At 39.6% G+C, this 144,179-nt stretch overlaps 6 protein-coding genes across 22 annotated transcripts; 3 read left to right on the forward strand and 3 right to left on the reverse strand.

The window, feature by feature from the left end:
• Window positions 1–2,880: 2,880 nt before the first annotated feature.
• LOC310717922 (phosphoserine aminotransferase-like) lies at window positions 2,881–16,703 on the forward strand. Of its 2 annotated transcripts, XR_014531008.1 has the most exons (10): window positions 2,909–3,076; window positions 10,186–10,246; window positions 10,328–10,397; window positions 11,252–11,457; window positions 12,616–12,788; window positions 13,854–14,023; window positions 14,186–14,314; window positions 14,746–14,883; window positions 14,968–15,449; window positions 15,591–16,703. XR_014531008.1 is itself a non-coding variant. In XM_083526325.1 (9 exons), exons 1-9 carry the CDS (start codon window positions 2,906–2,908, stop codon window positions 15,086–15,088), a joined length of 1,239 nt encoding a protein of 412 aa, XP_083382451.1. In that variant the 5' UTR covers window positions 2,881–2,905; the 3' UTR covers window positions 15,089–15,104. The 2 variants fall into 2 exon arrangements, 1 of the variants encoding a protein (XP_083382451.1); XM_083526325.1 differs by lacking the exon at window positions 15,591–16,703 and having other exon boundaries at window positions 2,881–3,076; window positions 14,968–15,104.
• A 2,197-nt stretch (window positions 16,704–18,900) lies between these two features.
• Window positions 18,901–30,258, forward strand: selenom (selenoprotein M). The gene is made up of 5 exons (XM_083526326.1): window positions 18,901–19,202; window positions 21,020–21,055; window positions 21,247–21,281; window positions 27,624–27,702; window positions 29,811–30,258. The coding sequence occupies exons 1-5, from the start codon at window positions 19,095–19,097 to the stop codon at window positions 30,033–30,035; spliced, it is 483 nt and encodes a 160-aa protein (XP_083382452.1). The 5' UTR covers window positions 18,901–19,094; the 3' UTR covers window positions 30,036–30,258.
• Window positions 30,259–31,255: 997 nt separating this feature from the next.
• smtnb (smoothelin b) lies at window positions 31,256–86,318 on the reverse strand. Of its 13 annotated transcripts, none has more exons than XM_083526318.1 (21): window positions 85,849–86,028; window positions 75,345–75,502; window positions 74,787–74,865; window positions 72,642–72,720; window positions 72,486–72,562; window positions 60,289–60,373; window positions 56,240–56,604; window positions 53,531–53,579; window positions 52,303–52,848; window positions 47,583–47,656; window positions 39,480–39,668; window positions 39,276–39,351; window positions 39,148–39,180; window positions 37,093–37,266; window positions 36,707–36,769; window positions 36,552–36,621; window positions 36,298–36,468; window positions 35,936–36,056; window positions 35,529–35,680; window positions 34,099–34,267; window positions 31,256–31,394 (listed from the first exon to the last, which is right to left on the reverse strand). In XM_083526318.1, the coding sequence occupies exons 1-20, from the start codon at window positions 85,897–85,899 to the stop codon at window positions 34,120–34,122; spliced, it is 2,760 nt and encodes a 919-aa protein (XP_083382444.1). In that variant the 5' UTR covers window positions 85,900–86,028; the 3' UTR covers window positions 31,256–31,394; window positions 34,099–34,119. The 13 variants fall into 13 exon arrangements, with proteins under 13 accessions (XP_083382444.1, XP_083382443.1, XP_083382437.1 ...); XM_083526317.1 differs by lacking the exon at window positions 31,256–31,394 and adding an exon at window positions 31,655–32,040; XM_083526319.1 differs by lacking the exon at window positions 31,256–31,394 and adding an exon at window positions 31,901–32,040 and having other exon boundaries at window positions 35,936–36,053.
• A 2,203-nt stretch (window positions 86,319–88,521) lies between these two features.
• On the reverse strand, window positions 88,522–94,083 carry ccno (cyclin O). The gene is made up of 3 exons (XM_083527499.1): window positions 93,620–94,083; window positions 92,180–92,365; window positions 88,522–90,871 (listed from the first exon to the last, which is right to left on the reverse strand). The coding sequence occupies exons 1-3, from the start codon at window positions 93,827–93,829 to the stop codon at window positions 90,320–90,322; spliced, it is 948 nt and encodes a 315-aa protein (XP_083383625.1). The 5' UTR covers window positions 93,830–94,083; the 3' UTR covers window positions 88,522–90,319.
• Window positions 94,084–95,553: 1,470 nt separating this feature from the next.
• Window positions 95,554–99,697, reverse strand: isca1 (iron-sulfur cluster assembly 1). The gene is made up of 4 exons (XM_083526468.1): window positions 99,541–99,697; window positions 97,623–97,676; window positions 97,025–97,130; window positions 95,554–96,483 (listed from the first exon to the last, which is right to left on the reverse strand). The coding sequence occupies exons 1-4, from the start codon at window positions 99,619–99,621 to the stop codon at window positions 96,335–96,337; spliced, it is 390 nt and encodes a 129-aa protein (XP_083382594.1). The 5' UTR covers window positions 99,622–99,697; the 3' UTR covers window positions 95,554–96,334.
• A 13,001-nt stretch (window positions 99,698–112,698) lies between these two features.
• On the forward strand, window positions 112,699–136,402 carry inpp5jb (inositol polyphosphate-5-phosphatase Jb). 4 transcript variants are annotated; one of them, XR_014531071.1, is made up of 14 exons: window positions 112,699–113,394; window positions 121,243–121,724; window positions 123,616–123,723; window positions 123,938–124,046; window positions 127,388–127,504; window positions 127,668–127,843; window positions 128,057–128,168; window positions 129,386–129,495; window positions 130,539–130,737; window positions 130,829–130,966; window positions 131,341–131,424; window positions 131,505–131,609; window positions 133,813–134,964; window positions 135,018–136,402. XR_014531071.1 is itself a non-coding variant. In XM_083526883.1 (13 exons), exons 2-13 carry the CDS (start codon window positions 121,249–121,251, stop codon window positions 134,083–134,085), a joined length of 2,007 nt encoding a protein of 668 aa, XP_083383009.1. In that variant the 5' UTR covers window positions 112,699–113,394; window positions 121,243–121,248; the 3' UTR covers window positions 134,086–136,402. The 4 variants fall into 4 exon arrangements, 2 of the variants coding, with proteins under 2 accessions (XP_083383009.1, XP_083383008.1); XR_014531072.1 differs by lacking the exon at window positions 112,699–113,394 and adding an exon at window positions 116,886–117,063; XM_083526883.1 differs by having other exon boundaries at window positions 133,813–136,402.
• Window positions 136,403–144,179: the final 7,777 nt, after the last annotated feature.

Raw genomic sequence — 144,179 nt, forward strand, 5'->3', positions numbered from 1 at the left:
ACAGGTACATCATATCATAAACAACAACAAAACGTTGTATGTCATTATAAATGCTTGTCTGATTCATTACTATTACCTTCTACCTGATCCTCTACTTCTGGTGAGTTCTTTTTCATTTGGTGTTTATTTGCTACTAGAGCTTTCCACAGGAACAGCCTATTGATCCATGCGAGTCGCCCACATGAGGGTTACCTTTTGCGTCTGGTTCGTCTACTCCGTGGTCCATACCTGCACATCATGATAGTATAATAAGTAACACTTAAATCTCTTTCTAGTTACGGTTTCCTGCGAGTGATGAAGTTTCATCTGTAAATGTGCAAGTCAGCGAGTTGCCCACGGAAATATAACACTGTTAATATTGTTGTTGTATTACATGGCAAGGGGTGGAGGCAGGTGGTCTTCCGAGCTGAAACGGATGGAATAGAAAGGGAAAATATTAACAAATTTACAGAATTTTGAAAAGGATTCTAACAATGGGTTTAAAGGGGGTTACAGTATGCTGGCGTTTCTCACCAAACATTGGTACATTAGATTATCAAGACAATGTTACACAAAGATAACCAGAGTAAATGCAAAATGGCTTTTTGTTTTTGGGGCAACAACTGCAATTAATCTTTTGTGATGAATGGTAATAAATCTTTCACGTGGCCGTGGAGGGATTTTGAAGCATCAGGTCATGAACTGAGGGCTGCAAATTTGCAAACTCCATGGTTCCATCAATTCTGGGTTATCTTTGGGTCGTTTTCATGTGAAATATGTGGGAGAAATGTTACTTTTTGTTAATGGACAGAAGAGGATATCCAGGTCCTACATCTAAAACTAGTCTTTCCTTCACTACGGTCTGGACATTTACAGTAATTACTAATGGCTTGTCAGGGGAAATAATAAAAAAGAAAACTGCTTAACACATTATTAATGATGTGTTCACAGTGAACCTTCCACAGTACAGTTACATATACAGAGACTTCACAAGATTAATGTTAATGAGCCATGTTGCACAAGTTGCATGAGTGCGTGTGGTATGGGGAAGCTTACACATCTGGAACGGCACCATCAATGCTGAAAGGTATATCCAAGTTCTAAAACAACATCTGCTCCCATCCAGACGTCGTCTCTTTCAGGGAAGACCTTGTATTTTCCAACATGACAATGCCAGAACACCTACTGCATCAATTACAACATCATGGCTGCGTAGAAGAAGGATCCGGGTACTGAAATGGCCGGCATGCAGTCCAGATCTTTCACCCATAGAAAACATTTGCCGCATCATAAAGAGGAAGATGCGACAAAGAAGACCGGAGACAGTTGAGCAACTAGAAGCCTTTATTAGACAAGAATGGGACAACATATATATGTGTATATACATATATATATTTATTAGTAGATGTTCTATACTTTTATTATTTAGAAACTGACACAATTTGTGACCAATATTTGATATGTAGATCGATTTCTCTCAGCACTACAGCTGCTACGTGAATATGACGCATCACAGCATTAGGTGAGTCACATAGAATACAGATTAACATGGCAGAGGTAGAGCTGTGCCTTCCTGATAGTTCCATGTAGTGTGTGTCGGCAAAAATCTCGACCTTTGGATCAGTGCAATTTATATATATTTTCGCAGTAAATCAATTAATTATAAGCAAATTATACACGTTTGCTGCATCTCATTGTGATACTTAATGGTAGTTTCTTTGAAAAGCATTATTCTTGCCTGACACCCAGTACATACACTGTCTAAGAGTTAATAGCAGGTGCACATGGAAAGAAAGGATTTGACATATTCTGTTATTTTTTTAGGAAAGCCATGATACATACCTGGACCACCCCCCCCCCCCCCCTTCCATTCTCTTAGAATTATTGGTGAAAGCACAACTGAATTGAATTGGTCTCTGATCTTTTAGATGTTATTCATTAATCAGGTCATGTCTAAGGAGAGATTTAATATTTACTGCTCGTTATAGCAGCAGTACTTCACATGGATTAACTCAGTGACTTCAGACTGAGTGGCTCGAGGATTCAAATTTCTTGTGACCACCTGATCTAGAGTCTCTGGATTTCGACTTCATGTTGTAACACTTTCTGGTGTCTTGACCTGATAAATGATTTTTGATTCATTATGATTTACTCAAATTATTATTCATATTACGCTTTCTCGTAGTCGCCTATTTATTTTTCAGAAAAATAAAATGAGTTTTGACCTTTTTCATAACTGCTGGCTGGAGATCAGCTTTTGGGCAAATCAAAAAGCACCTTATTGGTGCTGAGAGTTGATCACCCCGCAGATTTGTGGTCTTCTGCTCGACCACTCACTGTTTGAGGATGATCACAAGTTCTCAACAAGATCCAGGGAGTTTCCTGGCAAATTTCAGTGCACCATTCGAATTCTGTAGGTTGTAGCTCATTGGTTGAGGCATTGGACTCTAGATCAGAAGGTCTCAAGTTCAAATCCAAGCACCAGCAAACTGGGCCCTTGAGCAGGGCCCTTAACTGCTCGGTTGTTAGTTGCTTAGCCAAAATGTTGTCAATGTACATTTCTCAATTTATTCTCACTGAGACATGGTGCACTGTGATGCTAAAAATATTCACAGATCATCTTCTTGGGAGAAGATGCTCCTGAAGAACGTTTATGTATGAAATAAAATGTAGGTCACCATCCCAATACTTTCTGCATCGACTCCAAAATGATCCACGTGTTTGAGAAAAACCCCAGTCCAGATGGTGTTTGTTCATCTGGCACATTTTCACGCGAGACTAACCCTCGAAGGGATCACGTTTTAGTGGCGTGAAAAGACAAGCCAATCAGGTTCCTAGATCAGACCAGGCGTCCAATCAAAAGTTAAAGAATAGGCTGCGGCTTTCCAGTGACCAATTAGAAAACAGGGAAAAATGACTGCTCAGGATGTTATCAAGCATTTGCACAGCCGAAAGCAGGAGAAGTGAGGGAGACCGAGCATCGCGGGAACATCTCATCTCAGATCTTCAGGTTCTTCCACACCTTCAGAAATACTGCATAATGGAAACGAAGAAGGTTTTTAACTTCGGGTCAGGACCTGCGAAGCTTCCACAACCTGTAAGTGTTTTTTATTTTTTTATTTTTTTTTATTTCCAGTTGCTGTTTATTTTTCTGATCATCAGCTCTTCCTAAGTTCTCCTTGTCTGAGCTGATTGCTGAATCTGCAACTTTCTCAAGGGGGTTTAGAAACGAAAGAAACGTTTGGTGCGTGTCGGATTGTTTGTAAGTGAAATCTGAAGCACAGCATGCAGATGGAAATCAACAGGAGCCTGCATGAGAAAAATCAACACTTCAGTGATGCATGCTGAGATTGCATCATCCACATGGGGTTTTCTTTTCTTGTATTGATACACACACAAATCATGTTTATCCCCTTTGTGGATCAGGAGGTGTTCAGATCTGCAGCAGTGATCTGGTTTGTGAACAAATTTATATTCATTCTTTTCAACACTGCATCAGAAGACAGAATCAGCCAATCTCTTGATGCGTGTTGTCACTTTGGCATGGTGTTGGTGCTCCATCTGACCTGGAGGCTGTTTGACAGGTGTAGGGGGTCCACCCAGAACAGCCACATGATTTCCGGCACTGTAGCTGCTAGACCCGGGTGTGAGGAAACTTTGATAGGTTTAGATGCTCCACCTGATCTGTGGCACTTCAGCAGGTGTTGGTGCTCCACCCAGGTACGGTTAAACCCCCAGGTTTGCTCCACCTGAAATGGCGGCACTTTAACAGGTGTGGTTGCTCCACCCGGGGAACAGTAAGTGTAGGTGCTCCACCTTCTCATCAACTATGGTGGAGATTAAAGGAGTTAATAAAAGTAGCTTTTTTGCATTTATTTATCTGCACACGCTCTGTTTTGAACTTGTTTTGTTTGGCGCTTGGTGGTATCTACTTGGCACCAACATACGGGTGAAGAAACAACAACCGTGGAAAAAATTTTCGTGTTTTTTTTTTTTTTTTTTTGTTAAAAAAAGAAGGTTTTGGGGGCATAATAATTTGAATGAATTTTAATTAGTGTTTGACTCATTAACATGATTAGCCAGGATTAAATTCATTATTTTCCTTAAAATTCTACAAACAATACCCAATAATGACAACGTAAAAGAAGTGTGTGTAAAATCTTTGCCTTTTTTTTTTTTTTTTTTTTTCCAAAAATAAAAATTAATAATAATAATAATAAAAAAAATACAAGCTTGGCTATTGTTGGGCTATTGTTTCTCCCATTCCCTTTTTTGCAGAACCTCCCAAGCTCCATCAGATTAAATGCGCTCTATCTGAGCCACTCAAAGACATTCCCAGAGTCGTCCCGTAGCCACTCCTTTGTTAAGTTGGCTGTGTGCTTAGGGTTGTTGTCCTGTTGGAAGATGAATTGTCACCCCAGTCTGAGGTCCAGGGTGCTCTGGAGCAGGTTTTCATCAAGAATGTCTCTGTAAATTGCTGCATTCATCTTTCTCTCAATCTTGAGTAGTCTCCCAGTTCCTGCCTCTGAAAAACATCCCCACAGCATGATGCTGCCACCACCATTCTTCACTGTAGGGATAGTATTGGCCAGGTGATGAGCAGTGCCTGGTTTCTGCCAGACATGAGGCTTGGCATTTAGGCCAAAGAGTACAACCATTTGTTTTTCATGGTCTGGGAGTCCTTTAGGTGCCTTTTGGCAAACTGCAGGTGGGCTGTCATGTGCCTTTTACTAAGGAGTGGCTTTCATTCTGGCCACTCTACCATCAGGTCTGATTAGTGGAGTGCTGCAGAGATGGTTGCTCTTTTGGAAGGTTCTTCTCTCTCCACAGAAAAATGCTGGAGCTCTTTTAGAGTGACCATCAGGTTCTTGGTCACCTCCCTGACTAAGCCCCTTCTCCCCCGATCGCTCAGTTTAGCAGGCCCGCTCTAGGAAGAGTCCAAAAATAAAATTGTCTCGTATTCCATACTCACCACATAATCACCACCTGGATTAAAGTAAGTAAATAAAAGCCTTCCATTAGATAATAACTGATGTTTCAGTTGCTGTTTTAGCTTTTCATGTCTTAAACTGTCATGTCTGAAGAGTCCTGTGGTCCTGGAAAAGTTCCTACATCAGGCAAAGAAAACAACCAAGGAGACCAATTGGGTTAAGGCCTTTCCAGGGCATTATTAAAACTGAAAGGATAGTTGTGAAGTATAAAGTTTGACCTCTGTGTCAATGAAAAAAGGTCATGTGATCTGACAAGTCCAGATTTACTCTGTTCCAGAGTGATGGGCAAATCAGTGTGGAAGAAAAGAGGTGGAACAAGTGATGCGCCCATAATACCTAGTGCTCACCTTAAAAGATGGTTAAGGCAGTGTTATGATCTGAGGTTGCTTCAGATCCAAGATAACAATGCCAGAAATCATTAGGCTCCAATTGTGAAGAAGTGATTCAGCATGAGATGACAGTTTCACACATTGAGTGACTCTGTGACTACAACCTTAAATAAACTTTCTAACTTTGGAACATTAAGGCAAAACATAATTCTCTGCATCTTAGTTTTCTTTGTTTCACTGTTCCAACCTTGATTACACATGGAATGTGTTTACCTCCACAACCATGTACTTAGGAAAAAAAAAGTGAAACATCGTGTTGGAACACGTGTTAAAACCGTATAGTACATTTTCTATCATTTGTATTCATGGTACAATTCGCTTAGTGACAACTAACAGCTAATTCAGGTTATTTAAAGATTTGGCAACAGAAACATCTGAAACCTTTAAAAGACGTTTTATATCCAGCATTTATTTACTCTGATCACACTATATTAAATTCTGTTGCCGTTTATTAAAAATCTTTAAAAGATACAGGTAAGTAGATGGTCTCATGACCGTGTATGCCTATGAAGCAACAACTTTACCAGATTAGCGCTTTCAGACTAGTTATATTTATACAATTACCCCCTGGCACATCATTTCACTTCTCTGTGTGAGCTTACAGTAAATCTCTACACACAAGTCAAACAGCATAATTACACCTGTTTATATGTAGGCATGGTACTGTATTAGCCATATGACCTTGCTAGTACATGCTAGTGATTTCATATGGCTATATTTTCATATGGCTATGAAAACTAGAACATTTTTTTCTCTATTTTCTCTAAAGTAGAGAAAATAAGTGTTGTTGTGTTAGGTATACTAACTGACATTGTATCAATTGCATTAATGATGCATGGGCATTCTGTCTGGTCTGTAACTACCGAGAGCCATCACAATGAATCCTGTGTAAAATGTTAGATCCCTTGTGCACATTTTTCATGCTTCCTACACATTCACTTGCTGCCTAATATATTCAACCCTTTGGCAGGTTTGCTATTCAATTAGACAAACTATATAACTCATGTCACCTGTCAGTGGTTGTAGTGTTATGGCTGATCAGTGTGTAGTCTTGGTCGTCTTAAACCAACCAGAGCATCGAGCTAGAAAGTGTTTTGTCTTTTGTTTTTTTGTGGGGGTGTGTATTTTAAAGTTTCAACTCCCACAATGTGAATGTTTAACAATACAGTAGGATAATTTTACTTTTTGCTGGAAAATGTATCCTGCCAATTAAAAAGCCTACAGCTATGCTAAAAACAGCAACTGCTTATTTCTAATTCTGTCAGAAATGTTTATTTTGAAATAGATCGCTAAATACCCTGTTCTTAGCCGGAGAGATCTGAAAAAAATTGAATTCGTTCAATTCATGTGCCGGACCTTTAGACACTTAAAACTCATCAGATCAGAGCAGTAAAATGATTGGATAGTTCATTAATGTTCTTACAAACAATTAGATTTAACATGATTTGGAACAAGTAAGATATGAGAGTGGAAAGAAGAAGAACTCTGTTCTCAGTGATTAATAGAATGAAACTCTATGCCCATAAACCTTTAGAAATCCTTTACATGTTGCTACTTCGTTCTCACTCAACCCCACATAAACTTCAACTAGGTGATACATTTGCTTCCTCAGCAGCTTTTGTTTATAACACACTCCGCTCATTTGTAATAGTCCTGCCTGTCAATCTGGACTTCACTCTGTGGCACTTTGTGCTTCTGGCTGTTCTGCAATCGTTTATTATTTTAGTGTGCTTCTGTGAATTAATGGCCTTTTCCAAGACTTCTTTCACAGCTAAAGATGAATTAACATTTAAATAGAATTTGACAACAAAAACCTACATTTGTCTTGGACACAATTCCCCTCGAACAGGTTGTTTCTTAAATGTCTTTATTACTGATGAATGATTAAATATATTATGTGATGATTACAATTTGGTCCAGTAATTTCATTCAGCTTAACATTCAAACCTCTCCATAAGACACCTCATGTATTTGTTGTAGTCACAGTGCTCATGTGTGTCCCAACTTCCACCACTAACATGACTGATTTGACTAATCAGTGTTTACCTTCAGTCAGGTACTGATAATACAAGTCACGAATACAGTGTGTATATAAGAACCTTGAGGGCTGATATCAGAGGTGCCTTGGCGAGGTTTATAGAAGCGTTCCTGTTTTATTATCAAATCCCGTCATTCTGGAAAATGCAAAAGATTTCACACATTACACTTTTAACGTACATTGAATGTAGGTAGATGTAGATTTTTTTTTAAACCTCCACCACTAGGTGGAACTACTTTTTTTTTTTCGAATTGAACTGGTTTTTCTTCAACTTTCTGCTTTCCTTTCGAACAACGGAACAAACTAGTTCTACAGAACAAACTAGGAAAAAGTTTTATGGACAAATGAGTCCAACTGTGACATATTTTGTCTCTAAGAAATGAACTTATTTAATATGGAGAACATGAGAGAAGAAGTTAGCAGACTGCCTCACCCCCCACACTTAAATATGGAGGTTGACTCTTAATGGTTTGGGGTTGTACTGGAGCAGGGATGGTTGAAGACTTATTCCATGTGAAAGGAATCCTGAACCAACATGGCTCCCATTCCATACTTCAACACCGTACGTCCAAATTGTTATTTAAAGAGCAAACCGTGGTCTGGAGTGATCTATCCTAGAATGGCCTGCCCAGTCACCGCACCTAAATCCTGTTGAACTGCTCTGGGATGAACTGGATCACAAGGTCAGAAAGAAATCTCCAACTAGTGAAGAACGGCTTTGGCGAGTTTGGCGAGAGGCATCGCAAAGCATTTCAGCAGAATTCTGTGGAGAATTTAACTGTCAGTTTTATAACATTAGTAACTAAAAGGATTAGACTTGGTGGGGGAGGTTTATTTCTAAGGTCCTTGAACATCACAATATGTATTTGAGTGCGATCATTTGCATTGAGCTGTAGTGAAAATGTGTAGTACAGTCATCCCTTGATTCGTTGCGGTTGGAATCTCGCGGTCCCACTTTCGGATTTTCAATTTGCCACATAACTATTTTGTTTCGCGATTATTTCGTTGGTCCAGATTTCATCATAAGAAATGAGTAGCGTTAAAAGACGTCAAAAACGGGTGGAATTAAAGACATACGTCACCAGATTTAGCCGATGGAAATAAAGAATGCGGTGATGTGTATCTGTACGTTTTTTATAGGACACTTCAACCAATAAACAAGCAGAGAAACTATGCATAGCCAACACTACAGTATGGTACTGCACTACAGTGCTCACTATAAACATGATATTTCAGCAAATTTACACAAAATTCATCTCGCTATATTTTCACAACTGTTTTCTGTGTGTTTAAAAAGTGTGGGATGATGATGATTTATGGCTTAAACAATAAAAAACCCCCACATAACTACCGATATAAACGTCAGACGACTATCTTGGTATGTTTGACAGAAAATTGTGTAAAAAAAATAAAAATTAAAGTTATGAATCCAGACCCTGATTTAAGGTTAAAACAGACCTTTCTCAGAGTGTAGATCACATTCATTTCAGGCCATTCATTTATGATTCATTTGGATTTGCTCACCAGTGCCATCCGTCCATGGTGTAAAAACATTGTTGCCCTTCTATTCTATTTTATAGAAAGTTTGTATTCGTGTTTAAGGCAAATCATTGAACTTAGTGACTGAACCATTTGAATGTTGAATTCGCATGTAAGTGCAATATGAACGGAAATTCAATTATTTCGTTTTAAAATTGAAAAGCAAGAACTAATTTAAAAGAATGACTCGTGAGATTCCACCTGAGGGACTTTGTTTTAATACTAAATCGTTTGTGAACTCAAAGAGGCTGGAGATGGTTGTAAAGTGCCTCGTTATTATTCCTCTCTTTGGTGCTTCTTTGCCAAATCTGGGCCTCTTTCAGTCTGCTTTCAGTCCCTTTGGTTTCAGGTCCTTCTTTATAAAACATCAAAATAGACCTCGCAGAAACAATACGTATGGATATTCAGGTTTTTTTTATTGAAAACCTTTTGGAAATTCTAAGAATCAAATGTTTAACGATAGGTTTTGTTAAATGGGAAATAAAAAGGATAGAATATGATTTCAGTGAAATAAAATGCAATCAAATTTACAGTAATAGCATATGGAGTGTATACTGTGTACAGCATTTCGATTCGGAGACAAAAACTGTGACTTGAGTTTTACGAACTCCAGGTGAACTCCAGAATAAACTGCAGGTGAAAATGAAGGTTGTATCTCATGTAGGTGTAACGTGTACCTGAAAATCCTACTTGAATAAAAGTATAGATACCATGCTGCAAAACCCACTTCATTACAAGTTAAATGTCTCCAATTCCAGTATGACTTGAGGAAAAATCTTCGAGTATCTGATTTAAACAGTATTCGAGTTTTCGACTTGTGTTGAACGCAGGCACAAATTTGCACTCGTCCTCAACACCGAGGCACAAATTAGTGAATAAACATTGATTTGTGAGGTTTTATTTCCTCAGATACAAATCAGATTTACACATGAACACTGCAAAATGTCGGTTTAAAAAAAAAAAAAAGGGTCTTTTAAGGAACAAATAAAATGTTAAGTACACAATTAGTATTCAATGGACAAATCAAATGAATTTTTTATGATTGTCCATTAAAATATAGTTGAGTAAAACGTGTATCTATTAAATCATTCATTTTAACTTAAAAAACAACAACTAGAAAGCAGCCAAAAAATGTCAAGTACCGTAAGGAAGTACATTAACTCGAATATGTTACACCACTGCATAACAGCGCTTCCTTTAAGAACTAAATGGACTCGTTTAATAAAGAATGACTTTGGCTTTTTTTCAGGTTTTGATCCAAGCCCAGAGAGAACTGCTGGATTACGACGGTATCGGGATTAGTGTCCTGGGTATGTAGTGCTGTTTGTGTAGCATGAAATTGCTTGATTTCTGTGTGTATGTGCTGACATTTATATCCCTGTTCTGCCTAGAAATGAGCCACAGGACGTCTGACTTTTCCAAGATAATCAACTCGGCTGAAACTCTACTTCGTGAAATTCTGTGAGTCATTAAACCATGCGAAGGGTCTTTTTACATGTGAAATGTACCAGATCTGCAGTAAATCTCCATGTTGTACTACAGCCCCAGTGCAGAGGGTGTTCTGTGCCTGCCGGTAGTGTCTCGTTTCTATAGTAACTCATAATCCAAAGTATTTTACAAAGAAAAGTCGATATCAGTGACATAATGAAACTTTTCATAAGGATACACTTGTTTTAAGTGGGGGGTCTCATGCTAGTTTATACAATTTTAATAAATACACTGTTGAAGTGTTGGATTCTCATGATAAATATGGCCAAAGTAAAAAAAAAAAAAAAAAAAAAAAAAAGGACAATACTACTACTACTACAATACTACTAAAAAAAAAAAAAAGGTCGTCAAGATTAACATGAGACTAGGAGAAACTGTGAGTTATGTCCCCTTTTGGATTTATGGAAGGAGACCACAGTGTTAGCTTTTAGTAACAGTTGGTAGATTTTCATGTGATTTTTCAGGACTTTTGCTGCTGTTGTTTTTTTTTTTTTTTTTGTAATATGTACATTAAAGAGCGAGAAATACGAAAGGCTAATGAAGGGCCAACTTTCATAGTTATTGTAATTGTAAAATAAATGGGTGACTTGGACATCAGTTGTAGCTATAATGTAATGTTTATAGGAAAATATGTGAACTTGTGGAGTGAAACTTTGATTTCTGATTCATCTTCATGCATCCTGGCTGATGATCTCTTGTCTATAAACAATGCCTTTGTGTCATTATCTTTCATTTCTTTCTCATTATTAAGAACAGACGTGTGTGACATTTTTTTACATTACGTTTTTCACAGTAAATATCGGTCTTCTTTCCTACACTGCATGCAGGAATGTACCTGAAAACTACAAGATTTTGTTTCTACAAGGCGGAGGCACAGGCCAGTTCAGTGCTGTTCCTCTGAATCTAATCGATCTGAAGGAGGGCAGATGCGCTGATTATATTGTAACTGGAACCTGGTCTGCAAAGGCAGCGAAAGAGGCCGAGAAGTACGGCAAGGTGAACGTGGTCAATCCCAAAGCGGACCGATACACTGGTGAGCTGTTGAGAAAGCAGAGCATGGCTATGTGCAGGGTTACTTTACATCAGCAACACCGACTCAATGACAAACAGGTCATTCATAAGAGGACGACTGATGATCTGCAGCCATAGCAACTAGTTTCTACCTGATTAATCATTTGATTATAAATATATTAATATATTAAGTGTCAGGCAGTCGTTCATGCGATGGGATCCGAATTTATGATCCTACTAAACAGCTACTTTTAATTAGAGTACAATATTCAGCAATCAAATATTTATTTATCAATCATCGGACACCTATTTAAAAGCTGACAGACTGCAAGTTTCTTACCTTTACCACCTTCTTCAATATGGAGGAATTTTCTGTTTTGATCTTAAGAAGTCTGGGTGAAATACTGAGTAGGCACCAATCAGAGGCCGCATTTTTATAATCTCATCATGTAGAACTTCTTACAAAGTATTTTATAGTGTTTCAAAACTACAAAAAATCCAAGTCTTTTTATACAAAATATGAAGCCGTTTTCATCAACCCCATCAAATACAAATGACAAAATACTATTTAATATTTGAAGTACATGTACAGTATCATATATACTGCCCATCCCTGGCTTATGTATCTTTTGTCCACTGATGAATTGTATAATTACAGTGTAAATTTCTAAGTTCCAAGGTGAAAGCCACTGCTGTTCAAAAGAACACAAAGGCTCATCTCAAATTTGCCAAAATTAACAAATATTTTGTGTACTGATGAAACAGAAGTTAAACTTTTTGAAAGGTGTGCATTTCATAAAAAGCAGCAGTCAAACCTGGTGGTGGTGGTAGTGTGATGGTCTGGGGCTGCCATAACTGATAAAACCATGAATTCAGAAAATCCTGAAGGAGAATGTCTGGCCATCAGTTCATAACCATTCAGGTTTTGCAGCAGGAAATGAGGCTGCTAAGGGTGGCACAACCAGTTATTAGGTTTAGGGGCAATTTCTTTTTTACATAGGGTCAGGCCAGATTGGACAGCTGTTTTCCCTTAATAAACCCAATCCTTATTTAAAAACTGCATTCTGTATTTACTCTGGCTTTCTTTGTGTAATATTGACTGTAAATATACAGTATATGGGGGATAAGATTACGCAGTTTTCCATCACCTGTAAATGAATCATGTTTCTCCTCATGTTAGGAATCCCGGACAGCAGCAGTTGGTCACTGAACCCTTCGGCATCTTACGTCTACTACTGCTGCAACGAAACAGTCCATGGCATTGAGTTTAACTTCATCCCTGACACCAAGGATGTGATTCTTGTCAGTGATATGTCCTCAAATATCCTATCACGACCAGTTGATGTATCAAAGGTGGGAAATTGTTTTTTCAGTTTAATTCAGTTTTATAGCTTTTGTATCAATGGTCATTGTCCCAAAAGAGCTTCACAGAAAGAAATGATGAGATGGTGTGAAGAAAAACCTCGAGAGGAACCAGAGCACATTATCATCTGAGTGACAATGAATGTCATTATAGTTCCAACATTGTTGAGGTTATGATCTGTTCACTGATGGACGCTTGAGTGCAAACCTGTGTATGAGAACTGTAGCTGTAAGCTATTGTAGGCCCTTGTCTTCATTTGGACCAAATTCATTTTTAATGGTTGTTTCTCCACAGTAATCTCGTAAATGTTTAGGGATTTTTATTTTAAATCCCTAAACTCAGCATCAAAAATTCGTGTAGCATCATATTTCTTATTTTAGCAATATTTCTCTCTTATCAGAATTTAGCACTAAACCTTTTGATCTTTTATCTTAAATAAGGGTCGGGTCTGTAACAGAAAATAGCGTGGGCCAGAGTATTATTGTGTATAATACTAGTTTAGTTTATTATTTTGTTCTACATTGTACTCTCGCGTGTAACAACAAACAGCACGTGGCATCAGGATTCGCCTCTAGAGGCCGCTCTCGTAATGAAAGTGGACCGAAAGCAGGAACAACTATCTGTATAGATTTTTGTAGATAACCGATAGTTCCAGCAATCAACTATTGATGCCTCGACCTCTGTTAATAACTAAGGGAAATCTAAGTTATTATAAAACGCAAATTTGATATTACAACATATATTTAAAATAATTTTTTACAATTATTTCTCTGGTATTGTTCAGAGGGCCGTTACAAATGTCAGGGCCGGACGTATGCCAAAGTTTGGGGACCCTGCTTTTGCAAAAGGGAGTTCACTATAATAATCATCCACTCTCTAATGTCCTTTAGATATTCCTAAACTCTGAAACACAACTGCGTATCATCAGAGTAACCATGTCTTACAAATGATTTTATCTTCTGTTCTATTTAAGTGTGTTGCTCTTTTAGTGGCAATTCTATTTAGTTTTTTCTTTTTTATTGGCTTATGTTGGTATTTCTTCTCCTTGTTTTAAGTTCGGGCTCATATTTGCGGGAGCACAAAAGAATGTCGGCTGTGCAGGAGTCACTATTGTGATCGTACGGGAGGATCTGCTGGGTAAAGCTTTGAAGGAATGTCCTACTGTGTTCGATTACAAAGTGCAAGCTGAAAATAATTCCCTCCACAACACCCCACCTTGCTACAGGTAACACTTGAGCTTTTTTCTTTTTTGTTTTGCTCTCATTAATGTTGCATCATACAGACTCACGAACAGGATTAGACTAAAAAATGTGGTTGTGGGCATCATTGTATGTATTTGTTTAAAACAAATAATTTATTTATTTATTTGCTTGTTTGCTTTTTCTAGCATCTACATTCTGAAACTGGTTCTGGAGTGGATCAAGAATAACGGTGGCGCAGACGTCATGGAGAAACTGAGCAAGCAGAAATCCTCTCTGATATACGACATCATCAGCAGCTCCAACGGATTTTACTCGTTAGTAAAAAAAATAAATAATTTAAGTTCATTTAAAAACTCTACATTTTTTTCCATTAATTTATGTTTTGTTCAGCGACAGGAAAATGACAGAATTAGAAATTTAGAAACTGCATCAGTGAAATGGTGAAAAACTTTTTGAATCTGGGAAAAAGAAAATCACATAAAAAAATTTTTAAAGTATTAATAATAATAAAAAAAAAAAATTACAAATGAATTAAAATTATAATAATAATCATACTATTACTAAGAATTCTATAAATACATTTTTTATTTATAATAAAAAATATTTGCATGTGGTAGTAATAAATATAACTGTAAAATTTAATTAATTTAAGGTTTTGTTTTTTTTACCAAAGGAATTTACCAAATGGCTCACTGACTGGTGACAATTATCAAATGTGCTGTATTTTTTATTAAATTCTTTCAAGATGCCCCATCGATGTCACGTATCGGAGTCGCATGAACATTCCATTCCGCATCGGAAACATAGATGGAGATCAAGATCTGGAAAAACTGTTTCTGGAAGGTGCTTCCAAACTCAGAATGATTCAATTAAAAGGACACAGGTATCTGACATCAGGCACAAATATAACATGCACTACGAGTCCCTGGTCTCTGGTGCGACTTTAATTGTTTTTGTATTTTGACAGGTCTGTTGGTGGAATACGAGCTTCTCTGTACAACGCAGTGACTGTGGAAGAGACTCAAGTGCTCGCTGCCTATATGAAGGAGTTTGCAAAGAAGCATCAGCCCAATAACTTGCAGCATTAAACTGTAGGTCATGTTACTCAGTAGCCTTCATTTCTTTTTTCTTTTCTTTTTTTTGTAACATCACAACAGTGTCTTGTTAGAGGGGCATTTGTGCAGCTGGGGAAAAGTAGTTTTCTAATTGAATTCTTATAGAAGTAAGTTTTCTAATATACTGCAGTTATTATAGGAGTCACTTTCTAACATAATTGTAGGTTATTTTCTAATCATTATAGAATTTTTTTTTTTCTTTTTCGATTTAATTATTATAGAAATTGACACTACATTATTTTCTTGAATTAATACTTGGATAGAAAGCTTTTTTTTTATTATTTTTATTGTAGCTTAAATTGTAGCTTCATATATGAACCTGTGGCCTTTTCTAGTAAAAAAAAAAAAAAAAAAAAAGAACTAGGACCTTTACACAGTACAATTTCGATGGATAAAAACAACAGCCGATCACGAGGCCTTTGTGAACTGTTTATTCGCTCGAATTATTGTTACATCATTATTAGTGTCGAATGAGAGAGAGATCATGCTGAAAGTTGAAAAATGCAACACGTGCTCCGTGATACACACCGGAAACATTCACACGCGTGTGAGAGATTTCCTCAAAAAAACAACGATCGCCAGAAAACTACATTATAATGCATGTCCTCTTAGGACTTCCGTACATATAAATAGTTCTAACGCTTTTAATCCGAGAAAACGTTCTCATGACTTTTGAAGGCTGAACTCGAACAGCTTTCCTTCTGAATGTAAGTACTGACACTGGAGATTCCTTACTGGAGAATTGAGGTCACTATGAAGGAGGACGGAGCGAATTCAGAGTGAAATGACTAAGAAGCGATTATTTATTGTCCAGGGTTGAAAAGGAAAGCGACGGAAAAACAATATAGATGAGGCCTTGCAGCAGTTCAGTATTTATGAACCAATAAATGAATGAAGCTTGTATGTGAGGTGGGAGTAAAGAGATTCATTCATGTTGTTTTCATGCTTTTAATTGAGTGTGTGAATGCTTTTCTTGCAAACAAGTGGGTGTTTTTTTTTTCTTCCCCCCTTATGTTTCTGGCCTCTAATTCATAGATATGATCATTTCCATTATGAATTTTTATAATATTAAATCAGGTTATAGAGATTCAGAGAACGCATTAAGGTTTATCTCTATGATGCGAAATTCACGTTACTTACAGCAAAAATTTAACCAAAGACATTAAAGAGCTTTGGCAGGTGCCACGTGACTGAAGAACTAAATGACTCGACCCTGGAGATCCAGTTGACGGATAATTTGATCGTCAGTTTTTCCTCATTTGCAGTATAATTTTTTTTCCCTCAACTGAGCTATAGATTATTGATCAACTCGAACGAAATGGCTTGGATTTTTTCATCACTACAGGCTTGACTCTCTCACGTCTTAAGTTTCTGAAGGTCCTCTGAACTAATTAGTAATGCAGCTATATGATGAGGGTAATTCTTACTAATCCTGAGTAATACATGAAATCCACATCTGTCAGTGTACAAACTCACACTGCTGTAACATGTGCATATAATAATATACACACAGTTTATTAATCCAATGTTGGAACAGTCTACAGAGTTGCATTCCTTCATTAAAATCTAATAAAATCATTCCAGCATCCTTTTGCAATTTCTTCATTTTCTTTGTGCACTGATGGGAATCGGCTGTATTAAGACTTGTGAAAGGGACTTTGACGTCTCCATCCAAAATGCACATTTTCCACACCGCTGAAGATGAGTGGTCAATCACTGCATTCTGTGGGCGCTTCGGGAGTAACTATTACAGAACGTGTTTATGCTCCTCTGTTGTTAGGGGGAGGGATGGCCCCTATTCAAATTCTCGTTTGTTGTCTCTAAACATTGCCCTATTAATCTCATTCTCATCTCATTCTAAAATTAAATTTGGCCATATTAAGTTTCTCTGAGGGTTTAGTGGTTTAAGTTTACAGACCACACCTCGTTTCAGGGCATAAAGTATGACCGATCTCGCAATCTCACCTATTTTATGATTGGAAATTATGCTCTAGTGCTGTAAATGCAGTTAATGACAATCATGCAGATGGCTCGCTCATTTACTAACCCCATAAACACAAAGTACATGTCACCACAGGTCTTATTGAGAAACAATGAAGGTGTAACGGAAAGGTTATTGTTGAAAAGATTGTTTTGGCGAGAGCACAGGTGTGTAGTGTAGTGGAAGTTGATTTATCTAGAGCTTCAAACAAACCTGGCAAACCGCACTTGTTCACGTGGATCATTTCCACATGTCTCAGTTGACACATGCCAGGAACTTATTTGGAAGGACTTGGGGTTTATGTTACGTGGAATTCTGAGGGAATTAGATTGAGTACCTACCTCAGGTCCTACAGTTTTCTGTGGAGGGAATCACACCTGTGTTTGAGTCACTGCTGTGCCCAATCTCACCTGTGCATATTCCAATCTTTCTGGTTAAAAAAAATAGTCCATAGTACTCTGACTTAGACTGAAGAAGCTAACCAAGCTTTTGATGCACTTAAAGCTGTCTTACAGACTGCCCCGACTTTGGGCATATCAGACCCAACCAGACCTTTTACTCAAACCTTTTAAAGGGTTTGTGTCATCCGTGCTGCTACAAGAACATAATAGAAAACAGAGACCTGTTGCCTATTTTTTAGACAAAATAGATCCAGTAGCAGCAGGCTTATTTCACTTCAATTCATTTTTATTTGTATTGGGCTTTTAAAAATGAACATTGTCTCAAAGCAGCTTTACACAGATAATGTGGTGATAAAGTCTCTATTTCTGCTCTTAAGACAGTAGAGTTAAGTGTAGACGGTAGGAGGTCTGTTACAGCCCTTTAAATATGTATTTTCTCACCTGTTCTCATCCACTGCTATTCTGTTCCTCTGCACCAGGGGGGAGTGTTTGGTGTTTGGAGCACTTTTATCATTTACCTTAAATACAGTGAGTAGGAGTAGTAGTTCTTACAGTATAAGTCAAGTCAAGTCAAGTCAAGTTTATTTGTATAGCGCTTTTCACAACAGACATTGTCTCAAAGCAGCTTTACAGAAAACAACAGTGAAGGTGAATGGTGTGCGTTTGTCCCTGATGAGCAGCCGTGGCGACAGTGGCAAGGAAAAACTCCCTTAGATGATATGAGGAAGAAACCTTGAGAGGAACCAGACTCAAAGGGGAACCCATCCTCATATGGGTGACATCAAAAGTTTGGTCATAAATCTTTCAACAAAGATAACACTCCATACAGTCTCTGCTTTTGCCCAGGGATGTAAAACACACAACATAAACCTACAGTGAATTGTGTTTACGTTCTTGTAAAACACTTGCAACAATGTCTTGGGAATTACTTGATGGGTAAAGTCAGGTGTGTTCAGTGAGGTGGAAACATGAACTCAGTGTAGATGCAGTGCTGCAGCCTTCCGTGACGTCATTTTAACAGCAAAAGTTAATGCTGTTAATGGTCAGGACTGTGGGACCAACACAATAATAGGCAGGTGGCCATAAAGTTATGCCTGTTTAGTGTATAATACTAATATAATAATAATTAAAACCAATTTTAATTGTATGGCACTTCTAACAATGGACAGTGTCACAAAGCAGTTTGGAAAAAAAAAATCACAATTAAATCTATAAAAATAAATATCACATTCATTCACAACCCTGGTCTGTGTGGATTAAAAAAATCTTGCAGTGAGTCATTTGAGAGAGAGTCGACTCTTAATGATCGGCTAAAAAGAGTCGAATCGCCGCCTGCCGCAGAAAAAGAAGTTATGCGCATGCGTAGAAATAGCTACTAGGATTTCGGCTCTGAAATGACGCTCGTCTGGTTCCTCCTCCCCCCAGAGGAGCTCTGAGAGCCGCAGGATCTACTGAGTGCGCTAGTAGGGGAGGGTGGGGGAACGCTTTACGTGGCAATGAGTCCGGACGTGACATCTTCATCTGAGGAATTCAAGTCTTCTTCCTTAGTTTATTAAGGTCTATCAGGGACGGTTCCCGGCTCTGGGTCTCCGGTGCCATGGCGAACATGTGGCCACTTTTATGGGCTGCGTTTCTTCCATCCATCATCTTGTCTTATGAAGTGGACTGGAAAAAGCTGAATGGACTCGCCAGGGCAAAAGTGGAGGTAAAGAAATCTATCTTTAATCCTAAAACAATCTTTTAACTATCTAATCATTTACCCCGCACCATCCATCATCATTACTGCTCTTTATTCTGATGATAAGGAGGATAAATAGTGTTGAGGGAAGAGAAATGTTTCCATCCTCGATATTTTTTAATTCATTCCCCCCTAAAATCTATATTTTTCACTTAAAAACACGTATATATTACTGATCTCTAAACAAATCCTAAATCCACATCAATTCCATTCAGGCTGAAATCAATTACAATCAGGTGCGTTCATTTAACTGGAAACAACAGAAGGTGAGTTGCCAGATATTGAATATTGCCTCCAGTTCACAGGGATAAAATCTTGTTACAATCTTAACCCCTTGAACAAGATCTTAAGTGAGTATTATTGAGTTTATATGTTTATGTGCCTTGATGACTGGAATTAAATGACTTCAATACAAATCTTAAAAAGAAATGAGGCTTGTACTTCGAACATTTACATCCCATTGGTGATACTGAGCTCATTTCAACTGATCTTTATATCAGAAAACCAACACCCTGCTTTCACTTCCCCCTATTTATAAAAGCTAAAATAGGGAAGTGGTCAGGGGGTTGGACTTCTGATCAGAAGGTCATGAGTTTAAATCCCAGCACAACTAAGCTGCCCTTAAACAAGGCTTTTAACTATCAGCTGCTCAGCTGTATTCAAAATCACTGATACAATTATATGTGTATAAAAGGAAATCTGCCAAATGCCATACGTGTAAATAAATAATGGCGACTTGGATCTTCTACTTTGTTGGTGGAAGGTTTAAGTCTAAAATCTCCACAAGGTTAAAGTATTATTGTACACTTAATGCTCTTAACCACACCTTTACAGAGCATCTCTGGAAATGATTTAATGGTTAATTGGATCCCTGGCTACAAATAATTTGAGAACCTGAGCTACCATTCATTCATTCATCATCTTAAACCATGTGGAAACCAAGTCCACTCTCAGTATAATCACCCCAAACCGATGAAATCGAGCAGATCTGGCAACATCAGTTTTGAAACATGAAACCACTATTTTTGAAAGGTGAAACAGTAGTTTAACGTCATTTGAATCGCCTGCAGGAACTGTTTTTGCATGTGACCTGCTTTAGTCTGAAAACGTCTTTGTGTACGTCGGATTATTAGTGTGACGCCTAACAAAGATGTTTATCTGATACTGTACAGTTTCCTGCTGCACCCTGGTCTAATATTATGCCATTATTACACGAATTTGGGAGTGTAAACACTGATCATGTCCATCCATCCATCCACCATTGTAATCCACTCATACATTCGTGATTATATCCATTCAACAATCCATCCATCATTTTATCCATCCTTCCTTCATTATATCTACTCACCCATTTATTTTTATATGCACCCATCCATCCCCCATCCACTCATCCATCTGTCTATCCTTTCATCATATTAATTTATCAATCATTATATCCATCCATCCATTCATCTATCCATCATTGTCCTTTCCTTTTGTAAATCTATTTTTATTATCTATCCATCCATCTTAATTTGATCCATCATATCTATGAGCATGTGAAACTCCCCTCAGACAGTAACTTCCTCTCAGGATTGAGCTTAGAACTCTAGAGCTTTGAGGTGGACCACTGTGGTGTCCTGATTATGTTCTCATCAGTAATTTAGTTTTTATTGCACAATTGATCAGTATATTATATCCATCCTTAAGACAGAAAGAGTTTTGGTCCAACGTTTTGAACAGTTTCTTTATAGTTAACTCGTAAATTAAACGTCTACTTATTCTACATTGTCTCTTCTTCTCAGAGCTGCGGAGGATGACAGCTGAACAGACTGAGGGAGGTGAGTCTCACTATCTTCACATCACTGCACTCTAATGAAGATGGGTCTTTTTGGAGGTGTACAAATGCTGAGCTGTTGCTTTACGGTTTATAAATGTCAGAGCAGCGTGCGATTCAGATATTTTTGTATTCCATTAAAAAAAGATCATATTAGTTCTGTGTGTTTATTTTTTTTTCCTCGTTTGTTTACAGGTCAAGGCTTTCGTGACCCAGGACATCCCTCTCTTGTATCCTTTATTTGATCATTTTAAAATGACAATTAATCGATTCTAATCCATTCCAATTCACTCTAATCGTGATTATTTTCAGAATTATGTTGGACTGTGCGAATCGTCTATACGCACATTGAGAGTCTCTCATGCAGAAATGTTGTTTATTATTTGCAGTAGTTGACAGGTGATCTCAGGAACACTGAGCTTCAGGCCTGGACAGAACACCAGACCATCACAGGGCACATTCACACATTCCTTCACATTAAGGGGCCATTTAGAGTCGACATTCTGATGCAGGCGTGTATTTGGAGGTGGGAGGAAACCAAGGAACCCAGTGGAAACTCGCACAGGCTTAAGAGCATGCATCAAAACTTCATTCTGAGCTCATAATTAAAGAAGAAAGCAACAATTCTGCACATTGTGCCACTACTGTCATTATTATGATTGGTACTAGTAGTGATTGTAGTTTGGGTAGATTTTTCTGGTATCAGTATTTTACTCCACTATTTATTTTTTTTACTTTTACTCATTACATTTTTACACAAATATCTGTACTTTTTACTTCTTACATTTTCAAAACCGGCTCGTTACTTTAGTTTTAATCCACTGATTTGGTGAAATATTTTTTTTATTTTCACTGCGCGCCGATTTCAGCCGAACAACCGATTTCCTGTTACTGCACGTCTTTTTCAATCCGCCGGTGTATAAAGTCCTGACCCTCACTCACCACAGATGTAGACTAGTTTATGGAGCTAAGAATCAGCAGGCAAAAGCAGTAAGAAGTCTGGGGTTAATGTGGATGAGACAGAGCGAGTCAGTGATGAGAACATGACTGAGAACAGACACATTCCTGATCATCATCATCTTTTCTCTGCTTGTGTTCTATATGTGGATCTTCAGCCTGGACACATTCATTAACAACATTTTTAATTAGTTTTGTATTAATATATATATATATTTGGCTGTCAAAATTAAAATGATTGTAAACAGCACTAAATTTTTATAGAAAATGTAAATACATAAATAAACAATAAAAAAGAGGCGAAATTAAAACCTTCGGCAAAAAATACGTTTATCCACGACGTCCTTTCTTAGATCTAAAATAAATAAATAAACTCCAAATAAAAATATTTTTAATCAGTAAACTTTTGTTTTATTTCTGCGCCAAGTCTCAAATCAAACACCAATTCCGCCATGTTTTACACAATCAACCCTCTGGGTGGCGTTTTGTGGGTTTTTCCCTCATAATGGCGGCACAAACTTAAATGACTGTCTTTATTGATCGTACAGATAAAAACAATACATCATTCAAATCTGTAAAATGTCTATAATTTTCTATATATAAGCTTTCTGACGACTTGAAGAGGTGCATTTTCTCCGGTATCACCTCATTAACTGTCCGTGTGGAAGCATAGCAAAGGCTCTTAATGATGTCCACACGTCTCTGCACTGATATAGCCTTTATATTTAATCACTGTACATATGCTTACATATATATCACATGCTGTAAATATGATACATGTTTAACACCTCCAAGCTGCCAGTTTTGGGCACCTGAGCAAGCACTTAACTCACTACTGCTCATTTAGTAAATGAGATCATTAAGAGTCGCTCGGGATAAACACTTCCAACAGGAAGTGGCTATATCTCGCTATCTTTGTCTCTTTATTTAATCTATCTAATTGTCTCTGTCTCTTTTAGTAAATGTCTCTGTCTCACTGTATATGTTTCTCTCTTGCTGTCTCTCTATTTTTTTCTCACTCTTTCTAAAGCTGTGTCTGTCTCTCTTTGTCTTTGTCTCTGTCTTTCCTGCTTATTTACATGTCTAACAAAGTTTTAAGTTTTGAAAGTAATGCCATTAGTGATCTATGATGAAAGAATTCCCTGGTTCGATTCCTACCTCTAGTTTCATATTGAACATTCTAAGAAGTTTTTAAAAACAGAACAATGAAAGGTCATTAAATTTGGTTGCTGGTAAATCATGGTATATCAGTGGTGCAGGTGTTGGAGATGTGGTTCTTGTACCTGAGTCACTTCTCATAGACTTCGAGTAACTGAGAGAATGTACAGGAAGGAGAAGTTTTGACCCTCTACCATCATGATCTAAGAGAAAACAGTGGTCGCTTAACTATAGAAAAACCAAAAGTCCAATAAGCAAAGCCTTGTTTGTCACCCCTCTGGTAGTGTAGTGGTTAGTAAAGTCACCTCTGCTACCCACTCACCCGGTTCAATTCCTACCCCTTAGCTATCCTTTAAATTGTTTAAAAAGTTTTATAAAATTACCAAAAAAGGTCCTAAAAATCAGGTTCTTCCAGGAGATCTTGTGGCTCAATTGGAAGAGCTTTGCCTAGGGGTTGAGAGGTTGCCGGTTCAAACCCCGACCAGGGCTCAAAGTTAAAAGTGAGGAAGGTGTCAGAAATGGCTGCATGGAATGTCAGATGTGGATAGTTGTGGAGCGCGTATCCTGAACCAGGGGGGCAATATTCAGGCGTCTGCCCCCCTGGCGTCTGAGAAGCTGAAAACAGGGGTTTATGCAGCAAAAACATCCAAAAAAAAAAAGTATCTATCTAGGCTCCAGGCAAAACAATCACCCTCACTTTTTTTTCTGAGGCTGTAACCCAGCAGGTCTTTACAGCCTTTGTTCACAGTCACCCACTCCATTGCTCACCACACACTAATTTCCACACAACTTACCCAGTGTGGGGACAAGCCAGATTTGAACCAGCAACCTCTGAGCTCAGAGGCAAGGCTTTTACCACAAAGCCATCAAGTCCCACAACTCACCTTTTTTTGGAGGGTTTATCCTTCGTTTCATGCTTCAAAGCAAGAAATTCAGACCAGAAAGAAACACAGAAAGCAGGATTCAAACCCTGAACACCACCAACAGCAAAATACCAGTCTTAACCCACTGAACCATCAGGAAGGACAGACAAGTGTTAAAGCAGGTCTATTTTTTCTTTTAAACCATCAACAAAAGAATTTAACGCTAAAGAAAGATTTAGAAAGCGAATACAGATGTAAGTAGCACAAGTTGAACCCACATTGTAAATAGCAGGAAAATAGCAGGATTTGAACCAAGATCCCCACCGCCAGCGAGACACCAACGTTAACCCATTGAACCATTGGTAAGGACAGGCTAGGAAGCTTATTTAGAGCAGGTCTATCTTTCTTTTCAACCCATTAAAAACAAAAATATATCGCTAAAGAAAAATGTAGGAAGTGAATCCTGATCGTGACTGGCAGGCAGAAAGCAGGATTCGAACCCTGAACCCCACCAAAAGCACGACACCTGATTTAACCCACTGAACCATCAGAGAAGACAGGCCAGGAAGGTTGTTTAGAGCAGGTCTATCTACCTTTAAACCATCAACACAAGAATATAAAGCTAAAGAAAGATTTACGAAGCAGGAACATAACCGACATCGCAACTAGCAGGATTCAAACCCTGATCCTTACCATCAGCGAGGCACCAGCCTTAATCCGATGAACCATGGTGGAGATCAGACTGGGATACATGTTTAGATGAGGCACAAGCCTTAAACCACTGAGCGACCGCTGCTGAAAAGCATGTGTACTTTTTGGAGGGTTCATACTTTGTTTCATGTCAGCGCAGTAAGAAAGAAGGCATGTAGGACTGGCTTTGAAACCTTATCACCAGCGTGGACTATATTAAGGACCATGTTCAGGTACAAGCCTTAACCCACTGAGCTACTACAGAAGTGCTTTTTTTTTGTGGAGTTATCTTTCATTAAAGACCAGGAAATTAATCCAACACAGAATTGAAATGTTTTCATTCCAGAAGGTCCAGAAGTTTTATTTACCAACACAGCAACCACCAGCTCGACCAGGAATCAAACTCTCAAACTCATCCTCGTGGGGACCCTGACATTAACCCACTAGGCTATCACATCCATCCATCCATCTATCTATCTAGCTATCTATCAATCATGATGTGAGGTCCAGTTAACAGCTAAAACAGGTAGAAGTAATAACTGTTTTTTACTTAAGTACATGTCAGAGCCAAAACTTCTTTACTTTCACTTAAGTAAAGTTTCTTTTCGGCTTCTCCCGTTAGGGGTCGCCACAGCGGATCCTCCGCACGTTTGATTTGGCACATGTTTTACACTGGATGCCCTTCCTAACGCAACCCTCCCCAATTTATCCGGGCTTGGGACCGGCACTAAGAGTGGCTGGGGATGGTTCCCTGACCGGGAATCGAACCCGGGTCACAGCGGTGGGAGCGCTGCATCTTAACCACTAGACCACCAGGGGACCACTTAAGTAAAAAAGTTTAATCAGTACTTAAACTTTTACCCGAGTATTTTAAAACATGAGTATCTGTACTTCTACTTGAGTAAAGGATGTGTGTACTTTTGCCACCTCTGCCATGTAGTAAAGAGTGTATTGATTTAAAGTAACAATTCTGTGAAGAATCAAATGTACACACAAATAAGCTAATAGGCTAATGATGCTAAAAAGTAATGGAGGACCAAACATCCGACTCCTAAATAAGTATCCATAATAGTTTCCCACTCTAATATCATGTCGGAGCAGCTTTTGCTTTGAATACGGCGAGCTTTCACTGTATCGGAAAAAAATGTCACACTTATTTCTCACTTGTATTAACGGTGGAAGAGTAAAGTCTCTCTTTCCAGACTGCTTGTTAAAATCTTCTCCAACACAGTAATAGATTCTCGATGGGGTTAAGGTCTGGTGGCCAATCCATGTGTGAAGATGAACCTCCCTGAACCGCTATTTCACAATTTGAACTTAATGAATTTTGCCATAAAAGACAAAACAAATGTAATTGATAGAAAAATCTGATTATTCTGTATATTTTCATAGTCGGCTGTCCTCATTCTTTGGACATATAAAGTTGAACCTGACCAACTGAAGCATCCCCAGATCATAACACTGCCCCCACAGGCTTGTATAGTGGGCATTATTATGGGCATGATGGATGAATCATTTCAGCTGCCTCTTTTTTTTTTTTTTTTTTTTTTTTTTCCCTGATGTGCCCATCACTCTGACCACATGACCTGTTTAAATGGCTCCGAAGTCCAAAATGTATGTTCTTTAGCAAACTGAAGTCGTTTTCCTGTGTGGTTTGCTCAAGGCTACACAGCTGTTTAGCCCCACCCCTGCGTTCTCTGTACTCTGTGCATGTGGAACTGCTCTTACTTTCACTATTAAACATTAGCCAAGGTTTACATTATTTCAGATCACAATCATTCAGGGCTTCCTTGAAGATGATGGATCTCCACTATTTTTTATTCGACGTACAAACGTGCTTTGAGTCTCTAGCAATGAATACATCTACACACTAGATTACAACTTAAGAGAAACCAGCCTACAACTCTTTTGTTGTTGTTTTTATTTTAAACAAAGCAAACTTGGTTTAAGTGTTTCGGGAAGAGCAAAGAAGGAAATCTTCAACCAGCACTTGAAGATAGTCAGGGACTCTGCTGTTCAGACATCTAGGGGAAGTTCATTCCACCACCTTAGTGCCAGAACAGAGAAGGTGGTACCAGTGAAGCAGTGCTGGAGGATCTCAGACAGTATGGTGCAGTGTGAGGTGTGATGAGGTCTCTGAGGTAGGATGGGGCTGGTCCATTTTTGGCCTTGTAGGCAAGCATCAGTTTTGAATCTGATACGTGCAGATTCCATGTCCTTAAGATAGACCTTCTGACATGGTTGTTCAAGAAATGAGTAACTTACTGCATAACTTAATGCAGGTAAAACTCCAGCTTCAAGGTTTGTGGTGAAACCAGTTAAAATACAAGCTCCAGAATAGTCACATCTGTGATCTGAGCGTACACTCACTTGCCCTCAGCGCTGTAGCTACTGTCAGTGTTTCCCTGTTTAAACAATCCCAGCTGCTTCTCCGTTTTCTCTCTTACATGTTTTTTTGTATTTTTTAATTAAGGACAGAAGTGACTTCGCCTGACAGCTGATTGTATGTTTATAGAATATCATTTGTAGTAAGAGACACAGTGTCTATAGTGGATGCGGATGATTAAGATTTTTTTATTACTTGTCAATGCTTTTGTTTTATGAACAGTTATTGATTATAGATCCGTCTATGATCGATGGTCAATTGCTCGACATTGCAAAAGAGAAAAAAAGTCTCATTGTCCTTTAGGTCTTTACTGGTTTTTTGCATCCACTTTCTTACACTAAATTATAAAAAAACAATTTATTATAAAAATGGAATTCGACTCGAGTCTGCTGAAAAAATCCACACGTGTTTGTAGATGTCTAAAGCCACAACTTTTGCACTTTTCCTCCAAAAATTCATTTCCTGCCTGCATTGTTCTGAGTGTGTGTGTGTGGTCCTTGATTTAGAATTTTTCTCAGCCATAACTTGGTGATGAAGCACCTCCCTGGTGCAGACCCCGAGCTCGTCCTCCTGAACCACTACTACGAGGAGTTGGATGTGAGTACAAAAGTCATACCACAATCTGTCTGAAATGCTGATTAAATATTTAACAACAACTGAGAAAAAAACAGTATCAGCTGATTGACAGCGACTTGTACAGGTGCTGCTGCACATCATTTAAGGCAACAGTAGATCTTTTAATCCTCAGTAGAATCTGGGAGAGGGATTTTCTTTAATGTTGGATGGAGTCTGCAGTGTGGGTGCTTCTGTTAAATAGGTCCAATGGGCAAAAATGGGATGATGACTGAGTCAGAAAACTGCATTATTAGTTTGAATTCCACTTTAATTGTAGGACTACACATTGTCACAAAGCAGTTTGACTTCTAACGCATGGTCCTTTAACAATCAGCTCTTTTGTAGTGCAAGATAAAAGACCAGACGTTCTTTTCCTGTTTTGTCTCCAGGAAGACGCAGCTCTACCTCTGCCATGTTAATCTGTATTCTATGTGACACTTAGGACACGCCTCGGCCTCCGTAGCGCTGTGATGCTTCATATTCGCAGATGTTCACAGGTTCTTCTCACTGTTTCTTCTTGCCATTGTTGCCACTGGCTCCGTCATTAGGGATCGACTTATAGGCACTAACATGTAAATTCATCTTTTAGAACCTATTTGTTGCTGTACAGCTGCTTTGGGACAGTGTGCATTGTTAAAAGTGCTCTACAAATAAAACTAAATTGATTCAATGTTAAACATCCATCACCAAGTCCTGATTTTATTTATTCAGTTATTTACAAATAATACACTTTGGACAATTTATATAATTAAAATGCCGTGTGTGTGAGAGAGAATGTGTTCACAACTGAATGAAATGCGTGGTGTAAGCGGTGGTGAGTAATGAGTTAGTGGGGTATATGGTTAGGGTTCAGGTTCATGTAAGGATTTTGTTAGAAATCCAGTCCTGAATAAAAAGCAGTAGGATGAGCCACGTTCCACAAACCCCGAGAGTTTCTTCAGAGTGTTTAGTGTTCTGTTCTGTTTGTGTCCCTCTGGAACTTTTTTTTTGCACTTGCAAAGTAAAAAGCTGGTATTTATTCTAACCAATAACCGAGTTGTCGGTTCAGACCTCTGCAGCTGCCAGTCGTCAGGTTTATTGGCCTTTTTCAACTGTTGTGAAAATCACAAGATCTGTTGCTTCCCAGGCAGATTGATTTCCAAATGAACATAACTGTGGATCAGTAATTAAGCCCTCTTTAACACACATCGTATGAGAGGGAAGGAAAGATGATGAGGTGATAAACCTTTGAATGTATACACTTTTTCTTCACCACAGCTTCTTATTGGCGCCACCTGCCGGACAAAACCGCTGAGCCTACACAATTTTCCACATGCAGCAAAAATTCTTAGTTCTTTCCCAGTGACGCTACACTGTGTGGAAATTTCTGCCAAAGCACTTCAGACATTTTACCTCATTATCTTTTATTTTATTTATTAATTTTTAATATACGTGACTGCTGCTGCTTCAGATTGAACCCCTACTGCATGATTGACTGAAGTAACAGAAACAATCGGGTTTAAAGGATTTTAGGGAATCAGTATGTGAGCAGTTTAACATCTGAACCCATTAAAACAAAGCTGGAGTTGTAAATCTGATCGCCAGATCTTAGAGGTGTAATGATGCAGTGTGACCTGATTCACCTCCATGCAATAAAAGAAAGCAGTTGCACTCTGAACAGCAGACGTCCAAACCATTAAAGCCGAACTTTGGAGCCCCTTTTGTTTGTTTATTCAGAAAACACTTTGGTGGAAATGTTTCTATTGGTTTCTTTTTTTAAGAGATGGTGAACCTGCAGGGCAGTTTTGTGTACACCACCACATCTTTGCTTATAGGCGTTTTTTTATTTATTTTAATTTATTGTATTTTGAATAGTTTTTCAATTAATGTTTTTTTTTTTTTGGAACAAAACTGGACTGGAGTGACTGTTTCCATCATTACCACATCCCCATTTTAAGAAGATTCGTTCTACAGGATTCTTTACTATTTTGTAGCTCGTATTCCTTTATTCTGAGCTCAGAAGGTTCCAGTAATTGAAGGAAACTTGCAAGTGGTTGTAGTTTTTATTTATTCTGACTTGACTTTGTGTTTGTTTTGTTTTTCCTTCTCAGCGCATCCCGCTGTCACACATGACCCGTGCTGAAATTAACACACTCCTGGAGGAGTTGGGCTTCTATAAGAAAGCACAAGCTGAAGATGAAGTGCCGGACGAGTTTCGCTTCTCTCCAGCTAAAGACAGTCCATTCAAAGAGCATCACACTCGAAAACCACCTGCACACACCGAGCTCCCAGAAGAGCCCCAGCCTGAGAAAGTGTCTCCACATCAAGACTTATAGTATGTGTTTGATCAGTAACTACACACACACACTGCAGTACTGCTAGTAATGAGCTGTTACGGAGTCCAGTTTGTGCCCCAATGAGAACTGAATGATGCCCCAAACTGTAAAATCATCTGATTGGTTTTGGGCTGATGATCTACGTTCTTACTGGTGTAAACTGGTCTCCATAGAGCGCAGTGTAACGATACCACCAAGATAAAGAAATGATTTTAACTGGCAATTTGTATGGGTATTTCTTTTTTTCAATAAGCAAACAAGTGGTTTGTTGAAAGGTTTTAATATTATACTTCATATTAATGTGCAGCGTACAGAAATGCCGAATGAACAGCGTAACTAGTGTGCAAGTATGTAAAACAAGAATCTATAGCGATCTATAAATGATTGGATTCATTTCTACACCTACAGAATGATTTAGTTTGATTTATAGTATGGATTATAAACTAGTTTAGAACGTCAGCTGCTGTCAGTAATAACACTGCGTCTAGTTACAAAAACATGGTGCTGGTTATGGGATCGCTGATAAAACCTGGGAAAGAAACATGGGGGTCACGATCATCATCATCATCATCATCATCATGGTGATGTTTAAACAAAATTCACCCAAAATTACTGTCACTTTGTTCAGCACGATGTTTTAATCAGGAAAATGACTGCAAAACAAAAGACTGGCTGAAACCGACAAAATGTTACAGCGTTTTCTTCTGTCTATGTTTGAATGTTGTTGTTTGTTTTTTTAACACTAGTTAATGAGCTTATTGGCACATAAAATTCATTCTCAGCTACATGAAAAACAAATACAGCATTAAACTCCGCCCCGTAAAATCCGTGCAATTCTGTTCAATTAAATTATTTGCAGATTTGTAGCTTATAGTTACAAACTCACTCAAATATATATATATATTTAAAAAAAAAAAAAGTTTGCGTTTTCCTATTAAGCATCAATCAGGTTCGCAAACAAAAAGAAAAAAATGCTGGACCCAGGATTCGCATGGCTGAACCTTTTCCCCGTTTATAACCAGGAGAAAATTCGTGTGACTGAGGAGCCATGTGTCATTTTTGCGAATGATCTCGTTCAGAGCCTAGTGTAGGAGTCAAGGCAATAAAATAAAAATGAATATAAAGTAAAGCATAAATTACAGGAGCACACTGCTGGGGTGGGGTGGGGTGGGATCCCCATGCTCAAACAGTTCCTCTCCTACTATGGAGTGGAAGCCAGACCTCAGATCAATCAACATATTTGTGGAGAGTCTGCTTCGAATCAGCTGGAGAAAAACAGAACTGAGGACACGGTGAATTTCAGGTCATCTGTAGGAGCACTGGTCTAGTGGTGTTACTGTAACAGCACGAGGAGACCCACTGAAATAAACAAAACGTAAGAAATCATATCCTGACTCACAGCAGACTTCAGTCGATTGCGTCCTGGGATCGAACAAAAAAAAAAATTCAAGTAAACAAATAGTGAAGCATGCGGATGAGATTCCTCTATAAACTACAGTACCACGAAATAAACTTACAAGCAGTTAAAACACAGTCGGGGAATTGCGACAGGAATACATTTTTTTTAAAAAGCACCGTGGTGTGACTTTTCTCTGGGATTCGAAATAAAACATTCTTCCTTTCTTTTTTTTTTTTTTTTGCTAAAACAAATTCCACGTTTTAAGATTTTTTTTTAAATGATCAGTATTACTCACTCGACATGCTGTGATCTCGCCCAGTATTGCTTTGTTGCAGGTAATAAATGGGATACGAGCACAAAGAAAAGCAAACAGTTGAGTTAAAAAAACAAAAACAAAAACAAAAAAACAAGAAAAAAAAAAACGCGGCGGCGTTCGTGGTGCGAGAACGCGCTCAGAGATCCGAGTGTGCGCGACACGCCATCTCGTATCTGCGTAGGTGATTGACCAGCGACTGCACGTAGGTGAACACGCACTTGGAGTCGGGCTTCTTGCCCATTATCATCATGTCCTCCACTTCCAACAGCGGCATACAATTAGCGAAGGCTCTGATGGAAAGAGATTGGAAAAAGGAATAATCAGATCATAAATCACACACGCACACAAGAGCCCGTCGTAGCGTCTGTATATAAGAGTAGCGGGGAATAAATCAGACAGCAACGAGAAATTGCTGTGTCATTAGATTTATGACGAGGCCTGGAGCTGGGTGTAAATCCGCAGACATTCATTATGCACTGTACAGTGATTTGTTAACTGGCAAGAAGCAGGTGGACACTTTTAGCTTTTAGCTTCTTTTACTGGGTTGCTTTGGAGCATTTCCCGAATCATTCTTAATATTTGCAAACCGCTCATTTATTTCTTAAAAATGTATACAAACTTTCTCTCAAAAGGAAGTATTTGTGTCAAGTTCTTTTATCACTGTTAACAAACAAGATCGTTTGGGTGCACGGTTTCAGTATTTCCTGATGTAAACTCGCCTGCATGGGTGACACTCAAGATTTACCTGCACAATGAATCAATTCAAGACACATTTACAATAAAAGACATTTAAGATTGACAGATTATGACGACTGGTTTAACCATTTTGCATTCAATGATGCTGAGATGTTGAGATGTTTTAGGGCTGAAGGTTCTTCAGGTGAGAACCAGTAGAATATATTTTGAAACAGTAGACAATTGAACACAATCAACTAAATAAATGTATCTAATGGTTTGCAGTTTGTGAAATTGTTTTTATGATGTGCACAAGAGACTAAATGATGTGGAGGTTTAACAGTAGTTTTGAGAATTTCATTCCTGATCTGAGAAACACGCCAAAGCAACTGAGAAAAACTGTCAATTAAAATGCTTCAGTTTTATGAATCTCACAAAAGTAAGTACACCCCCACATTTGACCAACCATCTTAGTAAATATTCTCAAGGGACTTATTTTAGAGTATTTAGATATATTTTAGAGTATCAATGTGCAGTTTGTACAGCTGGACAGATTTACTGTCCTCTAAAAATAACATACAACCATTATTGTCTAAATAACTGGCAGCAAAAGTGAGTACACCCTCAGTGAACATGTCAAAACTGTGTCCGAAGTGTGAATATTTTGCGTGAGCACCATGTGATTCTTCACTGCTTTTATCCTCCTGGCCACAGAATTCACCAGAGCTGCACAGGTTGTTGCTGGGATCCTCTTCCACTTCTCCACAATGACATCACAGAGCTGCTGGATTTTAGACCCGCGGTAATTCTCCACCTCCTTCTTTGACGATGCCCCACAGGTGCTCAATAGGGTTCAGGTCTGGAGACATACTTGGTCACTCAATCACCTTCAGGGTTTGCACGGTTACACGGCGTACAGCTGTTATCACTGAGGGTGTACTTACTTTTGCTGCCAGCTCTTTAGACAATAATAACTGTATGTTCAGTTATTTACAGAGGACAGTAAAATCTGTACTGCTATAAAAGCTGCACACTGATACTCTAATCTAATACTCTAATATATCCAAGTTGCCTGAATGTAAGGACTTGACTTCACTTATATATATATATATAGTGTTTGGTTTCTAAAACAGACCAGGATTATTGCTACAGGAGAACTCTTTCTCTCTCTCTCTTTATCTCTCTCTCTCTCTGTGTGTGTGTGTGTGACCATGTTTGGGCGCTGGATCTTGAAATGGCTCTCACTTTCACAAACACCGAGTGATGTTGAACGTGGCCAGACCCTTGATATGACGTTATGGTGTTCGCCAAAACTGACAAACAAAGCTTTGATAAAGATCATCGTGGTAGTCTGTACAAGCTGAGCGCGTTCACAGCGCGGCCCTGACTGACCATGCAGTTCCTTTTAAGTTTCCCTGCTTCTTGTTTCATCAACGCGTCCAAATACGATCCATCAGAAATGCGCTTGGGACGATCACTGAAACTTTTTTTAAACGCTATGGTGGTAGCTCAGTGGGGTTAAGACGTTGGACTACCGTTCAGAAGGTTGTGTGTTAATCATTGGAAAAAAAAAAACCCCCATGAAAACATGTTGCCTATCCAAAAAAGTTAAATCCCCTCCATCACCACTGCTCAGGTCTTCCCTGAAAGTTTGTTTTTATTGCCACTCTCACCGTTCTGGATCAGTTTGGCTCTTAGGGGGAGTTTTTGGTTTTGACCAAGCCTTTCAGCACCAGGCCTCTGTAGAACTCCTGCAGGTACGTATACACACACTTCCAGTCAGGCTCCCGCAGCCGCACCATGTCGTCCACGTCCAACAGCTGGGGACAGTCAGCGAGCTTCCTGCTCGCCGATCCCATCGGTATATTGAAAAGAAAGAAAGAATGACAGAAAGAGAGATACACAGGAGCCGTGAGCAGCCAACATTCAGAGTGAGACAGGAAAGAGACAAAGAAGAAAAAAAAAAAAAACACACAAATAGAACAAACATTACATCTGTGTTGACTTACATTTTCATGTGCTTTCATGCTTGATGATCATATCGACACAAACACACACGTGACAAAAAAGTCAAATGGAGCGACGTTTTACTTCCATTGAACTTTGGTGGTTATTTTGGCTACGTGAGCTGTGGACGCGTCATTTTCAGGACACAGATACACAAACACGTGACGTTCGCACCTTTGTTTTTACCTCTCGGTGCAAGATGGAAATGTGGCTCGCGTTGCAGTGTTCAGGAAGCAAAATGCAGTGTGAGTAGAAGGGTATCTACTGAGCAACTTATTTCACATCTACAGGAGATGAGAGCTGATTCTCAAAGCGGGTGGGTTACGGAGCACAGTACAGACACATGCAATATTAGGACTGATTAGGAAAAGCTGGTGGATGTAACATGCAGCTGCTTATTGTAGAGAGCAGAATGAGTAGGAGATCTCTGTATCGCGCAGAAAGCTTCAGGGGGCTCTGACGACCCTTTCGGTCAACCAGGAAACTCACGAAACAATGGCAGGTTTATGCTTTACTTGTGTTATTCGTTAGATTCCAGCTGGAGGGGGTCTGGTTTAGTACAGAGTCGAGCTGTAGGACTTGTTACCGCTCTGCGTAGAGGAGGGGGCAGCGAGAAATGGAAACAAATCAGCAGAAATTAATGATTCGTGAATCATTTATCGTTTAACGGTGAATAAGATCCAAGGCCCTGTGCCAGGAGGAGTTATGGTGGAGAAGTGCAAAGTGTCCATTACCTCCTCATTTAAACAGATCATTAGATCACCGCGAGGGCTGGATAACTTTCAAATACATTCGAATATCAAAGTTTAGAGTCTCAGAACCACGTATTAGAGAAATGAAGGCTTTTCCCAGGCCTCCACACACACACACACACACACACACACACACACACACACACACACACACACACAAACACACAAACACACACAAACACACACAAACACACACACTTGTACATTCAGGGAAAGTATTTTTATTGCCATTAATCATTATTTAGTTTTCCTACATTAAGCAGGAGGGCTGAGGACGCTTATCAGCATGGCTTTCTGCTGGAATGTGTGTGTGTGTGTGTGTATGTGTTCATTTCTGTACTCACTCTGCTGTTTTAAAGGCCACCTCAAAGTTCTGCCTGCGGTTGCTAGGACTGAGGGTGGAGTAGTCAAAGGCCTCCGGGAAGAAGTTGTGCACCAGAGCACAGAAGGCCATCCCATCACTCCAGCTGGAGGAGAAGTTCTGGATATCCACGTTCTGGGGGGGAAAAAATAAAATAAATAAAACAGCTTTACAGTATCAACTATTCCACATTTTTCTCTGCCAATCTGCTTATCAATAATATCAGATTATATGAAGTAGCCACCCCTTTGAATGATCCGTTACCATAGAAACAACAGCGTATTTATATGCATTAGTAATAAAAGTTTTAGCGACTCTAAAAAAAAAACAACAACAAAAAAAAACAAATATAGAAACTAAATGATTTAAGAACATAAATGAGTTCCTCACATTGTAGTCGCGGGTCTTCGCTCTGCACCAGTCCAGCAGCATCTGTTTAATGGAGTTAGCATTGGGAACACCAAAGCTGGTGGAGCGCTGGACCTTCACCTGCGTTGCTGGCGAGTTGCTGCTGAGAGCGAAAATCTTTTTACAAAATCGAATAAATCGTAACGTGGGTAGCAGGTCTACATCTTTACTGTGACTTTATTATGTGAGAGAGTAAAGAAGAGGGATTGAGTGGGGGACGTGGGGATGATATTCTCATCGGAAGGCCATGGGTTCAAATCCCAACACCATCAAAGTGTCACTTGCTGGGCCCTTGAGCAAGGCCCTTAACCCTGAAAAGAAAAAAGGAAAGAGAGTGCGCCCACCCGCCGCCCTCCTTCTCCAGCTTCTCCATCATAGCTTTCCGAGCCTGTGAGGTGGAGGCTTTGGGCATCGTCTGAGCCCTCATGAGCTCCTTTTTACGCTCTGCTTGTCTGCGCTCCAGCGCTGCCAAACTGCCTCCACTGCGCGAGGTGTCATCCTCGCGATCGAACACGCTGAGAGAGAAAGAATATATCAATCATTAATCTGACCGAAACCCTAGAAATAACTAATGCATTCACGTCAGGTCTTGGCTGACCTGCCGATCTTCTTGCTTGTACTGGAGGAAGATGAGGAGTAGCTGTATGACTTGGTCTGCATGGAGCCTCCTGAAACAGAGAAATGTACAGAAATGTGGAGGAGATTTACAGAAACCTCCTATGAGCACGATACGGAGAGAAACCAACAACTCACCGTCAGACTTCTGTGTGTACGTGGTTTCCATGATGGTGCTGCGAGTCATCCTGCTGCCACTGTCTACACGTGTGCACACACACACATAGATTACAGGTGATTAAATACAAATACCTTCAGAAAGTCAAAGTAACCTGTGAAAATCACACGGTCATATTACACCCTGAAAAATCAAATACAATATATAAAAGTCTCTTTTGTGAGCTGTACATATTCGTTACAACCCGTTACCCAGGACTGACGAACTCAAACCAGACTGCGCTGTGTTTCACAGCCAGTGGCAAACAGGAAGTAACCCGAACCAGTCATTTCATGACGTTGAGAAAACATCTTAATTCCAGCAAAACCTTCTAAAATAGTAAGACATTTTGAGGCTGAATTCGCACCTGATTGTGCGAAGCGGTTGGTTTTGGTGATCTCGCTGACGGTGGAGCCGTCGGCCGACTTCTCAACTTTCTTCACCACCTCCTCTCCTGTGCCTGGACGGTTCCTCTGTGCTTTGTCATCTCTCTGCTGACGCAGTTCCTGCAGACGCAGATCCCTCTCCTTCTCCCTTTGGTCTGGGCGGAGGAAAGACGGGGAGGAGTGTAAATAGATTGCAGACAGAGGAGAGAGACAAAGGAGAAGATTGCACTGATTTAATGAAAGATATGTCCAATAGAGGATAAGCGATTAATGGGTTTTGCCGATTAACCAACAGTTGATTGCTGGAACTATCTGCAAAAATCCATACTGATAGTTTTTCCGGGTTGCGTCCGTTGCTGGAGGGTGGCTAAAAAAGTTGTTTTTACACGTGTTTTTTTTACAGGTGTTTTTACTATCCATTACCTTATTCAAGTTGAGATTTATCAACTTCATCAGGTAAAACAGAGCTACATCAAATTTATCCAGATGTTTCCGCAATATGGGATAAATGTCAGACTGAGAAAGCCACACTCTTACATAGTTATTCACTTTGCTTCAAGTTACTCTCTTATTGGACGAATATATTTCACATTTTATCTGATATGTTACATGTTGAGTTAGAACCTGATATGGTTATACCTGACCCAGATCGATTCAGCTCAGTCCAACAGTTATTGTCCTACTGGTCTACTGACCACTTATTGCCAAGAAATGAATACTAAAGTTTTGGAGACATACTAAAGTCTCCTCTGTTTAATTGTGGATGGAAGAAATTGTCACATCACATTTGGGAATAAAATCTTTTTGTTTTGTTGAACAAACAATCAGTTTAATAAGATTTGGCCTCCCGTTCTCCATTAGCCTGATAGTCCAAATAAATTGTGTAAAATTGATTATCCCTTTACCAGTGTGCAAGGATTTCATTCCCTGGGGTGGGGGAGGGTAGCAGGGGAACCGTTTGTTTTTCTTTATTTGTATATTCTGCTTTGTTTACAATGAATTTTATTTTATTATTGTTGTTTTTTGTTTGGTTGTGTTTTCTCCTTGCATATAATGAAGAATCAGAAGTTTTGTCGGGTGAATAATTGGTAATCGGCAAGTACGATCCAAATTAACTATCTGTCTATCCAGCTATCTAGAATCCATTAAAGCCGGTCTGTGAATGACCTGAAAGCTCAAAGCATGAGATCAAACATCTGTACAGATACAATGCGTGAGGGAGAAATGAAACACAGCTCTAATGCAATTCATATCTTGGTGACACCAAAAAAACTTATTAGTTTAGTACCAGAATTAGGGTTGCAGAATTTCAGGAATTTTCAAGACTGGAAACTTTCTGTAGGAATTAATGGAAATTAATGAGAATAAACTGGGAATTGACAAGATTGCAGGTTGGACTGCCGGTACCTTAAATGTAGTTAAATCTTTCTCCCAGTCACATAACACGCATCATTTCTTAAATCCTTTATGTCAAAATAATGTCAGAAAATGTCCATCTTAGAGAGTCTTCATGTAAATTACATAAATATTATATACATTTAAGTACAAAACCTCCTTGTGCTGTGTGTAAGTTATAGTGCAACACAATTATACTAACTATTAAATTAAAGACAAAAATGCATTTATTACACATTATTTAAAACTGTACTATTTTGCATGAATGTCCACTCAAATGATACAGTTTATATACATTTCCCCAAATTTTGAATGACCATAATTCCAATAAATTCCTGGTAAATTTTAACTAAATAAAAAAAACTTTGCAACCCTAATCAAAATAAACGTTTGCTACAAAGTGTGTCTGCTAGAGTGAGGTTTCCAATCCGATTCGCACGCACGTGCACAGCAAAACACTGTGTGAAACCAAACCCTCATATGCTTTTTAATGACAAATCCATACACTGCTCATGCAGTCAGGCATTTCTACGATGTTGAAACGCAGATGCCAAACAAGTGAACACACTGCAGGCACACACACACACACACACACACACATGCGCGCTCGAGCACAAGGCACTCGTAAGCTGTGATCCTACCGAGCTCCTCCTGTGAACATCCCAATCTGGCCTCTACAGGCAGAGAAGGGAAAGGAATGAAACAAAAAACAAAACAAAAACAAAAGTAGAGCGATCATGTAGGGAGAAACTTGGGGATTTCGTTTGACCTCTTTTTTTCTTTCGGAGTTCTCTCATGGCTGCTCGGATCATTTTTCTCTCCTCAAAGTCTTTTGAGTCGTCAAGCTGTTAAAAGGGAAGAAAAAAAAAAAAAGCACAAATAAATATAAATGATTCATCGGCAGTGACGTCACTCCTGGACTAGTACATTTCTCTTGGTAAACCATGTCACGCATGGCGTATATTAACGATACCATTTTGTCAAGGATTTCCTCGTCCTCGATGGTCTCTAGCTGCTCGGAGGTGAGCGTGCCGCCGCCGCTCACGGTGACACTGTGTGCATCTTTCTTCAGCTGGGACACGGAGGAACCGTTCTGGATGAGCGGAGCGCCACTCGTTGTATGGAGAGCAGGTTCAAGTGAAAACACAGGCTCCGTTTCCATCTGTGAGCAACAGGGTCAGAAACGAAAAGCTCATCATATCACAGGGTTTTTATTTTCTGAACTATACAACTTCTGGATATTTTATTGAAGTGGATGCTCGTATACAACTTCCAATGCAGAAAGAATAAAAGTAGGAAGGAAATGGAATGGTGAGGGTCAGTGTGTGTGTCTGTGTGGATGGTCCAGGGGGGGGGGTTGTGCCTGTATGTGGATCCATCCTTCCAGCTGTGTTTACACTAAAGCCATGGAAGCAGGCTGACATTTAGACAGGCATGAGAGCATGGTGATTCCTGCGAATGATCCTGGGAGAACAAGCAGCTCTCGTCTCCTCTCTCGCTAAGCTCTCCGAATTAATTCGGAATTCCCTGTCCTGCCAGGTAGGATGAAGGGTGCATTAAGAGCTGAGGGGCCATAATCACCAAGTGACACGAGGTGACCGATACGAGACGAGTGGCTCAGCCTGCGTACAGCGGGGATCCCCAAACCACAACCTGCCTCCACATTTGGAACGGTTCTCTGAACAAGGCTAGAAACCTATTTTGGAAATGTAACTTTATGTTTTACTCATATTATTATCTGTATAAAAATTCCTCTTAGTTATTCATGCAGGTCGAGGCACCGATAATTGATTGCTGGAACTATCGGCAAAAATCCATACCAATAGTTTTATTGGTTTCCATTCCGCTGTCGTTACTAGAGCGGCCTCTAGGAAGCGCGCTGCACGGAGAGCGACATATATTTATTATATATAATTTATAAATGATATCATTTTATTTATGAATAAATAGCACATTTTTTTTATTTCAATACTTTTTAATTTTGTTATAAAGTTCAGTACTATTTTACATGGAGTCCTTTATCCAGCCCTTTATCCAGTATACACTTGAAAAAATATTGATCGAATAATTGGTTATTGGCAAGTACAATCCAACCAAGCTATTGGTATCGGTAAAATCCACCATCGCTTCACTTCCAGTTATTAACAAATCCTAATTATTTGTCTGGTAATTAGGTAATTAGTCTGATAATTATTTATCCCCCACCACATATGCATAAGTAACAATGTATTGATTTCAATGCTCATTTGTGTGTACGGTGCAGAACAAAATAAACTAATCTAGCACAAGGGGGCATAATATACATCTAAAATCATATTAAAAATCTCAACAATCATGGTGGACCCCCATTAAAGAAAGGAAACATTATGTGGCCACCAGAGAAAAATGTTTGGGGACCCCTGGTGTACAGGAAGGAGGAGGACTGCTCAGGTAATGATTGAAGTAACCGTAACTAGGAGGTACTTAATAATATAATAAATATATAAGTTTGAGTTGCATTACACGTTTTAACAGTATCATCTTAATAGTTGAATAATTGACTTTAAGTTTGTTTTCTCAAATGAGAATAAACTGTAATGTTACATGCACTAAATAGACCAAAGTACTGGGCCACATTTTATTACTCGTACGTGGTTCCTCTCCAAACTGTTACCAAAAAGTGTGTATTCTATAGGATGTGTTTGGCATGAAATATTTCCTTCACTTGAACTAGGAGATTCAAACCTGTTCCACAATAAAAATGCCCCTATGAACGAAGCCAGCTCCATTAAGATATATTTAGCATGAGTTGGAGTGGAAGATCTCCTGCTATTATGAACCCTATTGAACACCTTTGGCATGAATGTGAATGCTGACTGGACCCCCAGGCCTCCTCACCTCACCTCCATCAGTACCTGACTTTACCAACACCCTTGTGGCTCAATGAGCGTGCACACACACACACTCCAAAATCTAGAACATCTCCCCAGAAGAGTGGTGGTTATTATATCAGCAAATAAGGACTAAATGTGGAATGGGATGTTGAAAAAGAAGCACGTAACAATCTTGAATGTATTATCAATTGTCCCCTGAGAATCCGGGCGACACTATAAATGGCTCTTCCCAGCGCTACACAACGTCCTGAACGGTGTCCATGACCAGATGTTGCCTGTTAACAACCACAAAACCTCCATAAAGCGCGAAAGCTGAGCTCGAGCTGTAAACACGCACTGGATCGGGAGGTTATCGGGCTTGTTTTTTAGCTAATAAACTTGGAATTCTTAATTTGTGTGGAAAAAGAAAGAGACAGACAGAGATGAACAGAAAGAGTTTGGGACATGGTGAGTGTCTTCAGTGATGACAGGAAGCGCAGGAAGGTGAGGACGAGTTATAAACAGAAGAGTTCCCCCCCCCGTACGCACGTGTGCTATAGCATTCTCGTGGCTGGTTTATTTAAAGCAAAGCTCTGTACAGGATGTGCTGAAGGGTTCTTTTTGTCCTTTGCTGCAACACTGGCGATTTTATTCCAGTCTCAGTGGACACACGTCAAACAATGACACAATGACATGATCACGGGTCCAAACAACAAAGTAAAAATAGCCTGAGTTTTACTGTAGAGAGAAAAAAAAAAAAAGCGCCTTATATACAAAGTCTTGGCAAAGACAAAACAAGCTGTTAACTGAATGAAGTGTCTGTGTGGAGACTCCTGGACACATGATGTAAGAGTTGGCTGTTTAAAAGGGCACTTGTGGTTACTTGAGTTCACTGTGAATTAACAGCGGTGAAGTACGGGCTATTCGTTTTCTTATATACAATACGGTTTATGATCAGATGATCAAAAGCAGCATGAGGTCTTTTCAAGCAATTGCACATGTGTCTGTTACAGTATGCAGAAAAGACGAACTGCCCTCTTGAATTACGGCTTCGTTTTGAGACGGCAAAGTAAAAAAAATACAAAATCCAAAGACAGCGGAAGCTCTCTGTATTGAAAGCCAAATAGCACTGAACACACTGATTACCGTGTGTTTTACACTATGAGGACCTGCATATTCAGAAACACCTTCAGGATCAGGTACTGTATATCTTTTTGTTCTGAAGAATGCAGGCAGCAAACCAAATTTACTTTAATGTTAAAGGCAAAGAAAAAAGAACTTCTCAAAACGTTCCATGGAAATTAACTGGGAATTTACAAAATTACAGGCTAGCCTATAGCAAGGAACTTAAAGGTACTTTCCTACACTGCAGGACCAATGAGGCCACACCCCCTACATGCACTGTGTATTTCTCTAGAACAGAACACGGTTCTTTTCTTGAATCCTGCACACAAAATAACATTTGAGAAAAATATCCATCTTGGCCAGTATTTACATAAATTGCATAAATCTTACATACATTTTATTATATATTACATCAGTCAAAAATGAGATTTTTTTAAAATCTGTATTTGTTTGCATGCATGTCAGCTTGGGGACCAAACTAAAAGATTAAATAGATTTTTGTATATGATACAGTTTGTATACATTTCCCCAATTTTTATTTAATTCCAATAAATTCCCATAAATTCCTGGGACTTGGAATATTCCCCAGAGTGTCTGTAAACGTACCGGAAGTTTCCCCCCGTTTGCAACCCTACAACTGATCAATAGTGCAAAACTACAACAATTCAATCCTCCAGGTCAGCGGCTGGACAAAAATTATTTCGGTTAGGAATCTGGCTTTTTGGAGCAGAATTGTGCACGTTTGCATAATTGCGAAGTTCTGATTAGGATGAAGCTGTAGACCCCAGCGGTATGGACCTTGGACAGTATGCATGAGAAGAGAGCACTGAGGTTGACCCCCATTGTGACAGCTGCTCTTATCTAGAGATAGCACTCAATCTTTTTTTGGAGTATGTGGCAAGAGTTCTTCAAGCCACTGGATTACATTGTTGGCTACCTGGAAAAGCATTCCCCCCCCCCAGCATACACAAAACAAAACTCCCCCAAATCTCTAAAACATGCCTAAATAATGAGAGATGCGAGATTTGTGAAATAGGGAATAAAACAAAAACAACGTAACAAACCGTGCTGTTGCTTCGAGAAAAGCAACCAGTCTGTGAAGATGTGGAGGAAGAGCGTCGGAGAGCAAATGTAGGAGGATGTGGGACGGGCCCAGGACTGCTTTCAGATTCCGTTGTGTTTGGAGGATCGGGATCTCGCTGGAGTTGAGGAAGCCCGAGAGCATGACACAGGGCCTCTAACTGCCTGGCGAGTGTCTCCTGTTGTAGCCGTAATCTCTGATTATCCTCTTGCAGGGCAGCGACGGCTTCAGTAACGGGCGCGACCTGAGCGGCGGCGTCTTCGAGACGCGAGTTGACGTGCTCGCCGAATGCCTTCAGGTCGCAGTGAATCTCTTGCACAGCGCATTGGAGAGTGAACTCTAGCCTGCCCACTTCCTCATCAGTCCCTCTTGCGTCCTTGTCTGGAGGGTCCTCGACCAGACAATCGGCAAGAAGATCTCCAATCACCGCCTCCAGTCCAGACTCTGCGCACTCACTATCCGGGGTAATGAGAGGTGCTATCTGGTCTTCTAAGGTTGCCATGAGGTCCAGATCGACACCAGGCATGGTGAGGATTGGAAATATTTGGGAGCAACTAAATCACTGAAAGTGAAAACAAGTGAAATATCAAAGAAGTTGTTGCAGGATACTGAGTTTTGCTGAGGGCAAGAGAACAGAAGACGAGACGTGTGTGTGTGTGTGTGTGTGTGGGTTAGGGGTATAAAGAGCTGCGAAGCCCTTTATACCCCTACCACACACACACACACACAAACACAGACACACACGTCTTCTCTTCAGCTGTTCAAAACAGGAGAGCCGATAACCAGGCCTGGAATGCAGTCACCATGGCAGCAAAGGCCCAGGGCACCCCCTTTTGCTCAGGTGCCACAGACATGTCTATTTATCACCAGTCCATTCCATTATTCATGTGTATAAACACCCCTTCGTCCCTCTCCTTCTCTCTATTTAGAGCTCTTGCCCTTCACACCTCTACCAGCAGACAACAGGCAGCCGTGGGTGCGATGGGTGAACAGGGATTCTTTGTCAGTCACACACACCAAATGAAGTGTGGGCAAATGTAAAATAAACTGTGAGCCTATTCCAGCTGTGTGCGATGCTGCTGCAGGTCCAAACCAATCTCCAGATATAGAAATACAGAATCACAGCTCAGAAATCAGGTGTAAGAAAAAAGAAACCATCCATGCTTCGGGGCATTCTATCATTTTCTTTTTTGTTCTTTTTTTTTTTGGTCATGCGAGGTCAAATGGTACTTTTCTGCATCTGTGAGCTAAGAGAAACCACGTTACCATGTTCTAGAACAACATAAATACATCTCAATACACTACCATGTAAATTATCAGTGACTGATTGTATTATGGCAAACTTTCTGCATATATACGAGGGGGTATCAAAAGGTTTCAAGACTATTAACACGCCAACAGGTGGCAGCACTTGGATGCACGCACAGTCACAGAGAGCACCAACCTTCCTAAGTCTGTGGGCCAAAAGACATTACCACATCTGCTATTTTGGCCACATGTGCACTCGCATGTAAAGAGAGCTCGATGACCAAGACTATGGGCTCGAGTCAGAGTTTTGGAGAATCAGATCATGATCTATAATGTAATATATAAATCTATATTTCTACTACTAATGTACAAAAGTCTGTGGAGACCTGATGATAAGAATTGTATGATATTTGTAATAAAATAGAGGCAAAAGAAGAAGAAGAGAGATGACAGGATATACAGAGTTAGTACAGTACAGGAGCATTAATCAGACAGCTGTCTGTGCAGTGACAATGCCTCTGGTCATTCTGGGCACTGACAGTAATAAAGCAATCTAATAATATCAACCATGACTCAAAACAACAACAACAACAACAAACAACAACCATGCAGAAATGAAAAGGAGCCAGGAAATGAGCTTGAAGGCGAGAATGCCCTTATTGTAGCACTTACCAAAAAAAATACAATAAAATCATATCTGGATTACATACACTAAGCTTTCTTCACCACACACACACACTTTTTAGCCCAAGCTAGAGTAAGTGATTAAAAAAAGGTGTTATGACGTCCTTGGAAGTCAGTGGAAAGTAAACGAGAAAGAACAGAAAAGGGCCTGTGATCTGATTCTCTCTCGCTGGGGAATCTGGACGCCTGAACCAGACTGCTGAGGATTAGCGAGAAACTACTAACAAGAGTAAAAGTAAAAAAATGTCAATATAGGCAAAAGTATTGAGACACCTGCCTTTCCCAGCCATATATGGTTCTTTCCTTGTATCGGAAGACTTTGGATGTGGCAGCATGAAATCTTGAGTGACCTTCAACCTATTGAACCTGAATTCAAAGGCCAACTGCCCCCCAGGACATTAAAAAATAAATAAATAAATGAAAAATCCAACCTCAGCCACAAGCACGATGTCCTACCTGATAAAGACAGAAGCGGTTTCCGGAAGGTGGGATGGTAAAGGAGATGTCGTATTAACAGATTTAGCTTTTCACTTTAATAACAGAGACCTCATTCGAATCCTCCCATTTCGCTCAGTTTAAACCTCGTCCACTAAAAAAACCTCGAGATCCTAATCACCGAGTGTTTGGATGAAAAGCCTTTTGCTTTGACTGCTCGGTCCATTTTATGGCTTAACTACAGATTTACTTGGCTGAATAATACCATTTAAAGGACTTCGCTGCTCCATAATCTCTATCGCACATCGTTGCGGTTTTGAAAGCTGAAAAGATGAGAAAGGAGGGCACATCGTGCCCAAGACCACCCAGACTGTCCAAATATCGCTTTCCCCTGCTTTTAAAAGTCTAGTCCGGTGCACCTCACTCTGTCCCGGGTCAGTAATGATACTCGGTCTAACCGAATGGTTGTCATTATATCAAACCAAACCAAGTAAGTCTTTATGGCATAAATATTTACTACAGTAATAATTCTACTCTTCGTTGTTACCTGGGACTCGATTTTGAAAAATTCACTTCATTGTTCTGCTTTCCTGCTCCTTTGTCTGCTTTCCCTCTCGCACACTTTCCGAACGTTAATCCTGCGTTTGTGCCGAGCGAAACTGCTAACCTGATAATTAACGCTTATCCCTAAACGAGATTACAGAGCGAGCGTACGAGGAGAAACGCAGTGCAGGGGAAAAAGAGAACACGTGCGAGAGACACGGAGTGAATGCAAAGCCGCGACATTCCAAACGAGCGCAAATGAATCCGAGCAGCGCTGCGCTGAAACGCTATCCGCTGCTGAAACGCTCATTTTTCTTCCAACTTTAGCGGAATCAGGGTTCCTACACGTTTTTCATTTCCAAATGGGCTCAAATATGCAATATGACTTCTCTAAAGGTTTTTAAAGACCATTTTATAAAAAGACAGCATTTTATTAAAACTGCAATTCGAAAACGATGCAAAGTTGATCATTACTAAATTTCAATTTTAAACCGTTAAGCTTCAATCCTACAGCGACAGAATGATGTGCAATTCACCAATAAACTACAAAACAGAACTAAAGTCTGTTAACAGACAACACCTTCTGGCCACAGTAACATTTTTGTTTTAAAAAATAAAATAAATAAAAAAAATAGAAATAATTTTAAGTCAATGAAAACCTTGGGCTTTAAAACGCTCTCCAAAGTGGATCGATTTAAAAGAAATGCCGTGGGGACTGTAAAAAAAAACGGAGGCTTTCGAAAACAATGATACATTTTTAGTTATTGCCGTAAAAAAAAAAGAAAAAAAAAAAGAGCAAAGTGGAAAGTAAATAAACGATGAGGTCGTAGCGAGCGACGTTTTGCTCGTGCGCACTACAGGGACGTGAGCGTTTTCAGACGTTTCAGTGTGGATGGAAACGATTGAAAACCAAAGTGTGACCGCAGCGCGTTGTTAGACAAATTGATCCGGATTAGGGTTTTATAAAAACATACAAATTCTTCTTTTTACATCAAAAACAACAAAAAAAAAAACCCAGAATAGGACAATATTATGAAAACACATCTATTTTTTAATACTCTGTCATTTTTTTTTCAAAAGTGCTTGGGTGCAGTAACTGAAGGGGTACCTTGAGGGACGATCCTGTAGAAAGGCTTGGGGTGCTGAACTTGAATGGCGCTGCTCTCAGACCAAGCGTTAGCTCTGAAGGAGAAAAAGGACTGATTACACACACGAAAACAGATACTTTAGTAGGAACAACTGTTAATCTGCGCAGTCATGCAGTTACCCCACCGTGTGGCAAATTCGTTACCGACATTAAACCTCAGAATGGAGATGGAAATGTGATCACAGTGACTCATGGTTGTTGGTGCTGGTAGGCTGGAACCTGCTGTAATCCCATCAGCCACAAAGTTACTGTAGCTTTTCTGTCAGTTTTCTCAGCCATTTCTAAAATGCTCAAAACAACCACCCTGATGCAGCACCAAACCACCCTGAAAGTCGCAAGGAACAATTTCTCCCTTATTCCCCTTAACATTATCTGAAGCTATTTCACCCACATGTTGATGCTGACACACACTTTCGATTAGTAATTAGTATTTTGCCTGCCCACCCGCCCACCCGTTGCTACGATAATATTATTTTCCGCTAGTGACTGATGATCCGCTGTGAACCTTCCCATAACCTTGTTCTAACAATAGCAATAAGGCGCCTTCACTATAAACACCAATCCATCATAAGCAGGCTTTAAGGCAAAATTCGATAACGTGTACGTCGCCCTTGGTATAGAGGTCACAGCACAAAAGCCTCCGTGTTTGAATAAAAACGGTAAATGTTTACGTTAAACCGACTTAATGTACATCGATGTGTACATTAGGACTTATGGAGGACATGAGACCATGTGGGATGAGGAAAAAAGGTGGCCATTATTCAGGTATGTAACCCATTTCACTGGCGCCACTCAAAGTTCTGAACCAGTCAGTAAGTCACGTTGGTGTGAAGATAAACACGGTGGTGAGCCTTCAGGTCCAGCAAGACCTTCTCTGCTGGCCAAAACCCACTGACTCACAGTTGAATGCATTTATGTCCATGAATATGTATCCAATTATTCCCAATAGTCTATTCACTTCTTTTTAATCGCTTTTCTCTCGGGTAATTTTACGCTGGAGTTTCTACCCAATCAGATTCAGTCGGAGTGCCTTATGGCCTGCAGAAAGGAACAGCGTGGGTTCTTGGTAGCTTCAAATCCACGTTGCTTGAAGCTGTTGCTTTGACCAAACAGAATGCGACTCACTTTCTCCGAGACACGCTAGAAGCCATAGAATTCTTTAAGCTACGACACCGCATCTGTAGCAAACTGCGCCCACTCCGTTCGTGTGGATTTAATAGCTAACGGCAGAGAGGGAATCGATTTACGGGCAGAATCACTTGCAAGGACATTTACGAGACGGACTTTTCAAGAAAAGCTGGACGTTGTGAAAAAAGGCCGATCAAAACGCTTCAAAACAGTTACGCTTCTTCATGAAGTGTTTATACACTGCTTGTCCAAAAAAGAAAGTCACCAACTTGTAACTAAGCAAATGAGTAAGAGCCTCCAATTGAATAATTACTGCATGGGTGATTATGTTTCAGCTGGCAACAAGTTTTTTGAACCATAACTGATGCAGTGGGTAGCATCTGCCTGAATTCCTTATCCCCAGAAAAACTGTACTACACAGGAAATAAATGCAGGGGTAATTTTTTGAGGTTAATGTTGATGCTTGTGCTAGAGGTGGTGGTATGCAGCTGTGGCTCCAGTAAAAGGATACGTGTTGAATTATCTTTATTGGGTTTCTTGATTTTAGTAACATTTATTTTTACTGTACGAGATTCCTGTCTATGATGCGGCCCTCTGTTTTAATGCTTTCTGTATAATATTGAATGCACGGCCCACCGATTGAAAAAAGAAAAACACTCAAAAAATTACCACTGGACTCAAAGCCCTAGAATTAAGTGCGGAGATTTACAAGATTAAATGCCCGGAGTCAAATCGGAGCGATTGCGAGCGCAGTGTCACTGGCCGCCGTATTATTATTATTATTATTATTATTATTATTATTATTATTAAGTCTGTTAGTGCAGAGTGTACAGATGAGGTGGTGAGACAGCCGGAAAGACTAAAACATCAATGCATTGCTCTATTTGAGTTTACATACAGCATTAATTTAATTCCACTGTACGACTATTAGTGTGTAGTCACGTGGTATTGTGGGTGACGTTTAAACTAAAAACTCAGACATTTCATTATAACTTCCTGAAGAAATGAAAGGGGCACATGTTCATTCTACAGATGGAGTCATTCAGTGTGGATTTTTTTCTTTCAAGAGCGATAGAAAGTCATCATTCCTACGAAAAAGTCCCATCTATAAAATCGGTACAAATTCGGGAAGTTCGAACTCGAATGATTCCGTAGCAGTCTGTGTAAAAACCTGCTCGTGCAAATCGGAACATTGGATATTCGTAACGCCGCAGCTCTTTATACCTAAAAGCACAACAAATGAGCTGAGATCTATTTTCCATCTACATGGGGAAGAGTTCGAGAGCGACCGTTCTCGTCTTGGCTCCGACTCGAGGTGGGGATTTTGATCCCAGATGCTGTCGGCCGTCACGTCTCCAGAGGGGCTTCTTCCTCCTCCTGCTGCCTAATGCTTTGAGGAAAAGTGCGAGATAAATGACAGAATGGAAACATGGAGGCTTTGAAATATGCCCGGACCGCTTCTGATGCGCGGATGAGTAAAGTGCTTCCAAAAAAGGAAGATGGAGCTGTGGCACAATTACACACACACACACAGACAGAATACACACCATGAGAAAAACTGTGTGTGTGAGTGAGTGTGCTGAGTGCTAGCTTTCTTGTGATTACAGAGAGCAGGGCTTATCTGGTCGGCCTTCTCACAGCTGGTAAGCAGTAACCTTTAATTAGCGCATTGTAAAGTAAAGCTTTTAGTGTGGCGTTTCCCTCCGAACAACTGTTAACACTACGCACATTGTTCGCTCTCAGTGTTTAATCTCAAACAGTAAATATGTACCTTTTTAAACCGCCGTGAGGGACAGACCTGTCTATCACAGTCCCTAAACGAATGAGGCAGAAATGCTTCAAATAGCCGAGTAGGCCTAAAAAAGACAAATCCTGGCACGATAAATGATAAGCTATAACGCCGTAATTACGTCCAATTTGTCTTTTTAACAAATCCATTTTCTCCCGGTATTCAATCGTAGAGTAAATATCCATATGACTGATGTCACGGTTTCCAAAAAGGCTGCCAAACACCAGAATGCACGGTTTTATCTAATGCATGTCAGCATTGCGTTCCGTTTCACCCATCCGCTCGTCTCTGTGACGCTGTTAAACCCGTTACACTTTGGGGTTTTTTATTAGACACTAATGGGAGAAGCCAAAAGAAAGACAGAAAAAAAGATTATATACAAAAAAAAACGTTCAATAAAAAGATGAAGGAAAAGACATTTGGCATCCGAGTGTTCTCCAACTATCCGGATTTCGCAGTGAAAAATCCTGCGTTGGGTCTGGATAAGTGGCTGTGCGAGTTCTGAGTGGGGTTTAATTCTCTTTAGAGCTCCAGATTAGAGTTGTACAGTAGCTAAGAACCTTCATGCTGCAGGTCTCTGCTCATGGTGAAAACCTGAAGATCTGATATCTAAAATCTTTGTTATAAGGAATGATGTGCACAAGAAGAAAAAATTCATCTTATGTATTTATTGCCATTCAGGATTAGGAATTTTTTTGCATTTAGTCTGAATTTTACTAATTTCTACAGATGAAGTGTCAGTAATTTTGGGTAAATGGCCATCATGCCCCAGTTCCTGCAGGACGCAGAAATGATGAGCATTTACTATAAACAATAATATCAGCAATAAACCTGTAATAGCAGCACATGTGGACTTCTGGGGACTATGATTTATTTACATTTGTGGCATTTAGCAGACGCCCTTTTCCAGAGCAACGACAAGTTAGTTAGTTAGTTAGATAGATAGATAGATAGATAGATAGATAGATAGATAGATAGATAGATAGATAGATAGATAGATAGATAGATAGATAGATAGATAGATAGATAGATAGATAGATAGATAGATAGATAGAGATAGATAGAGATAGACAGACAGACAGACAGACAGACAGACAGACAGACAGACAGACAGACAGACAGACAGACAGACAGACAGACAGACAGACAGACAGACAGACTACAGTTATGGACTGTGGCTTTAAATAATTTCCTCACCAGGAATTTGCCATTCATTTATTTTCATCTAAGTATTTGTTAGATAGATAGACAGACAGGTAGATAGAAAGAAAGATAGATAGACAGACAGACAGACAGTTATATTGAAAGATAGAAAGACAGACAGTTAGACAGAGAATAAAAGATAAACAAAATGATAGACAGATATGAAGGCAAACAGACAGACACAGTTACATTGAAAGATAAAAAGAGAAACAGACAGACACTTAGACAGAAAGACAGACAGACAGACAGACAGTTAGATAGACAGACAGACAGACAGATGTGGACAGTGGCTTTGCTAATCTTCTCACCAGGAATTTGTCTTTACTTATTTCCATCACCAATACTTTGGTGTGAAATGATTTTAGTCTAAACTGGTAAAACAGTCCACATACTGCACCAGTGTAAAACGATTCCCAGAGGTCTTGTGACTCAAATGTGCACAGCATCAACAAGTGTATTGCAGAAACAGACGTGCGCTCGGATCATCATGCCGGCACTCCAGCGCGTGTCCTATATGCAACTTAATCAGCAGATATGCTCTGAGAACAGATCAAATCCTACCTGCTCTCTGTGCAGCGGAGCCACTGAGGAGCCGTGGCATGGCGCCAGACATCGATGTGGATGAAGATGATGACGATGTCTGAGTAGTTGAGGTTCTCGCATCTTTGATCTCGATGGTCAGGAAGGCCTTCATGTTGGACTCAGGATCTCCCTGGACTTCCTGCGTGTCTGATGATGCGATTCCTCTGGGACTCTCGACCTCTTCTGGGCTGCTGTACGCACTCCTGTCATTTTCAGTAGAACTCTGCGGCCCGCCCACTTCAGGCTGTGATTGGTAGAGATTTACCCCTATGTCTGGAGAGGTGGACTGTGAGGAGGAAGGAAAGGATGAAGAGGTGTCCTGAGAGTTGTCTCCGGGCTCGGAGTGGGCTGGACCAGACAGCGATGCACCGACTGTGTTATCAGACGAGGTTCCTTTGTGTGTACTTCTCTGCACACTCCTTTGCTCGGCGACGGCTGCTGCGGGTTCTGTAAATTTGCGCACTCGGTCGCGGACTGAGCACGCTCGGTTGAGCGATGAGTATGACAATGCTTTGTTTGCAAATACTGGAAAGACAAAAAGACAGAAAAGTCTTACACAAAGGGCATTCCTTTCAGTCCGACTCACAAGCACTGCACCCACACGCTTCTAAAAAGGGCAGACAGAAAAACTAAAATCGACAAAAAGCAAACAGACTTTGCTTGAATATAAGGACAGATTTTACTCGGAGTAAACTAATGTGCATGCAAAAGATTATTCATTATGGACAGGTCTCTGGGAGTGTCCCAAATCCTCGAAACCTTCTTACTGAAGATGAAAAAAAATCCTTCTCTTCAAAGGAAAAATGGGGGGGGGGGGAGAGACACACGACACACAAACTTGCAAGCAACTGGTTCCTTAAGCGCACGCATGCTGTGATTGCCCTATTCGGTCATGAACACGGGTGAGGGATTTGGGACGTGGCCATCATACAGTGGGGGGAGGGCAGGACGTCTTGATACTGTAAAGACAAGGAACACCTTTTTTTTTTTTTCTGTCCTCCTTAATCATTAAACTTGGAGACAAGTGTCCAATGTTCATTACATTCATAACAGAGCATGCAGGGAGAACATAAATATTTAATTCTCTTTTTTAAAACATGCCAAATACCAATATAATTATATGCACGGAGGCAAAAAAAAAAAAAAAACACAAACAAACAAGTAGACAAATGTGAACCAGTACAAATTTGTTTGTTTTTTTAATTACCTGCATCATTTTTAACAGGAAACTGTGGAGTGTTTGTCCTGAACGTGTCCTTTAAGAAAACACAGAAATAAGCAGGTTAACTTCATATATAATAGACACAAATGTTTATGTAATTAACACCTGAAGCAGAACAAATGCATATATTACTTTGACAATAAACTGTGGAAAAGGTTATTGGGCGTGATCTTGGTCAATTGGTAGCATTTCCAACAGAATGGACAGAAGGTCTGCTGTAGCAGCAAAGACTTCATACGTTTTATTTTAAAGTTTGTCAGTGAAATCTGTTTAAGTCTGACTGGAAGATTAGTAAACTAGAGTTTGTGTATATTCATCTGGCAAAACAACTGTTGTGATCCTGGTTGTTGAAGCTCGTGTGCAGTGTTTAAAGCACAGTAACCAAACCAACAATAAATTCGACCAATAGAACGATCTAAAAGGTTAGGAAAATGAGTCCAGCTTTAGTGCACTAGACTTCTACATTCTTTTATACGACTTTATCGCCTCTTTATCTCTGTAAAGCTGCTCCGAGACAATGGCCATTATTAAAAGCGCTCTACAAACAAAACTGAGTTGAATTGAAACATTTGCTCAGATATTTCCTGAGGTCATCAAACAATTAAAAGAAATTGATTAAAAATAAAACAATATTTCCTTTTCACTGGTTATGCATTTTATAAGCTGGCAGTTATCAAAGTCATCTGTCAAACTAAAGGCCAATATCAATCCATTATGTCTAAGATCTTAGAATATGTTGTAGCACAGCAAATATGCTCACACACAATGAGTGTCGAATGATTCAGAGAAACGTGCGTGTTCCTTCAGTTTCTATACAGCAAACTAGGTCACTTAATGGCATAAAGATTTACTTTATGAAGATGATGTGAAGATCATACAGTAGCTTGTTTCAGCATGGAATAAAGTGGTTCTGTAAATGGTCTTTTTACTATTCTAGGTACCAACAAATAGCCTGCATCTTTTGATCGAATTAGGCATGGCTGATTAATAAGGTGACCTGAGGTGCAGAATAGTTCAGTGCTTTATTGGACAGCAGTGATATTTTATAGACAATGGGAAAAAAAATTATTTTAACCCAGTGTAGTGTAGAGAAAATTGGGGTGACAAACACAAACCTGCTGGCCTATGATCAGGTTTGTGTCTCCTTGATTGTGTATTTTTACTTGAATGCAGCTTTTGACAGTGATTATAATAGTCTTTTTGATAGACTAGAATTGTTTTTAGATTTTTAGTTCCATAAGATTACTTTTCCGTCGCTGCTTTTATCCAGTGGACGCATCAAGAAACTCCAGTGAGTCCAGAATGCAGCAGTAAGTCCTTACAAAAACCAGAAGCTTTTTATCTACACTACAATGGGCTCGAATTAAAGTTTGCATTGTCCATAAAATACCACTGCTGACCAATAAACAACTGAAATGTTCTGCTCCTCGTGGCATACTGCAAACAAAAGATGCAGGATATTTGTTGGTACCTAGATTAGTGAAAGAACAGCAGGATTCAGAGCTTCCTCTTATAACATTTACAGAACAGCCATTCCTTAGTGTTAGGGACTCAGAAGAAGGTTTAAGAATAAGCATATTTGTTTAATCGAGCCTTTCTATCCATTTTTACCTTTTTTTAATCTGAAGGGTTCATGAGTGCTGTGGTGTTTTTGTGAAATAGGACGAAACCTACAGTAGAATGATCGATCTGTTTATGCCCCGGGGAGCCTCGTGTCTGCGTTACCTTCTGGCGCTCCCTTTCAATAACGCCGTCGTTGCAGGTCTTGCCAGAGTCTGCTTGCACTCTGATCACACTGTACCATGCCTTCAACCATTACATGACATCTCTCTCAAGCAACACGCGCTACCCCCTGAGATACCAGTCATCCTGACTCCTTTCTGCTTCTAAGCTCATAAGTTCCTGTCATTGCATATCCAAAACACGGTTCTAGAATAGAAATGATTTACAATCTCACTATCCAGTGTAAATCAAACAAGGATGGGCTTCACCACAGTCACCACCGATTTACCCGTTAGGGATTAATTTATAGATAAAAAAAAAAAATTATTTGGATGTTTCTGTGAAGCTGATTTGTGATGATGTCCACTGTGAAAAGTACAAAATGTAAATGAAATGAATTGAATATTTGTCATAACAAGCCAAGCAGAAGAATTGGAGAGCGCGTCAACAGTTTATGTGGACCGAATTCCACCGAGGATCCTCAGACGTTTCGAATACGTACATGGGCATGGATAAGAAGTGGCATAAAGAAATAACCGTTCCTACGGATAGAACGAAAAATTACTGCATCTTCATTTGATCCTTTCGAGGAGGACTGGGTTCATGAAATTTTCGAAATATAGCATTGATGAAACTCTGCTTTGTCTGCATGGCGATTCCCTCTGGTATCTGCTGCTGTATGGAGGCATTTAACGGAGAGAAGGTTGGAGAGGGGAAAACTGGAGGCTAGTGTGTTTACGTAGCATGGTAACTGACCTCCTATAAAGTTGTCTCTCATTCCAATAAAACACTAATGTTTATGGTAGTTGCCTAAACAAGGCTGTTATGAAAACCAGGACACGGCAGCCGTGTGCTTCAGATGCGAGTTGCTCCGGATGCCAACACGTTTCACCTGCAGTGGAATAGTACCTCCTAGTGGAACCACCAAAACATCACTCCGTGTAATTTCCGGAGCATCACTAAGAGTGTTACCTTCTGCTTCAGCACGCTGTCTTCAGACAGGTTTTTGACGGCGCCTCGTCTCTGTATGGAGATCACGGCGCCGTTGAGGGCGTCTTCACTGTTCGATGGGGGAGAACACGGCTCGGCGGGAGCGTCGTTCTCTGCATCGGTGCTGAATGAGGATCCAGCAGGCCTCTCATCCACGTGCTCTGGAGTGCACTCTCTGGAGCAGTTGTGAGAACCGTGACTCCGCCCCGAGGCACTAGAATTGGAATGTGTCCGGTACCGGGGAATGACATCGGAGGAAGGAGAGTCGAGCACAGAGCGGGTGGTCAGAGGGCAGGACACCTTCTCCTGGAGTGGGTCGAACACTAACACCATGTCAGAGTTTGAGCCTGAAATGCAGAAAGAAAAGAAAATTGGACGAACTGTTCTGCAGGGTTCCACAACATTTATCAGCTTGGCTCTGAAACTCTACTGCATTTTTAACCCGACTGTTACACACCACATCACTCTTCACTAGGGTTGCAACATTCCAGGAATTTTCCACAGGAATTAACGGGAATAAACTGGGAATTTACAAAATTGAGGATTAGCCTATAACAGGGATCTTAAATTCAAACAAATTCCAGTAAATTCCCATAAATTCCTGGTGTCCAACTTTGAATATTTCCCGAATTTCCCAGAAGGTGGTCTCATGGAAAGTTTCTGGAAATTTACCTGAAATTTACTGGAAATTTTCCACCCCTTTCTACAAAACAGCACTCGGATTTGCACACAATCCTCCAGAGTAAAAAAAAAGAAAAAAGAAAAGGCAGACACATGTTTTGTACAGATGTTGCGAACGTTTTAATGTCCCTTAATTGGAGCTCATTCGCTCACACGTTCCCTCGACTCTTGAAGCGGTCGGGGGTCGAGCTTTAACTGCCTGATCCGGGCCTCAGACGGTGGTAAAAAAGCGTGATGAAGGGTGAGAAAGCCTTCCTCATTTCCTTCTCACAAAACTGCAGCGTGGTCGAGAGTCACACACCCGCCGCTTTAATGCGCGGTCTGAAAGCGGGCCACGAAAACTAACGTTTTAAATGCAAACCAGTCACGCAGGGGTTTCCACAGTCTGGCGTTTTAATACATTTTTGGAGCCTTAGTTAGAGAGACCATTGGGGGGGGGGGGGGGTCTAGGATAAAATTTAAGGCACACATGCTGACACACAGGAAATAAATGGGTCCCAAGCCTGAGTGTGTTTTTCTTTTTTGTTTTGTTTTTTTAAAGAGGGTGGAGAGAGAGATTTCCTGTCACTGTATACGCAAATGGGCGCACGGCTGGAGGACAGGAAACGGGGATCCAAGCACAGGATGTGAAGGGTGGACTCATCAGACGGTCACGTTATTAGCACGTACACTGCGTTATGTAAAAAAAACGTGTTCGAAAAAGTCATTTTAAAATCCAGATCGTCTTTCAATTCGAGAAAACGCGTCACCGTTGCCGCCGGTTGCAAGGCCACGTGGCCTAGAAGGTAAGGAGCACGGGCACGTAGCTCCTTTAAGATAATAAAACGCCTGCGCGGAACCCCGTCATTCTGAGGCGACGACTCGACCCTGATGCTTTTCACATCTGCTGAGGAAGTGCACTTTCGTCTCCACCGCTGCTTCTTAAATAGCGGCTGGAGCGCAGCACGGAATGCGAGCGCTTTATTACCGCGTCTGCTCGCGGCCGTCCTCCAGGTGTTTGTGCAGACGTCGTGAAACGAGCTTTTCAACACGGCTGACATCAAAAGGCATTTATTTATATAAAATCATCTTCACTCTCACACAAGGCCGGAAATGGAAGGTGATATCGTTAATATACGACTTCGGTACAACACTTTGTTACAGTGTTCGGCGCTGTGTGCGGCAAATACGCCCAAAAAGGCAACAGAACTACTGGAAACAAAACTATATTAAAAAGCACAGAGAAACCGCAGGTCCTCCTGCCGTGCCGAGTGGCTACCAAACCCCCACGCGCATTGTTTTTTTCCATCTGCGTAAACAAAACCGCCGTTTTAAACAATTGCTGCATTATAGAGCGAACTGGAGCAGAAGTCGGTGTCAAAGCAGTGACCTCAGTCACACCACAGAATACTAGAGGAAGGTCTAGTCTAAATCCAGGGACTCCTTTGTTGTGAACTTTAAGAGACCTGAGATCAAGTGGTTAAGGCCCGAGGTTATTGATCAGAAGGTCGGGGGTTCAAGCCTCCTGTGTCGCAAATCCGCCACTTTTGAGCCCCTAAACATGGCCCTTAACCCCTCTGTGCTCCAGGGTCGCTGTATCATGACTCTGCGTTCTATGCGAAGAAAGAATTTCACTTGTGTGACAAGTAAAAGCCCCTGGAAATCATCTCTACCCTCCACAGCCCTGAGTGAGGTTCATCTGGCTATGTTCATGTTTAGTTATTTTCTTTTTCGGACGTTCACCACGTTCATTGTGTGGCTGTAAAAGGCGGAGGTACACACCAGCATCTCCTGCTGCTCTGAGGTTTTGGGAAAAACATGTAGAGAGGGATGTATGCTGGAACTCTGTTTCTATGTGGGGGAAAAAAATCCACCAGATCGAAATGAACACCTGCGAAATGCAATTTATGAACACGATCGAAGGTTCAGCGCTCAGCTAGGATTTATTATTTTCAAATCCGAGTCGCCGAAGACTTCATGATCTTGTTGGCGGCTCGTACGCTGACCGGGTGCATCATTCAGACTCGGCTGCTCGAGGAAGTTGGCGTTTGGATTGCAGCTGCTTTAGCTGTTGTACTTGAGTCTAAAGATCACGCTGAAATGTAAACATCCTTCCAGATTCCTCTAACGCGATAGCAGCGCCGAGAGGATTTCCTCCGCGAAAATCACTCGGAGTGGGAGCACTTTAACTTCCACCGCTAGCGTAATTACACGTTCGCGATTCGGTTTCGAGATTGTCGACTTTTTCTCCTGTTGTTTATCCTCGTACTCACGGAGCGAAACCGAAAGGCTGAAAGGCTTTTTATAGGGAAAAGTGCGCCGCTCTGTTCTCAACCGCAGAGCGGTTCGATCTGGGAGTGAACCGCGTGTTCACCTCCACATCTCCCCGTCCTCGCCCCAAACTTCCTGTTTCTTTGTGTCTCGTCGAATAACAAACAATGACTTCTCAAACTGTCTCGAGCCAAGTTTGGAGCAGAGGGGAAAAAAATGTAAAAATCCCCAAAGACGGCAAAATTACGGGTTAGAGGAGCTAAGCATAGGCGAGCAGAACCACACATCTCGAGGTCTTGAAGCACGATGTTACCTAAACACGCTGGCACACTAAATATAGTGACTGAAGAGAAACGAACAAGCGCGCGAACTCTGGATCTTAAGGGAAACAGAACAACATTTAGGGGGGCATTAAATATGCATTTATTTATGGTTGTTTAATGACTGGTGCCGGTTGACTATAAGAGGTGGCCGTTTCCGCAGAGCCTGGGCTACACCCTCTAAACAAACTGCCGGGTGAAATTAGAAATGCGGATCATCTCCAGGTTTGAAACATTACAAAATTGCCATTTGCAAGAAGTTTTTGAAAAAAAGAAAAAAAGAAAAATTGATGCAGTTGCTAAAACACTCGAATCCTTACGCCTACCCACTCTTCCTGCTTCAAACACGTCAACTTTGAGGACAAAGTGTTCACTTGCTGCCTAATAAATCCCACCCACTAACAGGTGCCTTGATGAAGAGATAACCAGTGAACTCCAGAACCCCTGATGAACGAAATTTTTATGCACTACTGTTTAAAAAAATTAAATTAAATAAAGTTCCTACTTTTTTTAATTTTGTCTCACCAAATTGTACAATGATGTTTTTCACAGGTATACAAAGCAACCCTGTAATCAGATACTGTATACTGTACAAATAAAACAAAATACAATTTAGAAGAATACAGACACTACATAAAGAGGGGGAAATATTCAGTGGTGAAAGTCGTGGACTGGCTGTGAGGTCTGAGCTGCTGAACGCCGTCTGCTCGAGTTCGTTTTGTAATCCGTCAAACGGCCGCGTGTGGAGAAAGGTTTCTGGTGTGTTGATGGTTAACTGACCTGCTTTAGGGGCCTCTTCGCTCGGCGTTTGATTGTGGACTTTCTCGGTCCGCTCAGGCTTGTCCACGATGTCCTTCGGTGCGTCCTGAAAGGAAAAACATTAAATAAAATCAATTGGTCGTTTTTTTAAGGCGGTTTTGAATTTGGGAACAATAAATCGTCGCTTCAGGTGCATCTGAAGTAAAGACAGTTTATTACTGTGGAGCTAAAAATTTGGACCAGACGATTACTGTGCAGCAAAATGTTGGCCAAATATTGGCCAAAGTGTTTCTCAGTCTAAGGGACATTTATTGAGGGTTAATGTGTCCTTCAGGAATAAAAATAAAATTATATATATACATATATATATATATATATAAATAAAATGCAAAATGCTGTTAGTATAAGAGGAATAAAACTAAATATTGGGCAATAACAATGATAATATAAATCTATAAATATCTCAATTCAATATCTCTCTCAGTCTGTCTGTCAGTCACGCTCTACCTCGGTCCTTATTAATCCCCTTTTGAGAGAGAAAGAGAGAGACAGACAGACAGACAATCCCTTTGTCTCTCAGTCTTTCTCTCTCTCCGTCTTCCGCCTTATCCATCGGTCTTGCTCACTTTCTTTCTCCGTCTCTCTCTCTGTCTGTATGTCTTTCACTTTCTATCTTTCTCTCTCTGTTTGTCTCTCTTTCGATGTCTGTCTTTCTTGCGCTCTGTCTGTCTGTCTTTCTCGCTCTCTGTCTTTCTCTCTTTCGATGTCTGTCTGTCTCTCTTTCGATGTCTGTCTGTCTCTCTTTCGATGTCTGTCTGTCTCTCTTTCGATGTCTGTCTGTCTCTCTTTCGATGTCTGTCTGTCTGTCTGTGCACATTCACACAAATCGCATGAATGATTTCTCACACCTTCCTGTCACTGATTATTCTCCCTCTATAATACCACATCAACATTTCACATAAATAACTCGTTTGGTTGCGGTTAATAAAAAAGCCACTAAAATGCCTCTGAAAACGGCGTCGCATTCGACAGACTTTGCGGCTCAGCGTGCGTTGGACTGAACTGAAACTGCAGGGTGGTGATTGAGGAATGTCGTCATTGTTTGTTGGAAATAATGTTTCATTTCATGCTGTTAAGGAAATGTCATTAAGGAGATCAGGAGAATGACGTGAGCAGCTATGACTGTGTGTGTGTGTGTGTGTGTGTGTGTGTGTGTGTGTGTGTGTGTGTGTGTGTGTGTTGGAGAGCGATAATCACTCAGAGGATCAGAGTTTTCACAACATTAGTCTTGTCTGTTTTAACTGACAGTGACCTTGAACACCTGTTAGAACAGTATTAAGAGCTTCTCTGTGTGTGTGTGTGTGTGTGTGTGTGTGTGTGTGTGTGTGTGTGTGTGTGTGTGTGTGTGTGAATGAGAGAGAGAGAGAGAGAGACTCGTCTGTCATGACTAATTGCTTACATCGGGCCAAAATGCAGGTGTGTGTGTGTGTGTGTGTGTGTGTGTGTGTGTGTGGTTGTATCGCATGCCAGGGGAAATGACACAAAACTCCAGCTATTCGTGCCCGAGCACTCTTTCAGAGCGAGTCCTGTGTGTTCTCTTGGTGCTTTATTCAAACTCGCAGATTTGCGTTGTAAAAAGTTCGGAGCTCCAGCAGAAGGACACTTTCCGTTTAACGCAGACACGCGGTTTATAACAAAAAAAGAAGAAAATGAAAGCAAAAAAAAAGGGGGGGCATTAAGTGCAAAGGAAAATACATCAGAAAAACATAAGTATAAGCAAATTCTACAGGATAATTACAGGCCACTCAGCCGAGACGCAGGAGAAAAGCTTTCTCTAATGTCCTCTGTGTGTGTGTGTGTGTGTGTGTGTGTGTGTGTGTGTGTGTGTGTGTGTGTGTGTGTGTGTGTCCTAAAGATTTCGCTCAGCCTTTGTGTGTGTCAGGTTTCCACACATGCTGTCTTTTAGTTAAAACCCAATGTGGTTTTCAGATTGTGACCACAAACACTAAACCTTCTGCACTGAAGCCTTTACTATTAAAATCTCACTCAGTCTCTCTCCCTGACTCTGATTCTGTCTCGCGCTGTCTCTGTCTGTCTGCCTCTCTGTCTCTGATTCTGTCTCACTCGGTCTGTCTGCCTCTCTGTCTCTGATTCTGTCTCACTCTGTCTGTCTGCCTCTCTGTCTCTGATTCTGTCTCACTTTGTCTGCCTCTCTGTCTCTGATTCTGTCTCGCGCTGTCTCTGTCTGTCTACCTCTCTGTCTCTGATTCTGTTTCGCTCTGTCTGTCTGCCTCTCTGTCTCTGATTCTGTCTTGCGCTGTCTCTGTCTGTCTGCTTCTTTGTCTCTGATTTTGTCTCGCACTGTCTCTGTCTGTCTGCCTCTTTGTCTCTGATTCTGTCTCACTCTGTCTGTCTGCCTCTCTGTCTCTGATTCTGTCTCGCTCTCTCTCTGTCTGTCTGCCTCAATGCCTCTGATTCTGTCTCGCTCCGTCTCTGATTCCGTCTGCCTCTCTGTCTCTGATTCCGTCTCTCTGCCTCTGTCTGTCTTCCTTTCTGATTCTGTCTCTCTGCCTCTCTTTGTCTCTGATTCTGTCTCTCTGTCTGCCTCCCTCTGTCTCTGTCTGTCTTCCTATCTGATTCTGTCTCTCTGTCTGTCTCGTTTTTTTCCTCTGACTCTCTTTTTGCCTGTCTGCCTCCCTCTGTCTCTGATTCTGTCTCTCTGTATGTCTGCCTCTCCCTGATTCAGTCTCACTCTGTGTGTCTGTCTGGCTCTCTCTGTCTCTGATCATGTCTGTCTTTGTCTTATTTTCTCTCTCTCTCTCTGTCTTTGTTTGTTTTTCCCTCACTTTCTCTCTCTCGCTTTGTGTCTCTCTGTCTGTCTTTCTCTGCCTGTCTGTGTCTCATTGTGTGTCTGTGCCTCTTATTAATTTGGCTTAATTTCTCTGTGACTCTGTGCGTCTTTCTCTCTTTCCCAGTATCTCTTATTGTGGCTGTCTATGTATGCATCACTCTTTCAGTCTCTCTCTCTCTCTCTCTCGCTCTCGTTTAGTCGGTGTCATTCTGTCTCTCTCTTTCACTCTCTCTCCATTTCTCTCTTTCTCGGTCATGCTTTCTCTCTCTGTCCCTCACACAAACACACACATTCACACAATCACATAATTGATGTTTTATGATGTTTTTACAGCTCATTCAATCAATTCAGCACATACAAGCACAGATACAAATTAATTCAATAAAATATTAACCAAAAAGTATTTTAAAAGAAAAAAAAACACAAACACACAAAACCATTACAATCAATTCAACTGAATCAAGTAACATTTTCTCTCATTTAGACTTAAAAAATCTCAGTAACACTGCAGTCAGATTTTACATACCAGTCAGAACATTTTAAGATTTTTGGTCTGCAAAAAAAACAAACAAAAAAAACAAGTAATAATAGACTATTTATTTACCTTCCTGTCCAGGAGCTCTCGTCTTCTCCTCCAAATCCAAACATGTGCAGTGCTCAGAATGAGTCGCACTCTACCTCTGTATTCGGCTCCTCCCACACCCAACTCTCCTCCCCAAACTCCTCCCCCGTTCTGTTCATGTGGCTTCCTCGTCTTCTGCTCTGAATCCGCTCGCAGGTAGACGGATACACGCCGTTAAAACTTCACCCCTAATCGACCTTCAATCGTCGTCTGCTAATTTCAGAGCCTGCGAGTGCAAGAATTCCGACCCGATGCCACTAAACCACCACGTTCGCTGCAGTAGCGTTCAAACGGCTTAGAACCACACCTATAATTACACCACCCAGAAATCTGCTTCAGAACATACACACATTTATTTCTGCTCAATCCACATCATTGCTTTTATTCCTGGCTGTAATGTTAAAGGTTTTAGCGCACACCAGGGCTGGATGTTTCACTCGAGCAGTTTGGAAACTCCTGAATTATACAATTTCGGCATGAAAATAAGAATTCGAAGATATCGCTATAAGAAGAAGAAGAAGAAGAAGAAGTAGTAGATGTAGAAGCAGGAGGTTGGGGGGGAGTAAGGCATGAGATGACAGCCAGTGAAGGCGATGGATCAAATGGCGGCCAAATATTTTCCGTCTGCCTTCGAATGTGTATTTTCCTACGAAACCCTTCGTCCAAAATCAGCCATTTGTGTAATTTTTGGTTCTAAACGAGCGCCATAAGCTATTATTTATGAATGGCCTATATTATTATTCGAGCTGAAATAAATTCAGTTCATGTTATGATTTGGCATTGAGCTAATGCTAAAGACATCCAAATTTGAATTTTGTCTGCATGCTAGAAATTTGACAAATTGCACCTGAGGCTCCTACGACACGTCGACTGTAGAAAAATCTAAAATTAAATGCTTTGAGCTTCAGTGTGTAATTATGTAAAGATCTGTATTGCATTACTATATATCCACATTTACACACACACACACACACACACACACACACACACACACACACACACACACACACACACACACACACACACATATATATATATATATCAGTAGATGTTTTTATACTTTTATTATTTAGAAACTGATCAATATTTTGCGACCAATATTTGATATGTAGATCGATTTCTCCTCATTAAACTGTTTCCGGAGCGCGTTCTCTCTGCACCACTGCTGCTACGTGAATGTGGCGTATTAAAGCACTACTGAGACCGAGGCGTGTCCTGAGAGTCACATAGAATACAGATTAACATGACAGAGGTAGCGCTGTACACCCCCCCCCCCAAAAGAAAATACAAATAAATAAAATAAACATATATTTATTAATGTATGTATTAGGCAACAAGACTATGTTGAGTCTGGTTTTTTACGAATAATAAACATACATTTGCATAAAGCATGTCCATGCCCATGCTTATAACAGTATTAAAAACTTAAAAAAAAGATAAATTTAAGGTACATTTAGAGCAGATAAAAATGTGCGATTAAGTTGTGATTAGTTATGAGTTACTCGTGACAATCGTAATTAATCGTGATTAAGTATTTTGATCGATTGACGGAGCCTATTTATTCATTATTATTCAACTTAAAAACAAACAGTACACAACAATCCAAGGGCTATAAAAAAGTATTTAAAGTGAGCACTGTGTCACTCCCTCCGTACTGGAAATACGATTTGTAGTGCGTTGTAACACACACATACATACACACATACATACACACATACATACACACATACATACACACATACATACACACATACATACACACATACATACACACATACATACACACATACATACACATCATCTACATTCATTGAACAGTTGAAATTTTCGAAACAATTTTAAATAAAATGCCTGCTCGGTTAAATAATATAAAATAATAATTGTATAAAAATAAATAAATAAATAAATAAAATACACTTATTATATTGATTGAACTGAGTAATCAATTAAATTGGCACAAATTATATATTGTAATGAAATAAATTCAATACAATTACAAAACGAACTTTTGTATTAAATAGTTTAGTGTGCATTTTACATTTAATATTAAATTAACTGTTTTACTTATTTCAGCATACTTTAACAAATGTCTTCATTCCTTCCATCCTTTATTCATTCACTCCCTCCGTTTGTCAGGATTTTCTCCTACGCTAAAAAATGGTTTGCACGTGCAAAACAAGTCTATATTCCCAGTGGATGGATGGATGGATGGATGGATGGATGGATGGATGGATGGATGAATAGTCATGCATAATGTAATATTTATTTATTACATTCCACAAGTTGTCTAAAGAAAGTCTTAATTCCTACATTCGTCTCTACATATTTGTTCAATTCCACTTGCAGCACATTTGATTAAACTCAGACCCTGAGCAGTGGAACCAGGTGTGCGAGGGGGAAAACTTTACGTGGGTGGATTGGGATGTTGTAATTATCAAGATGCCTTTGAGAATAATGACTAAAAACGGTAAGACTCGGAAAAGGCAAAAACAAATGTGTTCAAATTGTGAAAATCAAGAAATGGGTCAAGAATTTGGAGCGAAAGGCCCAAAAATGTATTTTCCTAAAAACAGGCAGAGATTAATGCTTAATCAGCATCTGCCACTACAAATCTAACAAACCAATCAGCAACGTCAATACATTAGTGCTTTATTTTGGTCGTGCTGAATCTCAGGAACATGTGAGACATGCAAATTTACCCTGGTGGGATGCCAGTGTGTTACAAAGTACCATGCACGCACGCAAACTGTCGCATGTATGTTCACACCCAGGGGCAATTCAGCACAGCCGGTCGGACATTTTATGGTTAGTAAGAGGAACTCGGAGAACCCACAGGAAACCCACCCATGCACAAAGAGAACACATGAAACCCCAGATATCCTGAGCCATCTAAAGGCAAGCAAATTACAGAAGCAGTGAAAAGAACGCCTAAAACACCAGATTTGTGAGGATCCCAAAGATTTAGCCCCGTTTTGCTCTTATAAGAACCAGTTTCCGTTACAGGACAACCAGGAATTTTGTAACTACTACTACTGTGTGTGTTTTTTTTGGTTTTCGATACAAAGCCCTTGGGTCATGTGTCTTATCTTCTGAAGAATCTCATTACACCCCCCAAAAATAATTAAGAAATAAAAAAAGAATAATAAAAGAAAAGAAAGAAAATCGCTGGGGAATCATCTCAGTTTGTTCTGCAACACTTGATATCCTGCAGCTATTTTTAAACATAAAACTATAATTAATTATTTACTCCTTTTACTGTTTAAAAGAATATTTAACTATAGAAGACCTTCCCTTCACACGGGGCCTGATGACTAACCACTGGGTGGTGGTAAATCCTACGTAATGTAAAACCACAAAGCAACGGAGTGTGTGTGTGTGAGAGAGAGAGAGAGAGAGAGAGAGAGAGAGAGAGAGAGAGAGAGAGAGAGAGAGAGAGAGAGAGAGAGAGAGAGAGACTCTGTACATAATGAAGCACTTGGTCAAACAGTTGCAATTGAATAAATACGACAGAGATTTTTCACATTCTTCGCATTTCGGCGAGTGTCAAATTCGGGGCCCGTCTGTGTTTAAGAAAGTCAGCCAGATGTGTGAGTAAGAGGTGTTAATAAAAGTCTGGTGAGTCACATCACTGTCGTGACACTGTGTGTGTGTGTGTGTGTGTGTGTGTGTGTGTGTGTGTGTGTGTGTTGACTGCCAGTGAGGACAGAATTACGGTTCAGATGTTGGAACAGGTAGAATTTAAATCAATAAAGGAGGTGAAACAGGTGGAATCCTTTCCATTAAATCTGTCCTACGTACTCGTCCCTGCAATTAGAGCGGATTTTATTCGAGCTGCTTCTAGTGAAATAAAACTTTATTCCGTTTCAGACGACAGTTAAAGATCCTCTTGGGAAAGTTCAGGCAGTTTACGTACACATAGAGAAATCCTGTTTATGTATAATATATATATATATATATATATATATATATATATATATATATATATATATATATATATATATATATATATATATATATATATATATATATATATATATATATAGGGCTGTTAAAATGAACGCATTAATAACACGATGGCGCAAATTAATTTGTTTGACCATTTTTTTAGTAACAAATATAAATAAATGAATGTAAAAGAGACGTCCTTTCTTTTTTTGTGCCAAGTCTCAAATCGAGGACCAAAATCCACCATGATGCACGCATCCGGCAACTAAAACCGTCCGTGTGGAAACAGAGAAAAAAGTCCTGATGATTTACGGAATTTAAAACACCAGAATTACTTTAAAACATTTACAAGAATATGTTGAATCTGGTTTTACTAATAATAAACATACATTTGCATAAAGCATGTCCATGCCCATGCTTATTACAGTATTAAAAACTTGAAGAATATTAATTTAAGGTACATTTAAAGCAGATAAAAAGTTGCGATTAATCATGAGTTAACTATTTACGCAAGTGCTGTGTTACTGTTTTATTCATTATTATTCAACTTAAAAACAAACAGTACACAACAATGCAAGGGTGCAATGCAATTTGTAGTGCGTTGTGTAAAAACCCAAATTTTGTTTTGCGCGATGACACTTTCTCCCAACGTTTTTTACGGCAGTCTAGCGATATGGATTCTTTAGCATTTTATGTCCGGCTTCAAAAATTTCTCTTAGAAGAAGAAAATCCTGACAATTAAATAAAATTAACATTGAAGCATGGTGGTGTTTGCTTGCAAGTTTAAGGCTACATGTCTGCAATAGTAGTGAGAAATTTCCTTCAGATTAATGAGAAGTCATGAGGCAGACACGCATCCATCATGCATTAGTGTGGCATCTGATTGGCCTCAAATGTGTTGTGCAGCACGACAACAAGCCCAAAAGTGCAGCCCAAATGATGAACTATCTTCAGCATAGTGAACGAGGAGTCTTGGAAGTATTAGTTTTGGCCCCCACAGAGCCCTGATCTTAGAATTATCGAGTCTGTCTGGGATTACAGAAGGATTTGAGACAGCCTACATCCACAGAATATCTGTGGATCGTTCTCCAAGATGTTTGGAACAACGTACCTGCTGAATTCAAAGTGCAGGTGTTCCTTGATGAAGTGCTGCCATCGTGGACACCATATTCTGATTTGATTTGGAGTTCTCTTCTGCATAATCACTTTCTATTTTGTTAACAACAGTGAAATATTAACACTATTTTTGAAAGCATTCTCACTTTTTAGCATTTTTTCCCCCCACACCTTCCTAAACCCTTTGCACAGTAATTATATTTTAGTTTTAATTGTACAACCACAATTATCTCGACTTCCTGAGCAGCAGGAAGTAGCGTGTTGAAGTGTCCCTAAGAGTCTGCAGGCACTTACAGACATCTCATACCAAACATGTAATTAGTGATGTATGACAAACATCCTGTTTTATCTGAACCGAAATCTTTCCTCCATCACGGTCGGTGCATTCCACAGAGTGCTAAAGCGTTCGCAATGAGGAACTCGACAAGAACGCTGACCTGAAGAAAGCCAGTTTCGGTTCTGACTCACAAATTGTAGAACAGTGTGGACTGTTAAGACCTGCATCCTGGGGCATGAGGCTGCAGCTGTTTTTCAGGCGTTAGACATCACCGAAAGGAAAGAAAAGGAACGTAACGATGGAAGAAAACGTCTCATTTTGGCATTGAAGTTTTTTCATGCAAATCTTGAATTACTGCACTGTGCCAAGAGTGGGCAGAATTCCAGGAATTTCCAAGAAACTTTCCATGGGAATTAACAGGAATAAACTGGGAATTTACAAAATTGCAGGTTGGTAAAAAACCTTGCAATTTAAAACCCAGATTTAATGCAACGTCAATTGAATTTCTCCCCTGCGCATTCATCCATCACATGCACACAGCACACTTTCTGCAGGGCCACTGAGGCCACGCCCCCTACATGTACTGTGCATTCCTCCGTAACACACATCATTAAATCCTACACACAATAAAATGTGTGTGTGTGTGTGTGTGTGTGTGGTGGGGGGGGGGGGGTAATCTTGGTAAATATATTAATGCAAATTAGATACATATGTAAATTGATGTTTAGAACTTCAATAATTTCTTGGGGTTTTTTTGCAGTCTGCAAAATTAAATGTTGGCATGAACCTCAGCTTATGACCAAACAAAACGTTTGTTTGTATAGGATAGTTTTGTTTTGTTTTTTTCCAATATTTCTAATAAATTCCCATAAATTCTAGATGAGTTTCCAACTTGGAACATTTTCTAAATTCTCCAAATCAAGTTCCCATGGAAAATTCCCGGAAAATTTTCCGGCCCTTTGCAACCCTCATCAGGAGTCAGAAGACCCCAGTGTTTTACTCGGCTGAAATTCATTCTGTACAAAATCCTTCCTTCCTCCTAATTCCCATTTAATCTGTTGTACAACACAGCCATCGTTAAAACACAAAGAGAAAGCGGTTTGCCTAGTGTTCTGCGAATCGGAGAAGGTGCTCGACACGCTCCGAAAAGAAGACTTCCGGGGACACATTCCAGAAGGTGGATCAGGCTCTCGAACCTGCTCCGGATCAGAGTTCTGCCCCATCTTGTAATGTTTGTTGTGTTGCTATAAACATGCTTGATCCTGTTTCATTAACGACCTCATATTTATGCATCATCTAATTCCGAACAACTTGGCGATCATGACTCAAAAAAAGCAGTCGTTCAATGCTCTATTCAAACGCCATTCTGTCTGGAAAAGGTTCAAACCGCGATTGGAAAGAAAAGCCTCGCTGTGCTCACAAGGAGATTTATTGCACGTTGATTCCTGTATTGAAATGAAAGCAAGGTCTAAGCTCTCACATTAATACTCTGCTCTATATCCTGCCATTAGATGTTATCACTCATAAGCAGGGTCTTAACTCTCAATAGATGTTTGTATGAGCTAAAGCACACTGATTAACTCGCTGCTTGGAGCCGAAAGCCATGTGAGCACTGGTTGCTTCACAGTCGACTTATTATGGAGAAGAAGAGCTGAGGACCTAAAATACCCAAACAGAAGTGTCGTGTGGAGAATCGCTGGTCAGTTCTGCAGTTCAGGAGCAAACGCAAAAGAGAAACCAAAACATTTATTTCAAACCGATTTCAAAAGCCACGAGAAGGCAGCATTCCGGAGATCGGCGCGCTTTGTGGGAAAGATAAAAACTGAAAACTTCTACAGCAATAAGCTTTTAATTAATGAACCGGGTCAGCGCAGGATCCACGTTTCCTGTGTGAGAAACTCGAGCCTTTGTGTAATACTTTGTGTCTGAAGTTCTAATGTGCAGATTTTCTGTATTTTGTATCCAATTATTTAGGAAATACAGTTATTGATTACTAAATATGAGCTGGTATCTCCTCAGTCTACACTGGCTCCCAATAAACTCTCCCACTACTACTGATGTAGAAAATACTGAAAGGTCTTGCACCATGCAGTGTCTGAGCGAACTTCTGTTACATTATGATCCCCACGCCAACTTGGATCAAAAGGTGCAGGTCATTTGTTGGTACCTCAAATAATGAAGATTACAGCAGGGGGCAGAACTTCCTGTTACAAAGTTATAAAACAACCTTCCAATTAGTATTCGAGACCACACATGTTCAAGTCTAGGCTGAAAAAAACATTTGTTTGGTCAAGCATTGTGTGAGGTAAAGGAGAAGATCTGGAGGGATTGTGGGTATCGAGTGTTTTGGTGAACTGGGATGTTTGGATGTCTGATATGCTCATTAGGGACAAATTTATACTTTCTTTTACAACCGCTTTATTTCTGCTTTAAGACAATGTCCACTGGAAAAAAGTGCTCTACTAATAAAAATACATTTAATTTCTTCACCCTTTTTTCCATGCCATTTCCCCACCCAATCACATTACTCCTTACTAATGGGTTGCAAAGGGGTGGAACATTTCTGGTAAATCTCCGGAAACTATTCGGAAACATTCCATGGGAACTTCATCTGGGGAATTTTAGAAATATTCAAACTTACCTGGAGGATTTATGGGAATTTATTTAGAAATTTGGGGACAATTATATCAATTACATAAAATATAAACATTTTGTTTGGTCATAAGCCGACATTTATACAAACTAATACTATGTTAGTATAATTTTGTGGTCTATAAACAGCACACGTTTTAAACAAACGTATGTAATAGTTATGTAATTTTACGTGAATAGTCGCCAAGAAGGACATTTTTTTTGACGTGCAGGATTCAAGAAAGGACGTGTGTTATGTGGACCCCCCCCCAAACCACATTTAAGTTCCCTGTTATAGGCCAACCTGCAATTTTGTAACTTCCCAGTTTATTCCTGTTAATTTCCATGGAAAGTTTCGAGTCTTGAAAATTCCCGGAATTTCGCAACCCTCCTCCTACCATGTGTTCCTTTCAGGGACACGAAACCAGCTACCACATCTGTCTAAACTTCAAGGCAGTGCGACACTCAAAACCCTGCTTTGGACCATTGTCACTGATTTGACAGTGAAAGTGTGTGCCATCCCTCCCACCAGAGAGCGCAACCAATTTTCCATTCTTAATACCAGAACCTAAACAGCTGTCGCTCATGCTTTGTCATTCTCCATCAAATATGTCCAACCTGTCCAGCAAAACGAGGAGAATCTCTGTAGCGTTCGTAGATGTAGAAAGACGCTACATGCTCACAAACCGAAAAGATCCTTGTACTGTACTCATTACAAAAGGCACCTTTCTCCAAGAGAAAACGTCACAAATCGTCACCTCCTGATATTCACTCACCTCCACGTCCAAGTTTCTTTGAGGCTTTTGTTGCTTCTCCATGTGCTGCCTGGTCAAATGAACCTTCTCTAGTGCACCTGTGGGACAGCAGACAAGCGTTATGACGTACATCCGCGCTAACGACACGGCGTTTCATTCAGGATTACAGGTCCGTACCCTCGATCTCCTCATCTCTCAGTCTGCGAATCGCTGCACGGATGAGTTTCCTCTCTTCGTACTCGGTGCTACCTCGCAACTACAATCAGGAGAAGGAATAAACAGACAGAAATTAATTACGTTCTAAAAACAAAAAAATATATTCTACAAAAAAAACATTTTTTATATGCTGTATTTTTATTAATAACTAGACAGAAATATTACATTAACTTGATATAAGAGAAATTATATTTGGAATAAAAACACATTGAAGATGGAGGTTAGTTTTTCGTCACAAATGATGACCAAAAATTTTTTTAATAAAACTCGCTTCTATCAATTTTCTTTTTCAATTTTCTTTTTAACAAGAACCCTTTTGAGTCTGGTTCCTCTCAAGGTTTCTTCCTCATGCCATCTCCGGCAGTTTTTTTCTCGCTATGGTCGCATCTGGTTCGCTTATTGGGGACAAATTTTTTATTATAAGAAGCAAACTTATTATATAATAAACTTTATAACCTCTTTATCTGTGTAAAGCTGCTTCGAGACAATGTCTCTTTTGAAAGCGCTATACGAATAAAAATGAATTGAAAATCGGAAAATTCCATGAACGATTCTGAGCAAAGACGACTAAATATGGCACGTCGCTGCGCTCAAAAATCAATGCCCAGGCAAAAGCTGCTCGTAAAAAAAAAATGAAATGTCTACCCAGAGGGAACCAAAAATATCAGACCACCCCATCAGCTTGTCGGAAAATTTTTTTTAGGTATTTACGACTGACATTTTGTTCAGACTGGAGAGTAAAAAAGACAGACAGACAGACGCCGATCCAAACACTGCCTGTTGCTATATACGGAAAATGTCCTATATTGTGGTAGGATCTATAATTGTATGGGGGGGGGTGTGTTAAAATCATTAACGTGGCAACAACAAGTAAAGTGAAAAGAATGAGATTCAGTAGCCAACAACTTGAAAGGAAACTAACAATAGACATGTTTGGCACTGCATCAGCTTCACCTGCAGTTGTGACCTTGGCGGTGTGTTTGCGGTCGTTATTATGTTGGAAAGCTGCTGTTCAGTCTAGTTTCTGAAGGGTGGGCTTCATGTTCTGCTTCAGAATGTCACAGTGCATATTGGAATCCATGGTTTCCTCAATGAACTGCAGTACCAGCAGCACTCATGCAGCCCCAGATCATGATGCTACCACCACCATGCTAGTCGAGGCACAATTTTCTTGGTTCTCCTCCCCATGGCGTCACCACACATGCTGGACACCATCTGAGCCAAACAAGTTCATCTTAGTCTCATCAGACCACAGGACATGGTGCAAGTGATCCATACTCTTGGACATGTCGTCTTCAGCAAACTGTTTGTAGGCTTTCTTGTGAGACAGCTTCAGAATAGGATTCCTTCTGGGACAACGGCCTACAATCAGACTTGTTGCAGTGTGCGGCGTACGGTCTGAGCACTGACACATGGACCTTCCACTTCTGCAACCTCTAAAGCAATGCTGCAGCACTCATGCATCTGTTTTTTGAAGCAGCTTCTGCACCTGAGGCACAGCATCTTTGATGGACCTCGTCTTGAAAATCCTCTGTATGACCCTGGCTTCTTATATCATAGGCCTCTTTGTGGAAAAAAATTTGATTCACATCTCGATGCACAGCCAACGATACGATACAATAATTTAAGATACAGTACATATGAAGCAGCTACCAATGTGATGCGATGCAGTGCGATTCGAATTTGCAATACAATAGTACAGAAAACCAGATGTTCTTTTCCTGTTCTGTCTCCAGGAAGTTACAGCTCTACCTCTGCCATGTTAATCTGTATTCTAGGTGTCTCTTAGGACACGCCTCGGTCTCCTTAGCGCTGTGATACGTCACATTCACGTAGCAGCAGTGGTGCAAAGAGAACGTGCTCCAGAAACAGTTTAACGAGGAGAAATCGATCTACGTAGAAAATAATGGTCGCAAATTATTGCTCACTTTCTTAATAATAAAAGTATAGAACATCTACTGATAATCATCTATTAATAAATCGATGCACACTTTTTTTTTTAACATCGATCCACCACGTCGTTCACTTTTATACCGACGTACTTTAACAGGTCAAAGGTTGAAATTATGGTTTTGAATAAAAAATTTTTCCCCTCTTGTTTCCTACCATCACAGAAAGCTCATCAATGTCCCGAATGTCCTGAAGCTTCCTAGAGAGCAAGTCTGAGGATGCTGCCAGATCAGGCCTGTGAATATACACACACACACACACACACACACACACACACACACACACACACACACACACACACACACACACACACACACACACACATTGAAGAGAACCACAGTGACAGTTGTGCAGAATGTAGTGACTGACAGCTTTGTGCTGCAGCAGCTGGACGCTCACATACCAGAATGTTTTTCTTTCCAAGCCCAAACTCCGGTCTGAGAAATCGTTAAGAATGGAAAATGGACGAAGGAGTGAAATTCTCTCCATACTTGTATGTACAGTATGTGGGAGAAAGCAGACGTGCTGCCAAGCTTGGCTTTTCATGAATTATCTGACTCGGATCAAATACAACAGGCGATTTGTTACAGAAATGGCACAGGAGTCGGGTTCACCGGGTTTTATTTACATATTGCTGAGCTCAGACACAATCGCACAGCTGTGTTTTTTTTTATTATTGACAAAATAAATATAATTAAAAAATCATTTTCCTACCGATGCTGGTTTTCTTTATCATCGTGTCTGTGCTCCTGGGCTCGTCTGAATCTCTTATTGGTGAGCGCTGCCTCCAGGTCTTCGATCTCGCGGCGGCGTAGTTCTCTGATAGCTGAGCGTATGAGCCGCCGCTCGCTCATGTCCACAGTGCCGTCGAGCTGAAAGTACATTTTAATGTTGCTGTAAAAGCCGTAGTTAAGAGTTGGCAAACAGATGTATTACACACTCATCATTCACCTGCTCATTCATGCACTCATGTAGTAACAGCTCAGTACATACAATCATGCAGATACTGTAGAAGGCAAGAGCTTCAGATGTTCACAAAAAAATGTATAAAATCATTAAATAAAAAAAAAAGTGATGTCAGTGACACCGACTACACAGAATGGTGGAAACAAATGGGAAAAACATCCAAGTAGTGTCAGTTGAGCAGGTGGAACAGCCATGCGATCTGAGAGATCAGAGCAGAATGGTCAGACTGGTTCCAATGGACAGGAAGTAAAAAAAAAAAAAAAAAACCTTCTTAAAAAGCCTTGGTGAGCTGAAAAGCATGTCAGAATGAAAAGCAAACTGATACAAAACTTTCCTTCTCAAAACATCACTACCAAGTTGTTTGTATAGATTGTAAAGAGGGAATAAAAGCTTCCATCCAATTGAACTAGAAGATCCAAACCTGTTCCAGCATAGCAATGTCCCTGTGCATAAAACCAGATCCTTCAAGATGTGCTTCACATGGGTTGGAGTAGACGATCTTGACTGGCCTGCTTTAGAGCTCTGACCTCGACCCTATTAAACACCTTTACGATGCACCTCAGGTCTTTTTATTCTACATCAGTACCTGAATTTACCACAGTGCTCACATCAGAATTCTTCATTCAGCTTGTCCAGATGAACGTTCTATGAAAGCAGTCGTGCCGAGTGCAAGGAGAACTGTTATTCTGGTAATTGTCTTCATGATCAGCACTTTGTACCAATAAAGGTGTATTTTCATCATTTCTGACACGTTTTTTTTTTACTCTTCGGTTTCCCTCCAACATGACAAGCTGCATTGTATTATTTAGGATATGGGTATCCGAGTGCCAAGTCACTGTGTGTTCAGTGCCAACTCGATACACACACACACACACACACACACACACACACACACAGAGAGCTGGAGTCAGCCTTCCTTCCCAAAACATGATAAGGCAGGTCAAGCTGCAGCTTGTTTCCCTGAGATACAGTACAACTGAAAGGCCTGATCCACTGACATCCAGTTGTATATTCAATTCGATTCTACACATTTATTTGTATAGCGGTTTTAACAATGGACATTGTCTCAAAATAGCTGAAACTGTTAGAGACGTGAATAGACGAGGGTATAGAGGTTTAGTGCCTGTACGTCCTCCTTAATGTAACGCTTAAATGCTAAATTGTTCATGTAGTAGACTGTTGATGCTGATTACAGTTGAAATCCATGCTTAAAGTTTTTATATATACTGTACACACACACACACACACACACACACACACACACACACACACACACACACACACACACACACACACACACACACACACACACACACACACACACACATATATATAATAAATCAGTAAGCTCACGATGGAAATAGAGGATGAAAAAAAGAGAAAAGATGGCTGATTTAACACCCAGAATTTTTGTCCCGATCGACCTGAAGCACTTTGATGCGTCTCTGAAGACCTGGAAACACCAACACTACAGACCTGGAAACACCAACACTACAGACCTGGAAACACCAACACTACAGACCTGGAAACACCAACACTACAACTTCGTCGACGAATACCAGCAGTCAGATACACGAACTCCCTTTTTATTTTAGCGGCTCCAAGAAAGTGCAGTTCCTGCATGTAGCATACAAGTGAACTAAACACTAATAAATACTAAAAGCACATGAAACTGTCAAATACTGGAGTACTCAAGTATTTATATATAGTGTAATCCAAATGTTAATAAATTGCATAAACATTCAATTATAACCCAAAGTAAACTTTGTTGTGGCTGAGCTGAAGTACTGTGTGAACACGGTCAATCTTCTGAGCCATTCGCCACTTGATTGGCGTACAGGACAAAACTCGAGCGACTCGCGAGTCGACTTTTTCCAAATGGAGATTATTAAGTCTAAACACCGTTCCACCAGGACTGATGATCATTTGGAAGTCTGCTTGAGGTTGGCTGTGCCATTAGAGTTCATGCAGTTATACAAGGTACACCAACATATAAAATATACTCAGTATATACATTTATTTATTTTGAATGTAGGTAGATCATTTTGATTCTTCAGTCTGAAGCATCAGATTAACATCCAATTGCTCGTCTTCTTTGTAATCCATACACACAGTCCCCTTAGTTAAAGCCTGAATAACATATCTATAGACAGTGATTAATTAATGGTCATTTCAGACCAGGATTCTTCACACTACTGTTCAAATCCTCGCATTGTTCACCTGATCTCATTTTCTCCCCTACAAAAAAACTTTTTTGCTTTCAAGTATGCGAGTGAATGAGTGACTCAGTAAGTCCACTGCTCGCTCAGCATTATTTTGTCCTTATATGGACACGGGGCCACATCATTCCGCCTGCTGTCTTGAAGATGAGAGTTTGAGGAAAAAGACAGAAATCCAGAACTGTGCTCTAGGACCATCTCGCTCCATCGTTTTTTTTTTCGTGTGATCAAATATAAAGACATCTCTCCATACCTCGAGGGTATTACTTATGCAACAGAGCTTCAAACCAGAAGGTCATAAAAAAACAAGAAAAAAAAAAAAAAAAACAAGACAGTGAACAGCTGTGTATATTAAGACTCTCGCACTAAAAGACTTCTAATCCAAGTGCTTTCTAAAAATATTCCAGATATTTATATACAGAACCTCAGGGATCTTCTCAGCATTTCCGGGTGACATTTCTCAAAGAAGATTCAGTACAGGAGGACGGCACTTCTTTACACTCCAGCTACAATTTTACACTTTATCTACTTCATAAAAAGGTATGAAGGCTCCAGATGCAGCAACTTTTGCCGGTATTTCTTTCTTTTTTTTTTTTTTAGGTAGACATAAAATACTCACTGGTCCTAAAATAACAATTAGGCTGCGTAAACAAATCTAAACAAACACTTCTGCAGGCTTGGCGGCAGCTCGGAGTTGAGCTGGTATGGAAAAAATGTTAATTGCTCAAGAGCGTTCTGAAGAAAAAAAAAACAATACAAAAAAGGACAGAGCCTGAAAGGTGCATGTGCAGCAAACTCATTCTCCTACGATAAAGACTTTTCCATACCTCCGTCAAGACGAATAGACAGAAATGAACATTTTTACTGCACTTAAGTAGTGAAAAGGCTCTGATTTCAATAAACTGCACTGTACAAGTATAGAGGCAAAAAGATGGGAAAGCGGAAAAGCAAAAAAAGTAAACAACCAAAAATAAATCTAGACAGATGGACTGTCGGAAAGTGTACACTGCTGGTCAACCATGAGACGCTGACATTTCTGACCTCAGGGGACTTGGACTCGAGGACTTGGGAATACAAATATCATGTATATTTAAAAGAAAGCTGATGAGGGCTGAGAGGTATTTAGCTTCAAACCTGCGTTGATTGTCAACAACAAAAGTAGACGTGCAAATAGTAAGTGCCGTTCGCTATCTGCACCCGTGTAACGCATATCTCCTGCGAAGAGATAAAATCAAGTTCATCTAATCGCAGGAGGTGACGAACAGAAAAATCTTTGCCAGAAGATCAAGTAGGACTGGATCTGTTTGTGAGAAGCGTCGTGTGAAGAAAAGACAAAAAAAAAAAAAACCTGTTCCATGAACAAATGTATGAATAATGGCCAGTCTGTGTCTCTCGGTGTGTCTCAATCATAAATATACTGTAGTCTTCATCATAATAATAACAGAGTCAGAATTGTTCCTGGAAAGGCACATTATCAAACCAGCTCAAATTCACTCTCGTTCTACATGGTTTTAAATTCAATTTAGACTTTAAAAACACTGCAATTCATGACTGACTGTGGACCATTCAGCAATGACACTAATTCCCATCAGAATTTTCTTGTCTGATGCCTGAGGCCATGAGAATATGAATCCAAATCTAGGTTCCCAAGCCACCAGTCACAGAAACCACCTCTTCCATGGGAAAGAACAAAAGAGCTGTCAAAGGATGTCAGGGACAAGATTGTAGACCTGCACAAGGCTGGAATGGGCTACAAGACCATCAGCAAGAAGCTTGGTGAGAAATGTCGTTTGTGCCCTCGCTCTGGAGCTCTATTCAAAATATCACCTCATGGGGTAGGGATGATTCGGAGAAAGGTGAGAGATCAGCCCAGAATTACACAGGAAAAGCTTATTAATGATCTCAAGGGATCTGGTGACTGCACCAAGAAAACCATCGGTAACACACCGAGGTCATTCTGCTCAAGAATGCACATAAACATACACATCTGAAGTTTGCCAATGAACACCTAAATGAATCAGAGAAGGCTTGGGAGAATGCGATGTGGTCAGATGAGACTAAAATTGAGCGAAAATGTCCCCAAGGACACCGTCCCCACTGTCAAACATGAAGGAGGAATATTCTGCTTCGGGGCTGTTTCTCTGCTATGGGTACAAGAAGACTTCACCACATAAACAAGGCCATGCACTGTAGAATCTTGGATGAGAACCTCCTGGCCTCAGCCAGAACACTGAAGATGGGTTGTGGATGGTCTTCCAGCATGACAATGACCAAAAACACATGGCCAAGGCAACAATCTAATGGTCTTGTAGCCCATTCCTGCCTTGTGCAGGTCTACAATCATGTCCCTGATGTCTTTTGACAGCTCTTTGTTCTTTCCCATGGTGTTGGAGATGTTTGAAGGGAAGAGGTTGATTCTGAGATGGGTGTCTTTTATACACGTCACAAGTTGATATTACGAGTTCTTGCTTAAAAGCTACAGGACTAATTTAAGTGTGTGGGAGTCAGAATTCTTGCTAATATGGTACGGGATTAAATACAGATTAATTTATAACCTTTCTTGAATGCTTTTTTGTGTCTCTCTGTCAAAATAAAACTACCATAAAACTTCAAGACGGTTCATTTCTCACAAAATCAGCAGGAGATCAAATAATTATTTCCCACAGTGAACTGTATTTGTGGCTTGATTGGTTTCTAGAACGTCTTCGGATGCCTTCCCGCCACTGCAATCATTTGCGTTTGCAGAAGTCAGCCTCATGCAGGATGCCACAGAGGGCAAATTGCACACATTTATGCTCCCTGAAGGTCCGCTGCGTCTCCAGCAATTGTCCCGGGACCACGTGTAAATAAATCGAGGCAAATCACCTGGGGCCTTATACAAAAAACACACCGGAGCAGGCTGGAATATTTGCGCACGCAACTTCAGTTACGCAACAGAAAGTTATTAAATCAGTTTCATGTGAACCTGTTCCTCCGCTGCATATTTTCAAGGAAAATTGCAAATAAACGTTAAAGTATTTATAGATTTCTTAGCGCCTCCAATTTTGTTTTAAAGGTTAAGTTCCTTCTAAGGGAGTAAAGTTCACCGGTTGAGTTACTGATTTGATCGTTGCTCAGATGAGAACGTGGAGGTCAGATTTTGAGACCCAATTTCCTCGTATTAGGCTGTTCTGTAGAAATGCACTTGATGAACACTGACCGGTGAAGTGAAAGCGAAGGCCGGCCCGTGTGGAAACTTTGAAATGATTTGAAATTAATTATTTGATTTCTATACGGAATAAAAGAAAAATGAATGTCACTTACGAATGAAGGCACAAAGCGGTTCAGTTTTTGGCTCGATATAAAATAAATAATAAATAAAGCACAATTCCACTGCACCGAACTCGTTCCTCTGACTGAATCGCTCTCCTCCACCTGCACAAATAAGGGCAGGTAGGTTTCATGTAAACGAAATGTATATTAGCATGAACTGCGATTGTGTATGCGTGTTGTGTGCATGAGACATGGAAATAATGTCCCAGTGTTTGGAAGCGAAACCCTTCACCAAACCAGCGTTTCCTCTCTGCTTTCAGGTCCTTGTGCTTTCAGGAATCAGACCAAACTTTACGCTGTGGCTTTCAGCATGCTCAACTGTTTTTAGTCTTCTGTAGAAACAATGTTATTTCTGGATCGCCTGACTGACCAGGAGGATGGTATAGGCAACGCAAAGCGAAAGGGTTATAAGGAATAAACGTCTGAGCCACGCCGAGTCATCAGAACGGTGCCTGCGTGAGTCATCCAACACGAATGCGTGAGTGTCTGAGAGTGAAATGTGATCCGAGACATCCGAAGCGAACAGTAACAGCTTCCTCTTAAATGAATCACAGTACAATAGAAGTAGGTCACAATGTCGAGACTTAAATTATCATCTCTGGTTGAATCATCTTACCTGGATGTGTGCCTCAGTACACCTGTTGTCATCTTGAAGACTATCCGGTACTTTTATTCGCACTCACTGTACCATCCATCAGACGAGTCCTTTCAGGGTTTCTTCCTTGTGCCTTCGTTTGTTTCCTTGTCACACTTAAGCCACTCCTTGGCTTTGCTTGTTAGGCCGAGTTACATCTTCATCTACCATCTACATCTACCACCATAGTCCACATTTGCCGTTAGAATGATCTCCAGTCTTCTGCGATGATGTTCCACTAGATTGTCGAGATTCATGTGAGATTCATTTAGCCACCTCAGGTAAGGTGAGGAGGCCGGGGGTCACGTCCCAAAGTTGTTCAATAGAGTTCAAAGCTCTACAGCAGGAGAACTTTCACTTCAAACCATATATAGCAGATCTTGGAGCTGGCTTTGTGCACAGGAGCATCGTAATGCTGGAATAAGTTCGAGTCTCCTAGTTCAATTGAAGGGAATATTTTTTTTATGCTACACATCCAAAGACACAACTGTGTACCTCCAACGTTGTGGGAACTGTTTGGGGAAGAATCACATATGGCTGGAAAAGTCCCAAAATGTTTGTCCATATTGTGTATATAGTACACTGGAGACACCTGGGTTAACCAAGATTGCATCAATTTAAAAACAGTTTAATAAAACAATTTGTTTATATATAATTTTTGGATGTGCTACACCTTTATTATTTTTAAATTGACCGTAAATGTGACCGATATTTTCGCTGTAGATTGATTTCTCCTCGCTAAACTGTTTCACAGCACTACAGAGACTGAGGCGTGTCCCGAGTGTCACATAGAATACAGATTAACATGGCAGAGGTAGAGCTGCGTCTTCCTGGAGACAGAACAGGAAAAGAACGTCTGGTTTTATTTCATCTTTTTTGCTCTACAGAGGCCAATTTGTGAAAAAGTCATGTGTTAGGAGTCAGAAGGCACTTGAAGTAAATTAATGATTTGCTGTCCGTCTGGACCAAAGAAATAAAAGCTAACTATCTGTACCATAATGAACTGCAGCGCGTCATGTTTTTTCCATTGAATCATATCGCACTGCATTGTAATGGGGGGTGAATCATATCACATCTGGAGCTGCTTCATATGCATCTTTAATGTATCCTATTGTTTAATGTGTCGTCATATCCTATGCATCGTATGCGAATCGCATCTGCCTCAGTTATGGAGGTACATAATGTACCTGATGAACATTAAGCGACTAAATTATTCATTTGTTTGTTTGCTTGTAGGCCACGTAAACGCGCAAACTTACTGTAAACCAGTGCACTGCGAACACCGTACAAATCCTAAAACTCACTATGTCGCCACTGCAAATCAAATCTAGATTCATGGGAAAATTACTCACTCCATTTCATGGTTAGTGTACCAGTCTAACATCGCCAACCCTACAGCATCGTATTACAGTGGAACAGATGGAGTCAGGGGATGTAGGTGTTGCTTAAAAGGAAGTCAAACATTAAAAAACATTAGTTTACAGGACATGCCCAAGCTCCTCACAACCTGTCTGCCACCTTTCACTGAAGTATCTGGTTTTCTTTTTTTCCCCCACTAACTCACTCACAGGATCCCGAGCGTGACGTGGGAATAAAAACCTGTCCGTCGCAGTCTTTCACTTTAGTTTCTGCCGTTTTATAAAAGAGAGAATCGCCTTTATTCAGCGTATTCATGGGAATTCAGAGGAACTTTATAATAACAAAGTCAACAGAGGTTATGGACCACAGCGTTGTTCCCGTCTACACGATATCAGAGAGATCTTGACGTAAAAGCCTTTCTGAACACGAACGCCCGTATCAACACTCATCTTTGCTCTCGCGCCCCAGTGCTGCACAACACATGCATGCTCAGGCAATAGCGGGACCCTATCTGGAATCAAACTTCCTGGTATTTTGTCCAGAAACTTGCCCAAAACGTTGTTCAGTAAAAACTCAAACCGAGACCGGTTGAATATTACACATATTAAAAACAGTCCTATTTTTTTATAAAGTAACAAATAAATAAATAATTTGTCATTTTAATGATTATCCAACTTCTCTGGGAAAAACCTGCTCAGATTCAGAAATCATCTGAGATTAAATATTCACCTGCTTCCTGCGTAAAAACTTTTGACCAATACAATTTTTTCATTTCGTTTCTGACTTTATGACACGTCTTCATAAAGTCTCAGAAATAAATGCATTGTCCAGGTGTGTGTTTGAACCTTTATATAAAGGTAGTGAGTAATTTTACTGTCCAGCTGATATGCAGGTGGTGTTTACAGGGGTGTATAGGTGTGTTGCAGTGTGTGTACAAGTGACTACAGGGGTGTAGCAGTGTGTGTGTGTACAAGTGTGTGTAGCTGTGTATGGGAGTGTAGTAGTTTGTGTGCAGGAGTGTAAAGGTGTGTGGCAGTGTGTACAGGTCTGTATAAATGTGTAGCAGTGTGTGAACAAGTGTGTGGCAGCGTGTGTACAGGTGTGTAGAGCAGTGTGTACAAGTCTGTACAGGTGTGTAGCAGTGTGTGTACAGGTGTATGGCAGCATTTGTAACAGGTGTCTAAGGGTGTGTAAGGAGTGTAAAGGTGTGTGTGGAGGTGTGTGTACGGGTGTGCACAGGTGTGTAGAGGTGTGTATAGGAGTGTAAAGGTGTGTGTACGGGTGTGCACAGGTGTGTAGAGGTGTGGATAGGAGTGTAAAGGTGTGGGGCAGTGCGTACAGGTCTGTATAGGTGTGTAGCAGTGTGTGTACAGGTGTGTAACAGCTGTGTAAGTGTCAAGGTGTGTATAGAAAAGGGGTGTAAAGGTGTGTGGCAGTATGTGTACAGATATGTGGCAGGGTGTACAGGTGTGTATAGGTGTGTAGCAGTGTGTGTACAGGTGTGTAACAGCTGTGTAAGTGTCAAGGTGTGTATAGAAAAGGGGTGTAAAGGTGTGTGGCAGTATGTGTACAGATATGTGGCAGGGTGTACAGGTGTGTAACAGGTGTGTACGGGTGTGTGTGTCAAGGTGAGTGTACAGGTGTGAATAGGAAAGGTGTGTACAGGTGAGTGTACAGGTGTGTTGCAGTGTATACAGGTGTGTAGCAGCATGTGGCAGCATGTACAGGTTTGTATCAGTGTTTAGCAGTGTGTACACAGGTGTGTGGCAGTGTGTACAGGTGTGTGGCAGTGTGTAGAGGTGTGTACAAAGGTGTGTAGCAGTGTGTTACAGGTGTGTACACAGGTGTGTGGCAGTGTGTACAGGTGTGTAGAGGTATGAAGAGGTGTGTGAGGATGTGCGGCAGTGTTTACAGATGTGTGACAGTGTATACAGATGCGTATAGATGTGTGGCAGCATGCACAGGTTTGTGTAGGTGTGTAACGGTGTGTGTACAGGGGTGTGTGTAGTAATGATCAGCAGTGTGTACACGTGTAGCTGCATGTGTCAATGAGTACAGGTGTGTATAGTTGTTTGCAGGTGTGTGGCAGTGTAGATAAAAGTGGGTGGCAGTGTGTGTTCAGGTGTGTGTGTGTGTGTGTGTGTGTGTGTGTGTGTGTGTGTGTGTGTGTGTGTGTGTGTGTACAGGTGTGCACTTGGTCAAAGTCCAGCTTTTTTCTCCAGCGTTTTTTTTTTTTCCATCGCACAAGAAAACAATGTTTACCCTTTAAAGTCTAAACATAATGATATCATATAATAAATATAATAAGCACATAAACACACACACACACACACACACACACACACACACACACACACACACACACACACACACACACCCCAGTTTATCTCAGACACCCACTGACCACAGTGACTCACATCCTCTCTCACATTTTACCACTGATGTGATAATCAGTGCATTATTATACTGTCTGACAGCAAAAATATTATTTAAATAAAAATCTAGAAGCTTTTATTATAAAAACAATGATCTTTTATCTTTTTTCACCCCAATGTGTGTTAAACTCCACTTTGTTCTGAACAGAACTGCAGTGTCTCAGATGGACCACTAAGAAAACATCCTCAAATCCAGTGTGAAGTTTTTTATCCGGTCACTGTTTTTACAGTAAATAAAGAATAAAAGTGTTGTGTGTAAAACTTCTGCACAGTGAGGATGAAGAGGAACTCACCAGTTTCTGAAGAGCAGTTTCATCCAAACTGGAGTACCTGAGATCCGTCATGGTGAACTTCCACACCAACAAACACGTCCTGAGATCAAAACTTTCTGCTGAGAGCTTCACAGGGGTTTAGAAGTTCTTCTGAACGTGAAAAAGACTCAAGCAATAGCAGGAGAAAGGCAGAAAGTCCACCATGTTCCTCAAAGATGTTCCTCAGTAACGGTCCTTCTGTGTGAAACCTCACTCCAGTCCACAACACTCCCACCTGCTGAGGACCTTCATCAATACACAATACCGCAGAATAACTACCTTTCTGTTCTTTTTATTATTATTATTATTATTATTATTATTATTATTATTATTATTATTATATAAACCGCGTCTTAAACACCTCCAGACTGTATTTATCCAAAAGAAAATGTAAATAATCGGTTTGGTTCTTCTCGAGGACTGAGCGCTTCTCCTCCGCTCCCTACAATCCGACTGATTCAGTCTTTCTTCCACGTGAATCATTAACCACAAGCCCCGCCCCCGAGTCTCTCCACCAATAGGAAGGCGAGGAGCAGGAGTGGTTCACTCTTTGAATTTTTTAGCGCGTGGACAAAAGCAGCGCGTGCGCCTGTCGCCTCCTATCGTTATAGTGAACTGGAAGCACGTGAGCTGTGGGAGATTTGGGGAGTGTAAAATAAAATGTGCAGGACAGATCAAATCTAAGATGCAGGACCTAAATCAAGGATCAGTCAAAAAAAAAAAAAAAAAAAAAAATGCAGGACAGACCATATCTAAGATCTGTCTAAAAAATACCTGTCCTTCTCCAGAGCGACTTGCAAAAGTGTTTTGAGTCTCTATTAATAAATAAATCAACACTGATTTGCTAGATTGCAAACTTAAGATACCATCAGACTAAACAATGTTGAAAAGAATTACAGTATGTATATATATATATATATATATATATATATATATATATATATATATATATATATATATATATACATACATATAAATATGTATATATATATATATATATATATATATATATATATATATATATATATATATATATATATATATACATATATACATATAATATATACATATATTCTCTTCTTCTTCTTTTTCTTCTTTTAGCTACAGCGGATAATTATCATATATATATATATAAAGACAAAGCAAACAGGTGAAAGAATGGAACAGATCTATCCAAAGATCTGCAATGATAATAAAGCTGTAAGACTGCTGATCAGCAGGTCTGAAACTGCTGGGCCCTTGAGCAAGGCCCTTGGCCCTCAGTTCTACAGTATAAATTAGATCATTGTAAGTGGCTTAAAGGATAAAGATGTTACTCCTCTATATGGAAGGTTGTGTGTTTAAATGTTGGGTGCTTGTGTGAGGCTCAAAACACTCAGATGCTGAACTGCAGGAGTCACAGTCACTTTGTGTGATAATGGCTGCTTCTGTTGTGCTGCTCATATGCAGTTTGCTGTGGTGTGAATTCTAAGTTTGTTTGTTTTTTGCTCACCACAGTTGTAAAAAGTGGTTATTTATTACCACAGACTTCCTGTCAGTTCAAACTGGTATGTCTGGATATTTTCCTTTGTTTCATTAAAGAGGCCGTGGATGTTTTTTCATTAACGAGGCCTTCCCCCAAGTAAAGCTGCTGCTCGGTGGATTGTTTTTGCTTTTCGCACCAAAATATTCCTGCATACTCACACCAGTCCTATTCCTAGTCTAATAACACGGCAGTAGTCAAACTGACGGAATCACATACTCCCTCCTCGTCATGTTTGATGGGAACAGATCTGTATCTGCACGGTTTATGCAGGTGTACAGATGTTCCTTATCTGGTTGTGCTACTATGATGTTATTATATACGATGATATGATAATATGATATAATATGGTGCCTCAGGATACACATTGTATGTGTTTTATACACAAAGCTGAGCAAATTCATGAAAAAAAAACTTCTTATTTCAAAGTGGACTGGTAAGTCTTCAGTACAAAATAATTAGCACAATGACTGTGAGTGTTATGGTCAAGTGTCCAACAAACATTTGCCCATTACTTTACACTATAATGGAAATAATATAATTAAGAGCGTGAAATCTAGTTGTTGGTTTTTTACATGCTGTCAGATAATTTTGCAGTTACATTTTAGTGGTCCGATCATTGACTATGAATAAAATGTTAAATGGAGGAAACATTGTGGACTGTGGACCCTGATCATATTGTACATTGTCTTTAAACATTTATGAAACATGTCAATGTCCCTTTCTTCTCTTCGGATCTGCCTGATTCATCTCGATGGTCTACCTCTGGATGGAGTTCTGGAGTGCAGCTGAAGATGGTTCCACATGAAAAGTTTCTGAGCATCTAAAGAAGTCTGAGAATTGATTTGGACTGTACACCTCAACAGTGATGAAACTGTAATTAATGGACATTCTGTGCCATGCCCATGTGAGGACGAGCTGCCTTCTGAGGTAGTTTCTTCTTTCCACAGTCGCCACTGGCTCTCTCATTAGAGATAAACTTACAATTATAAGGAACAAACTATTGAATATTTTATATAACATATCTTTTTTAATATAACTTTTATCTCTGTAAAGCTGCTTTTAGACATTATTCAGCATTAAAATCACTCTACAAATCACAATGAATTGAATTGAAGCACACCACATTATTATCAAATTTCTTTTTATTCAGCGTTCAAAGCAAGGTGGACATAATTCCCAGTAACTCTGTCCTGAAATGACCTATAGCAAGAAAATAACACTGAGAAAGTAAATGATACCCGACATATCGTGACGCCAGAATGATAAAGTTCACTCTCTGGATCTAGATGCTGAGCCTCTGTACCTTAGCACTAACCTCTTTGTTCTACTAAGGACAAATATGGCAATGGAAATACAATTTGGGACACATTCCTGGGCAGCGTTATCTTTTTCTAAACACCACCGTGTACAGAAAACAGGTGCACTGTTAAACTGGCCCATTTTACAATAAAATAGTTTAGTCTGGCCGTAATCCCCAAGCTAAGTGGGATTGTAAGCTTCTGCTGGCTGTTGAGGAAAGACAAAAAATACTTCTGACGTCCATGTGCGTGGGGAAAGGGACGGCAATCAGAAAACACAGCAGGACGCATAATCTAGCAAATCAGACGAATATTTCGCATTGTTTTCAGAACGCCTTCCCGTTTCCACAAACACTGCATCACGTGTATAATAAATAAGATATCCGGATTAACCAACACAAGTCCAGGCGATCGTGACTTCATCAGACATCTGCTTTCAGTGGTTTCACAATGGAATTACAGAACATAAAACAACATCTGTTTGCGTGCGCCATGCACGGCTGGAAAAGTCAGTAAATATTACTCTGTTGTCTCTTTCTTGCTGCTTGATTTGCTGGGAGAGCGGCTTTTGCGTCATTCTCCTAATTCACTTACCCCTACACTGTTTTCCAAACAGACATGTGGATTGTAGCTTAAAGCCGTTTGACATTTAAGTCGAAGGATTTGCTGTCAAGTTATTTCTGCCCAAATTCAACACTGACTCAAGAGAAAGAAATGCTACTAATCTCAGGTGTACTGACCCGCTGTGGGTCCATTAAACAAAAGCCTTCACCCCTCACCTTCGTGTATTGGGTTCTGCCTCACTCGTAAATAATGTTAGATTCAAATCAGACCTTCGCAGAGATAAATGATTAAATGAAGGTCGATTTTTTTCAAGTTATTCAACCAGTCAATTAAATATAAAATAATAATGCTATAATCTTCATGGAGTATCCTATATCCATGTAAATCAATAACAGTATGTCTTTCTCTCTATACATTCAAGGACTTGATGTTCATCCTACTGTATGATTTCTACAGTGGCGTCTACAAAAACCTCGTGGACCACAAAGCTTGTGTGTATATAATAAAGTGCTTCCTTAAAATAACAGTGAAGTCAGTAATACAGTACAATCACAAATCCATCTCTTCTATTTGTGGTGTTCAGTGTGGGATGGATGAACTAATATATGCCCACAATAGTTGAACAGCCTCAACAAGCTGTAAACTACAATATATGCTGAGGAGAAGAAGGATTTCCGGATGATACATATCATCCATATCATTTCATTCGCTATAACTGATGACTTTTTTTCCCTCATAATCACCGAATTGCTTTTATTCAAGCTCATTGACCGATAATTAACCAATTTTATATGATTTTAAAGGTTTTCTTTAAGCTTTAGGTTCATTTGATGCAATCACATCGCACAATCACAAAACAATGGCTTTGTACATTAATACGCTGAATTTCATTCATAAACAAGATTTATATAATTCAATTATCATTTGCATACATGCATATATTATAAGATCTTTGGAAATGGACATATACAGTATATGTGTGTGTGTGTGTGTGTGTGTGTGTGTGTGTGTGTGTGTTATATTACAGAAAATTACAATCATTAGCAAATCAGAGCTTTATTATGTCCTAAAGTAACTCCTTATTGAGAGATGCCAATAATCCGAGCTCATGTGTGCATTGCTGAATTAAATCCGGATCGTCCAAACTCTGTGAGGTTTTCTCTACATCACCGAGAAAGTCTGTTGACGTATGTGCCGAGTCGGCGTGTTGAATTGGTGACTTGTTTAATTGTTCCCTTAACAGGTCCTTCGCCAGGTTCAGTGCGCTCTGTGCAATCACAGACGGTTGGTACCTGTTGAAAGTGTAGTCCGCCAGACTAATCTCACACACTTTGAACGCTAAATATTTAAACCTCTCGACATTCAAAAGCTGCTCTTTACAGTCTTTCCAGATCATCCAGCTCTTCCCTTCTTCAGGGATTTTGTCCTCCATTCTGGCCTCGATTCTGGATACCTCCCAATTGACGAAGTGGTCGAGAAAGTAGGCGATAGTTGGTGCAGCCAAGCGGAAGTTGAGTTTGATGAGGATGAGGCTCTCGAGATTGCAGAGCTGCTCTCTGGTGAAGGCGTCGCAGCAGAACGAGAGTAGCAGCTTAATGCCTGGGAAGTGAACTTCAACCTGAGAGATGCACAACAGCCACACACACACACACACACACACACACACCATACATAATGACACACAATACGATTTTAAAGCCACTCTTTATCTCTTTCCAGACAATCAGTAATGGACAGTAACAAAGTGAATGTTACTGTACTCAAGCAGCCTTTTCACGTATCTGTACTTTATTGAAAAATTTCCAATTGGCGAGACTTTTGCTTGTAGTTTACTGCATTTCAAAATCAAATATCTTACGTTTTAATCAATTACATTTTGGGAAATCAGTCGTTCCTTTTTATTTATGAGTGGATTTAAACGTAACCGGTCAAACACGCAGCAAGTCACCAATCAGGGTTGGTGTTTTAAACTTGTTTTGATTGGCGCTTGGTGTATCTACTGATCACCAACATACAGTTCAACAGCAAGCAGAACATTTCTAAGAGGAATAAATGATGAAAGAAACTCCTGACTTGTCGCCACAACACCCGTGGACAATTTGCACGGTTTTCGTTGAAAAGAATGTTTTGGGCTCATGATAATTTGAATAGATATAATTCAGCGTTTGACTCATTAATATCATTCTATTAATTTAAACTGAGTTGATTAAGTGAAGAGTCTTGTAATAAAAATGATAATAGGAACATTTTAGCCATTATAAATCATAGTACTTTGATTACTTAAGTACATTTGAAGGCAAATACTTTTGTACTTTTACTTAAGTGAACGTTTAAAGGAGCACTTTTACTGGAGTCATATTTTACCAGTATCTCTACTTTAACTCAAATCAAAATCAAAATCAGTTCACTTTGTGAGACTGTGACTCTGATGGACTCTGATAGTATTGCAATTAGAATATTTTCTATTGTCTTTGGTGTTGCTTCTACACAGCTTTCTGGGAGAAGAGAAACAGCACAACCTAGTGGCAACTTGAAAACATCTCAGTCTGTTTTTGCTTGCATGACAAATATTTTAAAATCTTTATGTGACCTAGAAAATAATCACGAAAATATTTTGGTGCCTCATTTCTTCTGCGTCATTTTGTGGTAGAGGAAATGCAACCTCTAGACCTAACAAGTATGACTGCTCAGGAAAATAATAGGAAAATAATCAAGTACATAAGTTTGTTACTGATTCTACTGTTAATACTTTTCGTTACTTTTATTGATTTATCAAAGAACTTCAATGTGGTGCTCACAGCTACATGTTATAACACTGCGTATTAATGTACAGCAACGGCCTGATGTATTCAGGTTAAAGGACGCTGTGGGAGGATACCTAGCTTTACTTTTATCTACCTTTTACTATGTGACAACAAGAACTCACATATTTGGTCGCAATCAGCAACGACGTCACGCCGAGTAACTGAAAGCAATCTGACGCCACCGCCGTCGTGGCCAGAAAACGGTCCATGATGTTCACAGCCAAGCAAAAGGACTCGAACGTCAGATCGAAGTATTTATAGATATCTATCAGCCAGCTGACCAGTACACAGCGTGCCTCAGCAGTTATCTGTGGAAACATCAGCATTACACTCACACACTTACTCTTTTTATGAAATCGATAAACAATAAAACAAAAAAAAAAAAAAAAAAAAAACCCCCAGGCTTTTCTTCAGTCATTTTCATTCTACTACAAAGGTCAAAAGTAGGAGGTGGTATCAAAAAGTTTTCAGGTTAGTTTTGTAACACGCCAACAGATGGCAGCAGAAAGCTGCATGCACAGTCACAGGGAGCACCGACCTACGTAAGTCAGTGTCGTCCTGTGTACATCAGGAACTGGTGCTATTCTGACTACGTGCATTAGAATTTCATGTTGAGGAAGGACATAGAGATGAAGATCTATCTTGAAGGTCTGCGTTTTGACACCAATAAAGAGATTCGGTGTGAATAGCAGAAGGTGTTTGACACGCTTCGAAAAGGACACATTCCAGAAGAGGCAGGAACGCTGAGAGCACTGGGGACTATTTTAAAGGTGATAGTGTGTTAACAATAGTGTGGAGCCCATCAGCTGCAGCTTGGTGGTGCATGGATTTGAAGTCACAACCATTCAATCAGAAGGCCAACATCTTCACCACTGAGCTTCAATTTCCTATAGAAGGGGTTTTCTTTATTAATTCCTGTTATTTGCACCAAGAAATCTTTTTCACAATATTTTACATCAATACAAATTCTAATCATTTCATGGTCCATATTTCTAACAGTATTCAGTTCAGGGTCTGAGGAGCTGTTAGGAGGCTCTGCTACCTCCTGCCCCACTGTGGGACGGTGATGTTAAAGTAAAACTTCAGGAACTACAGACTTCACATCTGATCATTTTCCAGATGTCCCCATGTACAAAGTGCGTTTTACTTCACTTATACACCAACCCATTTCAATAATGATGTCATTCTAATGTTTCTTCAATGATTTTACTGGATTCGCTTTGGAAAATATCTAAATTGATGCATTCAGTGGGACGCTGTCCCTTTCTTCTTTAGAGTTCTGTAGAATTGAAGACCACTCTGTGGTGCCTAATAAATAAATCCCACCCACTAACAGGTGAAGAGATATCAGTGTTCTTCACTTCACCACTCATGATGTTATGATGTTTTTCTAGATTTGGGACAATGTTGATGGTAAAAAAACAATTAAACAGAATTAAACTGAGTTGAATTCTAATTCCAGATCTAGAATGGGATCCAAATCGTGTTGTAACATCCTTGGTGACATGATCACAGTCCTTCATAAAGAACCAATCAAGAGAAAGGTGATGGACACCTGGTACCTGTGTTTGACCAGACAAACAGTTGAGAACTAGAAAGTCCTGCTGCTTGTTCCTCTGGTGGATGAAGTGGTCCTCCTCGTATTCACTGTAAAGGTCGTGGCACTGTGTCATGGTGTATGGAGGGTCCCGTGACCCCGGTCCCTTGAGGCGCTGTTGAGATGAAGAGGGGGTGTGGATGTCATCTTCAAACCCTGAATCACTGGTCATCATCGCTCGATATTAAGTCTTTTGCATCTCCCTGTTTCCCCCAAACCTGCTCTCTTTCCTCAGAGGCGCAACACTGACTTTTTCTTCTCTCACCCCAAACACCTCTCCAAAAAAAGACCATGACTTTGGTTTGGACACTGTGACGTAACAAGTATTTTTTACGTCACCTTCCCGGGGCGCTTAGCGCGCATTGCCTCCACGTGTGCGCCGTCGCCATGGCAACTCACCTTGCGGGAGCGGCGGGAGCGTCCCATATATTCGCGACGGGATCGGGGTGGGGCTGTGTCCCAAATCAAACGCTTCGGGCACTTCGTAGTGCGTAGTAGCTGTTATTTAACACACAGCGGAATGCGCTTATATAGGAAGCAAGCGGGGAGTTGGGACACAGCCTAACGATTAAATCAAATGGCAGTTAGTTGTGTAGCCAAGCATCATCAGAAACCTAATCACTGTACACACACACACACACACACACACACACACACACACACACACACACACACACACACACACACACACACACACACAGTTCTTTTAAGCCTTATCTGCTTGTTATTTTCCCCCCAGTATTCATTTATTGTGTATTTGTTTAGTATAATTAATATTAATTATTGTTTAGAATTAAAACAGCTGCTTTTCAAGACTTTGAATGTTTTCAACTAATTCATTAATGATTTCTATAAAAAAAGAATTATACAAAAAAAAAAAACAGGAAAAAATGCACCTTTCCTTTCCTTTCCTCTATCTCCTCCTTTACATTCAACTTTATTGTCATTGTGCAGAATAAAGTACAGGGCCAATGAAATAAAGTTAACATCCAACCAGAAGTGCTAATAGTAATGTACTGTGTATCAATAAAATATATAAATATATGAATATACAGTAGAGGTATTAAGGGAGAGAGGTGTGATATATATGTCAGTCATATTGTTTAAATGTGCAAATATAAATATAAACACATTATTTGAAAGAGACCATAAAAAGGCACCGTGCTGTAATTTGTACAATTTACGGCCAAAAATTGTGAAACCCTGTCCATCAGATCACCCAAGCTGTTTCTACAAACACAATTGTTCAGAATGTCTTCATAGATTAACAGTTTCCCTTCACTGAAAAAAAGAGGCCCAAACACTGTTCCACCATGACAATGTGCACTAAGAGAACTCCATAAAGACATGGTGCGTGAAGGTTGAAGTGGACAAGCTTGCACATAGCCATGGAGTGAATGATCTTGAATGGTAGCTATAGATCTCAGAACATAACCCCAATAAACATCTTCGGGATGAACTCCTCCAGGTTCTTAGGTTTACACTTAAGTGCACACTGTATCCTTCTGAATCTATACTTTTCATACTGAACTAATCTGAGATGCAGTGTATGGATTCCAACCGGAGAGTGAAGCAGGGTGTCATGATAAAGCAGGAAGGTCCAGAATATGAGGTGCTTCAGGAGCACGAGCAGCTCGACAGTTAGAGGAAGATGAACAATTGGAATCATTGGAATCAAAAAGTTCTTATCAGTTGAAAATATTACATTAAACTCAAAACTTAAATTTTTTTTTCTTCACTCGAGTGTAAAACTCAAGAAAGAAACTTACAGGCACCAAACGCATACATTTCTTCAGAACTTCACAACGCTGCTTTGAGACAATGTTAAAAATGCTACACAAATAAATCTGAAGTGTCAGTAGATCCGTCTTCTCAGGTAAGAACCCAGGCATCCACACGTTTTTAGGTATTGTACGTAAGCTTTATTGTGCGTTAATAGACAGGTTTATTTAGTTTGAACCCCCCCTCCCCCCCAGCCGCTCCCACACACATCTCACACACTTTTTAAAATGCAAATTCACCCCAAGTCTTATACTTTATAATTCAAAGCCCTACCACTGATCTCACGTCAGATTCTAATAAATGTACACGTCCTCCTCGGTGCAAGGACGTTTCAGATGTTATGCTGCATCCATAAGCGGTTATAAGCATCACAAAGCTTGAAGTTATTTGTTTATAGCATCATTGTTCAGTGAAATACACTGACTGGATTATAAAACCTAAATAAATGCAAAAAAAAACATGGCAAGAAGTTCAGTGGAAGAGTTTTCTCGGTCTCGCACACACACACACACACACACACACACACACACACACGCACACACAATATGCTCTATTTTACAGTGAGGACACATGAGCATACTGGCATATCTTCAGGCAATTATGGAGAACCAACGAAATCTACACGTGAATGACACGCGCTCACAGACGTGTGTGTAAAATAAATACTCAGAATACATCATTCCTCTCTTACATCATTTTCGAAGTCAGAACGCACAAACCGAGTCGAATGCTACTCGCTATAACAGTGGTGGTGAGGATCAGATTCAGTGGGTTTACAAGGTAGGGAGTCTCCAACACATCAGGTTTTTTCATGCTTCAGTCTTTAACTCCACAAGGCGGATCTCGGCCTCTGACCGGGAAACGGGAGTGTGTGACGTGTACTTGGGCGTATACACGGCTAAATGTTGAAGCTCTCTCCGCAGCCACACGTTCCCTTGATGTTGGGGTTGTTGAACACAAACTCGCTGGAGAATTTCGTCTCCACGAAATCCATCTCCGTGCCGAGCAGAGTCAGCTGAGCCTTCTTCTCGATGAAAATTCTCACGCCTGAAGAAAACAATAGATAATACGCGTTTAGAACAATAACAGAGCGGAACACAGGAAGCTGCTCAGACGAACAGACGTTGGGGATGAAATGCTTTACAGTCACACTGATTTGCCGTCTTAGTCATTGGTCACGTTGACATTCTTCAGGAACTGTGCACTGGATAAATAACTGAGTAACCTGCATTAATGCAGCAGTGGAAATCCTCAAATCCTCAGGCACTGTTTCTGAGGAAAATCTTGACCTTTAACCTCATCTCTCCAGGTACATGTTTGAACAAGAAAGTCAAATATGTGTGTGTGTGTGTGTGTGTGTGTGTGTGTGTATATTATATATATATATATATATATATATATATATATATATATATATATATATATATATATATATATATATATATATATACACATACACATTTCGATTCGTGTCGTGGAAGTGCATTTTTCTAATGATTAAAAATACAATGAAACAAAAGACAAAGAAAAAAAACTAGATTTCCCCTAAATTCACTTTTTTACTGACTTTTCACACTTCGTCACTCACCATCCTGTACGACTTCTTCGTCAGATTTTTCCTTCTCTTTCGTATAGTTGAGTGTGTAAGTGAGGCCATTGCATCCTCTGGTCCGGACACCAACTTTGAGCCCAATCTAGACAGGTTAGAGAAACATAATCATAGTAATGATAATAATAATATTAATAATAATTAGAGGTCGGGAGATAGTGGATTATATCGATGCCAATAATCAACCGATAATCAACTAAAAATTTTATTGAACTTCATTATAAAAAAAGAAATAAAAAAATTACTGAATCATAAGAATGTGCTAAATATAAATATATTAATTACATTTAAAAATATTTAGGAAAACAAAAGACGCATTGAAACGTAAACAAAAAGGAACACCAAATAAATAAAAACAGCTACATCCAAAGACACTTAAAATCTTCACCTCTAGAGGCTGCTCTCGAACTGTATAACGCAACCCGGAAAAACTAGCGGTAAGGATCGATATTTGTCAATTGCTGGAACCATCTGTGTTTTAATGAATCGATTGACCCTAATAATAATAATATCAATAATATTGATAATAATATAAACAGGTTCGGTGTCTATCACTGATTTGAAGAAGTCGACTTACGTATTCAGGCTTGTTCTGTAACAGCAGCCGGACTCTGTTTACAGCTGAAGGTGTCTGAAAAGAAATGAAGATCAACATTTTTTTATTCAGTCTCAAATCTCCTGAAGACTAGTTTTTTTAACGTCGCCCGGCTCCATAATCGGAATTTGCCGGCAATATGCAAAAAGTGTCAAATGCAACAGTGACCATAAGACATATGAGAACTAAAGTGTTTCATTTATTTCTTACTTAAAATGAAATACGGGCTCAAAACCTACACAGATTTCATTCGACAACCTTTTACAGCGTCTACCTTTTGTCCACAAAACAATGACTCAGCAACAATGCTTATAATAATCAGTGGACCTGCAGGAATTTATACAATTGATCAATATTATTTGATTATTTAATCACCACCTATTCAAGTAAAGAAAAATATCAAAACCCTTAGTGAAATGACAATGCAACGACTAACTGATGTGTCTAAAGATGCTTTTCTATCATTGACTTGATCCCATCCACACTGTATTTGGACACTGCCTCCACTGCAACCCTCAGGAGGATACAGCAGTTGCTGAACAGAACTGAGGGTGATGTCCTACTCCATGTAATCAGGATGTGACCAGTGTTGGACTACAGATTAACGAGCAAAATGTACAAAAGCTTCATATTCATTAGAAATATAAACCATGATTTAATAATGTATAGAACATTACGATCTAATGGTTTATGGATAGATTTGATGTCTAAGACACCCGTTAGCTCATGTTTTCACTAGAAATAGTTTATTCAACAATTTTTCCTCGCTTTCTTTAAACTACTTGATCATTTACAGAGAGCTTGGACGTGTCCTGGAAACTAAATGACAGTTTCACCTGAGGATCCTTCCTGAAAATGTCCAATAAATGTCTCCTAACCAAAAACAACGTCACCATCTTTAAGAATACGCTATACTTATAATTATGTGGATTAAATGTGGCATTAAACCCACAGCAGGAATACTTACCTACAGATCACAGAACTTTCTGAGACGCTCTGAAATATTACAACAACATCTACCCGGTCCGATTCCGTCCTTTAACTCGGTAGTGGTTTAGTATCAGTTATGGCTTATATTTCTGTGCAATCAATGTGATTTTTTTTTTTATATACAGTTTTTCCTCTCTCTGAAGACATTGTTCAGAGTGTCCATGTACAGAGAACATTGAAGTGCATTGTCCTTCTTGCCAAAAGAAAAAAAAAAAAGTTCACCACCATCAGGGATCCACTAAACATCTGATGTGGAGTCTGTGTATGAAACATTCATATTAAATCCACAGTCCATTTACAAAAAAACAGAAACATCAAAATCCTCTAAAAGAGTCGAAACACATTCAATCTCATGTATAAACCTAATATTAATCTGAATTATAAATGGTGTATATAAAAGGTGTAGACTTACTACACTAATTTACAGCGTCATTACATCATTACAAATATTAATAATAATATTAATAATAATAATAATAATAATAATAATAATAATAATAATATATCTCTATCTATCATTATTAAAGGACTATGACTTTATAAAGGCCTCATCAGAGGAATGATGAGATCTGATCTGCTCTGGCGGATCTCAGGAGGTTCCTCTTGCAGTTCCTTGTCAGCACCCAGCAGGACACCATAGAGCTAAAGGTCACATCAGATAACCTCTTCAACTCTGATCGATGACCCGTTTCGAAATTTAAAATAAATAAATTATAACTTAAAAAAAAAACCCGTGGCTGATCAGAAGTAAGTGCACCCTGAAAAGTGCTAGACTGTCCATTAGCCGTTGAGGGTAACCTTGCTAATGCTAAGACGCTAGTTCTGATCTCCGACGCGATAACGGCGCGTGGATCGTGCTGTTTGCTTTAAATTACTTCGAGGGTGTCGTGAAAGAAAAAAAAACACTCACCAGCGTCAAGGCGGTTCTGGTCGGTAAAATCTTCCGCCTGCTTACCGCCTTTACAGTAGCTCTGGCTATGGAGGCAGACATGTTCGACTCCCATGAAGTTTCTCTGTGACTTCATGTAAACATCAGCGCTACCCGGACCGCCCACCAAGCGCAACCGCGTCACTGATTGGCTGCCCGATGATTGGCAGACTCTTTGTCCAATCAGCAGGCACGTAACTCCTACGCAACGTTTTTTTTTTGGTTTTTGCGTTGTGTCTGTTAGGGATGGTAAAATACACCGTTTCGCATCAGTGCGTCGGTATAAAACTTAACGATGTGATTAAAAAAAGTGTGCATCGTATACTTACATTTGTATAACGGTGCATCGTTTTCAACATATTTGCAACAGTAACAGCCGATTTATTTATATAATAATTATTAGTAGACATGTTATACTTTTGTTATTTGGAAAGTGAACAATATCTGATATGTAGATTGATTTCTCTTCGCTAAACTGTTTATCGAGCGCGTTCTCTCAGCACCACTGCTGCTACGTAAATATGACGCATCACAACACTTCGTAAATAAAAATTAACAACTGATTTCGCAAAAAAAGTTGTTAATTTTTATTTTTGAATGAACCTGGTTGGGACTCGGAGTGTGTGCCCACCGCCCGGACAAGTTCCCTCACTCATACACTCAGAAAGGAGAGGCGGGGGTTTGGTGACATCACCTCAGGATTTACAGTGTGAGAACTGAAAAGGCCTCGAGTGACGTCACGTCAGTAAGGAGAGCTGAATACAAATTAAAATAGTGAATGACAAAGGATCCCAATTCAGAAAAAAACAAAATAAGTAGGGAGGAAACGTGCATAAGATAAAGATGTGTATGCAACTCTATCACTCCTCTCGTTATGAGTATAGTATAAGCTAATGTATTTAATGAAATGTATCATTTTAAATAACTCATTTATAGTATGTAGTTTAGCATAATTTGTGTAGCAACAAAACAATTCCAACCTTCTGTAACCAGTCTAGTTGGAGATCGTCAAGAGCAGGTCAAGAGATCGTCGAAAGCACCAAATTCCTTTGTGTTCATCTGGCGGAGAACTTTACTTGGCCGCTCAACACCAGCGTTATCACCAAGAAAGCCCAGAAGTGTCTCTACTTGCTGAGAAGGCTGAGGAATCTGCCTCCCTCCCACCCTGACCATGTTCTACAGAGGGACCATTGAGAGCATCCTGACCCTATAGAGGATAGTGAGGACAGCTGAGAAGATCATCAGAGTCTCTCTCCCCTCTATCACGGACATTTAAACCTCACGCTGCATCCACAAAGCCAACAGCATTGTGGACAACTCCACACACCCGTCACACACACTCCACCCTCCACCCTCCTGCCATCAGGGAAGCGGTTCCGGCACTATTTTGTGTTTTGTGTATTTGTCCTACACTGTTTTGTGTTGTCTGTCTTGCACTGTTTGGACCAGGTTGCACACGATGCACTTTATGTGGCGAGGACCCTTACTAGTCCTCAGCTCTGTGTGTTCTTTTATGTAGCTTTATGTTGTTTTATGTAGCACCAGGGTTCTGGAGGAACGTTGTCGCATTTCAATGTGTACTGCGTCAGTTGTATGTATATGGTTAAAATGACAATAAAAAGCTTTACTGAGTTCAGTAAGGAGACGCTTAAAAAGCTAATTTATAAAACATATATTATAGGGTTATAGATGTTGTATGTATCTTATGGCTACAATTAGTTCAACATCAAGTAGAACATTTAAAGAGGGATAAATGATGGAAAAAACTCCTGACTCGAACTTACCACAATACCTCTGGCATTATTTGAGCGATTTCGTTGAAAATAAGGTTTTGGCCTCCTGATAATTTATTAGATATCAATCAGTGTTTGACTCATTAATATCTTTCTATTAATAGATCAGTGTGTTAAGAGTAACATAAGAATCTTTGCACATAAACTGAGTTGATTATAATAGGAACATTATAGCCATAATAACCCACAGTACTTTGGATACTTAAGTACATTCGAAGGCAAATACTTTTGTGCTTTTACTTAAGTGAAGGTTTAAACTGAGCACTTTTACTTCTATTGGAGTCATATTTTACAGACTGTATCTCTTCACTTTTCCTCAATTTAATGCTTTGTGTTCTTCGTCCACCACTGGTGATTACTGAAGATTCTAAACTGTAAATTGCGGTTTCCATTCTGCTTTTCACACTGCAATGGCCAAAGGAGCATTAACATCAGCGAGCCGGCACATCCGAGTCTGATGCCCACCACTGTAATAGTAAGAGTGCTTAGAAAAATCATCCTGGATAAAGAATATATAAAGATTTTAAATTCTTAAATGTAATAAATCAACACTTGAGACGCTTATTTAACGCTAGGTTCCTGAAAGCACAGACACTCTAAAAGAACTCATCCTCGTCTCTATTCTCTGCTGTAACAATTATTGACACATGATCTGGCATTTTATTGATTTGATTATATTTGGGTCATGCTAGTCAAGATTAGAGATTTGATCACCTTCAACTACTTACATAACTTGCACAAAATAAATAAACAAGGGAACAGCCTACCTCATCAATTGAGAGTGATGTATTTGAGCTAATCCTAGATTAGCCCTTACATTCCTTCAAAAAATTATTACAACCAATATCAACCCCTTTGCCAATGACCCCAGGAGGACGCCAAAGCCAGCCATGAATTGGCAGTCTTTGCAAACTCACAGAGCAGGGCTACTGAGTGCTGAGAGTGGGGCCACTGAGACGCTTGTATAGAGTCTGTAGTCTTCCTAGAGAGTTCCAGAAAAGAGTTCCTCTGGAAACAGCATCAGAACTAGAACTGTGTATCTCCATGAATTTGGTATCCATAGAAAAGTGTCTGCACACAAACATAAGATCACTGTGCACAGTAACATGCATCAGCTTGAGAGATGTAAAGCACACTGCCACTGGACTCTGGAAAACTTGAAATGTGTTCTCTGGAGTAGTGAATCGCGGTTCACTCTTGTAGAGAACATGATTTTGGCAGAAACCATGAGGGGTACTTCTGACTGAAATGTACAGTGGCAACAGTAATGTTTAGTGGAGGAGAGAGAGTTGATTTGAATTGATTTATAGGGCTTTGGGTCCTTAGTTTTATTTTAGACAGTATTATGTTTTAACACTGCGCCAACTGTTTGGAGAGGGACTTCCTGCTCTAGCATTTCCTGGCTCTGTACACAAATCAAGGTCCCTAATGACATGGTTTTACAAGTTTGCTTTAAAGGAAGATCAGTGGTCTCTACAGCAAAATGTTTGGGAGGAACTAGAGAATTGATTGCAAGCCTGGCTTTTCATACGACATCAGAGCCTGATGAAGTGAAAAACTGAAAACCCAGTGTTTTTTTTAATCTTCAACTGTCCAGTTTGGGTGAGTCTGTGCCCATGTAGCCTCAGAGTCCTGTTTTTGGCTGCAGGCACCCAACCAGAGATGGCAAAAGTACCCACATCTTTCAGTTTAGTAGAAATACAGATACCCATGGTTTAAGTTGAAGCACTAACTGCACCTTTTTACTTAAGTTACAGTAAATATGTTTGGGCTCTGATATGTATTTAAGTAAAAAGATGTCATTACTACTACCTGTTTTAGTGTCACACTGGTAACTGGATCTCACATCATATTAATATAATAATACATAAGAATTTTAAATGTTACCTAATAAATGGATCCAGACTGAACATCCACCATATGGAAGACGAGCAGAGAACAGATGATGATGATCAGGTGATCAGGAGTGTCTTTGCTATCAGTCATGTTTACATCGTTGACTCCCTCTGTCTCATCCACATTAACCCCGGACTTCTTGTTGCCTTCTGCCACGCTCAGTGTACGATTCGTAAACTAGCCTACGTCTGTGGTGTGTGAGAGACTGGAGATGATACACCAGTGGATTAAAAAAGCGGCGCAATGACAGGAAATACGTTGATCGGCTGAAAACGGCGCAAAGAGAAGAAAAAATATATTTCATGATGTCACCAAATAGATTAAAACTAAAGTAACGAGTCTGGTTTGAAAATGTAAAAAGTAGAAAGAACAGATATTTGTGTAAAAAAAATGTAACGAGTGAAAGTAAAACGTTGTCCAAAAATTTAATAGTGGTGTAAAACACTGATACCAGAAAAATCTACTTAAGTACAGTAACAAATGATTTGTACTTTATTACTTCCCACCTCTGAAACCAACTGTGGTCTTATACTGTTGTAGTTCAACAGCAATGATGTGCTGCTAACCACAGTTTGAAATTCCAAAGCGACTTCAATGTACCTTCTTGTTTGTAAGCAATAAAACAAATCAGATGAGATTCTGAGAAAGGAAATGAAGGGAAACAGTCATTGGAACATACTCTGTCATTTTGGTAGTATGAAAAATAAAAAGATGACTCTTAGGAACAGGAGGTGGAGTTTTAGAGCTGGAAACAAAGCTCTTTAATAAAACTACTTAGAATGGTGATTTGCTGCTGCTGATCAACAAAAGGATTACAAACTAAGATGACTTGTGGAAATCTGCTGCTTTCATACTTGTGGTGAAGCCTTCAGTTATGACAAGTTTAGGTTTCAGTTTGTATTCAAAGAGATTAATAGAAGCAAGTACAGACAGTTAACAAATACTGTGAGGAAACACCCAAAACATGGAGAAGGCAGTAAGTCAGATAGTCAAACTGGCATAAATATCTTGAATTTACTTTAGCTAGGATCATGTTCATCCATTCATCCATTCATCCATTCATTCATTCATTCATTCATTCATCCATTTATACATTTATTTATTTATTCATTCATTCATTCATTTATTCATTTATTCATTTATTCATTTATTCATTCATTCATCCATCCATTCATTCATTCATTCATTCATTCATCCATTTATACATTTATTTATTTATTTATTTATTTATTTATTTATTTATTTATTTATTTATTTATTTATTTATTCATTCATTCATTCATTTATTCATTTATTCATGAAGGCCCCCCTAGACACACACACACACACACACACACACACACACACACACACACACACACGCACACACACACACACACACACACACACACACACACACACACACACACACACACACATTTACACTTAAGAGCCATTAAGCATCAGAAAATCCATTAATACTTGAAGGTGGTGGGAAACCAGAGGATGTATGAAAAAGCGAAGCAAGTCCAAGCAAAAATGTACACAGGCAGTGGTTTAGAGCCCAGGATTAAACCACACCAAGCTTCAGCTGAACATTTGAACAACATTAATGTAGTAATGTGGAATTGTGTCTACCTGCTTCATATTTACTAAGTTGGCATTAAGTGATGAGCAGAAGTGTAAAAGTGTGACATGTCTATAGGACTTGATTAAAGAATCACTCCACTAAAGTAGTTTGATAATAGGAACATTATAGCCATAATGATTCATTCGGCGCATGTGGCAGGGCATCCAGGCGATCACGAACTACAAGACAACATCACCTGCTTGTGACCATGACGCCTCCCTCCCAGGTGTGCTGGGCCTGAACCTACCGGGCCTGAACACCTTTCTCTGTAACTGGATCCTAGACTTTCTGACTGGGAGACCTAGTCAGTCCGGATCGGAAACAGCATCTCCAGCACCACCACACTGAGCACTGGGGCACCTCAGGGCTGTGTACTCAGTCCACTGCTGTTCACTTTGCTGACTTACGACTGTGTAGCAATGCACAGCTCAAATCACATCGTAAAGATCACCGATGACATAACCGTTATGGGTCTCATCAGCAAGAACGATGAGTCATCATACAGAGAGGAGGTGTGGAGCGAACAACCTGTCTCTGAACGTTGACAAAACTAAAGAAATGGTTGTGGACTTCAGGAGAGCACAGAGTGACCATTCTCCACTGAACATCGATGAATCCTTTGTGCAGATCGTCAAAAGCACCAAATTCCTTTTTGTTCATTTGGTGGATAACCTCACCTGGTCACTTAACACCAGCTCCATCACCAAGAAAGCCCAGCAGTGTCTCTACTTCCTGAGAAGGCTGAGGAAAGCTCATCTCCCTCCTGACCATGTTCTACAGAGGGACCATTGAGAGCATCCTGAGCAGCTGCATCACTGCCTGGTTTGAGAACTGCACCGTCTCGGATCGCAAGATCCTACAAAGGATAGTGAGGACTGCTGAGAAGATCATTGGAGTCTCTCTCCCCTCTATCATGGACATTTACACAACACGTTGCATCTGCAAAGCCAACATCATTGTGGACGAACCCACACACCCCTCACACACACTCTTCACCCTACTGCCATAAGGAAAGCGGTTCTGAGTGGTACCTGCGAGTGGCATCCTGAGAAAAAACAAAGAAAATGTGTAGTCCTCAACATGACTACTGGACTAAGCGGTCACAATATCATGTGTGACATTTTTTTTTACCAGCTATGACCTTGGACAAGAACTTCTCCCGACAAAACCTACCATGGTGGGCACAATAAAAAAAAATAAACCTGAACTGCCCGCTGAAATTTTGCAGGTGAAGGACAGGGCTCCACTTTCTTCCAAATTTGCTTTTACAGACTCCCCTGGTGTTTTTATATTGTCCAAAAAAAACAAAAACCTAAATGTGGTACTTACAGTGAGGAAAATAAGTATTTGAACACCCTGCTATTTTGCAAGTTCTCCCACTTAGAAATCATAGAGGGGTCTGAAATTGTCATCGTAGGTGCATGTCCACTGTGAGAGACATAATAAAAAAAAAAATCCAGAAATTACAATGTATGATTTTTAAACTATTTATTTGGATGATACAGCTGCAAATAAGTATTTGAACACCTGTCTATCAGCTAGAATTCTGACCCTCAAAGACCTGTTAGTCTGCCTTTAAAATGTCCACCTCCACTACATTTATTATCCTAAATTAGATGCACCTGTTTGAGGTCATTAGCTGCATAAAGACACCTGTCCACCCCATACAATCAGTAAGAATCCAACTACTAACATAGCCAAGACACCGAATTCCATTAATTATTATTTATAGACCTCCACGTCCCTACTCTGAATTTTTTCAGAGAATTGGCAGATTTAATCACAAATCTATCTACTTCTTTGGACAAAGCATTAATTGTTGGTGACTTTAATATTCATTTTGAAAACTCATTAATAACAGCAGTTGTGTCCAATCAAAATACAGCAGAAATTAATCAGAATGTTAGAGGACATAGTGGTGGACACACTCTTGATTTAATACTAACATTTGAATTCGATATAAAAATATAGGCATAATACCACAGACTGAAGCTATTTTAGATCATTAACTTATCTCCATTAAAACCAGTCATAGCGTAATCACCACACCACGTTATCGTGTTAAACGTACATTCACGTCAACTACTGCAGCGAGTTTTAGCAATAAGCTTCCGGAGTTGTTGATTAATTAGATCACTGTCTGACCCCGCAGAGCTCGACTGGGCCACTGAATGCCTAGAATCAACATTCTGTTACACTCTAGATAATGTAGATCCCCTTAAAACTAAAATGACCAGGAATAATAAATTAGCACCATAAAATAACAATCACACTTGTAAGGTTGTAGCACAGCAGTTCTGCTCACATCTACTTAGAAATAACATTAAATGTATCAGTCAGGATTTAGACCTCATCATAGTACAGAGACAGTTCCTTGCTTGTGTTGCTTGACCTTTGTGCAGCTTTTGACACCATTAATCATAATCTCCATTCATCAAAAATCTTGTTGGAATAAAGGGAAAAGCTCTCTCCTGGTTTAGGTCTTATTTGACTAATCGTTATCAGTTTGTTGAACCCAGCCATTATGGATGCACAAGCCAGTGCACTCTTAGTGCCGGTACCAAGCCCGGGTAAATGGGAGGGTTGCGTTAGGAAGGGCATCCAGCGTAAAACATGTGCCAAATCAAATATGCGGATCACAAATGAGAATTTCATACCGGATCGGTCGAGGCCCAGGTTAACAACGACCGCCACAGGTATCGTTAGCCGACAGGGTACCGGTGGAAATTGGGCTACTGTTGGCCGAAGGAGGAGAAGGAGAGGAGGAAGGCGTCTACAGAGACGGCAGGGAAAGGAGCAGTGTAGGAGAGTGGAGGTTCGGGTTGGTACTTTAAATGTTGGTACTATGACGGGTAAAGGGAGAGAGATAGCTGATATGATGGAGAGGAGAAAGGTAGATATGCTGTGTGTTCAGGAGACCAAGTGAAAAGGGAGTAAGGCCAGGAACATTGGAGGTGGGTTTAAACTGTTCTATCATGGTGTGGCTCGAAAGAGAAATGGTGTAGGGGTGATTCTGAAGGAAGAGTACAGTAAGAGTGTAGTGGTGGTGAAGAGAGTTTCTGATAGGGTGATGATCGTGAAGGTGGAAGTTGAAGGGATGATGATAAATGTCATCACTGCCTATGCTCCACAAATTGGCTGTGAGATGGAGGCGAAGGAAAGATTCTGGAGTGAATAAGATAAAGTGGTAGATGGTGTACCTAGGAAAGAACGATTGGTGATTGGGGCAGACTTTAATGGGCATGTAGGTGAAGGGAACAGAGGTGATGAGGAGGTGATGGGTAGGTATGGTTTTAAGGAGAGGAATGTGGAAGGGCAGATGGTGGTGGATTTTGCTAAAAGGATGGAAATGGCAGTGGTGAACACTTATTTTAAGAAGAAGGAGGATCATAGGGTGACGTATGAGAGTGGAGGAAGGTGCACACAGGTGGACTATTTGCTATGCAGGAGATGGAACCTAAAGGAGATTGGAGACTGTAAGGTGTTGGCAGGGGAGAGTGTAGCTAGACAGCATCGGATGGTGGTCTGTAGGATGGTTTTGAAGGCGAAGAAGAAGAGGAGGAGAGTGAGGACTGAAAGAAGAATAAGATGGTGGAAACTGAAAGAAGGAAGTGTGTAGTGTGAGGTTCAGGAAAGAGGTCAGACAGAGGCTCAGTGGTGTTAAGGAGGTGTTGGATGATTGGGCAACTACTGCAGGAGTGATAAGGGAGGCAGCTAGAAAAGTACTTGGTGTAACATCTGGAAATAGAAAGCAAGACAAGGAGACGTGGTGGTGGAATATGGAAGTGCAGGAGAGCATAAGGAGAAAGAGGTTGGCAAAACAGAAGTGGGATAGACAGAGTGATGAGAAAAGTAGGCAGGAGTACAAGGAGATGCGGCAGCAGGTTAAGAGGGATGTGGCGAAAGCCAAGGAAAAGGCATATGAGGAGCTGTATGAGAGGTTGGACACTAAGGAAGGAGAAAAGGATTTATACCGATTGGCCAGGCAGAGGGACCGAGCTGGGAAGGATGTGCTGCAAGTTAGAGCAATAAAGGATGGAGAGGGAAATGTGTTGACTAGTGAGGAGAGTGTGTTGAGAAGGTGGAGGGAGTATTTTGAGCAGCTGATGAATGAGGAAAATCAGAGAGAAAGAAGGTTGGATGATGTGGAGTTGGTGAAGCAGGAAGTGGATAGGATTAGTAAGGAGGAAGTGAGAGCAGCGATTAAGAGGATGAAGAGTGGAAAGTCGGTTGGACCAGATGACATACTGGTAGAAGCGTGGAGATGTTTAGGAGAGATGGCAGTGGAGTTTTTGACCAGATTGTTTAACAGGATTTTGGAAAGTGAGAAGATGCCTGAGGAATGGAGAAGAAGTGTGCTGGTACCGATCTTTAAGCATAAGGGTGATGTGCAGACCTGCAGTAACTACAGGGGAATTAAGTTGATCAGTCACACCATGAAGTTATGGGAAAGAGTAGTGGAAGCCAGGCTGAGAGAAGAGGTGACCATCTGTGAGCAACAGTATGGTTTCATGCCGAGGAAGAGCACCACAGACGCATTATTTGCTTTAAGAATGTTGATGGAGAAGTATAGAGAAGGACAGAAGGAATTGCATTGTGTATTTGTGGATTTAGAGAAGGCGTACGACAGGGTGCCGAGAGAGGAGTTGTGGTATTGTATGAGGAAGTCAGGTGTGTCAGAGAAGTATGTGAGGGTGGTGCAGGACATGTATGAGGACAGTGTGACGGCTCCCAATTAAATCTCACATTGATTATAAAATACTACTACTAACATGTAAAGCACTTAACGGTTGTTTGTTGGTAACTTAAATAATAAAGACTACAGCAGGGGTCAGATCTTTCTCTTGTAAAGCCCCACAGTTATGGAAGTCTTCCATTTAGTGTTCGAGACTCAGACACAGTCTCAGTGTTCATATTTAAAGACATAGAACACATTTATTTACAGTGAGGAAAATAAGTATTTGAACACCCTGCTATTTTAAGTTCTCCCACTTAGAAATCATGGAGGGGTCTGAAATTGTCATCGTAGGTGCATGTCCACTGTGAGAGACATAATCTAAAAAAAAAAATCCAGAAATCACAATGTATGATTTTATTTAACTAATTATTTTTATGATACAGCTGCAAATAAGTATTTGAACACCTGTCTATCAGCTAGAATTCTGACCCTCAAAGACCTGTTAGTCTGCCTTTAAAATGTCCACCTCCACTACATTTATTATCCTAAATTATTATCCTCAAACACCTGTTTGAGTCGTTAGCTGCATAAAGACACCTGTCCACCCCATACAATCAGTAAGAATTCAACTACTAACATGGCCAAGACCAAAGAGCTGTCCAAAGACACTAAAGACAAAATTGTACACTTCCACAAGGCTGGAAAGGGCTACGGGGAAATTGCCAAGCAGCTTGGTGAAAAAAGGTCCACTGTTGGAGCAATCATTAGAAAATGGAAGAAGCTAAACATGACTGTCAATCTCCCTCGGACTGGGGCTCCATGCAAGATCTCACCTCGTGGGGTCTCAATGATCCTAAGGAAGGTGAGAAATCAGCCCAGAACTACACGGGAGGAGCTGGTCAATGACCTGAAAAGAGCTGGGACCACCGTTTCCAAGATTACTGTTGGTAATACACTAAGACATCATGGTTTGAAATTATGCATGGCACGGAAGGTTCCCCTGCTTAAACCAGCACATGTCCAGGCACGTCTTAAGTTTGCCAATGACCATTTGGATGATTCAGAGGAGTCATGGGAGAAAGTCATGTGGTCAGATGAGACCAAAATAGAACTTTTGGGTCATAATTCCACTAAACGTGTTTGAAGGAAGAAGAATGATGAGTACCATCCCAAGAACACCATCCCTACTGTGAAGCATGGAGGTGGTAGCATCATTCTTTGGGGGTGTTTTTCTGCACATGGGACAGGGCGACTGCACTGTATTAAGGAGAGGATGACCGGGGCCATGTATTGTGAGATTTTGGGGAACAACCTTCTTCTCTCAGTTAGAGCATTGAAGATGGGTCGAGGCTGGGTCTTCCAACATGACAATGACCCGAAGCACACAGCCAGGATAACCAAGGAGTGGCTCTGTAAGAAGCATATCAAGGTTCTGGCGTGGCCTAGCCAGTCTCCAGACCTAAACCCAATAGAGAATCTTTGGAGGGAGCTCAAACTCCGTGTTTCTCAGCGACAGGCCAGAAACCTGACTGATCTAGAGAAGATCTGTGTGGAGGAGTGGGCCAAAATCCCTCCTGCAGTGTGTGCAAACCTGGTGAAAAACTACAGGAAACGTTTGACCTCTGTAATTGCAAACAAAGGCTCCTGTACCAAATACTAACAATGACTTTCTCAGGTGTTTAAATACTTATTTGCAGCTGTATCATACAAATAAATAGTTAAAAAATTCATACATTGTGATTTCTGGATTTTTTTTTAGATTATGTCTCTCACAGTGGACATGCACCTACGATGACAATTTCAGACCCCTCCATGATTTCTAAGTGGGAGAACTTGCAAAATAGCAGGGTGTTCAAATACTTATTTTCCTCACTGTAGGTAAGCCTTCTTTAAGTAGATTTTTTTCAGGTAAAGGAGCAAATCTGGAGGGATCATGGATATAGAGTTATTGGTGAACTGGGATATTTAGAAAGTAGAGATATTTGTGTAAAAAATTTAATGAGTGAAAGTAAAAAGTCCAGTATTGTATTTCAAAAATCCAGTAAGTACAGTATTTGTACTTCGTTACCTCCCACCTCTGTGATACGGTGAAGGCCCTGCACTCAGACCTTCTAACTCGGTAACAGAGAGCTTGAACCTTAAAAACATATCTGGTGAGTGTCAGTTCTCTAGAGGCAAATGCTGAGAAAAGAGGTCAGAGAAGAACGACCAGACTGACTAAGATTAAAAAGTCTACAGTAAACATTATTTACAATTACAGTAAGCTGACAAGCTTTTCAGAACAGAAGACACCCAGACACGCCCTGCTAGCATGGAAATTGGTTTATAAGCACAATTTTTCACTCAACAACTATTTCATATGGAATAACAAAGATGCATTATTTAAAAAACAAATCTTTATATTATCATGCTTGGTTCAATAAAGGTATTCTTTTAGTAAGAGAGTTATTAAATTCTTATGGTTACTTGGTGTCATATACTGAATTACCAATTAAACCAAGAGAATTTGCTGTTGTTATTGACGCAATTCCAAAGAGTGTGATGATACTTCTAAAAAACTATATTTCAGAAGGAATCGACGTGGTTAATCCTTGTAAGAACATTTTCATTGAAAAACAACAGTGTTGTAATAAGATAATAAGGAATGCTCTCCGTTCTGTATATTTACCTGCAGCTAAATCTTTTAGGTCTTCTTTATTTGGTTATATTTCTTGGGTTAAAGAATGGAAACTGACAAACAAGATTTGTATAAATAACAAAATTAAGGAAGTGTCTTACAAAATACTTCATATAATGTATCCTGCTAAGCAATGTTTTGGAAAGATTTAAGCTGAATATTTATTATTTCTGTGAATTCTGTGGTAATTTTTTTTAGGTTATTTTGGAAAGATATAGAATTCTATATTACTAAAACAAATGGAAAGTGGGATAGAAATATGAATATTTGATGTGCTGTTTTATACAGAACATAAAAAAACTTAAATTGTGGACAACAATATATTATACATTTGTTTGTTTTATTAGAAAAATTCCATATTCATAAAAAAAAGTGGACTCAATGTAGACCAAACCTTTCCCATTGTATTAATGACATTCATATTGTATGTAAATCTTCTTGGAAAAAACAAAAAACAAAAAAAGCACTGAAAACATGTAATGTTGATAGAACAGAAGACACCTTGAGGAAGATGAACGTTTGTGACAGTAGTGTGAGTGAAAATTGAACAAATGCAGCTGTAGTTTTGAGTGAAATTAAAACTACTTTTGAGTGGAAATGAGCTCGAGCTAAAATTAGAATGATAATAAATTACATGCATGATCTCACTTACATACATTGTTAGGTGAGTGTATGCGGATCTAAACATGAAATAAACAGGCTCACTCACAATGTCACAAATGTCTTTTGCTAAAAATACTATCTATAAATGCATTTTGCTATGTTGACGCTTACAGTGCACGCAAACGAACCGCTTTGCATGCAGCATCCTTCGGAATGCGATTTGCTGCGGCGTCTGTAGCCGAACCACGTGAGCAGGCGGTGCGCGTGACGTGAGCGCTGTGAGCGACAGAAAGCCGAAGCTCGGGCTGGTGGAACCGGGAAGTGGTTTCGGTGTCTGGACGTTGGCGTGGTTGAGGCGCGTTTTCGAGCCCGACGGTTCCACCAGACCGAAGGCGCGAGGCAGGAGGAGCGGAGCGCGCGCGCTGTCAACCCGCAGCAGAGCGGAGCGTCTGCTGGAGGACTCAGGTGGAGCTCGCGCGCGCCTCCGTGTTTCTCACCGCTCAGTCATTTCGTCAGTCGTTGTCAGAAAGGTTTTTATTACGTTTGCACCGTGGATTTTCATCCTACACCTTTACCCAAGGTAAAAACACAGGCTTGATCTTTTCAGACGTTCCAAACACCTAACATCTCAATGCTTAACTGTGTTTTTCGATTGCATTTCATTTCATTTATTTCATCCTTGCACAATTTTCTCACGTGCATGGTTTGCATATGCAGCATGAAGGTGCATTGCGTTATTATACTGCACTGTATCTGTACGGGTTTTGTATTTACGACACACTTGGCATCCTAGATGCTCTCATTTACCAGCAGGAAGCACTGCGCTAGATAAATATCCGGTATGATACTGTAACTCCAATATTCAATATCACGGTTCTCTCGGTATCATGGTATATGCTTTCAAGTTTGCATCTCTTTTTTCCATGTAGCTTATGACATTAATGCCATTAAAATGCAATAAGAGAAATGCAAATGTTTTTCTGTTTGGAGTGTCTCTTTGGGAAGATTGTTTATCAAGCACAATATAGTATAATACTTTTCCATTTGATGATTAAAACCTCGATATGCATTCATAGAACATTATACTGCATGTTACATGTTATGTCTTTGCAAATACGGTTTTAATGCGACATTATTATCATTTGATCGAGCATCGAGATACTATGGAAATGTTTCTGTTTTTCTTATTTCTACCTTCACATCCCATCACATGCACCCAGTCTTCTTTTGTAGTTAATCCATCCAATAATCCATTCATTACATACAGACGTAGGTTGAGCAATAAAATGGCATGATTCACTTCCTAGACTTTGTTACACTTCAGTGCGGTCTTGGAAACGGCAGCTCATGTGCTCAGGCAACAAAAGAATTTGACAGTCTGTGCCTTTGGGTCCTGCTCTAAAAATAAGGGACATGGAAAACTCCTGAAGGTCATATTGCTGGTTTGTGTGTGTGCATGTGTGCGTGTGTGTGTGTGTGTGTGTGTGTGTGTGTGCGTGTGCGTGTGCGTGTGCGTGCATGCACAATGTGTATGCGGTGTGTGTAGCATGAAGACTGTATTCATTCTGACAGTCCGGAGGGTTTAAACGGAGCTGAACACACACCTCTGTACACACACCTCTGGTTTAACGGTGCTGATCTCATTAAACATGTCTCATTTTCTTAGCATCTTTACCATTCAACAAATGAAGCAATGCACGACTTGTGATCAGCAGGGGCAATTTTCATTTGCCTCGCAGCTTAGTGTGTGTGTGTCGATGAGATTTGATGGGGGACGTACACTTGAAAACAGACAGTTCTAGAAAGCAAGGAATGTCATGCGCCGATTTCATGGGATTCACGATAAGGACGAAGATGCGACCGCATTTTAAATCCGATCCAATTTTCTTTTTTTTTCCTTTTTGTCGTTTGTGTCACGTTTAAGAGACACATGCAGCTGTGTGCCTGACAGGCGCCATCACGCATGAAACAGCTTCATGTCCCAGGCAGATTGTTTGAAGGACCTGTCAGAAACACATTGTACAGCACATGCCATCAGATAAACTCTGACCCTAGGAAAAAAAAAAAAGTTGTATCTGTACATGAGATGCTGTAGACTGTGAAATACTGTGTGTGTAACGATGTGTGTCCGGATCAAAACAAACAAGATTCCAGATGACGCCAATGACATCCATGGGCAGGAATCTGGGAGCACAAAATCAACCCTGATGTCTGGGTGAATAGGATGGCAGGTATATCCATTGTGGTTTAGAGAGAGACTAGACATCATAACCATCTGTGAGATCATGTGTCCAGACACCAGTAGTTCATCTCCTCAAAGCTGAGTTCAGTGACCACAATTATTTGATGCTCTGTGGAAGGGAAAAAAGCTATTTGTGTACCTCCTTCTGAGCAAAGGTCACCACAGCACTGGGGCATCTGAGACACCATCAATACAGATGAAAAGCGGCGTAGGTCACCTTTTATGTGCTTTACAAAAGGATGTGTGAAGTATTTTGGTAACTTGTGTCTCTCAGATTGTTTACACCATGTCGGTCTCACAGGTTGGTAGGTAAGCTTGAAGGACCCCTATGGGTTTGAGGGGGTACTGTATTGTTTTATATCCAATTTAGAATTTTCAATTGAATTTTTTGGACATTGTCTCAAAGCAGGTTTACACAGTTAAAGTGGTAATAAGGTTATATATTAAAAAAAATGTGTTATAAACGTTATAAAAGAATATTGCCTGTAAGTTTCTTATAACTGTTTATTTCCGATTAGCAAGCCAGTGTGTGCCAAGGAAAAACTACCTAAAATAGTATAAGGAAGAAACTTTGAGATGAAACAGCCTCAAAGAGGGGATTTCTTATCATATGAGTGGCACCGAACGTCCATTAATTCGGCCAATAAATGTATTTAATGTTCATTAAATAAACGCTCCAGCACCTCATGAAGATTTCAGACCTTCAAAGAGAAGATGCCGACCCACCGAGGATCACGAGCCATCTAGAGACGTACCAGTGGTAGCTGGATCCCACTTCAGGAAGATCACTGACTTAATCAATGCTGTTTCTCCATCATTGAACATTTAAAGGTTCCGGCATGGAGGAGTTGTTGTTGAATCTATAATGATCTCAGATGTTGGGCTAAGAAACACCTGGTTCTACAACGTGAAATGACTGTAGAAGACTTTAGAAAGGACATTACTCAAAATCACACACTCATAATATTTCATGGTATTTCCGGTGTTAGTTATGTTTTGATGGTTAACGATCACACTCTTGGTGTCACCCAAATGAAGATGGGTTCCCCTTTTCAGTCTGGTTCCTCTCAAGGTTTTTTCCTCCTACCATCATTGATGATAAATACACATAAGTCAATTATATTAACATTTTTTGTCTTACATTCTGCAAAGCTGCTTTGAGAAAATGTCTATTGTTAAAAGCGCTGTAGAAATAAACTTCAGTTGAATTAAATAATTAGAATGAGAATATCGAAATCACAAGGAGTTTGTTTGTCTCCATTCGTTTCTTTTACTAGAGACAGGTAGATGTTTGCTCTTCCAGAAATCATCAGTAATTGGTACCTGCAGAGTATGATTCTTCACACGTTAGTGGTTGGCTGGAAGTTAGGTTCAGCGTCAGACCCCCTGGAGCTGTTGACTCATTAGGGTTTTGATACCTTCTGATCCTCTTAGAACAAAAAAAGCCTGAAGTCAGAGTGTCGGTCCACACCAGTGCATGTGCAGTGGAGGGAGTGGAGTTTAGTGCACAAAAGATTTGTTCCTTTGTCTGCACCAGCTGTCCCTTAGAAACCATAAAATCCTGGTTATTTCTTTCCATTTCACCTTTAGTTCATGGATGATACGGCTTTTTCAGGCTTAAAACCCTGTGGCATCTCATTGTTGTGATTCAGACGTTCCTGTGATTGTGCATGTCAGTATAGGTGTTCAGGTATCTTCTTGGCATCTTTAGTGTGGAATTACAGTGTAAAAGCAAAGTATCTATTAGCACAGTGGAGCATAAAGACAAGGTTAGACAGGCGTTGGCCGAACGCAGCAAGAATTATCCATGGTAAGCAGAATGTAGGTTCAAGAATAGCCTAGTTTACAAACAAGCAGTAGGCTAAGCAGAGATGGTTCAGACTGGTATGGCAAGATTTTGCACGAGTATAAATAAGCCCACATTCACTGATGTTTACATGCTGGTGGATAGCAGGGAGTTGCTTGAGTGTGAGTGAAGGAGTGGCTGTAGGAATGACGTCTTATGAGGTATGACATTATCTTATTAACATTTATAGTTGTAGACTGTACAGCAGATTTTCTCTCAGTGAAGCTTTTGCACTTTCTATTCTGTTTGTTTCTGTTTGTGGAATTTTGGTGTATCGCATTAGTATTCATCTGCTCGTTGTTGTGTTGTGTCATGAAGCAGCTGTAAGCCGTTAGCCCCAAACGTGTAGCATCCATAAATAAATACAAGCTGAATTTAGCTCTATGTGGGCTTGATGTTGAGTATTGTTGAGGGTCAGTCACTCCCTCCATTATCTGTGTGGACAGCAGCTCCTGGTCTGTCAGAGTCTGACTCGAATCACAAAGGAAAGTTAGTTTTATTTTTTATTTTTATGCCAATCACTGGTCAAAACTGGAAAGCGGTGGAATCATTGTAATCCTTGTGCTTGTGTTCACATTTTTATTTTTGTTATTAAATTATACAATTTCTATAATCTCTTTATTTGTCATGCGGCTTCCATGAATTTCTTGATGTAATATATGAGATCACAAAATTTAGAATATATGCCTGTTTAAAGTCAATAAAGTGAGAACAAGCATGTAGGCATGAGGTGTGAAAAACTCTTGGTTTAGTACTCTCTGTTTAGTACCATGTTCAGTACCCTGTTCACTATTCTGTTCAGTACCCTGTTCAGTACTCTCTGTTCACTATTCTGTTCAGTACCATGTTCAGTACTCTCTGTTCAATATTCTGTTCAGTACCATGTTCAGTACTCTCTGTTCACTATTCTGTTCAGTACCCTGTTCAGTACCCTGTTCAGTACTCTCTGTTCACTATTCTGTTCAGTACCCTGTTCAGTACTCTCTGTTCACTATTCTGTTCAGTACCACGTTCAGTACTCTCTGTTCACTATTCTGTTCAGTACCACGTTCAGTACTCTCTGTTCACTATTCTGTTCAGTACCACGTTCAGTACTCTCTGTTCACTATTCTGTTCAGTACCACGTTCAGTACTCTCTGTTCACTATTCTGTTCAGTACCACGTTCAGTACTCTCTGTTCACTATTCTGTTCAGTACCACGTTCAGTACTCTCTGTTCACTATTCTGTTCAGTACCCTGTTCAGTACTCTCTGTTCACTATTCTGTTCAGTACCCTGTTTAGTACCCTGTTCAGTACCCTGTTCAGTACTCTCCGTTCACTATTCTGTTCAGTACCCTGTTTGTACCCTGTTCAGTACTCTCTGTTCGGTACCCTGTTAAGTACACTTTTCAGTACCCTGTTCAGTACTCTCTGTTCACTATTCTGTTCAGTACCCTGTTTAGTACTCTCTGTTCAGTACCCTGTTCAGTACTATCTGTTCAGTACCCTGTTCAGTACTATCTGTTCAGTACTCTCTGTTCAGTACACTTTTCAGTACACTTTTCAGTACCCTGTTCAGTACTCTCTGTTCACTATTCTGTTCGGTACCCTGTTCAGTACTCTCTGTTTAGTACCCTGTTTAGTACTCTCTGTTCAGTACCCTGTTCAGTACTATCTGTTCAGTACTCCCTGTTTATTTCCCTTCTTCAGTACTCACTGTTCAGTACCCTGTTCAGTACACTTTTCAGGACTCTCTGTTCAGTACTCTCTGTTCAGTACCCTGTTCAGTACTCTCTGTTCAGTACTCTCTGTTCAGTACTCTCTGTTCAGTACCCTGTTCAGTACACTTTTCAGTACTCTCTGTTCAGTACTCTCTGTTCAGTACCCTGTTCAGTACTCTCTGTTCAGTACCCTGTTCAGTACTCACTGTTCAGTACCCTGTTAAGTACACTTTTCAGTACCCTGTTCAGTACTCTCTGTTCACTATTCTGTTCAGTACCCTGTTTAGTACTCTCTGTTCAGTACCCTGTTCAGTACTATCTGTTCAGTACTCTCTGTTCAGTACCCTGTTCAGTACTCTCTGTTCACTATTCTGTTCAGTACCCTGTTCAGTACCCTGTTTAGTACTCACTGTTCAGTACCCTGTTCAGTACTATCTGTTCAGTACTCTCTGTTCAGTACTCTCTGTTCACTATTCTGTTCAGTACCCTGTTTAGTACCCTGTTCAGTACTCTCTGTTCAGTACCCTGTTCAGTACTCTCTGTTCAGTACCCTGTTCAGTACTCTCTGTTCAGTACTCTCTGTTCAGTACTCTCTGTTCAGTACCCTGTTCAGTACTCTCTGTTCAGTACTCTCTGTTCAGTATACTATTTTCAGGATTAAAGTTACATAAGTTCTGGTGTTTTTCCTATTGTACAGTTGCTTCTTTCTGATTTTATTTCCACCCAGATTGGATCTTCTACCCCTCATGTATGAGAGTCTGAATTCCCTACAGTTTTTCTCCAAACTCATCATTTCACTCCTTTCTGGATGGACCTATTTTTTTCTGTGTCACTGTCTCCTTGCCTTAAGGGAAGAGGAGAATGATTGCTGGTACTAGTCATATTCAGTTTAATAGTGTGTGTCCATCAGTGGCCCTTCCTCAGAAATTAAACACTATTGAATTATAGAAAAATGGATGCTCCAATTTATTTTCTTTCAGAAATGTCCCACATTTATACATCCTTACCTTGACAATGGCCAAATGACAGTCCAGTTTCCATGGAAACATAATTTTGCAAATTACTTTTGCTGTCACAAAAGAGTGAGAAACCTAATCTAAGAGACTTCACACAAAAAAAGATAAAAAATATGATAATATTTTCACTATTTTTGTGCCCTTACAGTAAAGTGTGTGTCTTGATATAAATATTTGAATATTGATGTTAAATTTAAATTTTAGAAGTTTCCACACTATTAGTTATTTATAATCAAAAGCAGTGAAAATATTTTTATTGTGTCGTGGCTTCGATGTAACAGCTCAGATTGTAGAGTCGATATGTTCTATTGCCTAATAAAAGACAAGACAGAACCATAGGTCCTGATTTGTCATTACTGCTGCAGTCCTTGACCATTTAGAATCAGTTAGAATATGTACTCATAAATCTAGTTTATGTTTGACTTGCAATGGGATAACAAAGAGAAATACAATGATTTGTATTACTAATTTGAGCTGCTGCTACTTGATTGAATGATTGCACTAAAACCGAGGGTAGACGTGTTCCTAATAAAGTGGTCAGTGAGTGTATATGGACATGTTATATATGCATCCCATGGATCTAATAAACAGCCCAGATGTTGCCTACAGGTTTTGGTATAAGACTCTTTCAGCCACAAGGGATGTGATTAGATTAAGTTGGAGTTAATTATAATTCAAGATAATTGACAATTATAGTCAGTCATCGTTCTGATGCAGTAATTGAACTGGGCATGCAGTGTTAGAAGAGTTACAGCACTGTACAGCATTTGGAACACACTATTTGCATGTTTTCAAACAGTATATTCTTTAATCTAGGGATATTTTGGTACAAAGAAATGGTACTTCTCTTACTATGGGCTGTCACACAGTACACATGCTGGCATGGCAAAACACTAAATTCTGTCTTCATTGGTTTTATTCGAAAGCACTTAAATGCAATATCTTGTGTATCTATTTATAATTTGTGGCCGTTTTTTTATATATATAATGTCAGACAGTGCAGTGTTTTATTGTCAGCCTCATGCAGTATCGCTTAATTAGATACTAGGCAACAAAGTACATTCTCTGGATGCATGACATCAGACGATACAGACAGCCCTTGTTGTAATAATCAACTTCAAGTTGCAGACTTCAGGGGTTTTGCCATATTGTCACGTTCAGACTTGTAAGGTTTCAAACACTTTGTTTCTGTATGTAGGATTTCCAGGGGGTCTTAAAAAGTCTAAAATAGTCTAAACATTTAAAATCTCAATTTTATGTCTTCAATAATTTTAAACAGGTTTTAATTTGACCCCAACCCTAGTTTGTTTCCGTGGTGTTGTAGTTCTCTCTTTGCAACAGACCAACATGCAACAGCCAATCACCTTTTTGTTATTACATGTAAATGCAGATTTTATTTTTGCTATGGGGAAGTTTAGCGATACTAAAAACAAAAAATATTTATTTAGCACCTGGTTAAGGTCAGTTATTAACAACATATTTGTGTGCATGTGTTTTTGATGTTGTGATATAAATCTTAAATTTAATTCTTAATGCTCTTAAAATGTCTCAAATCTGACTGACCTGCAGAAACCCTGTTATCAAGATACTGAACCCATACATGTGCGTCTTACTTTGTTACAGACAAGAATGGAGTCGCACACCCAGAGGAATCCTGAGGTCCAGTCAACTGCAGAACTAAAAGGGGAGTCCGTTCTTCTTCCAGGCTCCTCAGAGAGCTGCTCCTCTGCACCCCGCACATTATCAGTAGCTCCGACTAGGCCGAAGGGGCCACAAAGAACTCCCCCTGTAGAAGGCTCCAGTGACATGTCAGTGCTTGAAGATTATCCGGAACTGTGTCAGGACAAAGCGGACTCTCCTGCTCCCAACAAGGCCAGCCAAGCATCACGTCCAGCCCAGCAGCTCTGTGATGACAAACCTTCTAGACCATCCACGTTGCCTGGACATGCAGCTGCAGCGAGGAGCCACATCTCAGTGAGAGCAGCCTCACTTCCTCAGGCACCATCCTACAAACCGCCACTCACAGATCCCAGTGTTCACCCTCAGAGGGCGCTGTCTGTAGCGGGAACTGCTGATACAAAACCTCGAACTGATGAGGATTTCAGGTAATACAAGCCACATTGTACTGAAATCATCATATTAATGCTATTATGTCCATGTCCATGTGCAAGCAGGTGGTTTGGCTACGATAGATTGTGGGAATGAGGGTGTGAATGGTGCTATGGTTTGGTATGTTCTCAAGGGTGTATTACCACAAAAACACCCACTGGATTCACTGCAACTCTGACCAGGATACAGTGGTTATTGAAAGTGTGGTTTATCTGCTTATGCTTTTTTACCACAATCTCAAGAAGCGTTTACGAAAAGAAAAAAGAAAAAGTTTACGTCTTGTGATAAGGTGAATGTTTTGTAACAGCAATTCTGACAGTTGTGCTCCAAGTAGCTTCAAGCTTTTTTATATGCTATCAGAAAAATGTGGCTTTCTGTGGTTATTGGTCTTTTTTTTTTTAAATAAAGCATTGTAATTATTAGAGATTTTGTTGTGTGGGGAGTGGAATTAAACGCTACACATCATGATGTTATTACAAAGGTTTAGACCAAAACAGAGTACAGTTTGCATGAAAAACCTCCACAGTGAAAGCTGTCCTGCAGACCGGGAATACGACACTGAACCCCTTGAAAGCTTGTGCTCGGGTGTGTACAGGAAGTACAGTAACCTGAGCATGTGCTTTACCCGGTGAGGACTTCATTAAGAAAGAAAGAAAGAAAGAAAGAAAGGAAGAAAGAAAGAAAGAAAGAAAGAAAGAAAGAAAGAAAGAAAGAAAGAAAGAAAGAAAGAAAGAAAGAAAGAAAGAAAGAAAGAAAGAAAAAGAAAGTTGCTTTTCAGTAAAAGTGAAAATCTTTCTTCACATATCCCAGCGATGTTAGGAGCTGGGGTCAGAGCACAGGGTCAGTCGTGATACAGCACTCCTGGAGCACAGAAGGTTTTTTTCAAGGGCCCTAAGAAAGTCAGCCTGGCGATTACCAGGGCTTTAACTCCCAACTTTCTGATCACTAACCCAAAGCCTTGTCTACTGAGCTACCACATCCCCCATATGAGAAAGGTGCTTTATACTTGTCACATGTCCTTTAAAGCACAGTGATATTCTATCTTCAAATATCCCAGAGTGCATGGGCAGCCATGATACATCAATGCTGGAGCACTGAGGGATAAGGGCCTTGCTCAGGGGCCACAAGAGTGGCAGCTTGGCAATACTGGGGCTTGAACCCTCAACCTTCTGATCAGTGCCTTAACTACTGAGCTACCACCTCCCCCTTTTATTAATATAATGGCAAATCATTATACCATTATTATATCATTATATTATTATATATATTGTTCCCCATGTAATAACATTTCTATTGTGTCTATCGTATATCGTTGTCATATTTTTAAAGCTCTGTGTGTGTTGTGTATTCATGGTTAACTGGCGTTTAATGATCTGACACACATATTGAGTATAATATTATTCTCATTAAACCTTTATTTTTCAACAACCATTAAGTCACAGCATCCCACTATCAGTTGTACAATCAGCCTCCTGTAAATCAAGATGAGGAGGAGGAGCCCTGCAGATAATAAGGGATAATTATGGATTTTGGATTTATTTTTTCCATTTCTGTGTGCCTCTGCTCCATGTGTACACAACTCGCTTCCCCGCTGTCTTTCCTCTTCTTCACACGGGGGTTCAAGAATGAGAAGACTTCTGTAGCTGCTGGTAAATGTTATGTGTAATGGACTGAGGCCATGCAGTGGGAAATAATAGACCTAAATTATAGACTATCAGAGGGAAACTCGATCACCTCTCGAGCCTGGAGGCATCTAGTGATGGAATTTGTTTTTATAATGGAGTAAGCATATGACGATCACACACTCAAACACACACCAGCAATGATCTATTATGTAGATGTCCTTATTTTGTTGTATTTTTACTCCGATCTTTCACTTTCTGACAGATTGCACATAATCACATGGAACGTGGGCTCTGCCATGCCCCCGGATGACGTCACTTCCTTGTTGGGGCTGAACGTAGGCAATGGGAATACAGACATGTATATTGTAGGGTAAGACGGCTATTTTGAATTTGTTAATCTGGGCATCAGTGTGGTTTAGGACAATAAGCAAATAATGCAAAAGTCAATGCAAATAAAGAGGGTGAACTGTTTTGTTAGTCATATACAGTTCGTTCTCCCGTGTCTTGTATAAAGCCAGCCTGCTGAATAATATAATATTTATCATTCATTGATCATTCATCCCTTCTTCTGTGGCTTATACAAGGTTACAGGAAGTGAACTCCATGATCAATAAACGACTGAAGGATGTCCTTTTCACAGACCAGTGGAGTGAAGTCTGCATGGACACGCTCAGCCGCTTTGGATACGTATTGGTCAGTAACAACAATATACACGCACACACACACACACACACACACACACACACACACACAAACACAATACACAGTGGCTACATTGTATAGCTATGGATATTAATAGACAATTTGTGTGTGTGTGTGTGTGTGTGTATATAAGGGGTGTGTGTGGGTGTTTTCTTTGAGGTTATGGTAAATAGGGAATGGACTTTGATCTATCCGCTCAAATGGTCACGCTCCAGAAGAAATGCACTTTATTGCTCAGCAGGGACAATCACGCAATCTGATAATACAGTTATTTATTAATTTTGATCTCTTTCTCCTCATCTAGAAGTGTATTTACAGTCATAAGACTTTACAGAAAGCATTGCTTTCTGTCTTTAGAAATGACGTCAGTTCGCGAGGTGTTTGATGGAACTCTTAGGAATAACCTAGAAACAAGCATTAACAGGGTTTCAGCTACATATTTACTCGTCCTTCAGCCTGGAATGGAAGTCACATTAAAGTATTAGTCACATGTGGACGATGCTGGACATGTTGAGCTTTTTATGTTCTGTACAACATTATATAGTATGCAAGCAGTAATAAATTGACACCTTGGTGTATATCGTATTCAAATAAGGACAATATTGTCATTATTTGAATACATGACACCAAGGTGTCGGTTAATTACTGATAAATGACTTATTTAATAAGTACTAATAAAGTAAATAAGTAGTAATAAATCTCTAAATCAATAAACCAAGGTGTCGGTTTATACACATGGATATGGACGTTGTCTCAAAGCTGCTTTGAGACAACGTCCATTGTAAAAAGCGATATCGAAATAAACTTGAATTGTGTAGTTTTTGATTGGTCAGGTGAAGATTGCTATGCATTACGTGTTTATATGAATGCATTCATGTAAAAACCGCACATTAATTTAGCACTGTTGGAATGAGGTAAACTTGTGGAAAACCTGTGGAAAAGTTTTCTCATGTACAATTACCTCAATGTTTAAATTGTACACAAAACATTTGTTGCAATATATAACATCAATAATACATAATAACATGGATTAATAATAACCTGCACATACACCAGTATATATTATACATATATTTATGTGTACATTAATCATCTAATATTTACTTATAGCAACTTTAATTATACAGTCATAATGAACCTCCATTCCGTTTTACTCAGATGAAGATGGGTTTCGTTATACAGTAAGTCTGAAGGTTTCGTCCTCATACCATCGCTGGAAGTTGTTCCTTGCCACTGTTGCCAATGGATCACTCATTAAGAATAAACGTATAGGAGCTAATTTATTAATTGAAATTCGTAATATATATTTATTTTATATTGTATGTGGCAGAGAATAAATTTGTGGGATGTACATGTTACATGTTCATGTATAACTTATTGAAGCATGATTATTCTTACGGAGAATAAACAATGTACAGAATTGTAATAAAAGGAGGAGAAACATTATTAAAGGCAAAAAAAATTTCACTGAGGATTTGTTCAGAAGCTTTTAAACTGCCCTCAGACTTTAATGGGACTCTCTATATTTCGTGCTTTATTAAAGGCGGGAGCTCTTGAAAGGTGAAGCACTAAGCCTTGTATATAAAAGACCCTGCGGCAGTGAAGTCTTATTTGTAAGAGACGTGTGTTGTGTGGTAGAAGTGCCTAATTAATATGATCAAGGGCAGAACGTGGAGCTTGATTTGTGAGGAGTGTGAAAATGTCTTTCCAAGGTACAACAAAGAGAACAAATACTACAAACAGGAGATTAAGCAAGAGAAATCTGTCAAGGCAGTAAACAGGGTGATAGATATAGATATAATAATAGTTAAAATAAAAACAGGAAATTGAAAAAATATACCGTAATTTCCGGACTATTAAACGCACCCAAATAGAAGCCGCACCCACTGAATTTGACAAAGATTTTTATTTTGAATATAAATAAGCCGCACCTGTCTATAAGCCGCAGGTGTCTACACTGAAACTAATGAACTTTACACAGGCTTTAACGAAAGACAGTGTCTGTTACACGGCTTGTATCTAAACAGTAGCCTACCAAGAAAGTCATTGTTCACTGTCTTCCTCCTTCCTTTTCACAACTATTTCTCTGGAGAGTTTTTCTTTTGGCATCGGCGTGCGTTTAAAAAATCACCATCGGTGAATCTTTTCTCCTGATGCCGTGCAGCTCAGAACACAGGTGAAGTGTGTTTTCATGCCCGGTTGTTTTCAGCGTGACGAATGATTCTTATTTCCTGTTGACAGTCCGAGTGAGCGGCAGGTCAAACGTCAGAGGAACATCATCCATATTTATGATGTGGTGCGGCCCGATTCAGTGGGAGCGCATCTGATTTAATATAAAGAGTTTCATTGGTTCACCTGAACCCGTTCTGCAATTTCATTGGTGTAATGTTATGGGGCTCAGTTTTTTGGAATGAAGCCTGTGAAAACGGGAAAAACCCAGGATAAATCCATAAATTAGCCGCTTCGTTGTTTAAGCCGCAGGGTTCAAAGCGTGGGGAAAAAGTAGCGGCTTATAGTCCGGAAAATACGGTAGATAAAGCAAGGATCTAATCAACATGAGGCAAGATTTACAGATTATATTGACCTGAGCTGGAAAGAACTGGAAGCAACAAGACCTCAGTAGAAACTAGACACAATCATGTACTAATACTGTGTCTTTTACATCTCTGGAGCATTTGGTCCTGATGAAAAGCAATTTCACACTCATGCATAAATGTCAGGGTGTAAAAATATCATCAGGCCCTGTTAGAAAAGTGTGTTAGTTGTCCGAAAAAACAATCAAACTTAGGAATAGCTTATATATATATGTATGTTATTAAGTTTAAGGTTATAAGTCTAAATCACAGATCCACCAAGCTGCCACTGCTGGGCCCCTGAGCAAGGCCTGATACTTCTGTTCAGTCACAAATGTTGATGAGAAGGATGTGAAGCAGATTAAATGACACAAAGCACTGAGTGTACATTGTACATGTGCTGAAATCAAGAGATTTTTTTTCTTCATATTTGTTATTGAATCAGTCTCTATACAATTGCCTCTATAGATCTGACTCCAGTACAACAAATCATCATCTAACTGCGTTTCATTGGCTCTGTACATGTACTAGGCACAGTGACAATAAAGTTGAATCTAATCTAATCTAATTAAAGTAAGCTGCTATATTAAGAGTTTGCTTGACTTAGGAATAGCAAACTTTTGTATGGGGTCCACATGTACAGGGGTGACAGTGATTAATGTACAGAAGGTGCACTGGGTAATAAGATATAGTGTATATAGTAATATATAAAATAGGTTTGATGTTTAAAATCCGTTTTTTCTGCGTTTCTTTTCACAGGTGACATCACAGAGAATGCAGGGTGTATTGCTGCTGGTGTTTGCAAAATATTACCACCTGCCTTTTATCAGAGGCATACAGACTGAAAACACTCGTACCGGGCTCGGGGGAATCTGGGTACGTCCAAGTGATTCATATACACTATGATGAATTCATTCTAATATTATAAATTATATTGCTATGAATTGCACTTGGATTTAAAGTGCTCATAGATGAAAGCTTCATCTGTCCCATGTTATTTACTCACTCCTATGTCAACTTTAAATGTACTCCCTTCCAGGGAAATAAGGGTGGAGTCAGCGCTCGGATGAGTGTGTTCGGCCACGCCGTATGCTTCCTGAACTGCCACCTGCCGGCACACATGGAGAACTCAGAGAAGCGCATGGAGGATTTTGAGAGCATACTTCAGCAGCAACAGTTTGAAGGTCAAGCTGCAATGGGAGTCCTGGATCATGAGTGAGACACACACACACACACACACACACACACACACACACACACACATATATGTAACTTATGTAATCTAAATTTTGCTCTCCATTAAAAATTTACCCCAAATAAGGCTGCAGCGTTAGAATGAATGCACACATTATATGGATTTCAGGCTATTTAACAAGTAAAATGTTATAAAGAAGCAACATTTGACTTTTTTAATGTCCTTATTTTCAGTGTTGTTTTCTGGTTTGGGGATTTAAACTTCCGGATTGAAGACTTGGAGATGCATGTGGTTAAATCTGCTATAGATACTAACAAACTGTCCCTGTTATGGGAAAAGGACCAGGTAAGAGACATTCAAGAAAAAAAAAAAGAAAATCGTTTACTTTTCTTCTTTCTTTACTAGTTTTTATTTCAGCGTAATGAAGCTGTACCGACTATTTTATATAATTCAATTTAATTCAATTCCATTTTATTTGTATAGCGCAGGGGTCTTCAACGTTTTTCAGGTCAAGGACCCCTTAGACAATAGACATTCTGCAGGGACCGCTGTTGTACATTATTGTCTGTATATTTTGCAATTAAAATCACAATTTATTAAGTTGTTTACAGTTGCCTTTTATTTGAATAGATTTGTAGTTACAAACATTTTCCTTTTACTTTCAGGTGGACTATTATATATTTACATGAAGTTTTATAGAACGTTAATGTAATAATTATAATAGTTTTAAAATTAATTATATAAAAAAATTGCATCTATCTTTGATGTTTTCACCCATGTTTTTGCTAACAAGAAATGATTTGCGATTAAACATTAATTAGCTGACCCCCTGCAGTACTGCCACAGATCCTCTAGAGGTCGCCGACCCCCGGTTGAAGACCCATGGTATATCACTTTTAACAGAGATAAAAGGGTTATGAAGTTTAAATGTTTTAATGCCTATAAATTAATCCGTAATCATTAATTAATTTTTCATCTTCAGAAAGCATGTACTCTTGGTGAGGTACTTTTTATTTTAGGAACACTGGGGGTGAGTGCCGGCTTACAGAAGACTTCAGAAAGACCTGGCTTCAAGCTTCCAAAATCAATTTGTCACAAAATTTTGCCTAAAGTTGAATTTTAGCCTAAGCCAAGCAAATAATTTACAAAATAATCGTTAATGTCATGTTGCTTGTCATGTTAAGAAAAACTGCAAACCACAAAGCCATCAATCATTCTGGCATGTCAGAAAGTATAAATATCCCCTAATTCATACAAAATGCTAGAAAAACGGCTGCTCGCAAAAAACGGCACCATTTCAAAAACCCATTAAACACACATTTAATGATTGTCCCCCACACAAGTGCGAGTGGTTACTATAGAAACGGCTAATAATATAAGCTTTAGCAGCACGCTGTAGTGGACTGTAGTGACAGAAAGGAAATGTTGATTTAGGTGAATATTGACGGCAACAGAAATGTGTTCATGATTGCTACTATAAATATGAAATATTTATGAGGCACACTGATGTGTATCCATTTCTTTTTTTTGTTTGATGTTTTGTTTTTGTGTGTGTCTTACAGCTGAACATGGCCAAAGACACTGAAACAGTACTGGAGGGCTTCCAGGAAGGACCTCTGAAATTCCCTCCGACCTACAAGTTTGATGTGGGAACTGACACATATGATACCAGGTACCAGATAAACAGATCTGAGACATTATTAAAGAGCAAAACACATAGCAACACTTTCTCAGGACTTCTGCACTGACATCTACCCAAAAAGCCCAGTTCATTCAAATGATTATTGAACTACTTTGTATTTAATGTAATATATTCTTGCCTATTGTGTCTATGGCTCTCAGGACAAATAATCCACTTTAATTTATTCAACTCATTTTTGTATGTTTAACACTTTTAACAATAAACTCTGTCGCAAAGCAGAGTGTAAAGTTGTGTAAAAGAATATATACATTCAGTGCCCGTAAATTTTAATCTCGTCCCTAATGAGCGAGCCAGTGGTGACAGTGGCAAGAAAAAACTTCCTGGGATGTCATGAGAAAGAAAACTTGAGAGGAACCAGACTTAAAAAGGAACCCGTCCTCATCTGGGTGACACCGAATGTCCATTCATTACATTTCAGCATAGTAACAGACGCATCTTTGCACATTTGTATCCTGGTTTGATAAGAAGGGCATCAGTCAGTTTATGGACTGCAGAGAGCTGCTGCTGCATCATAAACACTGCCCTGTGTTCATCCCAGAACTCTTATTCACACTATGTTGATGTTAGACACAATAAAGGCTGTCTGACTGTATAATATTGAGTTGTAGAAGAACGTTTTTTCCTCATAACGTCTCAGGAGGTTTTTTTCTCATCACCGTTACGCTTGCTCACGAGAGATTTAAATGTACATCCAGAGTACTGCTTTGCAACAGCCATCAACGTTTTTAAAAGCTCTACGAACAAAACTGAACTGAACTCGACTATACCACACATCTGCATCTTCTTAAATACGATTGACATTCCTCTCCTGTCATTATTTATTTTTAATTGTTCACAACCTGTTTTTATCCTTCCCGCATCTTGTTTCATGGACATTCTGAAAATATATAAGTAAATATATAAGGGTATGCACATTCACAAGAAGAAGAGAATACAATTGAAGAATTCAGAGGATTTTAGAAGTCTGCTTTAGCTCTGAAGAAGCATTTCTGATTTCATTTGTCATTCCATAGTGGGAAAAAACGGAAGCCAGCATGGACTGATCGCATTCTGTGGCGTATGAGGCCAATGGCTCCAGCGAGCAGTGCATCCAAGCGTAGCTCAGTGTCAGGCCTCACCAGCGGCACTCGAGTAATACAGCACTTCTACCGCAGTCACATGGAGTACACTGTCAGTGACCACAAGCCTGTCTCCTCCATCTTCACGCTGCAGGTAAAGCCATGACTGAGATCAGAGGGGAAAGCTGGGTTTTTATTCTTATATCAGAACTGTGGATCACTGTAATATACACTGCTCTCCACAGTTCCCATACAAGGTGGACATCCCTTTGGTAACACTTATCGTGGAGGACGAATGGCGGGAGGTCACTGATGCTGTGGTCAGATTTAAGGTGGCACCCAATTACTCTAGAAGCTCCTGGGACTGGATTGGACTTTACAAGGTACGTTGTATCAGTAGGAATTTATTTCGCAATGTGTGTTTGATCTTGAAAGGTGACGTCTTAAGAGATTGAACAGGAAAATGTGCTATTATCTATGACTTTAGTATTCACATGGAACCATTGTGTAAAATTATTCGAATTTTATCTTCAGATTATAATAGATTGTTGTAAGGTTTAAATGAGATTTACATTCAGATACCAGTGTGAAGCTAGAAAGGCAAAATAAATAACACACTCCAACCGATAGTAATATAATCGAGGCATTTCTTTCGTAAACAGGGACGTTGCAAATGAACCATATGCCTTTTGTAATGCAGTGTCTGAAAAGTTAAATATAAGCAAAATTATAAGCTTATAAATCTTTTTTTTTTCAGGTTGGATTTAAACATCATAAAGACTACGTGGGTTACGCTTGGGCCAAACAGGAGGAATCGGATTACCTGAGACAGGAACACCACGTAAGTCATGGAACCACAAACACATAACAGCATGAAATGGATCGACATTTCAGTAAAGTGTTTCATTCCCACCTGTGCAGGTCACCTTTGCAGAGGAGGAGCTACCGAAGGAGCCTGGCGACTACATTTTGGGTTACTATAGCAACAATATGACCTCCATTGTGGGTGTTACTGAGCCATTCCAGGTAACCTACATAATATGAAACTGCTAGAAAAACTCTCTCATGTTTCGTGTTATAGAAGTGTAGAAAACAGGGTCTGCACATGCTCACGTGAATGATGTATGGATCTGCATTTCCATAACGCATCTCGACGCATAGCCAACAAAACACGTGAGCCAAGACACACATGAAGCAGCTACCGATGATCTGATTTCCATTTGATTCAACACAATTAGATTCACTGCAATACGATGCAATGGAAAAATATTCAATACAGTTCTGATAGTTCACTTGTATTTTTTTTTGGTTCAGACAGACGGCAAATCATCAATTTACTGAAGTGCCTTCTTAAGTAAATTGATAAGAAATCAACCTACATATCAAATAATGGTCACAAATTATTGGTCACTTTCTGAATAATCAAAGTAAAGAACATCTAATAATAATTATATATAAACCAAACGTTTTTTTATCAATGCAAATATGTTAAAAATGATGCATCGTGTTACAGTCGCCACTCTTTTAATTCGATGCATCACATCACAGCAGAAATGTATGACGTCATTATATGTATACATGCAGAATTGATGCCTCACTATCACATTGAAATTACATTTTTATTAAAGACAGTATAATTGTAAAAGATTTATATATCTCAACTAGAGGTAGTTTTAGCAAGTTATAGTGTTTTCAATCTAGATAGTTAATAATTAACACTGCCTTCTATTCCAACATAATCATGCAAGATAACTCAGACATGATTAATATATTAGTGAAAATATTAGATTTTTTTAATTTGATGTATTTCTGGTTTCTTAAAGTCAGAAATTCTAAATACATTTGAGCAGAAGGAAAGCTTTTTTGGCCGTTTGCTCAATTGGAGCCACAGCAACATGCTCTGGTTTTGTTTTTTGTTTTTATAGATCGCTCATATTCAGTATATACTTTAAGGGAAACTTTTAGCTGTTAGTATAACACACACTTGTTTAGCTAGAGTTTGGAGCATGAGTCACTCAGCTGAAAGAGCATTAGTGAAATCAGACACTAGGTAGGTTTACATGGAGTTGGATTTCTGACAGTCTCTTCTTCTGGGGCCATAAATCCCTCTACCAGTCCACACAAACGTGTGAATGACCGGCAACTCGTGAAAGTTTAGTTTCCATTCCAGGTCACTAAATTCCAGCAATACAACCCGCTCCCACCAGTCCTTACTACGGACCTTCATCCATGTGCTTCTGCTTCTCGGAGGACGGAGGGGTGGGATTCAGATACTCCTTAGAGATGCACAACCACAAAAAAGCTCAGCTTCCTGCACTTGATTTTTCCTCACTCCTTCCAGGAGTAGTATGTCTACAAATTCAGACTATTGCTTGATTAAGAGCAACATTTTACATTAATAAAATTGCACGCATAAGAAATAATGGAACTTTATGTTGACAAGACAAGACACAGTACACTGGCTAATGTGCGCATGCCACAAAGTCCGATTACAAGCGTAGACACATGAAAACACCATATCGGATTAGAGAACGTCTCATGTAAACAGTCCAAAGAATCCTGATTATCTCATCATCATGACACCTGATTTATTAGGCAGCAAGTGAACGATTCATCCTCAAGAATGTTTTAAAAATGTGTAAGAGGCAGGAAAATGGGCGGGCGTAAGGATTTGAGCGAGTTTGACAAATTGTGACATCTAGACGACTGGGTCAGAGCATCTCCATAACTGCAGCTCTTGTGGGATGTTCCCGGTCTGCAGTGGTCAGTATCTATCAGAAGTGGTCCAAGGATGTGAATGGTGAATCAGCGACAGGGTCCTGGGCGGCCAAGGATGCACGTGGAGAGTGAAGTCTGGTCCATGTGGTCTGAACCCACAGACAAGCTCCTGCAGCTCAAACTGCTAAAGAACTTCATGCAATTAATGATTGATGGATCAGGACTGTTTTGGCAGCAAAAGGGGACCAACACAATATTGGCAGGTGGTTATAATGTTATACCTGATCTGTGTATACAGACATTCTATACGACTATGTGCACAAAAATTGTGAAAACAGTTTGAGGGAGAACCACAGGTCCGGGTGTTCACATACTTATCGCCGTATATTGTAGTGTAGATTAAAAGGGACTGAAAAAATGCTGACCTAATTCAGTTTCTGTTCAAAGAAATTGGATGACTGAAAACCCTTTACAGCATTGTTTTTTATTTTCCCTTTAAATGTTTCTGCAGATCCAGTTGCCCTCATCCAGCACAGCTGGTCTCAGTCCCTCCGACAGCTCAGACTTTACCTCAGAGGATGAGGTGAAGAAGGGCAGCAGCAGTAGCAGCCGCAGCGCCACACCCACCGGGCAGGAGGGAACCTTCCACAAACCCCGTTCCAGACACGACTCTTCCCATTCCGCATCCAGTTCAAAGGATGGCAGCCCCGTTAAAACACGTGACTCTTCAGGTGATCGAGACTCAAACTCAGGGAAAAACAGAGGAAAGCCAGAAGTGTCCTAAACGAGCACACTGAGACGACGCAGCTGGCATGCAGATTTAGCGCGGGAGATGAAGGATTGTCACTTGTGATTTCTCTGTATCGTGATGTTGTCTGACGTCGTTTTATGTGTGTCAGGACAGATTTAGGCTTTTAGTAGCTCTCTCTAGGAGTTAGGATGGATTATGGACTGAAGTAAAGTTTTTGTCTGTGTTGCAGTAACTTTTCATGCAATGTGCCAAACTAAACGTTTCCTTTCCCACAGTTTTAATCAGCTCCAAGCAGAACAGGTGAATTCTGGGATTTTCAATAAGAGTAAAGCACAATAGTTTAATTACAATTATTTTGAAATTATGAGGATTTAGCTTTTGCAGTATTTCAAAAATGTCATTCTTTTTTTTATTTGAATTTGATACAGCGGTGTTTATCAAGAGCACCACAATGTTTCCTGAGTCTCCATGAAACTGCCAGGTTTTCCGGGTTCTCTTGCTGATTCAAATGCCTTTGCTGACGACTGCACAAATCACAATAGTGCTTCGGTGATAGCACACATCTGCCAGTTGTTGGAAACACTCTTTTATATATAAGAGTCAGGACTCATTTAAGACTTTATCAGTGTAAGGACCTGCTCTTTCATCATATGCAGTATGTCAGTAGAGGTCAATCCAGATAATATTTCCATTACTGCAATCATGTACAGATATCAGCAATTGAATCTGTAAAAAGCGATCCAGGTCCTTCTGTGCTCCCAGTGACTGTTACATCACTGGGATTGGGCCATTCATCCCTTTGGTGTAGTAATGTTCCTGTTACTGTATAGACGTCTGAAGGTCAAATCATGACAGAAAACTTTGAGGTCATGTTCCTCCCGTTTTCTTCTGAGAAATCTGAGAATCCTGAAGGCGACCGTTTGAACGGACAGTACGGGAAATAGGGAACCATGTTGAGAAAAGAGGTAACTGTGAGCATGTCTGGGAAAAAAAGGCATTAGTAAAGCATATTTATTGTCTGTGAATAAATCATATGACAATATTCGAGTTCATCTAGTTAGATGTTTGAGAGAATGTCACATAAAAAGGTTTTTGTGTCAGTTAATCCTAATTATGACGCAGTACTACATCACTGCTGTAACTAGAACTGTGGGGATTCTGTGATTGTGTTGTCTGGTTTTTTAGGATTTGTCCTGTTTGGCGAATCTCTCTCTCTCTCTCTCTCTCTCTCTCTCTCTCTCTCTCTCTCTCTCTCTCTCTCTCTCTCTCTTTCTCTTTCTGTTTCTCTCTCAATCTGTCTTTCTCTTGTTCCACTGATTAGCAGTTCTCAGTGCTGTTTTCAGTAGCCGTAGTCCAGTAGCTGGTGAATCTCAGTGCACTGTTGTTTAGGACCAGAATACTATTCTACTCAGTGTGCAATGTAAGTGTAAGAGTTTGTACATATTTACGCATTTATATGTGTGTGACTGTATGTCATGCGGACATATTGTGCTCCCAGATTCGTTTTATTGCTGCAGCAATGTGAGAAAAAAAAAAAGCAAAAAATTGAACGCTGTGTATAATTTCACATGATCTTAAACTCTAGGGTTAGAAAAAACAAAAACCACGAGGTTTGAAGCATTTCATGGAGTTTTGTGCTTCTGTATTTTTCCATTGTGAACCAGTACAAAAAATATTTGAGGGGAAAAAAAACATAATCAAAACCATTCTGCCAAACACAAACAGATTGCGGTGAAAAAATGAATTCTTCAGGAAAGAGCGTCAAGCGGATTCGCTTGCCTTGTTATCAGCTCATTATGTGGCTCTGAGCTTTTAGCTCTGTTTTGTCAAAATTCGTTTGAAGAACTGGATTAAACCAGTCTTGTGGAAATCCTAGGCCACGGGCTGTTTGTTAGATGCCCTTGCTCTGTTAAAAGTAGGGGCAGCTGAATGCTAACGGTGCTTAAGTTTTAAAAACCTGTTTGTAGCTTTTGAAACACTTACAATCATCCTCCTGAGAGCAGCAAAAACTTTTTTGGGCTGGAAGTGTATGAAAGAAACAATGCTGTCCCCTGAACAATGCTGTTGTGATGTTTCTGTTATGGGGCTCGGACCACCAGTTTAGGAAAACAGGATCGATTTATACAGGTGGTATTTATTGAATTATTATGCTACGGTATTTATATCTACAGCCATTTTTCTTGTTTTTCTTTCTTTCTCGCGAAGTTACTTTACCCACAGGCATCAGTGTAGGGTGAAGGGGCATAGATTGTTCTTGTCTCTAGAGAATAGCTGCAGAATAGAGACCCAGGAGTCATTTGGAATTGTTTATGTATGTGGGTAGACAATCAATGCCAAAAAAAGAAGAAAATTATGTGTTTATATAAATGTGATATTGTATGTATATGTGTATTAATTTATATTTTTATGCTATTATATTTACTATATGCAGAATGTCATTCTGCTGGCCAGTGTCTCGAAGGCATTATAAATAGGCAGGTTTTTAATTGAAATGATAAATAGTTTAATGCTTCATTTGTATTAGGGTGAGTCAAATGAAAACCTTTTTTGTTGTTGCATGTTTGTAGCAAAATCCAGGTTTCTCTAAAAAACAATGATTCCGTTTTTATTTCCGTTGTCTTTCTAAAATGATTATGCGACTCACCCTTAATTTAATTAATGTGCATATCTTACCTGATGTATTTTTTTTTATCAGATTCTATTTATTCTCTAATGAATTATATAATTGACTTTATTTCAGATTTTATTGAAAGCATATCCTTTATAGATAAGTATATTTAACGAAAGAAGGTTTTTGTGATAAAAGCCATTTGGCCGATGTTGTCGAACTCTTGTGTCCATGAGAAAATAAATCCTCGTCAGTGTGAAATCATGCTAGTTTTTGTGTTTATAAAACATAAACTAATGGAAGGAAGCAGCAACTGATCTCCAATACATTCATCATGATGCAGTGTGATTTCTGCTTACGAATATATTCAGCTTAAAATATATGTGATAATAGATGCAATGGACGTCAGTTTATGGGGTCGATAAAGAGGGGGAAAAAAAACCACAATTTCTTTTGTATCATATTTCCATGATTAGTATGGAATAACAATTTGGGGCTGCTGTAGTAGACAAGTCATAATTATTGATAAGATGGGTGTGAACGTGAAGTGTAGATACTATTATAGAAAATGTATAATCTCTAACTAATCAGCATCAAGCAATTTCGTATAAACAGTAGCATTAACAGTAAATAAACTTTTGTACATGGAGCTCTTTTACACATACAGAAATATGTATACTTTTAAAGAAAATCTTTGATTAACTACTAATATACAACATATCTGGGTTTTTTTTTCTATTAAACATGTTCTCATGGACTATTTAACATACTAAGTTAAAAGTTAAAGTGGTTTTTACTTGTCACATGTAAATTAGAGCACAGTGAAATTCTTTCTAATGATGTTGGGAAGCTGGGGTCAGATCACATGGTCAGCCATGATACAGAACTCCTTAAGCACAGTTTATTAAGGGTCTTTCTCAAGGGCCCAAGAGTGTCAGCTTGGCGATACTGGGGCTTGAGCCGCCAAACTTCCAAACAGTAACCACCGAGCTTTTTTTTCCCTAATACAGTAATATTTAAGTAGTTAGTTTTACAATTTAAGTAGAATTTATTTACCAAAGTGAGTGAATGCGAGTGTGTAAACTACAACAAGAAATAATCTACAACATGAGCATGAAAAATGTCTTATAAACCGTTTCCTGGTCAAGGGGCTTTTATTGTCATTCCAATCATACGCAGTAGTACTTAGTGAAATGAAACAACGTTCCCACAGGATGAAGGTGCCACATAACACACAAAACAAAAATGAACACGAAACTCAAAACACAAATCTAACTAAGACACTACATAAAGTGCATGTTGAGTCAAAAACAAGATAAGACAGTGAGACAGTTGACACAGTGACACAGCAGCAACAAACCAGTACAGTTTTGTGATCATGCATTTGAATTGTCAATATAATAATAAATAATCTACATATAGATGCAAATGCTATTGTATGCAATTCAGTAGCCGTAGCACGTTTTTGTGCACTTTTACCTAAACACTTACAAATGTCTTTCTGCATGAACAACTTCTAAAATAAAATATGTGCAGTATAAAGAAGAATCAGCATTTAATCAGCAAAATACTTTTAGCCACATCACCACCTTCCTCCTGTTAATTCACTTCAGGTTTTTCTGCACACATGAGGCCATTGTGTGCAGAGCAGCTATGCTAGCTAACACATATTTGCTTTTAAGATATAGATTAGATTTCGATGAGATTAGATTCAGCTTTATTGTCACATGTATGAGCAACTAACCAAAAGTGCATAAGTGGCCTGTTTACAATAAGTACAGTTGCAATATTTTAAATGAGGGTATGGGTCCATATGTACAGGGGTGAGAGTGATTTATGTACTGAAGGTGCAATAGGTAATAACATACTGTATAGTACTATTTACAGTGGTGTGAAAAATTATTTGCCCCCTTCCTGATTTGGCATTTGTGAATAATGGCTCTCACTGGAGTCCCAAAGCTTTAGAAATGTTTTTATACCCTTTTCCACACTGATAGATCTCAATTACTTTCTTTCTCATTAGTTTCTGAATTACTTTGGATCTCGGCATGATGTCTATCTTTTGAGGATCTTTTGATCTACTTCACTTTGTCAGGCAGGTCCTATTTAAGAGATTTCTTGATTGTGAATCAGGCCTGTGTGTGGTGAGAGAAATTAAACTCAGGTGTGATAAACCACAGGGGGGCAAACACTTTTTCACACAGGGCCATGTAGTTTTGGAGTTTGTTTTCCCTCAATAAAAACACCTTCATTTAAAAATTGCATGTTGTGTTCACTTGTGTTATCTTTAACTAATATTTAAATTAGTTTGCTGATCTGAAACATTAAAGTGTGACAAACATGCAAAAAAAATAAAATAAATCAAAACACTTTTTCACACCACTGTATATAATAATATAAAGTATACATGTGCATGATTGTGCTATACTGAGAACATTCATCATAGTCACCAGTCATTTTACTCCCATATTCGTGGGTTTCCCTGCCGGCTGCACCACTAGAGGGACGCCTCAGACTACAGAAAGCATAAAGAACCTTTCACATTTTTGTTTTAAAACACCAAACCCACCATATATCATAAGTGGTTTAAAAGTTATCTTTACATCTGAGTTTGTTACCACATGGGTTTAGTGTTTTTATCGAAAGTCCTGTTTCTGTACCAACAACTAACTCATCGCAGAACTCCCAATAATGTGTTTAAAATGACTAGAAAAAAGAATTACAAAATTGTCATTTAATGTAAACTTTGAATTATCAATCAGTCACTTTCTCAGTTATTCCTGGTTGTGTACTCAAATACTATAAACTAGCAGTTATCAAATACCTGCTTTAAAAACCTGACCTCAAACTCAGTCACCTGTCCAAATATATACCTAGCCTTCCTAGCCTTCATACGAATAACATTCATGAAATGTATTAGTCAGGATGAGGGACACATCATAGCACAGAGACAGCACTGGTTAAATTGGTAATTTACCTACGACTGGCCTCTAAAAAGTGTCAGGTCTCCATCTTTGTGTTGCTTAACTTTAGTGTGTCTTTTAAAACCATACTGTTCTTTATAGACTTAAAGATGTTGTTGGATATATAAGAAAGACCCTAGGAAAGATCCTGGCTTATTAATTATTATCGGTTTGTAGATTTAAATGATCATTTCTCTTTGTGTATTTAGTTTAAGGTTGGTTCACTGCTTTTTTTCATGATCGATGCTATCTCTGGGTAAATATTTTTTGTACACATGGTATTAGCATTAGGTATTAGTGAAAACTCTTGTGCTGATGACATACGCATGGGTGTATGTTTCAGTAAAGCCAGAAGAGACATCTAGATTAGACTACAGTAACGCTTTAATGTCTGGGTGTGTGAGTAAGTGCATAAATAAGCTTTAGTTGGTCCAGAATGCAGCAGCAAGAGTCCTCACTAGATCTAGAAAATATGACCACATCACCCCTGTTTTAATCAGTCTACACTGCTCCCAATTAAATCTTGCATTTATTATAAAATACTACTACTGACGTATAAAGCCCTTAAAGGTCTCGTGCTGCAGTATCTGAGTGAACTTCTGTTCCATTTTGATCCTCCACGCCTACTTAGATCAAAAGGTGCAGGCTGTTTGTTGGTACCTCAAATAATGAAGACTACAGCAGGGGCAGATCTTTCTCTTATAAAGCCCACAGTTATGGAACCACCTTCCAATTAGTGTTTTGGACTCAGACACAGTTAAGTCAAGCTTTTGACGAGCAGATCTGGAGGGATCATGGATATCTAGTGTTTGGTGAACTGGGGTATTTGTATGCTGTCGTCCCCTCACTATCACACGTTTACTCAGGTTTGTTGACGGTGGTGTGGTGGGTCGTCTCTTATCCCAGAAATCCCTCATGTCGATGTTACCTTCAGGTTCTGCCTTTTAGTTATGCTGCCATAGTGAGTCTTGCCGGAGTCCTAACTTTTATACAACAATAAGGACACATAATAATTCATATTTCTCTCTCTGTCAAGTTAAACATGTTCCTGAGGTACCAGTGACCAGTATTCCTGCCTCTCTCCTCTTCTCTCCTTGAATCTACCCACTTCGTCCCGGCCTGCATTCGAATGTTGTTCTTTTTGATTATAGGCCATTCTGTGCAGCTGGGAATGGTTTCACATCAACAGCCTGGGGATCCATGGAATTACAGAGTAACACAGGAGCTTTAAGGATGGATTTATACTCTACTTAATGTCAGCATTCTGCTACACTGACTCAGGACTACAGTTTGCATCTGATCACCATCACTGCACACCTTAACCTCGTTTAGCTGTAATAAATGGACATTTGGTGCCACCCAGATGAGGATGGGTTCCCTCTTGAGTCTGGTTCCAACAAGGCTTAACGTACTTGTACCAGGACCATATTCAGCTGTACATAAGCTTTCTGGTTAAATAGTATCTCTGAATGTCCTCTTTATTTCAATTTTATTCATTTAAAAGTCCTTGGTTTTAATTGTTGCCTCCAATCTTTCTATGGGCTCATAATATTACTAGGATAGCCTTCTTTCATCTCAAAAATATTACCAAGATAAGAAATATTACATATCATGTTATAATACCTTATTATCTTACAAGGTCGAGAGATTATGACCATATAACCCCAATTCTATTATTCCTACACAGGAATCCAGTTGACTTTCAAATCGACTACAAACTATTGCTACTTTCTAACAAGGACCTAAATGGTTTATCTTCCATGTCTCTATCCAGTCTTCCAACCTGGTACAAGAAGAAGAATAGATGAAGAATAGCCTTTATTTGTCACATATACATTACAGCACAGTAAAATTCATTTCTTCATGTATCCCAACTTGTTTCGAAGCTGGGGTCAGAACGCAGCCATGATCCAGAGCCCATGGAGCACAGAGGGTTTAGGGCCTTGATAAAGGGCCCAAGAGTGGCAGCTTGACTATACCAGGGCCTGAACCCTCGAACTTCTGATCTCAAAGATCTCAAAACTCCATACTTTTAGTAGTTCCTAAAAGAGCAATGTCCACTAGAACTTTGGAATAGCCTTCCCTACACTCTCCCAATTTATGTGTAGATTAAAGACATATCTCTTCAGCCAGGCATACACAATTGTGCTCCAGGACATCGGATGAAATGCACACAGCAGCTACACTAGTTCTCTTTTTCTACCCACCCTAAGGCTTCTAGCTCCAGTAGTATGCCATCTCGTGAAGATTTCAGACCTTCAAAAAGAAGGTGCTGACCTCGCGAGGGTACCGAGCCATCTCGAGATGCACCAGCTCCAGCTCAAAAGGTTCCCCTTTTGAGTCTGGTTCCCCTCAGGGTTTCTTCCTCATACCATGTAAGGGAGTTTTTCCTTGCCACAGTCACCCCAGTCTGCTTATCGAGGATAAAAACACAAATGTAAATATAAGTGAATTTTTAAAAATTGAATTGAATTGAATTGAATTGAATTGAACTACCTGAGCCTTCTAGTAAGTGCATAAACAAGCACCAGTTTGTTCAGAATGCAACAGCCCTCATGTTGAATATATGACTACATCACCCCTATTTTTTCCATGTTGTAATTCTATTTTCTATAATCTTTCTTTGCCATTGTTGCCTCTGGTTTGCTCATTACTGATCAATTTTAAATAAAAATAAATATTCAAAATGTTTTGATTTCTGTAAAGCTGCATTGTGACCATGTCAATTATTACGTAATAAAATGTAATATACAAATACAATCAAATAAATTCAAATTCTGCTTTTTTTACGACTGTCCAACATGTAAACATGAAATATAGAAATAGAATATAAGGATAAAATAAATAGAAATAAAGTATACATTATAAAAGAGTATACAAATGGAAAGTATAAATAAAAAGTATGAAAATAGGTTAAGAATAAAATAATATATATATACACACTAGAAAAAACAAACAAAAAACATATATTGGCTTATACATACATACATACATATATATATATTGAACATTTTTCCTCACGACTGTGATTTCGGATAAGCCTAATTCATCATTATTGTGAATCTGTTCAGGGGTCAGAGTTTGTCTGATTGCAGGAAGTCAGCTGGACACACACACACACACACACACACACACACACACACACACACACACACACACACACATATATACTGTATATACGTATTGCAATATGTGCAATATTACCTGCAATACCTGCAATACATACTTTTTTCCTTATTTGTATTTATACATTGTGTTGTGTATATACTGTATACTGAAGTATGTGTCTATTCTTTTATATATTTGCATTTATTAATTTTTTTTTATCTTTGCTGCAGTAACAAATAAATTTCCCCACTGTGGGACGAATAAAGGTATATCTTATCTTATCTTATCTTATCTTATCTTATCTTATTTATATATATATATATATATATATATATATATATATATATATATATATATATATATATATATATATATATATATATATATATATATGGTGAAAGAAGGTGATCCTGGTAATATTATTTACGTGAGCCTCAAAGGAAAGACTAGGGTCAATAATCACACCAAGGTTTTTGACTGCTGTACACACTGAGATAGAAACACCATCCAGAGTTGCTAAGTTATCGGATAAGTAATTACTCTTAGTTGCACGTGGTCCTAGTAAAAGTACTTCCGTCTTATCTGAGTTGAGCAGAAGGAAGTTATGAAGCATCCAGTGTCTAATGTCCTTTACACACTTCTCAACATTTCAAAAATGTTATTTCTAAGTAGATGTGAGCATAACTGCTGTGCTACAACCTTTTCTAAAATTTTGGAGATAAAGAGGAGGTTTAATATTGGCCTGTAGTTGGACAGCTGACATGAGTCAAGGTCAGGATTAAAGTGATCCAGTGTGGTTGTCCTTAAAGTGTTCATGTGCTGGTATAAGGTGAAATAAAGTGACACTGTGCTGTGCCAGTCCAGAGTTAAAGTGACGTTCAAAAGAGCGAAATAATTGTGCAATGAAGGAAATAGTAGAATGAAATTAAATTGAACTAAAAAATTACTTTAAAACATCTAATCTAGTAAACTTGCCTGCAGATTTTTTATCAGTAATTTTATACAAATCAGTAAACCTGGTGTAGTTATGTTTTAGTCAGCAACATAAAAAAACATTTTAGTGTTTAAAGAGGGTTGGAAAGTGTGCGTTTGTTAGGGCTCATTTCTGATGCAATACTAAGCTTGAGTTACATTCATTATAGACTCATGATCCAGAAACTTTTCTCACCTAATATGCCATATGTTCAAGTGTAGCAGAGGTAAAACACACTATATATATATATATATATATATATATATATATATATATATATATATATATATATATATATATATATATATATATATATAAATCTTTGAAATGAATACAATGTGTTGTGTAAGGCATTTGGGGTTATTGATTTTGTATTATAATATGCTCTGCTTATTACAGGGGTGATACTAGAAACCAAAAATAAAGTATGCATTTGATCACTGATTATCAGAGCGAGCTGTCTGATGCAAAACCT

This window comes from Silurus aristotelis (genome assembly GCF_946808225.1).
Source record: "Silurus aristotelis genome assembly, chromosome: 23".
In the NCBI taxonomy this organism is placed as follows: domain Eukaryota; kingdom Metazoa; phylum Chordata; class Actinopteri; order Siluriformes; family Siluridae; genus Silurus; species Silurus aristotelis.

What these genes read in the sequence shown, in the direction of transcription:
- LOC310717922 (XM_083526325.1), top strand. Translation starts at nt 2,906, where the DNA reads ATGTTATCAAGCATTTGCACAGCCGAAAGCAGGAGAAGTGAGGGAGAC. An exon ending in CTGCGAAGCTTCCACAACCT is followed by an intron (nt 3,077 to 10,185) that starts GTAAGTGTTTTT and finishes GCTTTTTTTCAG; the next exon opens with GTTTTGATCCAAGCCCAGAG. An exon ending in ATTCAATTAAAAGGACACAG is followed by an intron (nt 14,884 to 14,967) that starts GTATCTGACATC and finishes GTATTTTGACAG; the next exon opens with GTCTGTTGGTGGAATACGAG.
- smtnb (XM_083526310.1), bottom strand. Translation starts at nt 85,899, where the DNA reads ATGACGGATCTCAGGTACTCCAGTTTGGATGAAACTGCTCTTCAGAAA. An exon ending in CGAAGAGGCCCCTAAAGCAG is followed by an intron (nt 56,605 to 60,288) that starts GTCAGTTAACCA and finishes TCTGCATTTCAG; the next exon opens with GCTCAAACTCTGACATGGTG. An exon ending in TCCTGTTAAAAATGATGCAG is followed by an intron (nt 52,849 to 53,530) that starts GTAATTAAAAAA and finishes TTGTCTTTCCAG; the next exon opens with TATTTGCAAACAAAGCATTG.
- ccno (XM_083527499.1), bottom strand. Translation starts at nt 93,829, where the DNA reads ATGATGACCAGTGATTCAGGGTTTGAAGATGACATCCACACCCCCTCT. An exon ending in GTTTGTCTGGTCAAACACAG is followed by an intron (nt 92,366 to 93,619) that starts GTACCAGGTGTC and finishes ATGTTTCCACAG; the next exon opens with ATAACTGCTGAGGCACGCTG. An exon ending in TGCTGATTGCGACCAAATAT is followed by an intron (nt 90,872 to 92,179) that starts GTGAGTTCTTGT and finishes TGCATCTCTCAG; the next exon opens with GTTGAAGTTCACTTCCCAGG.
- isca1 (XM_083526468.1), bottom strand. Translation starts at nt 99,621, where the DNA reads ATGTCTGCCTCCATAGCCAGAGCTACTGTAAAGGCGGTAAGCAGGCGG. An exon ending in CCAGAACCGCCTTGACGCTG is followed by an intron (nt 97,677 to 99,540) that starts GTGAGTGTTTTT and finishes ATTTCTTTTCAG; the next exon opens with ACACCTTCAGCTGTAAACAG. An exon ending in CGAAGAAGTCGTACAGGATG is followed by an intron (nt 96,484 to 97,024) that starts GTGAGTGACGAA and finishes TGTTTTCTTCAG; the next exon opens with GCGTGAGAATTTTCATCGAG.
- inpp5jb (XM_083526882.1), top strand. Translation starts at nt 116,986, where the DNA reads ATGTTTACATGCTGGTGGATAGCAGGGAGTTGCTTGAGTGTGAGTGAA. An exon ending in TAGGAATGACGTCTTATGAG is followed by an intron (nt 117,064 to 121,242) that starts GTATGACATTAT and finishes ACTTTGTTACAG; the next exon opens with ACAAGAATGGAGTCGCACAC. An exon ending in TGTTATGGGAAAAGGACCAG is followed by an intron (nt 128,169 to 129,385) that starts GTAAGAGACATT and finishes TGTGTCTTACAG; the next exon opens with CTGAACATGGCCAAAGACAC.